We start from the raw sequence: 144,179 nt of genomic DNA, 5'->3' as shown, positions 1-144,179 counted from the left end.
GACGTTAGGTGGGAACAATACTTGGTACAGAAACACTCAGGGAATTAATAGGGAGTTTAGCAAACAAGAGGTGATGGGCCTATTCTAAAGTTGCATTCACAAAATGTTCAGTGATTACGGCTTTTTAGGATAAGGTTTTTGCAGAAATGCTCAGGAGATACAGAGCTATTTTTCTCCTTCTGTGGCCCCAGCCAGTGTCATACTGAATAATGTAAAGGTTTTAGGATCCCATAGCATCTCCAAATTGTCTATCTCAAGGCCACTGCTGCACAGTAAAAAAAAAAAAAAAAAAAGAGGAAAGATAGTGGAAATTGAATAGTCCTGGCATGTGATTTTTATGACGTAGGCAAAGGTCTTGGATAACTCTAGAAACACCCTTCATTGCTCACCAGTCTTCATTGCTACTGTGACAGAGTTCCTCCCATGAGACAGGGAGAGTGATGGAGTTAATGTGTGCTTGCCAGAGTTCTACTTTTCCAAAAAGGAGATTCATATTTTTATGTGAAGTCAATTTCTATTAAAACTTAATTGAGCTATACGGTTGGTATGCAATGAACTGAACATATTTAAAATGTACAGTTTTGTAAGTTTTAATACATGTAAACCCACAGAACCATCATCATCATAACAAACATCCATCACTCCTGTATCTACCTTCTGACATCTCTCCCTGGGCTCCCAGGCAACTACTATTGATTTACTTTCTTTCACATTTGATTAGTTATTTTTTTCTAGAACTTTAATATCAATGAAAAGACAACCTGCAGAATGGGAGAAAATATTTGCAAATAAAGCAACCAGCAAGGAATTAATCTCCAAAATATACAAACAGCTCATGCAGCTCGATATCAAAATAACAAACCCAATCCAAAAATGGGCAGAAGATCTAAGTAAACATTTCTCCAAAGAAGACACAGATGGCCAAAAAGCACATGAAAAGATGCTCAACATTGCTAAATATTAGAGAAATGCAACTCAAAACTACAATGAGGTTATCACTGTGCACAGGTCAGAAGGGTCATCATCAAAAAGTCTACAAACAGTAAATGCTGGGGGACTTCCCTGGTGGCACAGTAGAATCCACCTGCCAATGCAGGGGACATGGGTTCGATCCCTGGTTGGGGAAGTTCCCACATGCTGTGGAGCATCTGAGCCCATGCACCACAACTACTGAGCCTGTGCTCTAGAGCCCACGAGCCACAACTACTGAGCTTGCATGCCACAACTACTGGAGCCCGCATGCCTAGAGCCCATGCTCCACAACAAGAGAAGCCACTGCAATGAGAAGCTTGGGCACCACAACAAAGAGTATCCCTGCTCATTGCAACTAGAGAAAGCCCTCAACGAAGGCTTTCAATGAAGCAGTGAAGACCCAATACAGCTAAAAATAAATAAATTAAAATATATAAATTTAAAAATGCTGGAAAGGGTATGGAGAAATGGGGACCCTCCTACACTGTTGGAGGGAATGTAAATTGATACAACCATTATGGAGAACAGTCTGGAGATTCCTTTAAAAATTAAAAATACAACTACTATATGATCCAGCAATCCCACTCCTGGGCATATATCTGGAAAAAAACCATAATATGAAAAGATACATGCACCCCAATGTTCACTGTACAACTTACAATAGCCAAGACATGGAAGCAAACTAAATGTCCATCAACAGAGGAATGGGTAAAGAAGATGTGCTTCATATACACAATGGAATATTACTCAGCCATAAAAAAGAATGAAATAATGCCATTTGCAGGAACATGAATGGACCCAGAGATTATCATAAGTAATAAGTGAAGTAAGTCAGACAGAGAAGTAAGTGAAGTGAAGTAAGTGACACAAAGGCAAATATCATCTGATATCACTTATATGTGAAATCTAAAAAGATGACACAAATGAACATGTTTACAAAACAGAAATAGACTTACAGACATAGAAAACAAACTTATGGTTACCAAAGGGGAAAGATTGGGGGAGGGATTAATTAGGAGCTTGGGATTAACATAAACACACTACTATATATCAAATAGATAATAAACAAGGACCTACTGTATCACACAGGGAAGTTTCTGAGTACTTCTTACTTGTGAAGTTGAGAATAGTGTTTTATCAAGGAATAGATATGTTCACCACACTGTATTACTTGCAAAGCAGTGTTTAAAGTTACATGTATAAAAGATGTTTCTAAAAGTACTATTTACATGTAAAGTTGGGAACAGTGTTATCCAGGTATAAATGCACTCACGACAATGGTCTCCATGTAAATCATGTTTTAAAACAAGTGTGAGAATTGCATATAACAGTGTTACTTGCATGCAGCATCGACATTAGTGTGATTTTAGGAATAGATGTGTTCATTACACTGTACTACATGAAAACAAAATTTTAAAAAAAGCAAATATAAAAGAGGTTTTGAGAATGCTACTTAGTGTCCATATTTGAGAACTGTTATTTCAAGGACAGATGAGTTCACCACACTGTAATGCTTGTAAACTGTGTTGAAAGAGAAAATATAAAAGATGTTTCTAAGAGTGCTACTTGCACGCAGATTTGAGATCAGTGTTCCTTCAAGGAGTAGCTGTGTTAAGAACGTTGTTCTACATTTAAATAACTGTTTTAGAACGTGTAAAAGAAATTGTTTGTAAGAAGTTTACCTTCATGAGAAACTGAGATGTGAGGTGATATATCATTGTGGTTTTTATTTGCCTTTCATTGATTAATGGTGTAAAAAAGATATTACTAGAGTCCTTTTTGCATGCAATGTTAAGAAAAGTGTTATTTCAAACAAAGGATATGCATGTAAAATAGTGATTCCAGGCACATGTATAGATTTTTTAACAGTGTTAATTGCATTGACATTTTATTAATTATTTCATGAAACAGATACATGGAAAATCATGGAAAACAGTGTTTAAAGACACATGCAAACAATATGTTTCTAAGAGTGCTACTTGCATACAAATTTGATGTTATTTCAAAGAATGGTTATGTTTCACACACAGTAAATTATGTAAAACTTACATATATATGAAAGAGGTTTCTAAGAGTTATATATGCATGTGAACTTTGGAACAGTGTTTCTTCAAAAAATGTATGTGTTGACCAAGCTAATATGCTTGTAAAATAGTATTAAAGATAAATGTATAGGGCTTTCCTGGTGGTGCAGTGGTTGGGAATCTGCCTGCCAATGCAGGGGGCACGGGTTCGAGCCCTGGTCTGGGAAGATCCCACATGCCACGGAGCAACTAGGTCTGTGAGCCACAACTACTGAGCCTGCGCGTTGGGAGCCTGTGCTCTGCAACGGGAGAGGGCACGACAGTGAGAGGCCCACGTACCGGAATGAAGAGTGGCCCCCACTCACTGCAACTGGAGAAAGTCCTCGCACAGAAATGAAGACCCAACACAGCCAAAAATAAATAAATAAATAAATAAATAAATAAAAAAAATGTATAATAGCTGTTCCTAAGAGAGCTACTTGAATGTGAATTTGAGACGTGTAATTGAAAATAATGGGTGTTACCCACACTTTATTAAATGTAAATCAGTGTTTAAAGACACGTGTAAAAAATGTTTGTGAGTACTCTTTGCATGCAATTTTCAAAAAGTGTTATTTCAAGGAATGTATGTGTTAACCACACAGCTGTCTGTTTAAAGCGCCATTAAAGACACATCTAAAAAAGATGTGGACAGCTACAAGCAAAAGGATCAAACTGGACAAGAGAGGCCGCGACAGTGAAGAGGCCCATGCACCGCGATGAAGAGTGGCCCCCGCTCGCCACAACTGGAGAAAGCCCTCACACAGAAATGAAGACCCAACACAGCCAAAAATAATAAATTAATTAATTAACTAAAAAAAAATAAGCAGAGGATCTGAATAGACATTTTCCCAAAGAAAACACACAGATGGTCAATAGGCCCACGAAAAGATGCTCAATACCACTAAACATCAGGGAAATGAAAATCAAAACCACAATGAGATATCACCTTATAACTGTCAGAATGGCTAGCATCCAAAAAACAGCAAATAATATGTGTTGACAAGGATGTTGAGAAAAGTGAAACCTCATGCACTGTTGGTGAGAATATGAATTGGTGCAGCCACTATAGAATACATTATGTAGATTCCTCAAAAATTTTAAAATAGAACTACCATAGTATCTAGCAATTCCATTTCTGCATATTTATCTGAAGAAAATGAAAACACTAATTTGAAAAGATATATGAACTCTTATGTTCATTGCAGCATTACTTACAATAGCTGGCCAAGCTGAACTTGGCCTTGGGCACTGGGCTCTCAGGGTAACAAGCTATCTACCCTGGGTGTCCCATACTTGGCTTTCAGCACCAGGTTGCAGAGTCAACCAGCTGCTCAACTGTAACATCCCATACTTTGCCTCAAAGACAGGCTGCCAGGTCAACCAGCCATCCCTCCTGTGCATCCTGAGTGTCCTAGAATTGGCCTTGGTGTCAGGCTTCCTAGTCGACTAGCTGACCATCCAAGGTATCCTAGGCACCTTGGACTTTGCCTTAGGTGCTGGGCTTCCAGGTCAACCAGATGTCCTTCAGGGGTACCCAGGATTTGGCCTCTGGCACCAGGCTGCCAGGTTGACCAGCTGTCTATTGTAGACATCCCAGACTTGGCCTTTGGTGCTGGGCTGCCCAGATGACTAGCTATCTATCTTGAGCATCCTGGATTTGGCCTCATGTGCTGTGCTGCCAAGTAAACCAGCTGTTTTGTCTGGGGAGTCCAGACTTTGCCTTCTGAGTTTGGCTGCTGGATCTACCAGTTGTCCATCCCAGAGTGTTCTGAATTTGCACTGGGCTGTTGGATTGACTAGCTGTTCATCTTGGGCATCTCTGACTTAGGCTCCAGCGTCAGGCTACTGGATAGACCAGCTGTCTATTATTGATATATATTCATATATATCTATAAAAAAGAAGGAAATCCTGCCATTGAAAAAACATGGATAAGCTATAGGGCATTATGCCAAAGCAAGTTAGAGAAAGATAAACATTGTATCATCTCAGTTATACGTGGAATCTAAAATTTAAAAAACCCAAACCTATAGTTACAGAGAACAGATAGGTGATTGCAAGAGGCAAAGGAGTGATGAAGTACATGAAAAAAAAAAAGGTTGAATATTAAATTTTTAGTCAAATCTGACATTCACAATAGAAGAAAAGAGCAATATAAGTTACACCTATAGTAACTACAGTACTACTACATTACAGCAATCCTATAATGCAGGGCATCTGGGAGGAATTTGTTCTCTGTGGTTGTCACACTGGATGTGAAAGGAGGGACTTGCTAATGACATCTAGTGGATAGAGGCCAGGATGCTGCTAAATATACTACAAAGGGACAAGACAGCCTCCACAACAAAAATTATCCAGACTAAAACGTCAACAGCACCAAGGGTGAGAAATCACTGTTGTAGATTTTAAAAAAACAAAAAAACAAAATACAAAAACTTGTAATTTATAAATCGAACTTCTCAAAACAATTAATTTCAATTTTAAGAGTTATTCCTATACGTTTCTTTTGAAGAAAACACTAATTCAGATTTTCCAAGCATCTAAACTATCTACTTTTTAAAAAGAATTAAAAAAAAAATAAAGCCAAGATCTTTTTCCATTCTCAATATTAATTATGTTTTTACCTCCCTCAGCCCACTCTTGACCCAAAATTAAGTATAACTTTATATGAAGATTTCTAAAGGTACACAGGAACTTCTCCCTTTCCCTTTTGTGATTATATCTTCTGAAAGGAGGGAAATGAAAAGGTTTCTGAAATGGAATGAAAGATATTTGAATCTAAAGTAATAATACACAATGGTATTCCCATATACAATAAGTATTCTTTGAAAAATATTTATACATGTGATCTTACAGTGTATTCTGTGTACCACCATGTGGTAAACACATTCTTTAAAACATATAACACTACCTGGATGCATCAAATTTAGCACATGGAAACAATTTTTATATGTGTGCTTTAACAGAGAATATATACACCAGTGTTTGGTAAACACATTCTTTCACTGTAATAAGATAAAGATAGATAGCATTTCTAGAAACAGCCTTTTTTTTTAAGTAGTTATCTATTCAGTATTTTTTATTTATTGATTTATTTTTGGCTGTTGGGTCTTCTTTTCTGTGCGAGAGCTTTCTCTAGTTGCGGCAAGCGGGGGCCACGCTTCATCATGGTGCGCGGGCCTCTCACTATCGCGGCCTCTCTTGTTGCAGAGCACAGGCTGCAGACGCGCAGGCTCAGTAGTTGTGGCTCACGGGGCTAGTTGCTCCGCGGCATGTGGGATCTTCCTAGACCAGGGCTCGAACCCGTGTCCCCTGCATTGGCAGGCAGATTGTCAACCACTGCGCCACCAGGGAAGCCCTAGAAACATCTTTTATACACGTGTCTTTATATAGTACTACATACACAACAACTTGGGGAATACATCGTTTCAATAAAACAGCACCATTCTTATTCACATAAACAACTGCCATCCTTTGAAACACCTTTTATGCATGACTTTAAATAATATTATACTTGAACCACAGTGTGGTCAACAAAGCTTTTCCTTATAACACTTATTATTCACGTATAAAACTAGTATTCTTTGAAACGTCTTTTGTACATGTGTCTTTACATAGTATATTTCATGCAGAACAGTGTGGTGTGGTGACAACATAATTTCCAGGAAGTAACAATACCTGGATGAAAAAAATAAGTGTATGAATCTTAGAAACATCTCATTTACATGGTTCTTTAAGTGTATTTCATTCACCACATTGTGGTGAAATTATCTTTCATTGAAATAACACAATGCTTATCCACATGTATAATTTTCTTCATTATAAACATTTTTTATATACGTGTCTTTACATAGTGTGCTCCTTTAATGTAATGTGTTAATTACATTTTCACTAAATAACAGAGTACTTGTTCACATATACAACTAGCATTCTCACACATCTTTTATATGTGCCGATAGTGTATATAATATGCAGCATTGTGCTGAACACATTGTTTCATTAAAATAACACTACTTAGATGCTACTAAACACTAGCACACTTGGAAACATCTTTTATAATATGTTTGAGCATTATATTCATATCATGCACCATACTTTGCTGTACATGTTTTTCATCAAGACATTGCTTTAATTAGTCACACATATACTTAGCACTCTTAGAAACATCTCTTATACATGTGACTTTATATAGTATATTATGTGCACCACAGTGATTCAATCTCCTTACTATACTTGATCTAGTAGTTCATATTTTTATTTTTCATGATTCATAATTGTTAAGCTGTATGTTTCTAAATATTTATCTATTTTTTCTATATTGCCTAATTTGTTGGCATATTATTTCTTCATAGTGTTTTCATATGACACTTAGTGTTTCTAATATATCATTACTTTGAACTAATTTTCGTGGTAATACACTGTTCTTTTTCCCATAAACAACTAGCTTTATGAGGAACATCTTTTATTTAAACGTTTCTTTAAATAATGGATTCCATGCACTACAGTTTGGTGAATACATTATGTCAGTGAAATGTCACTCTGCTCTTTCATATATATAAATAACTTTCTTTGAAACACCTCCTATACATGTGTGTTTACATAGTGTATAGCAAATATCAGTGTGTTGAAAACATCTTTAGTGAGATGTTTTCAACACACTAATACTCTCATTCATATATACAACTAGAATTTTTTGAAACATTTTATACAGGTATTTTTACATAGCATATTCCAACAGTATGCTGAACATATTTTTTCACTGAGAAAAAAAACGCTATCATTTTATATATTCACATATAAAACTAGCATTTTAGGGTAATCATTTATACATGTGATTTTCACAATATATTCCATGACCATTCTTCCAGTGATCACATTCTTCCACTTAACACTGACATATTCAGAAGTACAACCACAGTTAACTGGAAGCATCCTTTATGTATGTATCTTAATTAGAGTAACCTTAAGACCACATTGTAGTCATTCTTTCCTTCACTGAAATAACTTTATATTCATTTAGACAATTAGCATTCTTTGAAACAATTTTATACATGAGTTTTACCATAATGTATTACATTATTAATAGTGGTGAACACATTCTATCACTGAATTTACACCCCCTTCATATGCATAAACATTAGCATTCAAAGAAACATGGTTTCCAAACCTGCTTTCACATAATGTTTTCCATGTACCACTTTGTGGTGAATTATTCATTCAGTAAAATAACACTATCCTTATTCACACATACAATTACCATTCTGTAAAACGTGTCTGTATATCTTTCATTATAGTGAATTTAATGTACCACAGTTTACTGAACACATTCTTTCATTGAAAGAACACTACAGAAATGCAACAAAATTCTCTTAGGACCATCTTTTATACATGTCTGTTTAGAATATATAACACATATTGTACTTGGTGAACACATTTTTTCATTGAAATAACACTGTCCTCTATTTACATATACAACTAGCCTTCTTGAAAGATTTTTCTATACATGTGACTTTTCATAGTGTATTCAATGCACCACAGTACTGTAATCATATTCTCTCACTAAAATACACAGATCTTATTCACATATACAACAAGCATTCTAAGATACGGTTTTTAAAATAAATCATTTATTTATTTATTTTTGGCTGTGTTGGGTCTTCGTTGCTGCACATGGGCTTTCTCTAGCTGTGGTGAGAGGGGGCTACTCTTCATTGCGGTGCATGGTCTTCTCATTGCAGTGGCTTCTCTTGGTGTGGAGTATGGGCTCTAGGTGTGCGGGCTTCAGTAGGTGTGGCTCGTGGGCTCTGGAGTGCAGGCTCAGTAGTTGTGGCACACGGACTTAGTTGCTCTGCAGCATGTGGGATCTTCCCAGACAAGGGATCAGATCTGTGCCCCCTGCTTTGGCAGGGGCATTCTTAACCACTGTGCCACCAAGGAAGTCCCTCTAAGATATGTTTTATGCACAGGTTTTTACATACATTATACTACACTCCCCAGTATGGTGACCACATTTTTTCACTCTAATAACACTGTCATTATTTCAAATATACAGCTAGCTTTATTAGGAAAAACTCTATACATGTAAATTCATAATGTGTTTTCATGCTCCATAGAATGTTGAACTCAGTCTTGCACTAGAATAACTGTCATTTTTACAAGTACAACTGCCTTGTTTGTAATCTTCTTTTATACATGTGTCTTAGCAAGTTTTTTTTCTATGTGCCACAGTGTGATGAAGTAATTATTTCACTGAAAGAAGATGGTTCTTTATTTACATATACCACAGGCACTCTAACTTCTTTTATAAATGTGCCTTTACACAGTATATTCCATTGATCTGGGATTTTCTGTTGGGAGAATTTTGATTACTGATTTAATCTCATTACTTTTTCTTTGTCTGTTCAGACTTGCTGTTTCTCCCTGGTTCAGTTCGATAGGTTGTATGATTCTAGGAAGTTAACCATTTCTTTTAGGTTATTAAATTTGTTGCTGTATAATTATTCATAATAATCTTCTACGATCCTATGTAATTCTGTAGTGTCAGTTATTATTTCTCTTCTTTCATTGAGTTTTCTCACATTTTTTCTTAGTCTAGCTAAAGGTTTTTCAATTTTGCTATCTCAGAAAACTCAGCTCTTAGTTTCATTATCTTTTCTATTGTTATTCTGAACTCTATTTTATTTATTTCTGCTCTTGATCTTATGTCCTTCCATCTGCTACTTTGGTTTAACTTGATTTTCTTTTCTAAACATGCAACTTTGGTTGTTTATTTGCAATCTTTCTAACTTCTTAGTATATGCATTTATTACTATAAGCTTCCCTCGCAGAACTGCTATAGCAGCTCTCAGGGGTTTGGTAAGTTGTGTTCTATTTTTTATTTCAAATATCCTTTGGTTTTTCATTTGATATTTTATTTGACACACTGGTTATTCAGGAGTGTGGTGTTTAATTTTTACAATTTTCCAGCTTTCCTCAAGTTGTTGATTTCTAATTTTATACCACTGTATAAAAAAAAAGTCACTTGGTATTGTTACCAAAACAAACTTGGGTCCACTTGCATAATGCACTGTAAAACCAATCTACTAACACTGAGAGTGTAGTGAAGGAAAGTACACTGTTTATCACACCCAGTGTGGAGCCAAGCAAGGAGAATGGGCCGCTCAAGCTCAAAAGAGATTCAACTCTACCAGGCCTGGAATGAGCCTGAGTTGCTTTGCTAATATATTTGCATGAGAGTGAACTCTGAACAAGGAAGGAAACACACTAATTAAGAGTTTTGCTTTGGGTCTATAGAATTTAAGAGTGTATTGTACCAACCATAAACACTGTGTATTGAAAACAGGAACATAGACAATTGCACATGGTATTGGAGAGACTCCTGAAAGCCTCTACCATTGAGGCTCAACATGTAGCAGTAATATGCCTCAATGATTAGCAAAATTTTAAAATAATACACCTCAACCAACATTCCATTTGAGGCTCGCTGATTTCAAGGGGTCATTGCATATGTTGGTGGCTTCTGATCTAATACGAAGTATATTCCATCACAGCACTTACAGAAGTAAGATAATTAGAGCCCAGATTTGGCCTCTGTAGACCCCTTGCTATGACACAGTTTTCAATGTGGTTCATATCATCAATTAGATGTGTAACTATGTTGTATACTTTTCGTTCACTAAACTGTAGATTTCTAAGTATAGTCATTGTGGGTCCTGTGAATCTTCTTTAGCAATTGAACCCCTGTTATCTGACATATTTCATGCCATTATGTTTCAAAGAAGAAAAAAAAAAACAACAGAGTGAGAGAAGGAAAAGAGGGAGCAGTATTTTATACATAGTGGTAAACTTACCTTTTCTGGTGCTCTTCAATTTCTTCCCATAGATACAAGTTTGCATCTGATATGAATTCACTACAGCCTGAACAATTTATCATTTCTTCCAGGGCATATCCGCTGTAACAAAACATCTCAGTTGTCATTTTTCTGAAAACGTCTTTGTCAACCTCAGTTTTGAAATACAATTCCCTTGATATAGAATACTGGGTTACCTTTTTCTGATGAGAAGGATGTCATTCACAAGGTTGTTTCAAATGTGTAATAATATGTCTTTACATTCCCTCCAGAAGCTTTCTTACATTAAAAAATAATCTCTGTTGTAATATGCTGTATTGACTCAGCCTACTGATACCTTTGTTCTCTGCCAGGAATGCCTGGGCAAGTACATTTACTATATTGACTCAAAGTGAACCCCACAGACATTTCCCACCATCACCACTAGGAAAAATGTTATGACTAGGCCAGCCCTTGTGATTCTCATGATTACAGGATGCAGCTCAGCAAGAAAGCATCAGGGAAATTTGAAGAATAAGATTTATTACTCACAGGTCCTTGAGAGTACATGGCATACATGGGGCCACTCAGTGAAGTTGTGGGGAGAGAGGGAGGGAGGGACAGAGGGAGAAAGTATACACCTGGGGCTCTCTGTTTATTAGGATTAGATGGGTGGGGTGTCTATGGTTTCATGGGTTCACAATTTTGGGGTGAATTTAAAGCATAGGTGTGAGAATTAGGGTATGGGAAAGAAGAAGTGACCCAAGGGGTCGGTTATAAGGTTACCCAGAACTTTCTAGAAGGGAAATTTTATGAGTGAGGCAGTCTGGTTCCTTCTTTAGTACTTTTGCTAACAGCTGTGTCACACAGTTGGCAATACCTTTATTTGAGATGTATGTCTTTGAAATTGATGCCAGGGCAATCAAAAGCTTAATGTCAGGCACTTATACTACAAGGCATCAGATTTAACGGTGAGGACACTAACAGCCAGGGTAGCAGATACGTTAAAAGTCAGGGGTAGGTACCAAGAAAATATGCATCTGATTTCAGTTACGATAACAAATCCTATAATAATTATACAAACAATGGTTGGATATTCAGTCAGTAGCCTTTGTCCCAAACTTGAAAGGTCCAGCCATGAAAATACATCCGTGATCTTGGAGGCCCAGGGAATATGTTCAAAGATTTGGACAGTATTACTGAATGTTTTAACATCTTGGGCCATCTTATATCAGTAGGTTTTAACTTGTCCTGAGTTAGTGATGAACATGCAGCAAGTGGTCCCAGGGAGCGCATAAACTGCTCTTTCCTTGGCAAGAAGATAAACTAAGGCCAGGTGGTTTTCTGAAACCACTGGAGCAAGTGACTCATGACTGTTCACAAGGGACAGGGTGTCATGGAGGCTTTGTATATGTTGGGTTAAGATTGCCAATAATTATTTCTTGGCACTGAATACCCAATTTTGTGTGGCAAGGGCCAGTGCACTGGTGCCCAGTCTAGTAAGTCCTAGTAGAACTGAAATGCCCAGGACTAAAGCAATGAAAATGGCTTTTTGTCAGTAGAAGCCAAGCAGAGTAAGAAACTCAGTGATTTTTGTGTCCCGTGGTTTATACCTCCACAGGCAGGATGAGAGAAACAATGATGCACTTAGTATGTAGCCCAGGGAAAGTCAATCAGAGGGCTGGGAAAGAGAGTAATGTACTGGGTATCTTACACTGTCACATAGAGTAGAATCCAAAGTTGGCCGTTTTTACTGTAAAATATTCATTGGGATTGTCGGTGAGAAAAGCAGGAATTTGAGCCCATTCATGGTTGGTTATCTGTGCTATAGGAGTGGTGTGATTAACACGGTACGTGGACCAAGATTTGTTTGCTTCTGGGCACAAAATCACCAAGGTGGCTTGAAGGCTACCTCAAAATGACCCTTGGAGGAGCTCTTCGAGTAGAAAATGCATGAGGCATCTAATTGAAGGGAAGCCCAGGGCAAAGACATTATTGTTAAGCGGAGTCGACTGAAATTGAATATGTCAGCAGGGTAAGCACTTAAGGTAGAGTACAAGTGATTGGAGGCCAAACGATAGGCCTAGCAATTTCTGACTTCAAAGTATGGGCAGCCCTCTCAGCATATTGGCCAAAAAAATTGCTGGTGTTTGTGAAGCATCTTGCCAGTATAGGAGGAAGTGTAGTGGACGTGGTTATGAAAGTGTCAGGGGTAGTCCTGGTAGCGGATGGTGGCGGCCCGCAGAAGTCATGGCTGGGAATTCCTATGTAAGCACAGAAAATTGGAAGATCAAGGAGAGCAGGTAGGGCCAAGAGTCTATATGAGTAATATTTCTAGGCAGGGAAGCTATATGATGCTGAATGCATAGTTTTGACTGCCACAGTAGGGAAGACAGGAGGCAAGGCTGCCGTGCACTTGACAGAGGATGTACTCACAGTCTGACAAGCCTGTTGGTATTAGGAAGGGTCAGCAGGCAAACACCAGGCAAATTCAGGAAAATAATATTCCAGTGTGTCCCCTGATTCTATTAAGGCAATATATTTAAACCAGTCTTCTCACAAACGCTTAGACCCTGTAGCAGTATTTCAGAGACGTCACAGTAAACTGGGGAGCAGAGCAATCTTGGCAAGTGTCAAGGTCTCTGATACAGTGATATGCCCCTGGTGTGTCCTCTCTACTGTATGGGGCATAGTCATCTCCAGCAGTGACCTCTTGGGCTGGGGCAAATCATCTGAGATGATGTCCTCTCCAATTCTGAGTTCACCTCACTCAGGGGTAAGGTCCTCTAGAATGGTGCCACCCAGGGGGCAAGTGACCCTCCAATGGGGCTATCCGGTTGGGATATCGGTCATGGGCTGGGACAGACTAGCCTGATACAGCTTGGAAGATTTCCTGAAGACTGACTTTCATATTTGGTGCCTCCAGCTACTGGAACAAATTATTAACACCTCCCTGGCGTCATCAGGGACACATTCCCCAGAGGAACAGGTGGCTGCCCTTTCATTCCATGTGCAGTGCATCCAAGGCACATAAAGATTCTGAGCACATTTACAACCCAGGCTAAAGAAGATCTTCTGGATACTATTTAGGCGTTCTTGGGACTGACCCACGAGGGTGATGGACAAATCATGGGAGCACAGTCCCTGTAACCAGATGGGTTTTGTGTATGGTCACTCACAGGGCCAATTAGTTTGTAACAATATTTGATATAAAGAATTGGTGGGTAAGTATCATTTAGACATCACCTCCAGAGAACCCATTTCCTGTGAACGGATTCAATCCCTCTGCTGCTCAGATTCGGTGTCATGCTAGCCTAAACCCTTCCAACACAGCTCTCCAACACCCTGTGGTGCAGTTGTGGACAGGAGAAGTATTATTCTAATATTGTCCCTGAGTGATGGTTAGGCCCCAGGGGATCTACCAGTAACTCAATTATCCAGACTGCATAGTACAGTAAGAATGGCTATAGTCATACAGAGCACGAATATTTGATGGGCTTCGATGGGATTCCTTCTGGATGAGCTACTTGAATATCGCTTAACAGCTGACTGCAGTTGCTTTTGACAAGAAAGCCATGGGATACCTCTTGCAGTGTGGGAAAGGTACATTCTCCTGCAATATGGAAAGGTTTCTGAGGTCAAGTTTAGCCCTTCCTGTAGGCCCAAAACCCAAAAGAAACTCAATAGACTCAGGTTTGGTGCAGAGACTCCAGGAAGCATAGTCAGGCGTGCCACAGACTATACTCAGAATGTGGAGTAGGTGGCACTGAAGGTAAGGCTTGTTGGACTTCCTGTTGGGCAGTTTCCAAAGCACACTGTTGGGCCTCACCCTAACGGAAGGTGGCAAATTTGCATGTGGTTGCATAGATGGGGCAAATAACCAGTGAGAGATAAGGAATGTGTTGCCTCCAGAACCTGAAAAGGCCTGAAGCCTGAATGTGTTGTACTTGTCTGAGTGTAGTGGGTGATTTAATAGTGAGCAGTGGATATTTGGCAGTTGGGGGAATTTCTCAGCCCTTAAAGTCCCAGGTGATGCTCAGGAACGTAAAGATAACACGGGGCATTAGATGTCCTGAGGAGCATTTTCCCAGTCACACTGGTGTAGGTGGTGTGTAAGGGTGTGCAACTCTGCCCATATCATTTCCTCAGACGGACAATTCAGCATAATGCCATCAAAATAATGCCTCAAAAATGCAATTTTCCGGGCTTCCCTGGTGGCACAGTGGTTGGGGGTACGCCTGCCGATGCAGGGGACATGGGTTCTGTCCGGGAGGATCCCACGTGCCGTGGAGCGGCTGGGCTCATGAGCCACGGCCGCTGAGCCTGTGCGTCCGGAGCCTGTGCTCTTCAACGGGAGAGGCCACAGCAGTGAGAGGCCTGGGCACCGCAAAAAAAAAAAAAAAAAAAAGCAATTTTCCAATTGCAATTTATCTAAATCCCAGGAGCAGAGGTCCGTGCAATTGCAGTATTGTTTAAATATGCCATTGGGAGCCATAGCAATGTGTTTAACCCATTCAAAAGTGAAAGCAAATTGGATCTGGGATTCCTTTGAGATGGGAACAGATATATTAGCTAGGTCAATGACGGCAAAGGACACTCCTTGGGTCGCTTGTATCTCCCCAATCTTTCTATAATACTAGAAATTGGTGTCTTAATTGGGAAACCCTGAGAACTGAGGCTTAGCTAGTCCATGGTGAGGCACCATTCATCAGTGGCTAGCTTAAGTACCAGATAAACACTGCTATTGAAAGGGGCGGTTGGGGGCTTAATGACTCCCATTTCTGTAATAACAGGGCACAGGACTTCAGTGCCCTGTTTAAGTCAGTATTGGCGGTGCTCACCATCTTGACCTGAGGAAGAAGAGTCATTGGCAGCCAGCTGGCCACTCCCAGCAGGAAGGCCAGCAAACTGCGCTTCCTCCATGTGGCATAGATTCATATAAGTGTATCCATGCTAAGAAATAAAGAACCAAGGGGGCCACCATAAGAGGAAGCCATTTGATGTGAGTGGTCCCAACAGTTACATCCGAATGGCTCTGACGGTTTTACCAGCAATTCCCTTTAAGTAGTAGGGCTCCCACACTGGGAATTTAGAAGGACTACCTGGAATAATAGTGACATTGTTTCCAATAGGGCCAAAAAAACCCTGCATATTTTTATTGTCCAAATTGTCCATCAGAATGGTAACAGGAGCGACTGTCCCCAGCGGATGGGAAAAGCCCTCAGGAGCCACCAATTTTCCAGGATAGGGGCTTAGGTGGCTGGAAGTCCTGGAGGTTAGGGAAGAACACAGAGGAAGCATTAAGGACTGAGGGGGTTTTGTGGCAAGAGGATGGATGGTAGAAAGGGGCTACAGTGTGAGAATGCTAGTTCTACAGACTGAAATTTTGAGACTGGCTGTTCAGAGATCAAATGGCCATGACTCCCAGCAGAGGTCTGTTGTGTATTCCCTTGAGGAGCAAAATTAGGATGGGAATTCATCGGGGAGGAAATGGGGAGCCTTTTCAATTGAGGGAAATTTGCTTTAGGGCTGTCTCTCTAGGGCAGTGGGGCAGAGGGGCATAAGCCTCAAGTATTTGGGTGTCTGTCTGGGTGCAAATCTCTCCTCCATGTCTAACGACCGGGTTCATGTCCTTCGGTGTCTTTTGAATGGTTTCAAAAGTCTCAATAAAATGGAATAGTGCCACTGTGTATTTAGGGGGAGTGCCTTATAAAATTCCTCTGGACTCAGGGTCAAATGGGCCGTCTGCAGGGTTAGAAACAGAGAGGCGTTCATTTGAGTCACTATAGTCATAGAAATGGTTCACCCATCGGATCATGCCAATTTTGTGCAGCACAAGATGGGCCTCATCTAACGTTTTCTATTCACTGAGCTTAGCAGTAATCACCATGATGAAAGGTGGGCATGGTGCCAGGCAATAAACACCCAGGTGAGGAGAGGGAGGGCTGGTGCGGTATCAGTGGTTCTTGCCTTCTCTTGTCCTCCCCTCCCCGTCACTAGAGGCCTTAATAACCTTATCAGCTTTTTCCTTGGTGGCAGGGGTATCCCATGAGGTGTGTTTTTTGGTTCTGCCCTCATTCGGGGAAAGCCAAGAGGGCTTAGGTTGTGGTATCTCAGAGGAAATGAGCACACAGTCCAGATGGATCTTTAAGGTCTTTAAGAGGTACAGGCTAGTTGGTACATTTCAGCAGCTGAGAGTAACAATCCAGAGCCCATTCCAAAAACCCGCCACAGTCAATCAGCTCCCTTCTCTCCCCGCCGCTGCACCAAATTTTTAAGTTTTCAATTTAAGGTATAATTTCAGATCTCAGTTTGACTTTGAGTTTTTCTCCTGTTACCTGAACCTTATGTGTTGGTATTGGAAATTTTGTGGAGGACTTCTTGTAAGCCCTCTTAGTAAGTGGCTGACTCCCCTTCCTGGGTGTCCCAGTGAAGCACCCAAGAATTAGGGTCTGCCTCCACTAGTGTCTTACACACAGGGTCTTCGGAAAAAGCCCCGAGGCCTCTGGAGAGTAATAACAAAGCCCTGGCCTGCTGGCCTGCTGTGCTCCCAAGCCACGCCCAGGAAGTTCCTATAGGGATTTTACATTTATGGAGGAGTTACTGAATCTCCTCCGGAGTTTCAGAAGGCACTGGCACAAGATGCTCAGAACACTTGCAGTTGTCCATTAAGTTTTTCTGCAACACTGTGTTAGGGACTGGACCCGCTGTTTTGTCACAGGGCCCAGCAGGAAGGCGAGGTAAGAATCATGGGATTGGAGATACATGAAACAAGTCACTTGGTTTATTGCACACGTCACAGATTAGTCAAAATAGTTAACGTTCAAAGGGGATAACGAACCACACCAAGGAGAAGTCTAAGAAAGAAATGTCCCAGCACCAGCAGCAATCTCTCTGGTCCAGCAATGGGTCTTGAGACAAGCAAGAGTGGGAAGTTGCCTTCTGCTCCCACAGAGGCTCCAGCAGCATCAGTCGGGAACAGCTCTCAGCAGGGTGGAGTCGGTCCTCCAGCAAAGTGCCTTCAAGTTGCTGAGTTCACTGGTCTCATTTGAAGGAGTCTGCTGCTAGGGTATAGTGGTTACACCCCAGGGGGACTCCTCTCTCATTAGTCGCTCCTTCTGTTCTGGTGAAGTCTTTCCTTGGATGTCATCAAATACCTTATCTACACTTTTTTTTAAAATTCAAGTATAGTTGACTTACAGTGTTGTCTTTGTTTCTGGTGTACATCAGAGTGATTCAGTTGTACATATATACACATATTCCTTTCCATTATGGTTCGTTATAGGACAATGAATATAGTTCCCTGTGCTATACAGTAGGTCCTTGTTGTTTATCTATTCTATAGATAATAGTTTGCATCTGCTAATCCCAAACTCCCAATCCATCCCTACCCTTGGCAACCATGTCTGTTCTCTTTATCTATGAGTCTGCTTCTTTTGCGTATATGTCATATTTGTGTCATATTTTACATTCCATATGTAAGTAATATCATATGGTATTTGTCTTTCTCTTTTTGACTTACTTCACTTAGTATGATAATCTCCAGGTCCATCCATGTGGTTGTAAATGGCATTATTTCATTCTTTTTTTTATGGCTGGGTAGCATCTGTTGTATATATGTACAACATCTTCTTTATCTATTCATCTATAGATGGACATTTATATAGGTTTTTTCCATGTCTTGGCTATTGTAAATAGTGCTGCTATGAACATAGGGATGCATGTATCTTGTAGAATTAGTATTTTGTCTGGGTATATGTCCAGGAGTAGGACTGCTAGATGATACAGCAATTCTATTTTTAGCTTTTTTCCATACTGTCTTCCATAGTGGCTACACTAACGTACATGTCCACCAACAGTGTAGGAGGGTTACGTTTTCTCCATACTCCCTCCAACATTTGTTATTTGCAAACTTTTAATGATGGCCATTCTGACCAGTGTGAGGTGGTACCTCATTTTACTTTTGATTTGCATTTCTCTGATAATTAGGGATGATGAGCATCTTTTCGTGTGCTATTGGCCATCTGTATGTCTTCTTTGGAGAAGTTTCTATTTAGGTCTTCTGCCCACTTTTTGACTGGGTTGTTCGTGTTTTTGTTATTGAGTTGTATGAGCTGTTTGTATATTTTGGAAATTAAGCCCCTGTCAGTTGCATCATTTGCAAATATTTCCTCCCAGTCCATAGGTTGTCTTTTTGTTCTGTTTATGGTTTCCTTTGCTGTGCAAAAGCTTGTAAGTTTGATTAGGCCCCATTTGTTTGTTTTTTCTTTTATTTCTATTGCCTTGGTAGAGTGACCTAGGAAAACACTGTCACAATTTATGTCAGAGAATGTTTTGTCCATGTTCTGTTCCAGGAGTTTTATGGTGCCATGTCTTATAGTTAAGTCTTTAAGCCATCTTGAGTTTATTTTTGTGTATGGTGTAAGAGTGTGTTCTAACTTCACTGATTTACACGCAGCTGGCCAGCTTTTGCAGCACGACTTGCTAAAGAGACTCTTTCCTCCACTGTATATTCTTGCCTCCTTTGCTGAAGATTAATTGACCATATGTGTGTGGGTTTATTTCTAAGCTCTCTTTTCTGTTCCACTGATCCGTATGTCTGTCTTTATGCTTGAAGTAACACTCTTAATTCATCACACTAAGACATCCACAGTCATATACTGAACATTTCAAAACAACCAATATGTAGGTTCACATTTGCCACTATGACTCCATTTAAAATTAATTAATATACGTAAGTCCTATGATTTCACACAAGATGAATCATGACACAAAAGAAATCACATCCCGACACCCACAGTATCCCGTTAGGTTGGGGGACAAAGAGTTACAGCAGGAAGTGAGGCAGCCACTTAGAGAAGGCAAGTCTTGGTTGAATTTCCCCTTTCTTGGTGCCATGAGTTTCTGTTGCAAGGATATTTCACTCATCTAGGTTAGGACACAATAGTCCTGGCACGCTACTGCCTCAGTGGTTTCAGGGGTAAGCTTCCCTCCACCTTACCTATGGGAATACCCTTTCCTTGTGCCTTTGACCAGAGCTCCACCTTGGGCAGTGATAATAGCCTTATGATTCAATCCCCCCTCCTTAGCTCTCCTTGGCGTGAGGTGTGGAAGATAGTTGATTATATTAACAGTTAATTAAGACCTTTATAATTAGTGGTCTAATCATTTTATTAGATCATATGGCCTTGACCATGCAGCTCTGGGAAAACTGGCAGTTGTGACACTTGGGGATGGGTACTGCTGACAACACATGGCAGAGGAATATGCAAAAACAAAAAGCAGTGTCATGGACCTCCAGTAAGTGGTTGCTGCCTTCTCAAAGGGTGTTACCCAGCTGGGTTAGCCAGTCACTGATAAAGGGAACTCCCCTTGGTTACCTGCAAGTGCAATCATGCAATCCTGCTGGCTACGCCAGCAGGATGTACTGGTCTCATTCTATTAATAGTAAGGTTACTGAGTAGGAATCCCTGAGGCACTCACCTAGGATGTACTACTGGTGGTGAGAAACCACAGACACCTCCAACCAGTGCCAATGTTGTGGCTGGACCAGCCTGTGGTTATCATAATCATAGAATGCACCTGAGCAAGAAATCATTAGAGAGCTCTGAAGAACAACAGGTCCTGGAGAGTACAGAGCATACCTGAGGGCCACACAGTGAGTTAGATATATAGGCATGGAGCACGGACCTGGGGTTCTGTCTTTATTAGGGTCTGGGGGTAGGGGTGTGTCTATGGTTCTGTGAGTTCACTCTTTCTTGGCAAAATTTTTTTTTTTTTGCGGTACACGGGCCTCTCAGTGCTGTGGCCTCTCCTGTTGCGGAGCACAGGCTCCGGAGGCACAACCTCAGCGGCCATGGCTCATGGGCCCAGCCGCTCCACGGCATGTGGGATCTTCCTGGACCGGGGCACAAACCCGTGTCCCCTGCATCGGCAGGTGGACTCTCAACCACTGCACCACCAGGGAAGCCCTTTCTTTGCAAATTTAAAGTATAAGAGCAGGAATTAGGGTGCAGAAGGGGAGAAGCAGGGTCATTCAAATGGAGAGTCATCTAGGTTACCCAAAACTTTCTAAAGGGAAACTTCATGGGGGTTTTTTTTGTACTTCTAATGTGTTTCAGTGAAATACCTATCTAGAACTGACTGTGCAAATCTTAATTCTATAATCCATATATTGTCTGCCTTTGTAATTTGTATGATGGAGTCCCAAATAGTATGCTCTGACTTATCCAGTGTTGGTACATGACACACCTTTGAGGGCATGGACTTGTTTCCAGACTCCATGTGCTCAAGTCTAAGGTCTCCTATGGGATATTGGGTAGGACACTTAACCTCACTTAAATCGTATGTTCATCTGAAAAATGTGTATAATATATTGACAGCCTCATGGGGCTATTATGAAGTGTGAAGACGTTAATCTATATAAAAGGAGTGGCAATGTGCCATTGCAAGTGTTTTACAAGTGTTAGGTGGTGGTGGTGTTACTATCATCAAATTTACATGGAAGATAAAATAGGAAGTTTTAAAAGATTCAGTTCATTGGCTGTCCAGGACCCAATCCCTGCTTATTCTTCGGGGGCAGACAAACATCTGCCCCAGAAGATACAGAGTTAAGGCCTATTTGCTGGATTAACCTGAGGATACACATCAAACCTGTGGGCATCACAGTTTCTCTCCTGAGTTTATTCCAGCCACCTCCAAATGGTCCACTTGCCTCTAATGTTAGCATCTTTAATACATTTTCTGCAAAACAGCCACAATGATCTTTTAAAATATGCAATGTCTTGGGCTTCCCTGGTGGCGCAGTGGTTGAGAGTCTGCCTGCCGATGCAGGGGACATGGGTTCGTGCCCCGGTCTGGGAAGATCCCACATGTCGCGGAGCGGCTGGGCCCGTGAGCCATGGCTGCTGAGCCTGCGCGTCCGGAGCCTGTGCTCCGTAACGGGAGAAGCCACAACAGTGAGAGGCCCGCGTACCGCAAAAAAAAAAAAAAACGCAATGTCTTTAGACTTCTGGGCTGCTAGTGACAGAGTACTTAGTACGCAACTGGTACTAATTCAGTCAAAGACAAGTAATAATGAACAAAATACGTCACGCCAGTATTTTCAGTCATGCACAACCAGGCAATTGCTTTTTGTTATGGGGGCACATTCTTGATCCATAGAAATTATCTAAACTAAAGATCAGAAAGAGAAATAGGCTGAGAAACAAGTGAACACTGTATCAATGATCTGTGAGAAAATACTAGTGATCGAATGTGTGTGGTTAAGACATAGAGAAAAATGGTAAAATATCTGAAGAAATAATTCTTGAAAATTTCCAAAATTTGGTGACACAATTACTTTTTGTATCCAAGAATCTCAAAATCAAAGCAACATAAATATGAAGAAAATATGTAGGTACACAACAGAAAAACTTCAAAACCTAAACATGAGAAGAAAAATTTTAAAGCAGCCAAAGGGTTTTCTGAGGCTAACCACTGAGGTGTGGTGGATCATCTACTCACATAAAAAACAAACAAACAAACAAAAACCCAACAACAACAGCAAAAAAGCCGATTTAACTGGAGAATATTGTCTTTAAAATATTATTAAAAGTTTCTGGATATTGTCTGTAGTGCATATCGTAAAGGGAAAAACACAGATTTGAGAAAATCTAAATTTTACTAAGAACAGCCAGAGTCTGAAATATGAATGCATTTCTTTCCCCTTCTCCCACCCCACAGATCTTTGCTGTGGGCATGCTAATCTGAGCAGATTCAAACCAGCAAATGGGTTCCATTCCCCCATTTCAGAATTTTGCATTTTTACCTCAGGAGGGGCAGGACATGGAATTTCTCATTTCTGCCCGCCCGGGGCTGCAGAAGCTCTTTCTTGCAGACACAGCAGTGAATATCCCCACCCAGACGGTACACATGGGATGGAAGCTCTACTCCAGGTACAGTAAGTCAAAATTATTTGAGTCCTGATAAACCTCACAGTAGCTCATGGGGTGGAGTATCCACACAGGGAAGGGCAATCCAAGAAGACTAGCCATTACAGCCCCTATCCAGCATGTTTGCAGAGCATGCCTGTCATTCCAGGAGAAGCAGGATACTGCCTGAACCCAGTTCCAGAGCAGTGATGCAGAGATTTTACCTGGGAAGGAGAGGCAGTTGGAACAGCTCCTCAGTTTTGCCTTGAGGAAGTACATCAGAGCAGGGATAATTCAAGCCTAGCAGCATTATCAAAAACCGTGGAGACGGTGTGTTCATGTTTCCACTCCAACATGCGAAGAGCCTTGAAATTGTCAGTCCCATCTTCACAACAATGAAGAAAATCTAACAAATAAAGTGAACAACTACACTTCTTGGATCTATCAGACAACTGAGGTTGTTAGGGGAAACAGTGATTAAAACTGCCCACCCTAGTCACGTACCACAGTAACCATTCACATGAGTTATTTTATGACAGGAGATCCTGGTAAGGAACATGGAGCTAACAAGCTACCACCAACCAGAAGAATTAGGGAAAGGTCAAAAGGAGAGAGGAGACTCCAGTCCATTATGTCCTACCAACCTCCCAGAATCCGCCTCACTGGAATCCATCTGGGCGGAGCGATGCACATGTCACCAGGAAGGGCCCTGAGTCAGAATGTTTGGCCAGAGACAACGCGGAAAATAATCCTATCGCCATAAAACCCGAGACTGCGAGCCACATGGCAGAGCAGTTCACCTGGGTTCCCTTACCCTCCTGCGCTTCACCCAGGTGCCCCTTCCCAATAAAGTCTCTTGCTTTGTCAGCACGTGTGTCTCCTCGGACAATTCATTTCCGAGTGCTAGACAAGAGCCCGTTCTCGGGCCCTGGAAGGGGTCCCCCTTGCTGCAACAAGGTCACTGGGAAAACAATTGCCCCAAAAGAGGTGAATACAGAGAAACACAGCTTGCCAAGGGAAGAAGCTGCTAAAGCCAGAAACTGGTAGGTAAAATATAATCAAACTGCTGGAGCTTGAGTATGGACTACCTTGAGATTTAGAAACTCCTGTGAGCCTCTTCTTAGGGGAAATGCCAGACGTTCATGAGTTTTACCTCAAGGAGCCCCACCAAGTTCTCCTGATGACGGTCGGAGAAAAATCCCCTCGTGTTTCCAGCAGGAGGGGGAAAAAAGCCATTTTTAATATATACAGAGCATACTGTTCTGTGCCTGTTCTTAAGGAAAACTACTTTGAATTAATCTAACTCATGTAGGGGAAGGAAAACACTCAACTCCAAGCCTCCCTGTTTCTCACACCTACAGGAAACAAAAAGCTGAGAAGCACTTGAGAAGGATACATCCCAGGGGCACAGGTCAAGTAAAAGACTGATATGTAATCATAGAATGCTTCCCCTCCCCCCACACCTATCAACTCATTAACAGGATTCTTGCATAAAAGAGGATTACAGCTGAAAGAACTGCAAGATTTAGACTCTGAGGAGGAAATTCTAGGGAAACTCAAAGACAATCAAGAACAGAAAAACAAGCATATTAGAGGAAATTGATTTAGACACCTACAGGTATAGCAAACAGTGAACAGTGCAGTAAACATGCTAGCATAAGTCCTAGCAAGATAAACATAACCCTCTCACTGAAGTCCCAATAAATTATGTCTGGCTTTCAGCCAAAAATTACAATGTATTACAAGACAAGAAAAAATACAGTATGTAGAGACAAGGCAAGCAAGAGAACCAGACTTAAATATGACAGATTTTGGAATTATCAGACTGGAATTTTAAAATATGATTAATAGGCTAAAGGCTCTATTGCAAAAAAAAGGACGACACGCAAATACAAATGGACATTAGGAGAACAGAGATTAAAACTGTAGGAAAGGGACTTCCCTGGTGGTCCAGTGGTAAAGAATCCTCCTTCCAATCAGGGGACGAGGGGTTCGATCCTTGGTCAGGGAACTAAGATCCCACATGCCGCAGGGCAACTAAGCCTGTGTGCCACAACTACTGAGCTCATGCACCTCAACTAGAGCCCACATGCCAAAAACTAGAGAGCCCACGCGTTATGGAACCCCCGCGCCACAACTACAGAGCCCATGCGCCCTGGAGCCTATGCTCCACAACTAGAGAAGAGAAAACCCACATGCCACAACTAGAGAGAAGCCCGCACACCACAACAAAGAGCCCATGCGCTGAAATGAAAGATCCCACGTGCCGCAACTGAGACCCGATGCAGCCAAAAATAAATAAATATTTATATATTTTTAAAAACCTCTAGGAAAGATCCTAAAGGAAAAGTTAGTAGTTAAAAACACTACAGCAGGGATTTCCCTGGTGGCTCAGTGGTTGGGAATCCGCCTGCCAAAGCAAGGGACACAGGCTCAATCCCTGGTCCAGGAAGATCCTACATGCCGCAGAGCAACTAAGCCAGTGTGCCACAACTACTGAGCCTGCGCTCTAGAGTCCACGAGCCACAACTACTGAAGCCCACATGCCTAGAGCCCGTGCTCTGCAACAAGAGAAGCTACCACGATGAGAAGCCCACACACTGCAACAAGGAGTAGCCCCTGCTCACCGCAACTAGAGAAAGCCCGTGCGCAGCAACAAAGACCCAATGCAGCCAAAAATAAATAAATAAAAAGCAAATTTATATATAAAAAAAAGAACAAACACTACAGCAGAAATGAAAATACCTTTGATGGGCTCCCAAGTAGCCTGGACACAGCAGAGGAACAATCAATGAACTTCAAGATGGAAACAGCAAATTGAAGTGCAAGAGGAATAAAAGGAAAAAAAACCAGACAGAACACCCAAGGGATGTGTGGACAATTACAAAGGAAGCAACATATGTATAATGAGGATACCAAAAGAAGAAGGCAAAAACAAATGAAATATTTTAAATAATAATGGCTGAGTTTTTCAAAATTAGTGACAGACTCCTACCACAGATCCAGGAAGCCATCGGATACCAAGCCATATATAAATAAAACTATCTAGGAATATGCTGTTCAAACTTCCAGCATATAGAGTATTATTTGAAAGCTACCTGAATTACCTTTAAGTGTATAGTGTACTCTGGGGCAACTACTAAAGCTTCAAAAATGATAATTGGTATATCAAGAGGAAAGAGAATGCAATCACATAAAATGCACAGTTAAAATTACACAAGGCAAGGCTTCCCTGGTGGCGCAGTGGTTGAGAGTCCGCCTGCTGATGCAGGGGACACTGGTTCATGCCCTGGTCCGGGAAGATGCCACATGCCACAGAGCGGCTGGGCCCGTGAACCATGGCTGCTGAGCCTGCGTGTCCGGAGCCTGTGCTCTGCAATGGGAGAGGCCACAACAGTGAGAGGCCCACGTACCGCAAAAAAAAAAAAAAAATTTACACAAGGCAGAAAAAGAGAAGAATGAAAAAGTACAATGAATAAATATTTTAAAACAGGGCAGATATATGTGAATTATCTAAATATACCAATGAAAAAACAATCTCAGAGTGGATTAAAAAAAGACCCAAATATATGCTATCTATACAAAACCCCTTTGAATGTAAAAAGATATATTAAAAGTAAAGGGATGAAGGGAATTCCTGGTGGTCCAGTGGTTAAAATTCCACCTTCCAATGCAGGGCACATGGGTTCGATCCCTGGTTGGGGAACTACGATCTCACATGCCACAGGGCAACTAAGCCTGTGCACCGCAACTACTGAGCCCGCATACTCTGGAGCCTGTGTGCCACAACTAGAGAGAAGCCTGCGAGCCGCAACGAAGAGAACACGCACCGCAACAAAGGGTCTGGCAAGCCGCAACTAAGCCAAATAAATAAATAAAATTTTAAAAGCCATTAAAAAAAAACAAAACAAAAGTAAACTACAGTAGCTTTATTACTTTCAGACAAAGCTGAATTAACAAAAGGAAAATTATCAGGAATAAAGAGGAGCATTACATAATGATAAAGGGGTAGATTCAGCAGAAGACAGAACAAGCCTTAAGAGTATGTGTTTAAAAACATGAAAATAGGAGGCAAGAACTGGGACTTCCCTGGTGGCACAGTGGTTAAGAATCTGCCTGCCAGTGCAGAGGACATGGGTTTGAGCCCTGGTCCAGGAAGATCCCACATGCCGCAGAGTGACTAAGCCCATGCGCCACAACTACTAAGCCTGCTTCGCAACAAGAGAAGCCACAGCAATGAGAAGCCCGAGCACCGCAATGCTGAGTAGCCCCCGCTTGCCGCAACAAGAGAAAGTCCACGCGCAGCAATAAAGACCCAACGCAACCAAAAATAAATAATTTCTTTAAAAAAGAACTGAAAACAATTATAGTTTGAGATTTCAACAAACTTCCATTTGTACTTACTGGATTCATCAGTCGAAACAAGGACACAGTTGAACTGAGCAGCACCATCAGTCAATGGGATCTAATCAACATTTATAGAATACTTTATTCTACAACAGCAGAATACACATTTTTAAGCTCAGATGGCACTTTGATTGAGACAGACAATATTGTGGGTCACAATGCACAATTCAAAAGACAATGAAGCTAGAATTAATTAAAAAAACAGCCAGAAATATCAAAACATTTGCAGACTGAACAACACACTTCTAAATAACATTTAGATCAAAAGAGTCCCAGATAATTTTAAATTATTTTGAAAAGAGAATGGAAATACAACTTCTTTTTCCGTTTACAGGGTAAATAGTGAGTACCACTGTTCACAGCAACTCAGTTGAATCAGATTTGTTCTCCCAACGACTGTGCGTATGACTTTTGCATAATGAATATAATGTTCACACTAAATGCACTGGTGACCCTGAGACAATAAAAGTCTTGCAGAAAACATTGTTTGGCTTCTTTCCTGAAGAGGCAATTCAGTAACAACTGTATATCTTTTATACACTGGCCAGAAGACAGTAAGAGAAAATAGGAACATGAGGTATTTTAACTATCCAAATGTATCCTCTAACATGTTTACATAATGATAGTTTTTACATAAAAAGTGCATAATTCCCACTACCCTCATGTTGGATTCCAGTACAATTAAATTGAAGGTGGTCTTTGGGGAGAAAAGTTTTCCTCATCCATTACCTTCACAGGATGTTTTTCGAACACCCACTGAGTAGTCTGGTGGAAAAACTGTTCATAAGTGATTAATTTCAAGGATTTACCTCTTGTGTGAGTCCTCTAATGTCCAATGAGGGCTGAAATCTGGTTGAAACACTATCCATACACAATGCACATGAGGGATTTCTCTGTGAGTTTTGTTGATTGATTTCTCGAAGAGAAAATTTCCAGGTTTATTATATTCATTGCTCTTCCCCTGAGTTCTCTGATGCTGCACTTACAGTCAAAGTTTCCCCATATCCATTACATTCATAGAGTTTCTCAGTCTGATGTGTCCTAAGACCTGACTTCTGGCTAAAAGCTTTCCCATATTCATCATGTTAATGGGATTTCCCCGTGTGACTTCTCTGATGTGTTCTTAGGCCTGGGTTGCTGCTTTAAGTTTTCTAAAGTTTACTGCGTTGATAAGGTTTCTCCCACGTGGGGACTGTCTGATGTACTCTGAGGTTCAGTTTATAGGGGAAAACTTTCTCACGTTCATTACTAATAGGATTTCTTCCCAGTGTGAGTTCTCTGAAACCTTTAGGACTGGCATCTAGTTAAAGCTTTCTCACATTCAACCCATTCATTGGGTTTCTCCTCCGTGAATTCGCTGATGCAGAGGTAGGTGAGAATTTTCACAGAAGGATTTTCCACACTTACTACACTGTTAAGGTTTTTGTTCTGTGTGAATTTTGATGCCGAGTGAGGTGAGACTTCCTAGAGAGACATTTTCCACATGTATTACACTCATAGGGTTTCTCCCCTGTGTGATTTCTCTGATGTCTTTTTAGGGTTGACTTATGGCTAAAAGCTTTCCCACACTCACTACATTCATAAGGTTTCTCCCCTGTATGAGTTCTCTGATGTTCTCTGAGGTTTGACATGTGGGTAAAAGTTTTCTCACATTCATTACATGCATAAGGTCTCTCCCCACTATGAGTTCTCTGATGTCCAGTGAGGTATGACTTCCTATAGAAAAATATTCCACACTCATTACATTCATAGGGTTTCTCCCCTGTGTGAATTCTCTGATGCACAACGAGGTATGACTTCCTACAGATAGATTTTCCACACTCACTACATTCATAGCGTTTTGCCCCTGTGTGACTACTCTGATGCTCAGTGAGGTGAAACTTTGTATAGAAGACTTTTCCACATTTAGTACACTCATAGGGTTTCTCACCTGTGTGACTTCTCTGATGTCTTTTTATGGTTGACTTATGGCTAAAAGCTTTCCCGCACTCACTACATTCATACGGTTTCTCCCCTGTATGAGTTCTCTGATGATCTCTGAGGTGTGACGTGTGGGTAAAAGTTTTCTCACATTCATTACATGCATAAGGTCTCTCCCCAGTATGAGTTCTCTGATGTCCAATGAGGTAATACTTCCTAGAGAAGGATTTTCCACATTCTTTACATCCATAGGGTTTCACCCTTATTTGAGTTCTCTGATGTACACTAAAGGTAGACTGAGTGGGCGAGGTTTGCCAAAATATGGTATCATGACGGAAGCTCCCTTTTGTGTCACATTTCTGGGGAATGATAAGGGCTGCATCAGGGCTTAAGTTTCCTCCAATTTCAAAGGTCTTTATTTCTGAGTGAGTGCTCTGATGTTCTCTGCAGTGTAACTCCTGGCGGAAAGTTTTCTCAACTGTGTCTTTATTCTGAAGTTGAGCAAAAAAGTCTTCCTGCAAGTATTTTCCTTGATTTGCCAGACTTTTCTCTAAGAGGTTATCAAGTTTGCTGTCTTATAAAATAAAGAAAATTAAAATGTCTTATGAACATTAAACACATTTCTTATAGGATGCAGCCTTTATATATATGTGCTATATTGTATTTAATTATTTGCTTTCTAGGCACCAAGTCTCCCTGAAATAAACATTCCAAATGTTTATACTATTCCTATACTCCTTGAGAAAAAAGGGCAACAAAATTATGATGATTATTACTATACAGTTGGCATTTTAAAAATAAGGAAATGAATGGTAAATAGATAATAGGACTCTCAAAAGTGGTTCACTCAGGAAATCTGAAAATGAGAGACTGGGATGACTGATTATGAGCAGTAGGTAGAATTGTAAGAAAAATCAGTTAACAAGGGTTTTCAAATGATAGATCAAAGAAGGGATTGGACTGAGGAAGAATAACAACGTCCAGGTCCTTATACTTCCAACTAGAGATTACAGTGGGAAGTATACAAGCTTCCGGCTGGAGTCCCCCCTTTTCTATTCTAAACACATCAACACTAAAATAAATTTATAATTGCACTAATTTTCTCCTGATTATAGAAACAATTCTATAGCTCAAGCTCAAATCCTCCTGGAGTTATTCACAGAAATACAAATGTACAAGAAGTGTAAAAGTGATGAGAGGTAAAACCATAATTTGACCTAGAATGAATTCACTTCTATATGCTGGCTCTAATGCCTTAGTTTACTATACCAGGGTTGTTCAACAACAAACCTCTCTTGAACATCAAATCATAAGTTTCCACTTTCACTATGATTACTCACTCTCTTGAAACTAGTCTTAACCATGACTAATCTCTATATAAGCATTCCACCTACTTCTCAACATACTTAGTTTCTATTAGCTGAGATCCTTAAATAGCATGTTTCAACCTGTTTCCAAAAGCCTATTTAGAAATACCCTTTTTATTCATTTCACATAAAAGTTTCTTTCATGTGTGTGACTCATCTTACCTAGGCTATTTTAACCTTTGATGTAAAATGCCAGCCCTATGCTAAAACCTAAGGTGGCACTGAACACACTACTCTAAATACAACAGAAAACAGGAGTTAAGTGGCATCATTCTGGAAAACAACTTTTTTTTTTTAACAACTCCAGGCACATTAGATATTCTAGCTACCATTTTACAACTCCATATTTTCCAATCTAGCCTGGCCAGGCTATTTGTCTCCTATCAGTGGTTCCTTATCTACAATAATATTTTTCAGTTTCAACATTTATCTTCTACTCACAATCCTTTCTCTAAGTAACTCTATATCCCAATTTAAGGATTAAAGATTAATCTAGATATCTTTTGAGGCAATACTATTCTCTAAACTTGACCAAGAAAATACCTTCTTAGAGCTCCCCAACACTAGTTTACACTCTCACAATAAGTACTGCCTATACCATTCATCTTAACAATGAATAGATGGAGAGCACACGTGCACATTGAGGCACACACATTTTTAAGCAAATTATTATCACTTAAATCAGGATTCATCTTAAAATTAATGGCATGTTGACAGTTTTTTAGCTACCCCTAAAATAATGGTTCCTCTTTCAACTGATACCTTCTTAGAGCCTATAAAATATATTTCATGCAGCTTTGTGCTCCTAAATCTGAAACAGAACTCTCATTCTCTGATTATTTTTGCACTCCTCTGTGGTATGATATAAATTAGTAGTCCTTAAAAATGCACTATGGAACTTTGCTGGTGGTGCAGTGGTTAAGAATCTGCCTGCCAATGCAGGGGAAAAGGGTTTGAGCCCTGGTCCGGGAAGATCTCACATGCTGCAGAGCAACTAAGCCTGTGCGCCACAACTACTGAGCCTGCACTCTAGAGCCCGTGAGCCACAACTACTGAAGCCCATGTGCCTAGAGCCTGTGCTCTGCAACAAGAGAAGCCCGTGCACCACAATGAAGTGTAGCCCCCGCCCGCTGCAACTAGAGAAAGCCTGTGCACAGCAACAAAGACCCAATGCAGCCAAAAAAAAAAAATATACACATACATATATATATATATATATATATATATATATATATATATATATATATATATATACATATTTTTTTAAATGCAGTATGTTTCAGAGCTACCCAGACCACTCTCAGTTACACTGGCTTAGTCAAAGAAATTTGACTGCTGCATCAATACGTATGAAATACCTCTCTCCAACCTTATGGTCAATCCAATGTAACTACACAATATTAATTATATATAATGTCCCAGAAGAGGCAGGAATAAAGTAGGGAATATTCTTTTCTGGTGCATTATAATACACCAAATAATTTACCCACACACATTCATTTTAAGTACATCTTAATTTTTGTATGTGTGTATGTTTTAACATTCTGTTCCAAATAACAAGATACTATTCAGTTTTTTGTTTCTGACCATTATTTATATGGCATTTTTCTACCAACAGACTTTTGCTGCTTGATTTCATATGCATAATTTTCATTTTAGCTTCACAGACCATGGTTGTCCTGCAGTGCGTAATATTCCATTGTATTATTATATCATGATTTAACTTTAAGTTCACATGTAAATTAGTATTGAGGTTCCTTCCAAAATTGGGCTTTTTACAAATGTTGTATGAAAAGTATCTTATTTTGTTTCCCAGTGAAAATGTATAGGAAACTCTAGAAGATAAACCTGGGAGTGAAACTACTGAGTCGTGGGGAACAGGTATGTTAAAATTTAAAGAAAATGCTAATCTGTTTTCCCAAATACCAATTAATACCGCTCCTGCCTTGTTGATGATTCCCTGCATATCATCATACTCTTGGAATCATAAAACTTCTCCATGTTTGAAAATTGAGTGGGAAGAACATCATACTACAGTGTGATCTGATCTGAATTTGTGCTTCCCAGAGTAAGCATTTTTTTTTTTTCATCTATGCCCTTCATCCCCTTCTTTGAGAAATGCCTCTTTATGGACTTTGACTCTTTTTTAAATGGGTTGCTTACCTTTTTACTAACAATTTTAGTAGTTTAATATTTAACATACATTTGAATCCCAAGTTTTTGTCTCAGGTACTGAATCAGAAAATAAAATATTTTAAATATCTGCTCTCAGAGAGCTTATATTCCAGTGGAAAGAGACAGAGGGAAAAATTCATACTTCACAATAGTATATTAGGTGTTGAGTGGTTGGGAGAAAAATGAAACAGAAAAAAGGAGGAAGTAAGACTATTTGACACAGGAGTGACATTTAAAATACGATAGTCATGGAAGGCCATACTAAGGAGATATCTGTCTTAAGAGCTGAATTCCTTACGTATTATAGAAATAAATTCTTTCTGAGGTATATTTATAACAAATATCATTTCCCACTGTTTGATTTGTCTCCTCATGGCTATAAAAATATGAAACTTAGCATAAATATACATACAACTATTCTGTCCATGATAAGAAATAGTACAGAGTGACCACCCATGGAATTATCATTCTCATAAAGAAACAGAATATGACTGGATCAGAAAAACATCAGGTCTTTCTTAAGCACAAGTTTCTGCATCACTACACATCACATCACTCATAAAATGTATAGTAATTAATTACTCTCATTTCTGTGCTGTTTTACAACTCTCTTTTAGAGGCCTTAAGAATTTGGACGTTTAGAAAAAATATATTCAATATCGGAAAAGTAAGATGTAACAAAAGTAATGAGATGTAATCCTGATGTTTTTCACATCTTGAAAAGCTAGGAAGCCAAATACATAACTTACAGCTGACAAATCTAACGGTCACAATGATACTGAACAGGTAAAAACTAAGAGAGATTATAAAAGAAACTAAAGTTGGGTGTTAAAAAATGGGAAGGAAGAGAAAGTAAGCATTTTAATTTCATAACCGTTTACACATCAGGTGATTACTAGACATTGTCTAAATAAATGGATCATTAAGCAATTGCATGAGATTATAAATTTTTATGGTCACACCTTAAGCCAAAGTACAACCTAACTATGTTATTAGGAGAAAAACACACTTATTCTAAAAAGAAAAGAAAGCAGGGCTATTACTGAAGAGCTTCTGTAACATTATACACAGAAACAGCATTTAGAAGTAACTGCCGATCAATATGAATGGGCTAATGTAAACTATTAAAAGAAAATGCTATTAGACTGTATTTGAGACATACCTAAAATTAATTTGGAAAATCAGAAATATAAAGTGGTAAATTAAGAAAACATATAAAAATAATTCAGGATTCACTAATCTCAGTCAAGGCTGAATTCAATTTTTCAAAGTTAAATTCAAGGTTTAATATAATGCCAAAAAAAATCTCATGAGTATTTTTTGAAATTTGATCAGCTCATTATTAAAACCTATCATAAAGGTGCTGTAATCATTATGAAATGGTCTAGTGTAGAGATATTAAAGAGGCCACAGAAACAACAGAGAAACCAGGACCAAATACATGATTTACTGACTCTTGACTTCTAAAGTAACAATGCATAAAACTGAAGAAAATTCCCCATGTGAATGACTGCTAAATTGCATGTTTGAATGGAAATGTTTATATCATTTATATTTAGAATAATCATCTATGTATTTGGGTTTGTACTGTATCTTGAAGCTTACTATTTGCAAGATGAGAAAATCAATGTGCTAATATTCCATCCCTTTTCTTACACACTCATTTACATCATATTTGGTATACTCTTTACACACTTCAAGATATAAGTCCTCACAAAGAAAAGTGTTTAAACTATTTCACCTCTAACTGACCATTTTGGATCTAACTTCCCCTGGAGTTGTGTCTAAAGTACTCAACTCACCTGCATGGCTCTTGTTTAGAAATTCTTCCTCTAGTAACAATGGATCATCTTGCTCCAACTTGATGATTACATCTGGTTTTGTAAAATAATACCCTGTAAATGGGAAATAACATGGCATTTAGATCAGCTGAACTGGCTTTAATGCACATGAATGTGAAGGAAGGAATAGTTATAGGAGTAGCAAAGTGATGGTGCTCATTTGACCTTTCCTTTGGAGAGGAAACTACAATATAGTTTTTTTCTGAATCTAAAAAGGAATTGATCTCATTAAAGCCCTGAATCATAAGGATACATAACACTGAGTCTACATGTACAGAGGTTTAAATAAGGCTCTGCACAGGAACTTCCAATCATGACCATCATGGTGTAAGAGGAATAATGGTACATGCCAATCAACTGGAAACCATACAAAATCAATAAAATAATGACCTTTAGGGATTACACATGAGACAATGGCACTGGAAAACAAGGACCTCTGAGAGAAGGGAAAGAAACAGAATTTCTAGGTTATGGTACAGAAAGAAGACACCAAATCACAGCCTGCTGAACTACAGAACGCAAAGTTCAGAGTTCAGGAAAGCCAAAACAATTAGAATTTCTGGAGTAAAATATTTCAGAGGAAAGAGGTACGCTGAGAGAGAGGCAGGAAGCTCTAACAGAAAGGTCACCTTGAGTAAAATTTGTATATTCATATAAGAAAGCTTCCAACAATGCAGGAAAAAGAACCCAAACACAATAGGTAGAAAAATTCCCAAGCATACACAGAGACAGGATGTTTGGAAAGAGTGGAAAGATCTTCTACTATGTGAGGTATTAGATGCTCTGTATCCAAGAGTATTATTGTCCTACTACTGTGACCAAGTTAGTCTTAAAGAATGCTCTAGACCTGAAATAACAAGCAAATACTGAGTTAATTTAAATGATTTACTTGAATTAAATTACATTAGGGGCTTCCCTGGTGGCGCAGTGGTTGAGAGCCCACCTGCCGATGCAGGGGACACGGGTTTGTGCCCCGGTCCGGGAAGATCCCACATGCTGCGGAGCGGTTAGGCCCGTGAGCCACGGCCACTGAGTCTGCGCGTCCGGAGCCTGTACTCCGCAACGGGAGAGGCCACAACAGTGAGAGGCCCGCGTACCGCAAAAAAAAAAAAAAAAAAAAATTACATTAGAAGCAAGCACTGAAAAGATTAAAATTATTCTCAATTAATTTACTACTCCCCCAAAAAATGCCCCAAAGAATTTAAACAAATATCACAAAATCTAGCAGCCAACAACGCAAAAATCACAATATGTAGCACACTATCAAAAATGACTAAGTATGGGGTGGGGAGCAGGAGACAAGATGGCGGAGTGGAAGAACTTGAGCTCACTTCCTCTCATGAAAACATCAAAATCACAACTGCAATCAACCATTGACAAAAAAGACTTGAACCTACCAAACAAGATATTCTACACCCAAAGACAAAGAAGAAGCCAAAACGAGACGGTAGGAGGGGAGCTTCTGTGATATAATCAAATCCCATGCTCACTGGGTAGGTGGCCTATAAACTGGAAAATAATTATATCGCAGAGGTTTTCCCAGAGGAGTGAGAATTCTGAGCCCCATGTCAGGCTCCCAAGCCTGTGGGTCTGGCATCAGGAGGAGGCACTGCCAGAGCATTTGGCTTTGAACACTAGTGGGGCTTGAGTTCAGGAGCTCCAAAGGACTGGAGGAAACAGAGATTCCATTCTTGGAGGACACACACAAGGTTTCATGTGCACTAGGAACCAGGGCAAAGCAGTGACTCCATAGGAGCCTGTGCCAGACATAGCTGTGGGTCTTGGAGGGTTTCTTGGAGAAACGGGGGTTGGCCGTGCCTGTCTGTGGGGGCAAGTACACTGCTGGCGGAGGCCTCAAGAAATAATCATCACCATGAGCTCTTTGGGAGATCGTCATCTTGGCACCAACAGCTGGCCCCAACCAACAGCCTACAGGCTCCAGTGCAGGGATGCCTCGGGCCAAACAACCAACAAGGTGGGAACACAGCCTCACCCACCAGCAGACAGGCTGCCTAAAGTCTTCCTAACCCCACAGCTGCCTCTAAACAAACCCCCTGACAAGGCCCTGACCACCAGAGGGACAAGACCCAGCTCCACCCACCAGTGGGCAGGCACCAGTCTCTCCAACCAGGAAGCCTACACAAGTCTCTGGACCAACCTCACCGACCAGGGGGCAGACACCAGAAGCAAAAGGAACTACAGTCCTTCAAACTGAGGAATGGAGACCACAAACACAGAAAGTTAGATAAAATAAGACAGCAGAGAAGTATGGCCCAGACGAAGGAACAAGATAAAACCACAGAATAACAACTAAGTGAAATAGAGATAGCCAACGTAACTGAAAAAGAACACAGAATAATGATAATAAAGATGATCCAAGATCTTGGGAAAAGAATGAGGCACAGATGAAGAAGATAGACGAAATCTTTAATAATGCACTAGAAGCTTTGAGAAGGGAGTTGAACAATACAATAACTGAAATATAAATACATGAGAAGGAATCAATAGCAGGAAAAATGAGGCAGACTTACAAATAAGTGAGCTGGAAGACAGATTGTTGGAAATCACTGCTGCAGAACAGATAAAGAAAAAAGAATGCAAAGAAATGAGAACAGTCTAAGAGACCTCTGGGACAACATTATATGCACCAATATTCGCATTATAGGGGTTCCAGAAGAAGAGAGAGAGAAAGGGCCTGAGAAAATATTTGAAGAGATAATAACTGAAGATTTCCCTAACATGGGAAAGGAAACAGTCACCCAAGTCCAGGAACTGCAGAGGCCCAGTCAGGATAAATCCAAGGAGGAACACACTGAGACACACATTAATCAAATTGACAAAAATTAAAGACAATGAGAAAGTATTAACAGCAACAAGGATAAGCAACAAATAACATACAACAAAATTCCCATAAAGTTATGAGCTGATTTTTCAGCAGAAACTCTGCAGGCCAGAAGGGAGTGGTATGATATACTGAAAGCGATGAAAGGGAAGAATCTACAACCAAGAATCCTCTACCCAGCAAGGCTCTCGTTCAGATTCAATGGAGAAATCAAAAGCTTTACAGACAAGCAAAACCTGAGAGAATTCAGCACCGCCAAACTACCTTTACAACAAATGCTAAAGGAACTTCTCCAGATGGAAAGAAAAAGTCACAACTAGAAACAAGAAACAAGAAAATTATTAATGGAAAAGTTCACTGGTAAAGGCAAACAGAGTAAAGGTAGGAAATCACCTACACAGAAATGATATCAAAGCCAGCAACTGTGAGAAGAGGATGGTACAAATGTAGGATATTGGAAATGCATTTGAAATTAAAAGACCAGCAGCTTAAAACAATCTTGTTTATATACAGACTTCTATATCAAAACCTCATGGTAACCATAAACTGAAAATCTACAATAGAGACACACACACAAAAGAAGACAAAGCAAGGCAAACACAACTCTAAAGATAGTCATCAAATCACCAAAGAGAAAAGAGGAAGGGAAGAAAAAAGCCCCACAAACACAAATTCAAAACAATTAACAAAATGGCAATAAGAACATACATATAGATATGCTCCACCCAAAAGACTTATAGGCTGGCTGAACGGATACAAAAACAAGACCCATATATATGCTGCCTACAAAAAACCCACTTCAGACCTAGGGACACATACAGACTGAAAGTGAAGGAATGGAAAAAGATATTCCAAGCAAATGGAAATCAAAAGAAAGCTGGAGTACCAATCTTCTTATCAGACAAAATAGACTTTAAAATAAAGACTGTTACAAAAGACAAATAAGGACACTGAATAATGATCAAGGGATTAATCCAAGAAGATATAAAAATTATAAATATATATGCCCTAACATAGGAGCAACTTGATATATAAGGCAAATACTAACAGCCATAAAAGGAGAAATCAACAGTAACACATAATAGTGGGAGATTTCAATGCCACTGTTATTAAACCCCACCTTCAAAGGACAGATCAACCACACAGAAAATCACTAAGGAAACACAAGTCTTAAATGACTTAGTTGATATTTATAAGACATTTCCATCTCACAGCAGAATACACATTCTCCTCAAGGGCACACAGAACAACCTCCAGGATAGATCACATCTGGGGTCACAAATCAAGCCTCTGTAAATTTAAGAAGATTTACATCATAGCAAGCATCTCCTCCAACCACAGTGCTAAGAGATTAGAAATCCACTACAAGGAAAAAAACTGTAAAAAACACAAACACATGGAGGATAAACAATATATTACTAAACAACCAATGGATCACTGAAGAAATCAAAGAGGAAATAAAAAAATACTTAGACACAAATGAAAATGAAAACATGACGATCTGAAATGTGGGAGGCAGCAAAAGCAGTTCTAAGGGGGAAGTTCATAGCAATACAACCTTACCACAGGAAAGAAGAAAAATCTCAAATATTAACAACCTAATATTACACCAAAAGCAACTAGAGAAAGAACAAACAAATTCCAAAGGTAGCATAAGGAAAGAAATAGTAAAGATTAGAGCAGAAATAAATGAAACAGAGACTGAGAAAACAATAGAAAAGGTCAATGAAACTAAAAGCTGGTTCTTTGAAAAGATAAAAAATTGGTAAACCTTTAGCCAGACTCATCAAGAAAAAAAGGGAGAGGGCTCAAATCAATAAAATTAGAAAAGAAGAAGGAGTTACAACTCACACCATAGAAACACAAAGGATCTATAAGAGACTACTACAAGCAACTATATGCCAATAAAATGGACAAACTAGAAGTAATGGACATATTCTTAGAAAGGTACAATCTCCCAAGACTGAACCAGGAAGAAATAGAAAATATAAACAGACCAATCACAAGTACTGAAATCGAAACTGTGATTAAAAAATTTCCAAGAAACAAAAGTCCAGGACCAGATGGCTTCACAGGCGAATTCCATCAACATTTAGAGAAGAGGTAACACCTATCCTTCTGGAACTCTTCCAAAAATTGCAGAGGAGGGAATACTCCCAAACTTGTTCTATGAGGCCACCATCACCCTGATACCAAAATGAGACAGAGACACCACAAAAAAAGAAAATTACAGGCCAATATCACTGATGAACATAGATGCAAAAATACTCAACAAAATACTAAAAAAATGAATTCAACAATACATTAAAAGGATCATACACAATGACCAAGTGGGATTTATCCCAGGGATGCAAGAATTCTTCAATATGCACAAATCAATCAGTATGACACACCACATTAACAAACGGAAGAATAAAAACTGTATCATCATCTCAACAGAAGCAGAAAAAGCTTTCGACAAAATGCAGCACCCATTTATTATAAAAACTCTCCAAATGTGGGCATAGAGGAAACCTACCTCAACATAATAAAGGCCATATATGACAAGCCCACAGCTAACATCATTCTCAACCATGAAAAGTTGAAAGCATTTCCTCTAAGATCATGAACAAGACAAGGATCTCCAGTCTTGCCACTTTTATTCACTTTTATAGTTTTGGAAGTCCTAGCCATTGCAATCAGAGAAGAAAAAGAAACAAAAGGAATCCAAATTGGAAAAGAAGAAGTAAAACTGTCACTGTTCACAAATGACATGATATTATACATAGAAAATCCTAAAGATGCTAAAAGAAAACTACCAGAGCTAATCAGTGAATTTGGAAAGGTTGCAGGATACAAAATTGATGCACAGAAATCTCTTGCATTCCTACACACTAACAATGAAAGATCAGAAAGAGAAGTTAAGGAAACAATCCCATTTACCATCACATCAAAAAGAATAAAATACCTAGGAATAAACCTACCTAAGGAAGCAAAAGACCTGTACTCTGAAAACTGTAAGACGCTGATGAAAGAAACTGAAGATGACACAAACAGATGGGAATATATACCATGCTGTTGAATTGGAAGAAACAATATCATCAAAATGGCTATTCTACCCAATGCAATCTACAGATCCAATGCAATCAGTATCAAATTATCAATGGCATTTTTCACAGAACTAGAAGAAAAAAATTGAAAATTTGTGTGGAGACAAAAAAGACCCTGAATAGCCAAAGCAATTCTGAGAAAGAAAAACAGAGCTGGAGGAATCAGGCTCCCTGACTTAAGACTATCCTACAAAGCTACAGTCATCAAAACAGTATGGTACTGGCACAGAAACAGAAATATAGATAAATGGAACAGGACAGAAAGCCCAGAAATAAACCCACACAACTATGGTCAATTAATCTACAACAATGGAGGCCAGAACATACAATGGACAAAAGACAACCTCTTCAATAAATGGTGCTGGGAAAACTGGACAGCAACATGTAAAAAGAATGACACTAGAACATTCTCTACCACCACAGACAAAAATAAACTCAAAACGGATTAAAGACCTAAATGTAAGGCCAGATACTATAAAACTCTTAGAGGAAAACACAGGCAGACACTCTTTGGCATAAATTGCAGCAACATCTATTTAGATCCACCTCCTAGAGTAATAAAAATAAAAAGAGAAATAAACAAATGGGACCTAATTAAACTTAAAACTTTTTGCACAGCACAGGAAACCATAAACAAAACAAAAAGACAACCTACAGAATGAGATAAAATATTTGCAAAGAAAGCAACTGACAAAGGATTAATCTCCAAAATATACAAACAGCTCATGCAGCTCAATATCAAAAAAACCCACAAAACAGAACAATCAATAAATGGGCAAAAGATGTAAATAGACATTTCTCCAAAGAAGACATACAGATGGCCAAAAAGCACAGGAAAAGATGCTCAACATCTCTAATTATTAGAGAAATGCAAATCAAAACTACAATGATGTATCACCTCACACCAGTCAGACTGGCCATCATCAAAAAGTCTACAAATAACAAATGCTGGAGAGGGTGTGGAGAAAAGGGAACCCTCCTCCATTGTCGGTGGTAATGTAATTTGGTACAAGCACTATGGAGAACAGTGTGGAGGTTTCTTGAAAACCTAAAAATACAACTACCATAGGACCCAGCAATCCTACTCTTGGGCACATAACCGGAGAAAACCATAATTTAAAAAGATACATGCATCCCAATGTTCATTGCAGCACTATTTACAGTAGCCAAGACAAGGAAGCAACCTAAGTGTCCATCAACAGAGGAATGGATGAAGATGTGGTGCATATCTACTGTGGAATATTACTCAGCCATAAAAAAGAATAAAATAATGCCATTTGCAGATGGACCTAGAGATTATCACACTAAGTGAAGTCAGACAGAGAAAGATAAATATTACATGATATCCTTACATGTGGAATCTAAAAAAATGATGTAAGTGAACTTATTTACAAAACAGAAACAGACTCATAAGTTTGAAAACAAATTTATGGTTACCAAAGGGGAAAGGCGGGGGAGGGACTAGTTAGGAGTTTGGAATTAACATATACACACTACTATATATCAAATAAACAAGGATATACTTTATAGTACAGGGAACTCTACTCAATATTCTATAATAATCTATATGGAAAAAATCTGAAAAAGAATGCTTATATGAATATTTAAAACTAAATCACTCTGCTGTACCTTGAAACTACAACATTATAAATCAACTATACCCCAGTATAAAATTAAAATTAAATTTAAAAAAAATGACCAAGTATGAAAAGAAGGAAAACATGATTCATGACCAGGAAACAAGTCAATCAATGGAACAGAAGAAAAAATGTCATCTGAGATTAAATTTGCTTCCAAGGACCTCAAAGCCGCTATTCTAATACACTCTATAGGTTAAAGAAGATAGAGAAAAACATGAACATGTTGAGAAAACAGTGTTAAAACAAAAGTCCAGAACTGAACTTCAAGGCAGGACAATATACTCCCCGGAGGGGAGAAAAACACTAAAAAACTCCAAAGGGTTTTGTTATAAGGATTACCAATATTTACATTAGATATAAAAACTGACATAGATCTCTTTAATAAGACATGTAGGTTCTCATGTGCTTTTGCACTCATTTTGTTATGTTCCAATCATATACTTATTTGGAAACTGCATTGTTTGCTTGTGAATGGTGCAAAAGGCTAATACCTTAGTGTCGTTATGGCAGCTTTTGACCTCAAAGGCACTCTGAAAAGGTCACTGGGACTCCCAAGTCAAAGGGCCATACGGTCCTAATAGACCTGCCATATTCAGTGCCTTCAGGAATTCCTCATTAATTTCAAAGGGCACCCAGCCAACCGAGCACTCTATTACTCTAGTGGTTCTTAAGTTGTGGTTCTGGGGTGACATATGAGAATCTGCATTTCTAACAAATTTTCCCAGATGATTCAAAAGTCTAATATTAGAGTTTAATATTAGAATGTCTAATGTTCTGGGGTGACATATGAGAATCTGCATTTCTAACAAATTTTCCCAGATGATTCAAAAGTCTAATATTAAAGTCTAATATTAATATTAGAATGGCAAACATTTCTGTTCCCCTGTGACTTATTCTAAATGGCAGCTTTTAAAAAAAAGTCAGTATGCCCAAACATGAGATTTTCAAACTGTTCATGCTTATCTTACAAATTCAGTACATTATTCTTACTAACTTTCTCTGCTAAATAAAGGACCTAAAATTAAGTATTAACTTTCACCTGCCCCAATCAAGTTAGGTTCCTCTTGTCTCCCCAAACCAGTGTCTGGAATCCTGAGCAAACTCAAAGTGCTAGTACTTATCCAAAAATATAATGACACTTTTAGACAAATGAATAAATAAAACCTATTGCCAGCTGATCAGATCTAAAAGAAAAGTTAAGTCATCTGGATTTTAAAAAATTATACCAAGTGTAAATATGAATCTACACAAAAGAAATAAAGAGAAAAGTAAATGGATAATATATAAATAAAACACACTGTTCTTGTTTTAAAAATATATTAAAGTACAAATAACATTTTATAAGAAGAAAACAATGTATTATGTGGATTATAAGATATGTAGAAGCAAAATAAATGACAACAAGAACACAAAGGATGAAAGACAGAAAAGGAAAATATTCTGTAATAACAAAGTTGAAGTAACAAGATATTTGAAGGCAGACTGACACTTTAGAGATGTATATTTAGAAACCACTAAAAATACAAACAAGTATATCTCAGAAGCCAAAAGTGGTTAAAGGAGATTCATTAAAAATAAGTAGTTAAGGGAATTCCCTGGTGGTCCAGTGCTTAGGACTTGTGCTTTCACTGCTGAGGGCCCAGGTTCAATCCCTGGTCAGGGAACTGAGATCCTGCATGCCACACAGTGCAGCCAAAGAAAAAAAAAAAAGGTGGGGGTGGGGGGGGAACGAGTTAATCACAGAGAAGGTAGGAAAGAGGGGGGAAAAAAAGACAAAAAAGCAAGAAGGTTTCAAATTCAACCACAAAGATAGCATTAAATATAAGTGATATGAACATTTTGCTAAAACACAAAAATTGTCAGAGCTAATAAAAAGTAAAACAAACACACTCTCTCTTAGAAACTGACTGTGAATGTAAAGACACAGGTTAGAAATAAAAGGACAGAAAAACTATATATCACATGAAGCACACAATAAGCACATGATAGTCTGACTGACTATACAGTACCAAACAAAATTCAGGAAAAGAAATATTACCAGGAATAAAAATAAACAATGCAAAATGCTAAAAGGGAAAATTCATCAGGAGGATGTAACAATCCTAAGTGCTTTGCCACTTAAAAACAGAGCTTCAAAATGCCTGAAGCAAATCTTGTTGAAAAAGATAACACACAAATTATACTTAGATACTCACATTCCTTTCTCAATATTTAATAAAACAAGTAGATAAGATATTAAAAGGATATAGAAGCCTTCAGCAATATGATCAGCCCACTGGAACTAATCCCCATCAAGAAAAAGTACTCTTTTCAGTCACATATGGAACATTCCCCAGGATCATATGCTAGGCCCTAAGACAAATTTCAATACATTCAATAAGACTGAACGATGCATGAAATATTACCCAGAGTGACATACAAACAAAGGATATAAAAATTATAACAATAAATTATGAAACAAATAGTTGGAAAGTAAACAAATTCTACAAAACCAATGGATCAAACAAGAAATCACTGGACATTTTAAAAAATATCTTGGATTAAATGAAAATAAAAACACAACATCAGGGCTTCCCTGGTGGCGCAGTGGTTGAGAGTCCGCCTGCCGATGCAGGGGACACGGGTTCGTGCCCCGGTCTGGGAAGATCCCACATACCGCGGAGCGGCTGGGCCCGTGAGCCATGGCCGCTGAGCCTGCGCGTCCGGAGCCTGTCCTCCGCAACGGGAGAGGCCACAACAGTGAGAGGCCCGCGTAACGCATAAAAAAAAAAAAAAAAAAAAAAAAAAAACACAACATCAAAACTTGTGTGATGCAGCTAAAGCAGTTTTCAAAGGAAAACAGAGAGCTTTATGCTTACATTAAAAAAGCAAAACCGGGTGGCGCAGTGGTTAAGAATTCGCCTGTCAATGCAGGGGACACGGGTTCGAGCCCTGATCCAAGCAGATCCCACACACTGCAGAGCAACTAAGCCCATGTGCCACAACTACTGAGCCTGCGATCCACAACTACTGGGCCCACACGCCGCAACTACTGAAGCCTGCACGCCTAGAGCCCGTGCTCCGCAACAAGAGAAGCCACGGCAATGAGAAGCCCGCACACCACAATGAGAAGCCCACACAACACAACGAAGAGTAGGCCCCGCTTACTGCAACTGGAGAAAGGCTGCATGTGGCAACGAAGACCCAACGCAGCCAAAAATAATTAATTAAAAAGAAAGAAATAAAAATAATAAAGCAAAACCAAGTCTCAATTCATGAGCTTAAATTTTATCATAAAACAGCAAAGAAAGGAAGGGCAAGGTAAACCAAATCAGTATAGAAAATCCTAAGGTATCCAGAAATAAATAAATAAACTTCTGAAAGTTAATAACCAGGTTCATCAAAGTTGCAGAATACAAGATAAATATGCAAAACTCAGCTGTATTTCTATGTACTAGCAATGAGCAATCCAAATATGAAATAAAGAAAACAATTCCATTTACAATAGCATCAAACAGAATAAAATACTTAGAATAGCTTTAACAAAAGTATAAACCTTGCCCATTTAAAGCAACAAAATATCATTGCAATAAATTTTAAAAGGCCTAAATAAATGGAAAGACAGATAATCTCAATGTTCATGGATCAGAAGAATTAAAGTTGTCAAGATGGCAATACTCCAGGAGTTGAGCTACAGTCAAACCCTCTCAAAATCTCAGCTCTACTCTTTTACAGAAATTGACAAACCAATCCTAAAATTATGGAAATGCAAGTTACGCAGAATAGCTAAAACAGCCTTGATAAAAAAGAACTTGGAGGGCTCACACTATTCAATTTCAATTACTCTGTTATAGAAAACACTCCTGTTTCTCATCTATATTACTGTCTCTACTCACAAAATACTTCTGTATTCTCAGTACTACTTCACTGCTGGTCACTGAATGTGTAGAGGTTTTTCCCACTACCAGGCAACTCTGCAATACAAACAAGGTGTCCTACATTCAATTCAGTTCTGACATATCTACTTGGAGTTTGCATCAGATCCCATAGGCTAGGGGTTCAGTCCGGCAAGATTGCCTCTCCTCACACTTTAGATGTCAATTACAAGTCCAGGTTGCTACCTGTGCTTCTGACCAGCTAGCTATAAATGGGAGGTTCCCACATCCTGGTGCTCAGGTTTAATTTGCTAGAATGGCTTACAGAACTCAGGAAAACAGTTTGCTTGCTATTAATAGATTGCCAGGTTTATTACAAAGCATACAACTCAGAAACAGCCAGACAAAAAAGCTGCATAGGGCAAAGCTTCCATGCCCTGTCCAGGAGCATCAACCTCCCACCACCTACAAGTGCTCAGCAACAACAAGGCTCTCTGAACCCTAGAGTTCAGAAATTTTTATGGAGATTTCATTATGTAGGAATAACTGTTGTTAGTAATTAAGTCAAGCCCGGAGGTCTGGGGGTGGGCCTGAATGTCCCAACCCTCAAATCACTTGATTGGTATTCCTGGCAACAAGCCTACATCCTCAGGGGGTTTCCAAATGCTACCTCATTAACATGAACTACGGCATGGTTGAAAGGGGCTTGTTATGAATAACAAAAGACATCTCAATCTCTCTTACATTTAGGAAATCCCAAGGGATTTAGAACTCTGTGCCAGGAACAGGGATGAAGACCAAATCTTCTTTCTTATTATAAATCACAATATCATACTGTACTATTAAGGTAGTACTGGTGTGAGAATAAACATTATAAAAATAGAGACTAATGGAATAGAAGTGAGAGGACAGAAATAAACCCTTACATCTATGGACAACTGAATTTCAACAAGGGGGCTACAATTCAATCAGAAAAATATAGTCTTTTCAACAAATGATGTTGGAAAACACTTCACTATTCACATGCAAAAGAATGAAGTTGTAACACATACCATCTATAAAAATTAACTCAAAATGAATAACAGACCTGAATGTAGAGAAAAAAGTTATAAAATATACAGAAAAAAAATAGGAGTAAATGTTTTTGACTTTGAGTTGGGCAAAGTTTTCTGAGATTTGACAAAGAGGAAAAGAGAAAATAGGCCAGCCGGATATTATCAAAATGAAAAACTTTTGCGATTCAAAGAGCTCCATGTAGAAAGTGAAAAGACAACTCACAGAATGGAAGAAAATATTTACAAAACATATAACTGATAAAGAGACTTGTATCCAGATTATATTAAAAAATCTTAAAAGTCAACAATGAAGACAACCCAACTTATAAATGGAGAATGGGATGTGAACAGACAATTCTCCAAGGAATATACACAAACAGCTAATAAGCAATTAACACATTAAAATGCTCAAAATTAGAGAGATACAACTCATAACTATAATGAAATCCCACTTCACACTCCACTTTTTTAGGAGGGCTAAAAAAAAAAAAACAGACACTAACAATTATTCAGGTACATGTGGAAAAACAGGAACCCTCATTCATTGCTGGTGGGGTGGTAAAAGAAGTACCACTGCTTTGAGACGTTCTTTTGGCAGTTCCTAAAATTGTTAAAACAGAGTTACCATATCACCCAGTAATTCTACGCTAAGTATATACAAAGTAGAATGGAAAACTATGTGCACACAAAAACACAACTGGTCTAGCAGCATTATTCATTAACAGTCAAAATGGAAACAACCCAAAGCCCACCAACGGAAAAAAAAAAATGTGATATATCCATAAAATCAAATATTACTTAACCAGAAATTGAATTTGATTACGGATACATATTATAACACTGATGAACCTTAAAAAGATCATGCTGGGCTTCCCTGGTGGCGCAGTGGTTGAGAGTCCGCCTGCCGATGCAGGGGACACGGGTTCGTGCCCCGGTCTGGGAGGATCCCACATGCCGTGGAGCGGCTGGGCCCGTGAGCCATGGCCGCTGGGCCTGCGCGTCTGGAGCCTGTGCTCCACAACGGGAGAGGCCACAGCAGTGAGAGGCCCGCGTACCGCAAAAAAAAAAAAAAAAAAGATCATGCTAAGTAGAAGAAGCCGCTCAGAAAAAGCTATACATTTTGTGATTCTACTTATAGGAAACCTCCAAAATAGGCAAATCTCTATAGACACAGAGTAGATTAGGGTTTCTTCTTGGGGTGATGAAAATATACTAAAACTAAATAGTGGTGATAGTTCCGTATCTCTGTGAACATATTAAAAAATACTGAATTGTGGGGCTTCCCTGGTGGAGCAGTGGTTGACAGTCCGCCTGCCGATGCAGGGGACACGGGTTCCTGCCTCGGTCTGGGAAGATCCCACATGCCGTGGAGCGGCTAGGCCCGTGAGCCATGGCTGCTGAGCCTGTGCGTCTGGAGCCTGTGCTCTGCAACGGGAGCAGTGAGAGGCCCGCGTACCACACACACACACACACACACACACTCTCTCTCTCTCTCTCTCCCTCTCTTTCTCTCTCTCTCTCTCTCTATATATAAATATACTGAATTGTGTAAATTAAAAGGGTGAACTTTTGGTACATGAATTCTACATCAAGTTGTTATTAAAAAATAAATTCCAACAAAGAAAATTCCAGGTCCAGATTGCTTCTGTAATGAATTCTAGTATGAACTTTTAAGGAAGAAATGATTATTAATTTTACAGCACTAGGAATAGAAAGAAAAGAAATAGGTGACAATAAGCAACTATTTAAGGCCTATGACTAACATCATACTTAGTTGTAAATAATAAATAAATTCTTCACATTAAATCCTGGCCTGTTCAAAAAAGAAATTAAAACACATAGAGATTAGAAAAATATAAAAATATCTTTATTTACAAATCATATTATTTAATATATAAAATAGTCTAAGGAATCTTCAAGACATCTAGCAGAAGTAACAAGTGAAGTTAGCAAAACAGAGATAAACATCAATGAACATGAATTATATTTCTACTTAAATCCAAAAAAAATTGGAAATTGAAGTTTTTAAAAGTATCATTACAGTTAGCATCAAAAGATTTAAGGATACATCTCACAAAAAAGGCTGAAGACACGTAAGTGAAAACTGTAACACACTGCAAAGGAACATTAAAAGCTAAGGAAAAGTAAGGACATTGTTCACACATCAGAAAATTCAATATTATTAGATGTAAAATTTCCCCCAAATCTTCTAAACATTCAACACAATCCTTATAAAACGCCACTAGGGTTTCCAGAAAAAATAAAATCTTTAAAAATTTATAGGGAAAGGAAAACAAACTGTAATAGCCAAAAGAAAAAGTTAAGAGGACTTATTCCTTCTGATGTAAAAACTTACTGCATAGACAGATTAATCAAAATAGTGCATGACTAGTGCACTAGTCAAATAGTGCATACCTATTAAGATAGGTATTTAGATCAATAAACCAGAATGATATTCAGAGAAGCCTATGCATATGTGTACAATTTATTTCAAAAGGTGCCAAGGCAACTGAATAGGAAAAGGATAACCAGTGAGCCAAGCAGACCTTTAGCTGCAAAAATGAATCACAATCTATATTTCACACCATTTACACAGATTAATCGGAAAAAGTCAAAGACTTAAATGTAAAATCTAAACCAAGGATATTTCTAGAAAAAAACAGAGGAGAAAATCTGAATGACCTTTGTTAGGCAAATTATGAAACAGGGGGTGGGGGGAATAGAATAGGAAAGTAAAGGAAATGATAGATTGGACTTCATCAACATGAAAACCTTTTGCCCAACTGTTTCACAACTAAAAAGATCAACCACAGATTAGGAGAAAAAAATTGTCAACATGTGTATCTTATAAAAGTCTTCCATTGAGATTGTATAAAGAACTCTTTCAACTGAATTATAAGCTGAAAAACTCAACAAAACAAATGGGCTAAGGATCTGAACTTACTTTTTTAAAAGCTATGTGAATGAACAAATAGCATACAAAAGTTGTTCATCGTTATTAGTCAAAGAGAAATGATAAATGAAACCCCAATAGATACAACAGACCCCCACTAAAAGGATAAAAACTCATCGGGTTTACAACACAAAATGATGGTGACTATTTGGAGCAACTAGAATTACTATAAGTTACTAATGCCCACGTAAATGACACATGCACTTTAAAAACATTTGGCAGTTATTGTTTTCTTCTTCATATACAGGCATATGTCAGACACTGCAGGTGTGGTTGCAGATCAGAGCAATACAGTGAATATCACAATAAAGTGAGTCGCACAAATTGTTTGGTTTCCCAATACATAGAAAATCTGTGTTTACACACAGAGTAGACTAGTAAGTTTGCAACAGCATTATGTCTTAAAAAACAATGTACATATCTTAATTTAAAATAACACTTTATTGCTAAAAAATGGTAACCATCACTGAGCCTTCAGTGCATGGTAATCTTGCTGGTGGAGGGTTTGCCTCAGTGTTGATGCTGCTGACTATTAATGGTGGTGGTTACTGAAGGCTGAGGTGGCTGTGGCAGTTTCTTAAAACAAGACAACAATGAAGTTTGTCACATCAATTGACTCTTCCTTTCATGAATTATTTCTCCGTAATATGCAAAGCGAATTGACAGCATTTTACAGACAGTAAAACTTCTTTCAAAACTAGTCAATCCTCTCAAACCCTGCTACTACTTTATTAACTAAATGTGTAATATTCTAAATCCTTTGTTGTCCTTTGAAGGATCTTCAGAGTGTCTTCACCAGTAGATTCCATCTCAAGAAACCACTTCCTTTGCTCCTTCAAGAAGCAACTCCTCATCCATTAAATTTTTATCATGGGATTGCAGTAGCTCAGTCACATCTTCAGGATCTGCTTCTAATTCTGATTCTTCTGCTTCTTCCACCCATCTGCAGTCACTTCCTACACTCAAGTTTGGAACCCCTCAAAGTCATCCATAATGACTGGAATCAACTTCTTCCAAACTCCTGTTCAGGCTGATATTGTAAACTCCTCCCATGAATCACAAATGTTCTTAATGGCATCTAGAATGGTCAGTCCTTTCCAGAAGGTTCTCAATTGACTCTGCCCAGACCCACAGAGGAATCATTATCTATGGCAGCCATAGCTTTACAAAATATATTTTTTAAATAATAAGACTTGAAAGTCAAAACAACTCAACACATGGGCTGCAGAATGGATGTTGTGTCAGCAAGCATAAATATACTAATCACATTGTACATCTCCATCAGAGCTCTTGAGTGACCAGGTGCATAACCAATGAGCATGTTTTGAAAGAAATCTTTTTTCTGAGCAGCAGGTCTAACAATAGGCTTAAAATACTCAGTAAATCATGTTGTCAACATATGTGCTGTCATCCAGGCTTCGTTGTTCCATTTCCAGAGCACAGGCAAAGTAAATTCAGCACAATTCCTAAGACCCCTAGAATTTCTGGAATGGTAAGTGAGCCCTGGATTTAAATTAAAGTCACCAGCTGCATTAGCTCGCAACAAGAGAGTCCTTGAAGCTTTGAAGCCAGGCACTGACTTCTCTCTACGTATGAAAGTCCTAGATGGCATCTTTTCCAATAGAAAAGTATTTCATCTACATTAAAACTCTGTTGTGTCATGTAGCCACCTTCATTAGCCATCTTAACTAGGTCTTCTGGATAACTTCCTGCAGCTTTTCCATCAGCACTTGCTGCTCCCCCTTGCACATTCATCTTATAGAGATGGCTTCTTTCCTTAACCCTCATGAACCAACCTATAATAGATTCAAACTCTTCTGCAGGTTGCTTGCCTCTCTCAGCCTTTACAGAATTGAAGAGAGTTAGGACCTTGCCCTGGATTACACTTTGGCTTAAGGGAATGTTGTCTGACCTTTTATCCAAGACATTAAAATATTCTCCATATCAGTAATCAGGCTGTTTCACTTTCTTATCATTCATGTGTTCACTCGAGTTATCACTTTAATTTTCCTTCAAGAACTTTTCTTTTGCATTCACAATTTGGCTAACTGGTGCGATCAGCCTAGCTTTCACAATATGTCGGCTTTCAACATGCCTTCCTTACTAATAATTTCTATTTTTTAATTTAAAGTAAGTGGCATGTAACTCTTCCTTTCATTTGAACACTTACAAGCCATTGCAGGGTTATTCATTGGCCTAATTTCAATATTATTATGTCTCAGGAAATAGGAGGCCTGAAGAGAAAGAGAGGTGGGGGAATGACCAGTCAGCGGAGCAGTCAAAACACACACATATTTATCAATCAAGTTCGCCATCTCATACGGGTGCAATTCATGGTGCCCCAAAACAATTATAACAGATCACCATAACAAGTATAATAATGAAAGAGTTTGAAATGTTGTGAGAATTACCAAAACATGACACAGAGACACAAAGTGAGCAAATGCTGTTTGAAAACTGGCAGCAATAGATGTGGTCGGACCCAAGGGGCTGCCACAAACTTTCCATTTGTAACAAAAAGTAACAGCTGAGAAGCCTAATAAAGTAAAGCACGATAAAACCAGGTTTTCCTGTAGGTATACATAAGATCCAGGAAACAACAACTAGGGTCTTTACACAAAGGTATGAAAACATAGCCACACATAGACTTGGACTTAAATATTCATAGCAACTTTGCTTATGATAGCACCAAAGCAAAGAGGACCTCGTGTCTTATCAACAACTGAAAATACACGCCAAAGAACAAAACATTACTCATCACTATAAAGAATAAATACAGACACACACAACAATATCCATGAATCTCCAAAGAAATGCTAAGGGAAAGAAGCCATACAGACAGTATATAAAGTATGATTCCATTTATATGAACTTTCAAAAAAGGCAAAAGTATTGAAATAGAAAGAGGATCAGTGATTATCATAAAATGGGTGGGAAGAGAGGACTGACTGAGAAAGGCCATAAGGAAACTTTTCACATGATAGAAATAGCTGTATGATTTTGGTGGTATAGCCGTACACATTTTTCAAAAGTCACTGAATTATACATAGAAACTTGTTGAATTTTATTTTCTGTTAATTATACCTCAATATAGATGATTTTTTAAAAAAACAGGAGAAGAAACAGAAAATCAAATACACTGTAGGCAGTCGCATGATAAAGTAGGCTCACCCAATGAGACAAGGTGGCTGTAGTTCTCCAGCATCACATCTCTGTACAGGGTCCTCTGAGCAGAGCTCATACACTGCCACTCCTCCAGGGTAAACTCCACAGTCACGTCCTTGAATGACACTGATGTCTGTGAAAGCACATTTCTCATCAATCTGAAGAATTCAAAATTAGGTGACATGGATAATACCTTTGGAATGTAAGATGAAAACTGAAATTTTTTCACATTATGAAAAATCAAAAGTATCTGACAGTATACACATTATCTGTGGTGTCCTAGGGAAGCAGGCATTTTCAGAGTTTTGGCTCTGCCTTTAAATTCCATCCAAAATTTGATGACTTCAAAGTACAACTGCTAACATCACCATTTCTTGAAAGGATTACTGAAAGTCCTGCTGCATCATTTATTTCCACCACTATCTCACTAGAGCCCACTCTCAGAGTTATTATTAAATTATAAGTCAGGTCATGTCTTTTCTCAGCTCAAAATTCTCTAAACAACCTAGTAAACAGAGATAAATATTGAATTCATAGATTAGGAGATTCAGTATGATGGAGATTGTCAGTTCTCCACAAAGAAATCTATAGATTCAATGAAATCATAATCAAAAGCTTACCAGGATTTTTAGAATCACAAGTTAATTCTAATATTTACATAGAAAGCAAACAACCTAGAATATGAAAACAGTTTTGAAAAAGAACAAAGTCAGAGGACTGATATTACTTGATTTCAAGACATACCATAGAGCTTAAGACAAAGAAAGTGTGTGATATTAATGAAAATGAAACACAGAGATCAAAAGAAAAAGTATAAAAATGATATATACAAACATAATGCACACACACATTTCTTTAATTTAGGTGTCTGGGCAATTCAACGGAGAAAGTATATTCTGACACAAATCATGTTAGACTAAAAAACTCCACTAGCAAAATAATAACAATAACCTTGACTCATACTTTGCACCACAAAAAATAATTAATTCAAACTGATCAAGACCTCAATGAATATGCTTTCTGTTAGATTTTAGAGTCTCGTGAATATATCACCTATCTAAAAAAGAAATTGACAACTGGTGTACTGAAGTTGGAACCAGCAACATGGTTGAGTGCATGCTCCCTCAACTCAGTGTTTAGAATATACTAACAGTACAAATTTCCAAGCCCAACAGCAGGCTCTGAAATTCTAGATTTATGACAGGGCCGACCTGTTAACACATTTGGTTGTTTTCCAATCAGCATTCCCTGTGTTAAGTAGAAAGTTTAAATATATGAAAACAGAAATTATTGATGTAACAACAAATATAAGAGAAAACTATCAACAAGGTCATGAAAATACACTGCAAAAACAGACAAAAATGTACAATTTTCTCCGAAAATAATTAAAAAAATAGAAAACCAGACTAGATCCATGACTGTTTAAATAAAGTGACTCAGTAATCTACATCAACACACAAAAAGCAGATGTACTCACAAAGTCCAGTTTTAGAGGTGAGTTTCAGGAAGTCTATAACAGATGATTTTCTCATATGAAATAGACACACAGAGAAAGAGAGAGAGAGAGAAAGGATAAAAGAAGGAAGGGGGAAGGGAAAGGAGAGGAGAGGAGAAAAAAGCAGAAAGAGCCCCAAAGACTAATATAACCAAGATACCACAGTTAGTCAGGGACATAAGAAAACAAAATTATAGGCTAATGTAGTGTGTGAATACAGAATAAAAGTTCAAACATGATAATAGCAAAAAGATGTCAGTTACAAATTTGAAACAAAAAACAAAAAAGGCTCACACCCATTATCAAGTAGGGTCTATACAAGAATTCAAGAGTAAGTTAACATTCTAAAATCCATTTAAGCTACCTGCTACCTCTAATATTTGGAGATTAAAAAAAATAAGCTGTAGCTTTACTCCAATAGATACAAAAAGGTATTCGATATAATTCAGGGTACATTCATGACCCAAGTAAAACTGATTATAAAAGGGAAATAACTTACACTGATAAAAGATGTGTAACAGAATCTGAGAGCAATCTGAAATCAAGAGTTGAATCTATCATACCACTAACAGGGGGATGAATAAAGAGCTCACCTCAGATATGTTCATTTTCAGTAGGTCTTGGGAGAGTGTAGAGGACGGTGAAGATTCAGCTGGGGGGGACAGAAAGAGGAAAAGGTCAGAACACCTGGCCTGCCTTATAGTTCCTACATTCACCTCCCAATCACCTCAGCAGCCCAGCTGAGGGGCAGCCTCCCTAAGGACTCACTTTGGCCCTTGAAAAGGCAAGGGAAGTACCCTGTGGAAGCACCACTTGTCCATCTTCCAGTTTGAAATGATCATGGGGCTTAAACCTACCACTTCTCAGTTGGTAAAAATAATTTTTTTTACTAATTTAGACAATACAAACAAAAAACTGACATACTAAAATGCACCAAAGAACGACACGTTTCATTAAAATTAACAGTAGAAGAAAAGACAATGCCTGCATCCTTACTTTGTTTTCCTAGCAATATTGTTTACCCCTGGAGTTAGAAAATCCACAGGAAGCCCAGTAAAAAGGATGGCAAGCTTTAAGACAATTTTTAAAAACATTATTGAAGTGGGCTGCAGTTTCTCAAAAGGGACTCTTGATAAGTTTCTTCTGATGACTGAACGGTATGAACGACTGCTCGACTCCTGGCTCTGTCACATTCCGGGTGAGGCTGGAGAAGTCACAGGCGCTCTCAAACTCAGGACCACCTCACCACCCTGAGACTCAGATCTGCTTTCTGCTTAACGTGTGTTTAATGCAGATGCTCATACCGCTATCACGAGATAATTGGGAGGCTTATGTAAACCACCCAAGGAAAACAACAAAGTGTCTTCTGAACAACAACATCTACTATCACTTCTTCGGCGGTCAGTACCTGGCACCTGCCTCTTTTTCCAAAAGACACCACATCGAATTCTCAGAACAACGCCATGAAGCAGGCATTATTCATAGCCTCCTTTGCAGACCTGACTCGTTGCCAGGTTACTTCTCCCGCCCACAGTACCGGTGACACGGCTGTAACTGACCGGGTCTCTCCCGCTCCAGAGCAGGGATGCCCAGCACACCCTCCGCCCACGCTTTCTGGCCCGCTCACGGCCAGCGTGACCACCGCGCTTTCCCTCCCACTGTCCGCCCCGGCGTCCCCCCGTCAGATGCAGGCCGGGCCGGGCTTTCCATCCCCACACGCACCGTCCCCGCTCCTAACGGGTCTCAGCGCCACCTGCCCCCGAGACCACAAGGCCCGAACCGGGATCGCCCCACCCACCTTCCCAGGGCCGACGTCCAGGCCAGACCCGGGCACTGCAGTCCCGCCTGGACCAGAAGGCGGCCCGAGACGTACCACTTCCGCCCCCGCCACGAGAACGCCGCTCTCAGCAAAGCTCCGGGCCACGCGAAGTTCCCGTTCCCACCGTGCAGATGCCGCACCTGCGAGGGCCGAAGCTCCAGGATCTTCACACCACGAGGCCTGTGAGAGCGGAAGAGATGAGGCGGGACCTATGTTGCACAGGCGCAGAGGAAGCCCCAGAAACCAGGAGGGCTGTGGAGGGAGAAAGACTACATTTCCCGTCGCTCCCCGCGCCCTGGGGTGTCTTGAACAGAGCAATCCATTTATTGCAGCAGAGTAGAAATACGGGGGAAATGCTTGTTCCGTGGTCCTGGGTTCTCCGAGACCCCGGATTGGGTGTTTCTCCGCACTGTGGTTCTTGGACTATCTCCATACCTGGCCTATGTGGGTGTACCAAGGCAAGCAGGTAAAGGTCATGACTGATAACAGATTCTCCAGATTGGTAGATCCTGATAGTCCCGAGAAAATATCCTCCTAATGGAATGGAATTTTCCGTCTCTGCATTAATTAACCTACTTGGCATCAAGGGGGCGTCCTTTGTGAAAGACAAATGGCGTATTTTCTCAAAAGTGAGTTCACTGGTTTAGTCATAATGGGACAGACTTCTTTTTCATTTACTGCAATTTTGAAACCAAGCAGGACGCTACAGGGCTGTTCTGGATACAAAAGCCTTTCCCTGTCCCTTGCGTCTTTGTAGGAAAAAGGTTTCAGCTCCTAGACCATCGCTGAGTTCCAAAGGACGGATTCAAACAGTTACTAACCAGGGAACGGAGGGAGTGCAGAAGCAAAGAGAAGCAGTCAAGAAACAATACTGCAGCTATAAAACAGGGACCTGGTTCCTCCTCAAGGGATCATACATAAAATATCTTTGAGTTTTGCTTGCAGGATCTAAAGCCCCCTCTCTGCAGGAGGATGGTAACTTCAGGTTGAGCACAATATTCCTGAAGAGCACCCAGTCACCTCATCACCAACCAAAGTAGATACCTTGCAGGCTCCAACCCCAAATATGCCTATAAAACTCTTTCCTAAAAATCATCTAGGAGTTCAGGTCTTTTGAGCATAAGCCTCCCGTTCATTCTCCTTGCTTGACCACTGCAGTAAATCTTTACCTGCTCCAAACATCAATGTTTTGGTCTGTTTGGCCTTACTGTGCATCAGGTACATGAACTTGCATTTGGCAATGATTTTCTACGTAAAAATGCCTGACCTTCTAACACTAAATCTAAATATGACAGTATAATGCACTGATAGCCCAACCATGTTTGTTTTATGCAAACTAGATGGCCCTCCTCATGACACAGGCCTAGCAAAATACTCAATATACTTTGCAAGTATTTTTTTCATACACCACCAATTCTGACCTGAGCGAGGCTGTTGAAAAATCATTACTCTTTCAACATTTTATGGAGTATTTCCTGTGTTCTTTAATGTATACAAATATATTTCAACATTTTGTTTTAAATTATACAAAAACACAAGATCAGTTTCATCAAAAGAGTAGTGCTTGATGGGATAATTGGAGGAAGTTCCCACTCTCCATCTCCTTCCCAAACATAACCAATGTTAATTAGCCTCAACTTTATTCAGTGCAGTACACCACACAAATACATTTTTCAGATACAAGCTTTCCTTTTTTCTACTTATTTACAGCTTATTTTGACCCTTAATTAAAATGTAATCATATCATCAGGTCAAACTATTTAGAACTACATTGCTGGGCTGCACCCTGCATGCCTGCAAGAAAAGATATCTTTACAAAAGTGAAATAGTGACATTATCCTGTCTGCCACTAATATAATCCTGCCCACTATATATCCTCTCTCTTCTTTAAATCTCTTATGCAGGTTAATATTTTCTTCATATAGACTTACATATAGGTAAACATTTATTAAGTTCTTTCAATTTGAATCCTATTACAGTAAATAAAACACTCTCACATACGGTATAACAAGTATTTATTTGCACATAGGAGAGATGCTTGTTTTGATATATTAACAATATTTTCTCCTTCATCCTCTAATTTATTTTTTAACTAATTTTAATATTAATGGTCTTGGATTTTCATGCACAAAATGACAAGTTACTCATTTTCAATTTTATCATAATTTGTCCTCTATTATGGGCTGAATTGTGCCCATCTTCCAAATTAATATGTTGAAGCCCTAAGCCTGAGTACCCTACTATGTAACTATATTCAGAGTTAGGGCCTTCAGATAAGTAATTAAGTTAAAATGAGGCTGTTAAGATAAGCTCTAATCCAATCCAACTGGTGTTCTTATAAGAAGCTTTGGATACACAAGGAGACACAAGGAATGCATACCTACAGAAGAAAGACCATATGAAGACACAATAAGAGGGCAACACTAAAAAAGTCCCAGAGATCTAAAGCACAATATAGTGAATACAAACAACATTGTATTATAATCATCAAACTTGCTAAGAGACTAGATCTTAATTATTCCAATCACCAAAAAAAAAAAAAAAAAAGATAATCACATAACATGATCAAGGTGCTGATTGTCCCTAAAACAGCAATCATACTACAATACATAAACCTATCGAATCAACACGTTTTACAACTTAAATTTACATAATGTTATATGTCAAATATATTTCAGTTTAAAAAAGGAGACAACCACCTGCAAGCCAAGGAGAGATTCCACAGAAGACACCAAAATTAAGGACACCTTGATTATGAACTTCTAGACTCTCTAACTGTAAGAAAATATATTTCTGTTGCTTAAGCCCTTAGTCTGCACCATTTTGTTATGGCAGACCTAGCAAACTAATACACCTCTCTAATGAATTAAAAGTAATAAGCACAAAAAGGCTGGTGGAGCTTTATTAAATAAGTCATAATTGAATTTAAGTAAAGATTACTAATGGAGATAAAGTATATATACATCTCATCTCATATATTATATATGAAATATCTTTTCTGTGTATTCATAAAACCTGCTGTGTGACACCTATTATTCTAGATGCTGTGTTGACAGTAGGGAAAAAGAAATAAAAATCCCTTTACTCTGCTCTTGGTTTTCTGTTCGGGATTAGTCTATTAGTTGGAGTCACAGCAAGCGAGCAAGAGAGTATGGCACTAACCTGGGAGAAAGTCCTGACCAAATTGGTGCTGCTCTCTTAGGTTGAGGTGCTTGGTCATGGCTGGCCCTTTGTTAGGACAAGATAGTCCAAAGAAGAGCCTTGCTCTCATCTCACTTAACAAACCTTAATGGCAAAACACAAAAAGATCAAACCGTTTACAAATAACATAAATACATCTCAGAACCAAGCTCAAGAATATTTTTTTGACTACAAAATATCCACCACCCAACGAGTCCCTAATCCAATTTAAAATGATCAGATTTGTAAAGATTCAAGAAAATGGGATCCATGCGGAGCAAAATAAACCAATTAAAATTGCTGCTAATCATATACGGGTGTTAGAATTAGGAGAAAGGTTTTAAAACAGTTGTTGTCACTGTATTCTGTACATTCAAGAAGTTAAGTAGAGGCATGGGAGAGAAAAGATTCAAACTGAACTTCTAGATGTAGATGAAAACTACAATGCTTGATATAAAAAATACAATTGATGGGATCAACAGCACATTATGTATTTCTAGGGAAAAGACATAAGAAAAAAAAACAGAGAAAATAATTAACAATGAAGAGCAAATGGTAGAAAAACTTCAAGTGGCCAGGTAAATATGCAATTGGAGTTCCTATAGGAGTGTGAGGGATATGGGAGAGAAAATTTAGAGAAATAATGCTTGAAAATTTTCAAACTGTAAATCCATACATCCATGAAGTTTATGTCAAGCATAAGAAACATAAAGCTACACCAAAGTATATCATAATCAAATTGCTCAAAACCAGTGATAAATATAAAATATTAAAAGCAGCTGGAGGCTTCCCTGGTGGCACAGCGGTTAAGAATCCGCCTGCCAATGCAGGGGACATGGGCTTGATCCCCGGTCCGGGAAGATCCCACATGCCGCGGAGCAACTAAGCCTGTGTGCCACAACTACTGAGCCTGTGCTCTAGAGCCCGTGAGCCACAACTACTGAGCTCACAGTGCTGCAGCTACTGAAGCCCATGCGCCTAGAGCCTGTGCTCTGCAGCAAAAGAAGCCACCCCAACGAGAAGCCTGTGCACCGCAATGAAGAGTAGCCCCTCCTTGCCACAGCTAGAGAAAGCCCGTGCACAGCCACAAAGACCCAACGCAGCCAAAAATAAATAAAATAAAATAAATTAATTTTTTTAAAAAGCTTTAAAAAAAGCAGCTGGACAAAAAAAAATCTGTACAAGGAAGCTAAGATAAAGATGACAAGTTTCTTGTCAGAAACAAAGCAAGAAGAAAAAAGAAAAGAAAGAAAGAAAGGGACTAAAAAAAAAAAACTGTCAACTTGGCAGTTGGGGACAACAGCAAAATCTTTCAAACTGATGAAAAAATAAAGTTTTTAAAAAATACCTCTTGGGGCTTCCCTGGTGGCGCAGTGGTTGAGAATCTGCCTGCCAATGCAGGGGACAGGGGTTCGAGCCCTGGTCTAGGAGGATCCCACATGCCGCAGAGCAACTAGGCCCGTGAGCCACAACTACTGAGCCTGCGCGTCTGGAGCCTGTGCTCCTCAACAAGAGAGGCCGTGATAGTGAGAGGCCCGCGTACCGCGATGAAGAGTGGTCCCTGCTTGCCGCAACTAGAGAAAGCCCTCACACAGAAACGAAGACCCAACACAGCCATAAATAAATAAATAAAAATTTTAAAAAATACCTCTTGATTTTATTTTTTAAAGAATTTGTGCTTCATTTGTATTTGCTTTTTGAATTTAATCACAGCTACTCTCAGGGGCCCTTTTTCCTGAGAATTATTAGTTAGAAAGTAGGGTGAAACCAAATCACAGATTAGACATCCCTCTGTAAAAAACAACAATTAAAATAATCATTTTATCTGAGTATTCTGACAAACTTCAGGGAAAGAACCTGACATAGGATTTACTCACCTCCATATCTGTACAACCACTCAAGACTATAAGAGTGTTGCACCCTCAGGGAGCTTTCAAGGAAAAGAAGGGGGTAACCTAAACTAGAATTATCAGGGCAGAACCTAAATTTCAAAATAGGTCCATATAACCCCATATTCTTTTTATCCTGATCATCATGCAGGAGGTGCGTGGAGGAAATTAATCCTTTCTGAAGAGAGCTGAATTCAGCGACCAAACTGCTTTACTAAGGTTAATTTTTTAAGACCTGCAGATCTTAGATTTGCATTCTCTGGAGAACTAGATTATTGGTGGACCCATATAATAAATTACATAGCTCCAAGGAGAAGCTAGAGTGAGACTCATTAAAAAATTAGTTATTTAAAACATCAAGTTATTTAAAACATCAAGTGTACCTATGTATGCATTATGTGAGTCCCAGATGAAGAAGAGAGAAAAGAGCAGAGAGATTACTTGAAGGATGAGGGCCAAAAATCTCCCAGAAGAGAAAAGGAGGTATGTACAAATACAAGAAACTCAATCATCTACCAAGAGGATAAACCCAAAGAGGCCCACACTGAGATACATTAAAATTAAACTGTTGAAAGACAAAGAAAAAGAATCTTGAAAGTAGTAGGAAAAAAGTGACTTGTCACGAACAAGGTATCCATCCTCATTAAGATTATCAACCGGGCTTCCCTGGTGGCGCAGTGGTTGAGAGTCCGCCTGCCGATGCAGGGGACACGGGTTCGTGTCCCGGTCCGGGAAGATCCCACATGCCACGGAGCGGCTGGGCCCGTGAGCCATGGCCGCTGAGCCTGCGCATCCGGAGCCTGTGCTCTGCAACGGGAGAGGCCACAACAGTGAGAGGCCCGCGTACCACAAAAAAAAAAAAAAATGATTATCAACCAATTTCTCAGCAGAAATCTTGGAGGCCAGAAGGCATTGGATGCTATATAGAAAGTATTGAAAGGGGAAAAAAGTCTTATCAACTGATAATTTTATATCTAATTGAGAGTTTTATATCCAGAAAAAAATGTCTTTATAAATGTGTAAGATATTAACATATTCCCTGTTAAACAAAAGCTGAGGGAATTCATGATCACTAGTCTACCCTAAAAAATGCTGATGGGACTCCTCCAGATTATAATGAAAGGACACTAGGGAGTAATTTGAAACCATATGAACATATAACAATCTCCAGTAAAGGTATACCCATGAGAAAATTTTAAAAAATTATAATTTTGTTTATAACTTTACTTTTTTTTTCTACAGGATTTAAAAGAAAAATGCATGAATGTCATTATAAAACTGTGCTAATGAGTACAGAAAATATAAAGATGTAACTTATGACATCAGTAGCATAAAGTGCAGGGAGATGGAATTATAAAGGGGTAGTTTTGTGTGCAGTTACATTTATATTGTTTCAATTCAAAATAGAGTACTATAACTTTAGGATGTTATACATAACCCTTATGGTAGCCACAAAGAAAATATCTGTAAAAGGAGTTAGAAGGCAGCTGACACATGTGACTACAAATAATTAAACACAAGGGAAGGTAGTCATAGACAAAATGAGTTACCACAAAAAGCCATAAGAATTACAGAAAACAAATAATTACTTTATTTATGGAAAAATAACAAAAGAATTATTTCTTAACAGTAATTAAATATAAGTGGATTAAAATTCTGAAGCACAAGGCATAGTTTTGCGCAGCTGATGTTTACAAAAAGGATATACTATATACAGCAGACTCACTTTAGATCTAAGGACACACACAAGTTAAAAGTGAAGGGATGGAAAAGATATCCTATGCAAATAGTAACCAAAAGAGCTGCATGGCTATATATTAATATCAGACAAAATAGACGTTAAATCTAAATCTTGTAAAAGAGAAAAATAAGAATATTATGTACCGGTAAAAGAAATATTTCACTGAGAATATATAATAACTATAGATATGTACACAACAAACCTCAGAGCTCCAAAGTATACAAGGCAAGTGTCGACAAAATTGAAGGGAGATATAGACACGTCCACAGTTAGAGAGCAAGATTTCAATATCCCATATTCAATAGTAGAACAACCAGCCCGAGGATCAATAAGGAAATAGAAAATTTGAACAACAATATAAAACAATTAGACCTAAAAGATATATACAGAACACTCCACCCAGAAAGCCCAGAACACACACTTTTCTTCAAGTGCATATTGAACATTTTGTATGATACATCATATGTTAGCTTACAAAAAGAACCCCCCCAAAAAGCGAAGAAAGTCTTTGTGAACTATAGGAAACCATTACAAGTAATAATCTATGCATAACTGTGGTCCCAGAGGATGAGACAAAGAAAGGGGTAGAAAGTATATTTAAGGAAATAATGGCTGAGAACTTTCCATCTCTGCAGAGAGATTTGGACATCCAAGTTTACAAAGCTCATAAGTCCCCAAACAGATCCAACCCAGAAGGATCTTCTCCAACAAGCATTGTGATAAAACTGCCTAAAATCAAAGGCAAAGAGAAAGTTTTAAAAGCAACAAGGGAAAAAAAAGCATCACATGCAGTGGAAACCACCCCCCCATAAAACTATCAGCAGATACCTCAAAATAAACTTTGCAGGGTATGAGAGAGTGGGATGATAAATTCAACATGCTGAAAGAAAAAAAAAATCAACCAAAAATAGTTTACCCGAAAAGTTGTCTTTCAGAAATGGAGTGATAAAGACTCTCAGACAAGGAAATTCTAATGGAGTACACAACTGGCAGACCTACACTGCTTACATTGCCAAAGGGAGCTCCTCAAGGTTAAAGGAAAAAACACTAAGAACATTAAAACAAAAAATACAAAACACATTGGTAAGGCAAGTATATAGTGAAATAGGATTACAACAATGCATAAATATGATGGTGTGTTAATTAATCATACAAATGTTAAAGGACAGAAGCATTAAAAATAACTACACTTACACACTAATTTGCTATAGATAAACAATATAAAAATACATAAACTGTGACCTCAAATCATAAACTGTTGGGGGGAGTGAGTAAAAGGGTAGAATTTTGTATGTGAATAGTTAGGTTGTTGCAGCCTAAAATAGACTGTTATATGTATAAGATGTTCACGGCTTATCAGCTTCACAGTAACCACAAAGCAAAGACCTACAGTAGATACACAAGAGAAAAAGGAAAGAAAACCAAACATTCCTCTACAGGAAATCATCAGTTCACAAAGAAAGACATCAAGAGACAAAGAAAGGAACAGGAAGACTACAAAACAGCCAGAAAAAAATTGACAAGATTTCATTAGTAAGTTCTTACATATAAATAAATACTCTAAATGTAAATAGATTAATATTTCCAATTAAAGGACAGAGTGATTGAACGAACTTTTTAAAAGACTAACTGTATTCCACCTAAAGAGATTTTTTTCAGCTTTCATGACAAATAAAAATGAGGAGATGGAAAAAATATATTCCATAAAAATGAAAACCAAAAATGAGCAAGGGTAGGCAGTCGCGGGCAGCCATCTCCCTTCGATGGCGGCGGAGCAGGGCCGGCTGCTGCCGCAGCCAGAAAGACGGCAGTGGTGGAGATAGTGGTAGGTGTAGCGGGGGCCTGTGACCGGGAGCCATCCTCGGGCCCAGTCACCATGAGCCAAGGCTCACCCCCCGCCAAACGGGAGAGCAGCGAGCCCACGAAGCAAAGGTCCCCAACACTAAGCAGCTTTATCCGGGCTGTGGTAAAGGCTGTGCATCGACTTGACCTCATCCTTTGCAATAAAACCGCTTATCAAGAAGTGTTCAAACCAGAGAACATTAGCCCGAGGAGCAAGCTGCGTGATCTCTGCGTCAAGCACCCGGTGGGCTATGGGAGGAAGGCTAAGGAGCTGCTGTGGAGAAAGGTATGCTGCGAAGTTATCCAGCTCATCAAGTCTAACAAAAAGCATATCCACAGCCGGAGCACCTTAGAATGTGCCTACAGGACACACCTGGTCGCTGGCACTGGCTTCTACCAGCATCTCCTTCTCTATATCCAGTCCCACTACCAGCTAGAACTGCAATGCTGCATCGACTGGACCCATGTCACCAACCCCCTCACAGGATGCAGGAAGCCAGTGTCTGCCTCAGGGAAGTAGATGGATTGAGCACAGACGGCATGCCACCAATGGCTAGTGTACCTGGGGGATTTGTCATGATATCAGAATGAATTAGCTGGCATAAACTCTGAGCTGCTAGCTGAGAGATTTTACTACCAAGCCCTGTCAGTGGCTCCCCAGATTGGAATGCCTTCAACCAGCTGGGCACCCTTGCAGGCAGCAAGTACTATAATGTGGAAGCCTATTGCCTTCACCCTGGCCCTCTTCTTCCACCTCGTCAGTCACGTCCACATAGGGCGGCAAGCTGAGCTGGAAGAGGGCGAGACTCCTGTCCTGGCATTCCAGAGCGATGGCACAGATGAACCAGAGTCCAAGGGACACTTGGAGAAGGAGGGTCTTGAGCCTCTTCCTGCAGCACCTCAAGAGGGTGAAGCCAGAAAGAACCAGAAGTTCTCCCACCTCTCCTGCCTCTGCCGCCCACCCACAGCTGGTGATGACAGTGACATGAGTGAAGGCTTTGACTAGGACTTGAGCCATGACTCAGCCCAGGCCAGCGAGGGCTCGGACAGTGGCTCTGACAAGAGTCTTGAAGGTGGGGGAACGGCCTTTGATGCTAAGACAGATTCAGAAATGAAGAGCTAAGAGTCCAGATCAGACCTGGAAGATAAGGAGGATGAGGAAGGGACATGGTCCCCAGCCCTGGAGCCACCTTGGGCCAGGTCAGAGGCTCCTGAATCCTTCAATGGCCCACTGGACCCCAGCGAGGCCAGCATTGCCAGCAATCTACAAGCGATGTCCACCCAGATGTTGCAGACTAAATGCTGCTTCCAACTGGCCCCCACCTTCAGCAACCTGCTCCTCCAGCCCACCACCGAAGCTCCCACCTTGGCCAGCCCCAGGCCCTGTGTCAGAGGGGATGTGGACAAGCCCTCAGAGCCAGCCTCTGAAGAGGGCTCTGAGTCGGAGGGAAGTGAGTCCAACAGTGGGCGCACCTGTTGGAATGAGCGCAGCATCCAGGAGAAGCTGCAAGTCCTCATGGCCGAAGGCCAGCTTCCTGCTGTGAAAGTCCTCCTGGACTGGCTGTGAACCAACCGCAGCCTCATCATTGTATGTGCGCAGAGCTCTCTAAGTCTGTGGAACTGCCTGTCTGTGTTGCTGAATCTGTTGCCAGCTGCTGGAGAACTCCAAGAGTCTGGCCTGGTCCTGTGTCCCAAGGTCCAGGATCTTCTTGAAGGTTGTGAACTGCCTGACCTCCCGTCTAGCCTGCTGCTCCCAGAGGACATGGCACTTCACAATCTGCCTCCCGTCCAGGCTGCCCACAGATGCTTTAACTTTGACATAGATCAGCTCTTGCTCAGCAGACAGTCGTGCACATCTGCTGCATCCACAGCTTTGGCCACTTCATTGCCTGCCTGCATGGCAGCATCCTACTGTTCAACCCAGAGGTCAGCATCTTTGTCAGCATCTCCCAGTCTGAGCAAGAGAGCCTGCTGCAGCAGGCCCAGGCCCAGTTCCTCATGGCACAGGAGGAAGCTCAGCGGAATGGGCTAATGAGAGACATGGCCCAGCTATGACTTCAGCTTGAGGTCTCTCAGCTGGAAGGGAGCCTGCAGCAGCCCAAGGCCTGGTCAGCAATGTCTCCCTACCTTGTCCCCAACACCCAAGCCCTCTGCCACCACCACCCTACCATCTGCCAGCTGGCCACCAGTGGCCTCTTCATTGTCATCATCCCAATGACAGTGATCGATGGCCTAGATTTGCTGAAGAAGGAACACCCAGAGGCCCAGGATGGAATCCAATACCTGGAGGCAGAGTTTAAAAAAGGGTTGGCTGCCAGAAAGAGGTGGGGAAGAGCTTCAAGTGGCATAAGCTGAAGAGGCAGGATGCAGATGCCTGGATGCTCTATAAGATCCTGGACAGCTGCAAACAGCTGACTCTGGCCCAGAGGACAGGTGAGGAGGACCCGAGTGGCATGATGACCATCATCACAGGGCTTCCACTGGACAACCCCAGCATGCTCTCAGGCCCTATGCAGGCAGCCTTGCAGGCCACTGCACATGCCAGTGTGGACATTAAGAATGTTCTGGACTTCTACAAGCAGTGGAAGGAGACTGGCTGAGACCGACCCCCAGGCCCTGCAGCAGGCTGACTCCACATCTCTCCCACCCTCCCTGGCAGCCAGGACCACCACCTGTAGTCACCCCACCACACGCAGACTCACGCATGTACACAGGAAGGAAGCCCAGCTTCACACAGGCTGCAGGAAGGGCCCAGGAGCCAGCTGGGAGAGTGGGGGTCCCCCTGTTTCCAAGATAACGTCAGGAAAGCAAGGAAAGTGCTTGGAGCAGGAGAGGCCTGTGGGCCCCTAGCCAGCCTTCCTGCCTCAGCCCCCCTGCTTTCCCCAGGGGCAGGTGGTAGGCACGAGTGTCTTCGTTTCATTGGAGTAGTTGCCAGACTGCTGGGGGGAAAGGACAGCAGAAGGGGCCCTTCTTCCTCACCCAAGGCATAGGGTGGTTGGTGCCAGGAGTCTGGGCCCTCTGGCCTTGTGGGTAGAGTTGGGTAACACCAGATGTCTGGATGGTTCTCTGCAGACCCTTCCTCTCCTCGAGGCCCACCCATCCCCCTCTCATCTCCCTTTGCAAAAGCTGGGCAGCTCTGGAGCCTTGGGGACTCTTAAGAAAGAGGGGCCTGGAGCTGCCTGCACCAATAGCAGGGCAGAGTTTAGATCCATCTTGCTGCAGGGGCTGCACACCCACTACCCCACTTCTCGTTTCTGTCTCCCTTCATCTGGCTTCCAGTGCAGGGAGCAGGCCCATGACGGCTTCAGGCAGTCAGGCCTGTATGCCAGTGAGGGCTCCTGTGCCCACCAGCCCCATGGTCACTGCGCTTTGTGCTCTGGGCTGCTGTGCTGGGACAGAGTGGGATGCCAGTAAGGGGGGGGGGCGATGTTTGAGGCCATCACCTCCCTTACTCTCTAGGGAGGGGCCTATGTTCCGATGGGCAGCAGAAAGGAGACGTCCCTTGAAGCTGCCCGGCCAGGGGCCCTCTGCCCTGATAGGCTTCCCTACTTTTGTCCTTCCCCAGGACTAAAGGCCTGGAGGAGCTGAACACGGGTCTAGCTTTTGGAGTGTCGAGGTGAATGTGGGAGCAGAGATCATGAGTGGAACAGCAAGAGCAGGGCTGTGTGTGGGAGGCTTTGGCCAGGATTCCCTCAGCCCCTCCCCCTCAGGCTGCACATATAGCTCGGACTGGGGGTTGAAGGTGGGGATCTCAGCTCTGCTGTTCCCCCCAGCCCCAGTGCTAGCCTAGCTTCCCAGGCTGTTCTCAGAGGACAGCAGGCATCCTGCCTCCTTCCTCTAAGACGGTAAGTCTGGGACAACCTGGGGGCAGTGTGATGATCACCCCCATTTCCAGTCCCTGGCAGAGACTGAGACTAAAGCATCACTGAATAAAGACCCACCCCCACCTGAAACCTAAAACAAAAACAAAACCACAAAAACAAAAATGAGCAAGGGTAGCTATACTTATAACAGAAAAAATAGACTTGCCTAAAATTTAACATGAGACACAGAAAGTCATTATATAATATTGAAGGGTCAATTCAGCAAGGGATTTAACACTTGTAAATTTTATACAACTGACATTGGCACACCTAAATATATTAAGTCAATACTAACAGATCTGAAGGGAGAAATTGGACAGCAATACAATAATAGTATGAATTTCATTACCGCATTTTCGACAACAGATATATGATCCATACAGAAAATCAATAAAGAAAGAGCACACTTATGCTCTACTTAGACTAAATAGACCTAACAGATATACACAGAGCATTCAGTCCAGCACCAACAGAATAGACATTTTCTCAAGGATACATGAAATGTTCTCCAGGAAAAAGCATATGATAGGTTACAAAGCAAGTCTTAGCAAAATTAAAATATTTAAATCACGTTAAGTACTATTTTTTTTTACCACAATGATATGAAACTAGAGATCAATAATAGGAGGAAACCTGGAAATGTGCACATATGTATAAATTTTTAAAACACATACTCCTGAATAACCAATGGATCAAAAAATAATAAAAAGAGATGTAAAAAACACTCTGACATACATAAAAATAGAAATACAACATGGCAAAACTAATGAAATTCAGCAAAAGTGCTCCTAACAGAGAAGTTTATAGTGAAAAATGCCTACATTAAGGATAGAAAGAGATCTCAAGTAAACAATGTAACTTTTTACCTCAAGGAATTAGAAAAAAGAAAACACGCAAACCCAAGTTTCGCAGAAGAAAATTACGAAGATCAGAGCAAAAATAAGTGAAAATCAGATAAACAATAGACAAATCAACAAATGAAGAGCTAGTTTAAAAAAAATAAGGAAAATCAACAAAACTTCAGCTAAACTAACACCAGGAATAAGAGCAGACTTTGTAACTAATACCACAGAACTACAAAGGATTATAGGAGACTACTATAGGCATTTAAATGCTAATAGATAGGATTACCTAGAAGAAATGGATAAATTCCAAGAAACATACAAGCTGCCAAGACTGAATTAGGATGAAAGAGAAAATTTGACCAGACCTATAATGAGTAATGAGATTGACTCACTATTCAAAAACCTCCCGGGCTTCCTTGGTGGCACGGTGGTTGGGAGTCCGCCTGTCAATGCAGGGGACACGGTTTCGTACCCCGGTCCGGGAAGATCCCACATGCTGCAGAGCGGCTGGGCCCGTGAGCCATGGCCGCTGGGCCTGCGCGTCCGGAGCCTGTGCTCCGCAACGGGAGAGGCCACAGCAGTGAGAGGCCCACATACCGCAAAAAAAAAAAAAAAAAACCTCCCAACAAGAAAAGCCCAGGAGCAGATGGCTTTCCAGGTGAATTCTACCAAGCATTTAAAGAAGTAGTGCCAATCTTTCCAAATTCTTCCAAAATATTGTAGAGGAGAAAACATTCCCAAACTCATTTTTTTTGAGGTCAGAATTACCCTGCTTCCAAAACCTGATAAGGACATGGCTAGAAACAAAAATCACAAACCAATATTCTTGATGAATATAGATGCAAATCATCAACAAAATACTAGTAATCCAAATCAGTCACACAATAAAAGGAACACGCACCCTGATAAAGTGGAATTTGTCCCTGGATGCAAGGAAGGTACAAAATATACAAATTAATAAATGTGATACACCCCTTTAATGGAAAGTTAAAAATCATATTATCATCTCAATAAATTCAGAAAAAGAATTGGACAAAATTAAAAATTATTTCATGATAAAAACTCTCAACAAGTGGACATAGAAGGAATATCCCACAAAATAATAAAGGTCATATATGACAAACCCACTGCTAACATCTTACTCCACAGAAAAAGTTTGAAATCTTTTCCTCTGGAAAAGAGGAGGATGCCACTTTCACCTGTCCTCTCAACAATGTATTGGTAGTTCTGGCCAGAGCAATTAGAAGAGAAAAAGAAGGAACAGGCATCCAAACTGGAAGGAAAGAAGTAAAATTGGCTTTTGCAGATGACATATTATTATATATGTAGAATATCCTAAATACTCCTATGCAAAAAACATTTAGAACTAATAAACAAATTTAATGAAGTAACAAGATACAGAATATAGAAAACAATGTAGCTGCATTTCATTACACTAGGAAAAAACTATCTGAAAAAGAAATAAAGAAAATAATCCCATTACAGTAGCATCAAAAATAATAATATACTTAGGAATAAACTTAACCAAGGTGGCAAAAATCTGTACACTGAGAACTATAAGACTTTGATGAAAGAAACTGAAGAAGTCATAAATAAACAGAAAGATACATTCATGTATTGGAAGAATTGGTTTTTTAACATCTTTATTGGAGTATAATTGCTTTACAATGGTGTGTTAGTTTCTGCTTTATAACAAAGTGAATCAGCTATACATATACATATATCCCCATATCTCCTCCCTCTTGTGTTTCCCCCCCACCCTCCCTATCCCACCCCTCTAGATGGTCACAAATCACCGAGCTGATCTCCCTGAGCTATGCATCTGCTTCCCACTAGCTATCTATTTTACATTTGGTAGTATTTATAAGTCCATGCCACTCTCTCACTTCGTCCCAACTTACCCATCCCCCTCCCAACGTCCTCAAGTCCATGCTCTACGCCTGCGTCTTTATTCCTATACTGCCCCAAGTTTCTTCAGAACCTTTTTTTTTTTTTTTAGATTCCATATATATGTGTTAGCATACAGTATTTGTTTTTCTCTTTCTGACTTACTTCACCGTGTATGTCAGACTCTAGGTCCATCCACCTCACTACAAATAACTCAATTTCATTTTTTTTATGGCTGAGTAATATTCCATTGTATATATGTGCCCCATCTTCTTTATCCATTCCTAAGAATTGTTATTGTTATACTGTCCCTACAATACAAAGGCATCTATAGATTCAGTGCAACCCCTATCAAAGAGTCAATTACATTTTTCACAGAAATATAAAATTGCTAAAATTAATCTGGAACCACAACAGACCCCCAATAGACAAAGTAATCCAGAGAAATAATTTTTAAAAAGCTGGAGGCTTCACACTTTCTGATTTCAAACTCTATTAAAATGCAATACTAATCAAAACAGAATGGTACTGGCATAAAAATGCACATGTAGATAATGAAACAGAATTGAGAGCACAGGAAAAAATCTCATGTGTATATGGCTTACTAATATTTGAGAAGGGAACTGTGAATATATAATGGGGAAAAGATAGTCTCTTCAGTACATAGTATTTGAAAAAGTGGATATTCGCATGCAAAATAATGACACTGGATCCTTTTCTTAAATCACTCAAAAATTAACTTCAAATGTATTAAGACTTAAGTGTAAGACCTGAAACCATAAAACTCCTCAGAGGAAATATAGGGAAAAGCTTCTTGACATTGGTCTTGGCCATGATTTTATGTGTACAACACCAAAGCACAAAGACAATAGCCAAGATAAACAAGTGGAACTACATCAAACTTCTGCACAGCTTCCACACACAACAAAGGAAATAAGAAAATGAAAGGCAACTGACAGAATGGGTGCAAATATTTGCAAGCCACATCTAATAAGGGGTTAATTCCAATATATATAAGAAACTCATACAGCTCAATATCAAATAATAATAGTGATAATGATAATAAATAATCTGGTTAAAAAAAGGATAAAAGACCTGGATAGACATTTTTTTCACAAAGAAGACATACAAATGGCCAACAGATACATGAAAAGTTGCTCAATGTCAGTAATCATCACTGAAATGAAAATCAAAACCTCAAAGAAATATCACCTCACACCTGGTTAGAATGGCTATTATAAAAATGACAGGAGGTAACAAGTGTTGGCAATGATGTGGAGAAAAGGGAACTTTTGTACACCGCTGGTTGGAAAGTAAATTGGTGCACCCACTGGAAAACAGTATGAAGTTTCCCCTAAAAATTAAAAATAGAATTACCATATGATCTAGCAGTTCCTCTCTGGGTGTCCATTCTTAACAAATGAAGTCACTCTCTCAAAGAGATGTCTGCTCCTCCATGTTCTTTAAGCATTATTTACAGTAGTCAAATTATGAAAGTAACCTAAGTGTCCACTGATCAATAAATGAATAAAGAAAATTATGTGTGTGTGTGTGTGTGTATATATATATATATATATATATATATATATATATGTAATGGAATATATTTCAACCATATAAATGTCTGCCATTTGCAACAACATTGATGTACCTTGAGGGCATTATGCTAAGTGAAATAAGTCAGACAGAGAAAGATGCATATTGTAGCACCTAACTTATGCACGAAATCTAAGAAACCCTAAGTCATAGAAACAGAGAGTAGGTGGTATTTGGCAGGGAAAGGTAAGGAATATAGGTGGGAGAGGCTAAGATGGTCAAAGGGAACAAACTTCCAAATTTTAGATGAATAAGTTCTAGGGTGTAATATACAGCAATGTGACTATAGTTAACAATACTATATACTTGAAATATGCTAAGAGGGTAGATGTTACAAGTTATCATCATGGAAAACAGAGATAACTATACAGAGATAACTATGTGAGGTGATAGATATGTTAACTAAACTTATTGTGGTAATCATTTCACAATATATACATGTATCAAATCTCCACATTGTACACCTTAAAGTACACAATGTTATTTGGCAATTAAATCTCAATAATCTGCAAAAAATAGTGAACAATGTTTTCTCAGTGAAGTAATTGTTCACCACATTGTTCTATATGGAAAGAAGGGGGTTTTTTTGTTTGTTTGTTTCCAGAGTTTGGCTTTATTATGCAGTATAGAGATTATTGGAGCCACTGTGAGACAGACATCATAGAAGCAGAGGCTCTGTCAAATCAATACTGTGTTGCAGCTTGGTCCATTGAAGAAGCCACACCTGGGTTGGAAAGAAGCTTTGTATATATATATATATATATTTTTTTTTTTTTTTTAACATGACATAGCATTTTTAAAAAATTTTATTTATTTAATCTTTGGCTGCACTGGGTCTTCGTTGCTGCGTGCAGGCTTCTCATTGTGCAGCACGGGCTCTAGGCACGTGGGCTTCAGTAGTTGTGGCATGCGGGCTCAGTCGTTGTGGCACGCGGGCTCTAGAGCTCAGGATCAGTAATTGTGGCGCACGGGCTTAGTTGCTCCACTGTATGTGGGATCTTCCTGGACCAGGGATCGAATCTGTGTCCCCTGCATTGGCAGACGGATTCTTAACCACTGTACCACCAGGGAAGCCCTGTAGATACATTTAAACAAATATTTCTAACAAAGCTCATATGAGCCCCTATGAGGACTGTATTATTTTAAAGAATAAATGTGTTCATCAGCTCACTCCATATACAAATAGCTGTTTAAATACACATATATATAAATGTTTCACAGTACTACTTTCATGTGAATTTGAAAAAATATTTCAGTGAATGATTGTCCATCCAATTGCCTGCATTTAAATCACTGTTAAAGACGTGTGAAAAAATTTCACGTAACATTACTAGTGTGCAAATTTTAGAACAGCATTATTTCAATGAATATTTGCCACATCGGTCTGCATGGTAAACATTAGAGACAAATGTTATAAACATGTTTCTAAAAGGGCCACTTTGTCGAGAAGGTGTGAGAAAGGTTATTTCAGTGAATGAATGTGTTTGCCACACTGGACTGCCTATATGTGCATTGTTTAAGTGCACATCTACAAAAGATGCTTCTTACAGTATTTCCTCTGTGAGAAGTTGAGAATAATGTTACTTCAGTGAATGAATGTGCTCCCCATTTGTAATGATTATAAAAGAGTGTGTGTAAAGAGCCACGTATAAAAGATGTATCTAAGAGTGCTATTTCACCTCTAGTTGATAGAGTTATTTCAAGAAATAGATGTATTTACCACGTGTAATAGATGTAAAATGGTTTTATAGACACAGGTATAAAAGATGTTTCTAAGATTGCCCCTTACTTGTGAAGTTGAGGACAGTGTTCTATCAAGGGATAGATATGTTCACTACAGTGTATTGCTTGCAAAGCAGTGTTTAAAGATACATGTATAAAAGATGTTTCTAAAAGTATTATTTGCATGGGAAGTTGAAAACAGTGTTATCTAGGTATAAATGCATTCACAACAATGCTATCCATGTAAATCATGTTTTAAAACAAGTGTAAGAATTTTATATAATAGTGCTACTTGCATGGAAAATTGAGATGAGTCTTATTTTAGGAAGAGATGTGTTCATCATACTGTACTACATAAAAACAAAGCTAAAAAAAAGTTTAAAAGAGGTTCGAGAATGCTATTTGGTGTCCATATTTGAAAACAGTGTTATTTCAAGGACAGATGAGTTCACCTCACTGTAATGCTTGTAAACTGTGTTGAGAGAGAAATTATAAAAGACGTTTCTAAGAGTGCTACTTGCACGCAGATTTGAGATCAGTGTTCCTTCAAGGAGTAGCTGTGTTAAGAACATTGTTCTCACATGGATGGACCTAGATATTGTCATACTGTGCGAAGTAAGTTAGACAGAGAAAAAGACAAACATCATATGGTATCGCTTACATATGGAATCTAAAAAAAAGGTAAAAATAAACTTATCTATAAAACAAAAATAGAGTTATAGATGTAGAAAACAAACTTATGGTTACCGGGGGTAAGGGGGGGAGGGGTAAATTTGGGAGATTGGGATTGACATATACACACTACTATACAGAAAATAGATGACTAATAACGACCTACTGTATAGCACAGGAAGCTCTACTCAGTACTCTGTAATGACCTATATGGGAAGAGAATCTAAAACAGAGTGGATATATGTATAGGTATAACAGATTCTCTTTGCCATACATCAGAAACTAACACAACATTGTAAATCAACTGTATTCCAATAAAAATTTAAAAAAACAACAACACTGTTCTCCATTTAAATCACTGTTTATGCACATTTAAAAAGTTGTTAGGAAGAAGTTTACCTTCATGAGAAATTGAGAGGTGTGGTGGTTTATCATTGTGGTTTTTATTTGCCCTTCCCTGATTAATGGTGTACAAAAGGTATTGCTAGAGTGCTTTTTGCATGCAATGTTAAGAAGTGTTATTTCAAAAAAAGGATGTAATGCATGTAAAACAGTGATTCTAGGCAAATGTATAGATTTTTAACAGTGCTAATTGCATTGAAATTTTATTATATTATTTCATGAAATAGATGCATGGCAGATCATGTAAAACAGTGATTAAAGACACATGTAAACAATATGTTTCTAAGAGCGCTTCTTGCATTCAAATTTGATAAGTTATTTCAAAGAATGGATATGTTCAACACAGTAAATTATGTAAAACTTGTAAATATACATGTAAAAAAGGTTTCTAAGAGTTATATATGCATGAGAACTTTGGAACAGTATTTCTTCAAGAAATGTATGTGTTCACTAAGCTAATATGCTTGTAAAATAGTATTAAAGATAAATGTATAATAGCTGTTCCTAATAGAGCTACTTGAATGTGAATTTGAGACCAGTATTATTGCAAGTTCCCCACACTCTATTAAATGTAAATCAGTGTTTACAGACACATGTAAAATATATTTCTAAGAGTACTGGTTAAATGCAATTTTGAAAAAAGTATTATTTCAAGGAATGTATTTTTTGATCACACTGCTGTCCATTTGAGGCACTGTTAAAGACACATCTATAAAAGTTGTGGACAGCTAAATGCAAAAGAAACAAACTGGTCTACTTTCTCACATCATGTAGAAAACTAAAGTCAAAATGGATTACAAACTTAAATATAAGACCAGAAACCATAAAACTTCTCCAAGAAAATATAGGCATTATGCACTTTGACATCGGTCTTAGCAATTGTTTTGGATATATCTTGTCAGGCAAGGGAAACAAAAGCAAAAATAAACAAATAGAACCACATCCAAGTAAAAAGCTTTTGAACAGTGAAGAAAACTATCAACAAAATGAACAGGCCTCCTACTGAATGGGAGAAGATATTTGCAAATGAAATACCTGGTAAGGGGTTAGTATCCAAGGTATATGAAGAACTCATATGACTCAACCTCAAAAACAAACAAACAAACAGATAACCTGATGATAAAAATGGGCAAAGGATCTGAATAGATATTTTCCCAAGAAAACATACAGATGGCCAATAGGCACATGAAGAGATGCTCAACATCACTAAATATCAGGGAAATGCAAATAAAAACCACAATGAGATATCACTTCACACGTTAGAAAGGCTATTGTAAAAAACAAAACAAAACAAAAACAAAAACAGATAACAAGTATTGACAAGGATGTAGAGAAGAGGGAAACCTCATGCACTGTTGGTGAGAATATAAATCGATGCAGACACTATGGAAAACACTATGGAGATCCCTCAAAAACTTAAAAACAGAATTTCCATACTATCCAGCATTTCCACTTCTGGGTATTTATCAGAAAGAAATGAAAACACTAATTTGAAATGATATATGAACTCCTATGTTAATTGCAGCATTATTTATAAGAGCCAAAATATGGAATCAACCCAAGTGTCCATCAATAGATGAACGGGGGGCTTCCCTGGTGGCGCAGTGGTTGAGAGTCCGCCTGCCGATGCAGGGGACACGGGTTCCTGCCCCAGTCCGGGAAGATCCCACCTGCTGTGGAGTGGCTAGGCCCGTGAGCCATGGCCGTGAGCCTGCACATCCGGAGCCTGTGCTCTGCAACAGGAGAGGCCACAACAGTAAGAGGCCCGTGTACCGAAAAAAAAAAAAAAAAAGATGAATGGGAAAAAAATATATAAATATGTATGTATATGATTCCTGGACTATTACTCATCCATAAAAAAGAATGAAATATTGCTATTTGTAATACCCAATGGATCTAGAAGGTGTCAAGCTAAGTGAAAGACGTCATCTCTGACATCCCACACTTGTCCACAATGCCAGGTTGCCAGGTCAACCATCCATCCATCCGTGGATCATGGGTCTCCTAGAATTGGTCTTGGTGTCAGGCTTCCTGGTCAACCAGCTCACCATCTTGGGTGTCTGGGCACCTTGGACTTCCTCTCAGGTGCTGGGATTCCAGGTCAACCAGATATCTTTCAGGGGTGTCTAGGACTTGGCCTCTGGCACCACGCTACCAGTTTGACCAGTTGTCATTTCTGGACATCCCAGACTTGGATGTTGATGCTGGGCTGCCAGGATGACCAGGTGTTTGCCCGGGAGTCCAGATTTTGCCTTCTGAACTTGGCTGCTGGATCTACCAGCTGTCCATTCCAAGGTGTCCTGAATTTGCACTGGACTGCCGGTGTGTCCAGCTGTTTATCTTAGGCATCTCTGACTTAGTCTCCAGCATCAGGCTACTGGATTGACCAGCTGTCCATCATGGGCATCCCAGATTTGTCCACTGTTGTCAAGATGCCTGGTCAATCAACTGTCTGTCCTGGATGTCCCAGGTATCCTAGACTTGGCTTTGAGTGCCAGGCTGCTGGGTTGACCATCTGAATATCCCAGGCATCCTGGATTTTCCTTGATGCCAGATTATTGGTTTGACCATTTGTACATCGAGGCTTCATGGATGTCCCTGATGTGGCCTCAGCCATCAGGCTGTCAGGTCAACCAGCTTTCATCTGGGGTGTCCTGGACTTAGCCTTGAATGCCAAGCTGTCAATGAAGTCAGGTGTCCCAGAATTGGCCAATGGTGTCAAGTTGCCAGGTCAACCAGCTATTTGTCCCAAGCATCTCCAGCTTCTTTGCCTTGGCCTTGAGTGCCAGGCTGCAGAGTTAACCAGCTGGCCATCCAGGGCATCACGGGCATCCTGAACCTGGCCTTCATTCTCAGGATGCTAATTCAACCAGCTTTTCACCTGGAGTGCCCCAGTCTTGGCTTCTAGTGCCAGGCTGCTAAATTGATCAGCTATCTGTCCTGGGCATTCCAGACTTGGCTTCAGTGCTGAGCTACTGGCTTCAAAAGAACAGCACCTTTAAAGAAGTTTCAAGTGGCTTGTTACAAACATACTCATTAAAAATCATTCTAAAACCTTCATTTTATGCCTTACAAAATGGGTATCACTTAGCTTGAATGAACACAAACTTTGGTGAATGCAGCTTGCAAGTACTTTATTGGAAACATGTGTATTACAAGTCTTCTTAGATACTTCATGCATTAAAGAATGGGTAATACTTCCAAACGAGGAAACACATTGGGCTGAATACATCTTGATAGTATCTTGCTAGAAACATCTTTACTAAAACTCTTATTATACACTACATGCATCATAAAATGAGTATCATTTGCAATCACTGAAAGAACTCTGGGTGGAACACTACTTGCAAGGAGCTGCATAGAAACATTTTAGTTATGTCTTCCTTAGCACTTCACTACAGGCATTCCAGAATAGTGATAATTTCCATTCATGGAAGAACACTGTGTTGAATCCAGCTTGTAAGTAGCTTGAAATGTTTCACTGCATGTAAATATTACAGGATGGGTATCACTTCCATTCAACGAGAGAACACTATGCTGAACAAAGTTTGAAAGAAGCTTGTTAGAACTTCTTTATTACAAGTCTTGTTAAACAAGTGACTATATGCATTAGAGAATGAGCATCATTTCCATTCTCTGAAAGAATATTGTGCTGAACACAGCTTACAAGTAGATTGCTAGAGTGTACTTTACTGCAAATACTGTGAAACCCTTCACTGCATGCATTACAGAATGTCTATCACTTCCATTTGATGAAAGAACACTCTCCTAAGCAAAGGGTACAAGTAGCTTTTAAGGAGCACCTTTATTACATGTGCTCCTTGTTACACACTTTCCTACATGGATTACAATATGGGTATCACTTCCATTCACTGAAATAACACTGTGTTGAATGCAGCTTGCAAATGGATTTTTATAATCAATTTTATAAAAAGTGCTCTTAGGGCTTCCCTGGTGGAGCAGTGGTTGAGAGTCCGCCTGCCGATGCAGGGGACATAGGTTCGTGCCCCGGTCCGGGAAGATCCCACATGTTGCAGAGTGGCTGGGCCCGTGAGCCATGGCCGCTGAGCCTGAGCGTCCAGAGCCTGTGCTCCGCAACGGGAGAGGCCACAACAGTGAGAGGTCCGCGTACCACAAAAAAAAAAAAAAAAAGTGCTCCTAAAATCTTTACACCATATATTAGAGTGTGTGTCACTTCTATTCATTGAAATAACATTGCTGAAGGCAGCTTGCAATAGCTTTCAGAAACATCTTAGTGCAAGTGTTCTTAAACACTTCACCACATACATTAAAGAATGGATATCACTTCCACTGTCTATAATGAAAGTGTAGTAAACACAGCTTGCAAACAAGTTTCTTAGAATCCTCCTTGTAAAAAATGCTTTTAAACACTTCTCTACATCCACAGGAGAATGTGCATCACTTCCATTCACTAAAATGACACTATGCTTAATGCAGTATGAAATTAGCTAAAAATAAAATTTTAATGAAAGTTTTCTTAGATTTTTCACTACATGAGTTACATATCCAGTATAAGTACACTCCCTGAAACGACACTGTATTAAACCCACTTGCAAGTAGGTACTTAAAAAAATCTTTATAGGAATATTCTTAAGCACTTTAATATGAACATTACAGAATGGGTATCACTTCCATTCACTGAAATAACACTGTCGAACACAGCATGCAGGTAGCTTGTTAGAATCACCTTTATTAAAGTGTCCTTAAACATATCACGTCATGCATTAAACTTGGGAATCTCTCTCCTTTCACTGAAATGACACAATTCTGAATTCAGCTTGCCTGTAGTTTCTTAGGAACCCTTCATATCAAGTGTTCTTAAACACTGTGCTAAAGGTAGCTTATAATACTTCATTACAGGCATTACAGAATGGGTATCACTTTTATTCACTAAAATAACTCTGTGATCAATGTAACTTATAAGCACTTGTTTGAAATATCTTTACTCCAAATGTTCTTAAACACTTCACTACATGCATTTCAGAAAGTGTATCACTTCCATTACTTGAGAGATCACAGACAAGTGTGCAGTTTGTAATTGGCTTGTTAGAAACATTTTTATTGCAAGTGTTTTGAATTCTTTTACATACATTACAACATGGGCATTACTTCCATTTATTGAAATAACACAGAAACACAGCTTTTAAGTTGCTTATTAGAACATCTTCATTACAAATGTTCTTAAGCACTTAAATACATGCATTGCAGAATGGGTATCACTTCCATTCACAGAAATAACACTGTGCTGAACACATCCTGCAAGAAGGTGTTTAGAAACATCTTTGGTATGTGATTATAGTCACATCGCTATGTGTATTAGATAACAGATATCAGTTCCCTTCACTGAAATACCACTGTTCTGAAAAATATCAAGTAGCTTGTAAGAAACATCTTTATAAGATGTGTTCTTAAAATTTCACTACATGTATCACAGAATGATAGCATTTCCATTCACTAAAATAACTGTGTTAAGAGCTTGTTAAATATGCATTAATAGAATAATATTTACAAGTGTCCTATAGTAACCACAATGCATTGCTGAATGTTATCACATTTATTCACTCATATACACTGAGCTAAATGCATCCTGAAAGTAGTTGTTTAGGGAATTCCCTGGTGGTCCAGTGGTTAGGACTCTGCGCTTCCACTGCACAGGGCCCAGGTTCGATCCCTGGTTGGGGAACTGAGATCCCACAAGCCCCATGGAACAGCCAAAAAAAAAAAAGGTAGTTGTTTAAAACATCATTATTAAAGCTTTTGACAAAATTCAACATCCGTTTATGATAAAAACTCTCCAGAAAGTGGGCATAGAGAGAAACTACCTCAACATAATAAAATCCATATACGACAAACCCACAGCAAACAATATTCTCAATGGTGAAAAACTGAAAGCATTTCCTCTAAGATCAGGAACAAGACAAGGATGTCCACTATTATTCAACATAATATTGGAAGTCCTAGCTACAGCAATCAGAGAAGAAAAAGAAATAAAAGGAATACAAATTGGAAAAGAAGTAAAACTGTCACTGTTTGCCGATGACATGATACGATACATAGAAAATCCTAAATATGCCACCAGAAAACTACTAGAACTAATCAATGGATTTTGTAAGGTTTCAGGATACAAAATTAATGCACAGAAATCTCTTGCATTCCTATACACCGATGATGAAAAATCTGAATGAGAAATTAAGGATACACTCACATTTACCACTGCAACAAAAAGAATAAACTACCTGGGAATAAACCTACCTAAGGAGACAGAAGACCCGTATGCAGAAAACAATAAGACACTGATGACAGAAATTAAAGATGATACAAACAGATGGAGAGATATACCATGTTCTTTTATTGGAAGAACCAACATCATGAAAATGACTACACTACCCAAAGCAATCTACAGAGTCAATGCAATCCCTATCAAACTACCAATGGCATTTTTCACAGAACTAGAACAAAAAAATTCACAATTTGTATGGAAGCACAAAAGACCCCAAAGAGCCAAAGCAATCTTGAGAAAGAAAAACGGAGCTGGAGGAATCAGGCTCCCTGACTTCAGACTATACTACAAAGCTACAGTAATCAAGACAGTATGGTACTGGCACAAAAACAGAAATATAGATCAATGGAACAGGATAGGAAGCCCAGAGGTAAACCCACACACATATGGTCACCTTATCTTTGATAAAGTAGGCAAGAATATACAATGGAGAAAAGACAGCCTCTTCAATAAGTGGTGCTGGGAAAACTGGACAGCCACATGGAAAAGAATGAAATTAGAACATTCTCTACCACCATACACAAAAATAAACTCAAAATGGATTAAAGATCTAAATGTAAAGCCAGACACTATAAACCTCTTACAGGAAAACATAGGCAGAACACTCTGACATAAATCACAGCAAGATCCTTTTTGACCCACCTCCTAGAGAAATGGAAATAAAAACAAAAATAAACAAATGGGACCTAATGAAACTTCAAAGCTTTTTCACAGCAAAGGAAACCATAAACAAGACCAAAAGACAACCCTCAGAATGGGAGAAAATATTTGCACATTGAAGAAACTGACAGAGGATTAATCTCCAAAATATACAAGCAGCTCACGCAGCTCAGTATCAAAAAAAACAAACAACCCAATCCAAAAATGGGCAGAAGACTTAAATAGACATTTCTCCAAAGATATACAGATTGCCAACAAACATATGAAAGGATGCTCAACATCACTAAACATTAGAGAAATGCAAATCAAAGGTACAATGAAGTATCACCTCACACTGGTCAGAATGGCCATCATCAAAAAATCTACAAACAGTAAGTGCTGGAGAGGGTGTGGAGAAAAGGGAACCCTCTTGCACTGTTGGTGGGAATGTAAATTGATACAGCCACTAGAGAGAACAGTATGGAGGTTCCTTAAAAAACTAAAAATAGAACTACCATATGACCCAGCAGTCCCACTACTGGGCATATACCCTGAGAAAACCATAATTCAAAAAGAGTCATGTACTACAATGTTTATTGCAGCTCTATTTGTACTAGCCAGGACATGGAAACAACCTAAGTGTCCATTGACAGATGAATCGATAAAGAAGATGTGGCACATATATACAATGGAATATTACTCAGCCATAAAAAGAAATGAAATTGAGTTATTTGTAGTGAGGTGGATGTATGGACCTAGAGACTGTCGTACAGAGTGAAGTAAGTCAGAAAGAGAAAAACAAATACCATATGCTATCACATATATGTGGAATCTAAAAAAAAAAAAGGTTCTGAAGAACCTAGGGGCAGGACAGGAATAAAGATGCAGATGTAGAGAATGGACTTGAGGACACGGGGAGGGGGAAGGGTAAGTTGGGACAAAGTGAGAGAGTGGCATTGACATATATACACTACCAAATGTAAAATAGATAGCTAGTGGGAAGCAGCCACATAGCACAGGGAGATTAGCTTAGTGTTTTGTGTCCACCTAGAGGGGTGGGATAGGGAGGGTGGGAGGGAGAGGCAAGAGGTAGCAGACATGGGGATATATGTATAACTGATTCACTTTGTTATAAAGCAGAAACTAATACACCATTGTAAAGCAATTATATTCCAATAAAGTTGTTAAAAAAAAGAAAACAATACCATTCAAATGGATCAAAAATAATAAAATAATTTGGAATAAATGTTTCCAAGGAGGGGAAATACTGAAAACTATAAGAGATTGATTAAAAAATCGAAGAAGACACAAATAAGGGAAAGGTGTTTCATGGTCATGGATTGGAAGAATTAATACTGTTAATAGATACAGACTCTCCAAAGAAATCTACAGATTCAGTGTAATCCATATCAAAATTCCAATGGCATTCTTCACAGAACTAGAATCCTAAAATTTGCATGGACCACAAAAGACCCCAAATAGCCAAAGCAATCTTGAGAAACAACAAAGCTGGAGTCTTCACATTTCCTAAATTGGAACTATATCAGAAAAGCTATAGAAAAAAAAAAAAAAAGAATGCTGTTGACAACAAAACAGACACATGGATCAATGCAACTGAAGAGAGAGTCCAAAAATAAACTCACAAATGTAAGGTCAATTAATTCACAACAAAGGTGCCAAGAATATACAAGGGAGAAAGAACTGTCTCTTTAATGAATAGTGTTGAGAAATGTGGTCAGCCATATGCCAAATAATGAAACTGGACCCCTAATTTATACCATACACAAAAATTAACTGAGTGGAATAAAGACTTGAAAATAAGACCTGAGACTGTGTAACTCCGAGAAGAAATATAAGAGTGTAAACTCCATGATATTAGTTCTGGAATAAGTTTTTTTTTTGGATTTGACACCCAAAGCAAAGGCAACAATAGCAAAAATAAACAACTGGGACCAAATCGAACTAAGAAGCTTCTTGACAGTAAAGGAAACCATCAATATATTGAAAAGGTAACCTATAGAATGTGAGAAAATCTTTGAAATCATATATGTGATAGGGCTAATTATGAAAATATACAGAGAACTCATATAACAATAGAAAAAACATTTTGATTAAAAGTTAGCAGAGGATATGAATAGAGATTTTTCCAAAGAAGACATTCAAATGGCCAACAGACACATGAAAAAGTGCTCAAGATCACTAATTGTAGGAGAAATGCAAATCAAATTCCCAATAAGATATCACCTCATGCATATTAGAATGTATATAAAAAAGACAAGAGAGAACAAGAGTTGGTGAGGATGTGGAGAAAAGTGAACCCTTGTGCACTGTTGTTTGGAAAGTAAAATGGTGCAACTACTAAAGAAAACAGTATGGACATTTCTCAATAAATTAAAAATAGAACTACCTAATGATCCAGCATTCCATTATGGATATTCATCAGAAGGAAACAAAATCAGTATCTCAAATAGAAACCTGTACACACGCACACCCCCATGTTCACTGAAGCATTATATTCTAGATGCACCACAATGATTTAATCTCACTAGTAGTTGGTCTGTTCATATTTTCTATTTTTCATGATTCATAATTGGTAGGTTGTAAGCTTATAGGTATTTAGTTTTCCTATATTGTCTAATTTCTTGGCAAATAATTCGTTCATAGTAGTTTCTTATGACCCCTAGTGTTTCTAATAGATCAGTATTTGGAACTAATTTTCACGGTAATACACTGCTCTTTTTCCCATATACAACTGGTTTCATGAGGAACATCTTTTATACGCTTCTTTAAATAATGTATTCCATGCACTAGAATTTGGTGAATACATTACGTCAGTGAAATGTCACTCTGCTCTTTCATATGTATAAATCACTTTCTGAGAAACATCTCTTATACCTGTGTGTTTACATAGTGTATAGCAAATATCAAAGCGTGGTGAAAATATCTTTAGTGAGTTAATATTCTTTTATATATGCAGCTAGCAGTCTTTGAAATTTATTTTACACAGGTAATTTTACATAGCGCATTCCAACAACAGTGTGTTGAACACGTTTTCACTGGAAAAAACCCTATCATTTTATACATTCACATGTAAAACTAGCCTTTTAGAATAATCTTTTATACATGTGGTTTTCAAAATGTATTCCATGCCCGTTCTTCCAGTGATCACATTCTTCCACTTAACACTGACTCATTCAGGAGTACAACCACAGTAAGTAGAAGCAACCTTTATATATGTGTCTTTTTTTGGCTGCACTGGGTCTTCGTTGCCGCGTGAGGGCTTTCTCTAGTTGTGGCGAGCGGAGGCTACTCTTCGTTGCAGTGTGTGGGCTTCTCATTGCGGTGGCTTCTCTTGTTGTGGAGCACAGGCTCTATGTGCACAGGCTTCAGTAGCTGTAGCACGTGGGATCAGCAGTTGTGACTCGTGGGCTCTAGAGCACAGGCTTATTAGTTGTAGCTCACGTGCTTAGTTGCTCCATGGCATATTCCCGGACCAGGGCTCGAACCCGTGTCCCCTGCTTTGGCAGGCAGATTCTTTTTTTTTTTTTTTTTTTTTTTTTTTTGCGGTACGCGGGCCTCTCACTGTTGTGGCCTCTCCCGTTGCGGAGCACAGGCTCTGGATGCACAGGCTCAGCGGCCATGGCTCACGGGCCCAGCCGCTCTGAGGCATGCGGGATCTTCCCAGACCGGGGCACGAACCCGTGTCCCCTGCATTGGCAGGTGGACTGTCAACCACTGCGTCACCAGGGAAGCCCTGGCAGGCATATTCTTAACCACTGCACCACCAGGAAAGCCCTATATATGTGTCTTAATTAGAGTAACCTTAGCACCACAGTGTGGTCATTCTTTCCTTCACTGAAATAACTCTGCCATATTTATATATACAACGAGCATTCTTTGAAACAATTTTATATGTGAGTTTTATCATAATATATTACATTAATAATAGTGGTAAACACTTTCTATCACTCAATTTATATCACCTTTATACACATAAACACTAGTATTCAAAGAAGCATGGTTTTCAAACCTACCTTTACATAATGTTTTCCATGTAGCACCTTGTGGTGAATTATTCGTTCAGTAAAATAACACTATCCTTATTCACATACACAATTAACGTTCTGTAAAACATGTACATTTTTCTTTATAGTGAATTCCATGCATCACAGATTACTGAACACAGTCTGTCATTCAAATAACTACAGAAATGCAACAAAATTCTAACTCTTAGGAATGTCTTTTATACATGTTCCTTTACAGGGTATATGATATATATTGTACTTGGTGAACACATTCTTTCACTGAAATTACACTGTCCTTTATTTACATATACAACTAGCATTCTTTTTTTTTTTTTTTTTTTTGCGGTATGCGGGCCTCTCACTGTTGTGGCCTCTCCCGTTGCGGAGCACAGGTTCTGGACGCGCAGGCTCAGCAGCCATGGCTCACGGGCCCAGCCACTCCGCGGCATGTGGGATCTTCCCGGATCGGGGCACGAACCCGTGTCCCCTGCATTGGTAGGCGGACTCTCAACCACTGCGCCACCAGGGAAGCCCACAACTAGCATTCTTGAAACATTTTTTATACATGTGACTTTTCATAGTGTATTCAATGCATCACAGTATTGTAATCATATTCTCTCACTAAAATAACAGAAATCTTTTTCATGTATACAACAAGCATTCTATATGTTTCATGAACTTTTTTACATACATTATGCTATGCACTCCAGTATGGTGATTACAATTTTTCACTCTAGTAACACTGTCCTTATTTCAATTACACAACAGCTTTATTAGGAAAAACGCTATGCAACTAACTTCACAAAGTTTTTTCATGCTCCACAGAATGTTGAACTCAGTCTTGTACTAGAATTACACTGTCATTTTTACAAGTACAACTGGCTTATTTATAATCATCTTCTATACGTGTGTCTTAGAAATTTTTTTTCCACGTGCCACAGTGTGGTGAACTAATTAATTCACTGAGAGAAGGTAATATTTATTTGCACATACCACTGGCATTCTATTTAACATATTTTATATATGTGCCTTTACACAGTGTGCTGTGTCTGGTCTGGGATTTTCCGTTGGGAGGCGTTGGGAGGCATTTGATTACTAATTCAATCCCCTTACTCTTTCTTGGTCTGTTCAGACTTGCTATTTCTCCCTGGTTCCATTTGGTAGGTTCCATGACTGTAGGAAATTATCTTTTAGGTTATCTAATTTGTGTTGTATAATTATTGATAGTAGTCTCTTATAATCCTATGTATCCTGTAGTGTTAGTTATGATTTCTCTTCTTTCATTTCTATTTTTTTTTTTTTTAAGATTTTGGGGGTAGGAGTTTAGTAATTTATTTATTTATTTTTGCTGTGTTGGGTCTTCCTTTCTGTGCGAGGGCTTTCTCTAGTTGTGGCAAGCGGGGGTCACTCTTCATCGTGGTGCACGAGCCTCTCACTATCGTGGACTCTCTTGTTGAGGAGCACAGGCTCCAGATGCACAGGCTCAGTAGTTGTGGCTCACGGGCTTAGTTGCTCTGCGGCATGTGGGATCCTCCCAGACCAGGGCTCGAACCCGTGTCCCCTGCATTGGCAGGCCAATTCTCAACCACTGCGCTACCAGGGAAGCCCTCTTCTTTCATTTCTTTAAGTCTTCTTTCCTTTTTTCTTAGCCAAGCTAACATTTTTTCTATTTTTAAAATCTCTAAAAAAATCAGCTCTTAGTTTCATTGATCTTTTCTATTGTTCTCCTGAAGTCTATTTTATTTATTTTTGCTCTGACCTTGATTATGTCCTTCCTTCTGCTACTTTGGTTTAAGTTGTTTTTCTTTTCTTAACATGTAAAGTTTGGTTGTTTACTTGCAGTCTTTCTAACTTCTTAATGTATGCATTTATTGCTAAAAACTTCCCTCTCAGAACTGCTATAGTAGCTCCCACAAGATTTGGTAAGTTGTGTTCTATTTTTTATTTCAAATATTCTTGGATTTTTCTTTTGATATATATATATATATATTTTTTGGTTATTCAGGAGTGTGGTGTTTAATTTTTACAATATGTAGATTCTCCAGCTTTCCTCAAGTTGTTGATTTCTAATTTCATATCACTGTGGTCAGAAAAATATTACTTGGTATTGTTACCGATCCAAACATGGGTCCACTTGCACAAGGCACAGTAAAGGCAATCTACTAACACTGAGAGCGTGGTGAAGGAAAGTACACTGTTCACTGCATGGTGCCCAATATGGGGCCAAGCAAGGAGAACGGGCAGTTCATGATCAACAGAGATTCAACTCTACGAGGCCTGGAATGAGCCTGAATTGTTTTGCTAATATATCTGCATGGCAGTGAACTCTGAACAAGTAGTGAAAAATACTAATTAATAGTTTTGCTTGGGGTCCATGCAATATCAGGGTATATTGTACCAACTCATAAACACTGTGTATTGAAAACAGTAGGACAGATAATTGCACTCGGTTTTGGTGAGACCCCTGAAGGCCTCTGCTGTTGAGGCTCAATATGTAGCAGTAATATGCCTCAATGATTAGCAAAATATTAAAATAATATATCTCAGCCAACATTCCATTTGGGGCTCCCTGATTTCAAGGAGTCTTTGCAAATGTTGGTGGTTTCTGATCTAAGACAAAGTACATTCTGCCCACAGCACTTACAGAGGTAGGATAATTAGAGCCAAAATTTGACCTCTACAAACCCCTTGCTATGACACAGGTTTCAATGTGATTCATATCATTACTTAGATGCGTCACTACATTGTATACTTTTCCTTCAATAAACTGTAGATTTGTAAGTATAGTCATTGTGTGTCCTGTGTAACTTCTTTAGCAATTGAACCCATGTTACATGACACATTTAGTGCAGTTACTTATCAGAAACAAAACACAAAACACACACACACAAGGAGAAGAAAAAGAAAGATCAGTCTTTTACATATGATGATAAATTTACCCTCTCTGCTGCTCTTCAATTTCCTCTTGTGGATACAGGTATGCATCTGTTATGACATTACTACAGCCTGAACAAGTATCTTTCTCATTTTTTATCTGGCATATCTGCTGTAACAAAATATCTCAGTTGTCATTTTTCTAAAAATGTTATTTTATTTCAAACTCATTTTTGCAATATAATTCCCCTGATATAGAATTCTGGGTTATCTTTCTGTGATGAGAAGGATGTCATCCACATGGCTATTTCCAATGTATAATATGTCTTTATATTCCCTCTGAAAACTTCCTTACATTAAAAAATAATCTCTGTTGTAATATGTTGTGTCGACTCAGCCTACTGATACCTTTGTTCTCTGCCAGGAATGCCTGGGCAAGTGCATTTACTGTACTGACTCAAAGTGAACCCCACAGACATTTCCCACCATCACCACTAGGAAAAATGTTATGACTGGGCCAGCCCTTGTGGTTCTTATTATGATTATAGGACACAACTCAACAAGAAACCATCAGGGAATTTTGAAGAACAAGAGTTATTACTCACAGGTCCTTGAGAGTACATGGCACACATGGGGCCACTCAGTGAAGTTGTGGGAAGAGAGGGGGGGAGGGACAGAGGGAGAGAGTACACACCTGGGGCTCTCTGTTTATTAGGATTAGATGGGTGGGGTGTCTATGGTTTCATGGGTTCACAATTTTGGGGTGAATTTAAAGCATAGGTGTGAGAATTAGGGTATGGAAAAGAAGAAGTGACCCAAGGGGTTAGTTCTAAGGTTACCCAGAACTTTCTAGAAGGGAAATTTTATGAGTGAGGCAGTCTGGTTCCTTCTTTAGTACTTTTGCTAATAGCTGTGTCACACAGTTGGCAATACCTTTATTTGAAATGTATGCCTTTGAAATTGATGCCAGGGCAATCAAAAGCTTAATGTCAGGCACTTACACTACAATCCACCCTAATATACCTAGGCATCAGATTTAATGGTGAGGACATTAACAGCCTGGGTAGCAGATGTATTAAAACTCAGGGGTAGGTACTAAGAAAGTATGTATTTGATTTTGGTTATGATAACATATCCTATAATTACACAAAAAATGGTCTGAAATACAGTCAGTAGCCATTGTCCCAAACTTGAAATGTCCAGCCATGAAAATACGTCAGTGATCTTGGAGGCCTAGGGAATCTGTTCAAAGATTTTGGTAATATTACAAAACATTTTAACATCTTGGGCCATCTGATGTAAGTCTGAACTTGTCCTGAGCTAGTGATGAACATGAAGCACGTGGTCCCTGGGAGGGCACAGGTCCTTGGCCAGAAGATAGTCTAGGGCCAGGAGGTTATCTGAAACCACTGGAGCAAGAGACTCATGGGATCGCTGCACAAGGTATAGGGTTTAATGGAGGCTTTGTATTTGTAAAGACGGCCAATAGTTGTATTTTGGCCCCAATTACCCAATTTTGGGTGGCCAGGGCCACTGCACTGGTGCCTAGTTTAGTCAGTTCCAGCAGAACGGACATGCCCAGGACTAAAGAAATGAAAATGGCTTTTTGTCGGTGGTAGGCAAACAGATTAGGAAACTGAGGGATTTTGCACCCCAAGGTTTATACCTCCAGAGGCAGGACAAGGTCTGAGAAAATGGTGCACTTAGTATGTAGCCCAGGGGAAGTTGATCAGAGGGCTGGGGAAAAGAGTAATATACTAGGTGAGATTCTTACACTGTGGGCCTACAGTGGAATCAAAAGGTGGCCATTCGTACTGTAAAATATTCATTGGGGCCTTCAGTGAGAAAACCAGGAACTTGTGCCCATTCATGTCTATCTGTGCTATATGAGTCCCAGTGGTGTGGTTAAAGGAGTATGTTGACCAAGATTTGTTTGTGTCTGGGCACAGAATCACCAAGGAGGCTTAAAGCCTACCTCAAAATGATCCTTTGAGGAGCTACTGGAGTAGAAAATGGGTGAGGCATGTAACTGAAGGGTGTCCAGGGAAAGGACATCATTTTTTAAGTGGAGTCGACTGAAATTGAATATGTCAGCAGAGTAAGCATTTAAGGTAGAGTACAAATGATTGGAGGACAAACGACAGGCCTAGCAATTTCTGACTTCAAAGTATGGGCAGCCCTCTCAGCCTATTGGATATAAATGTTGGTGGTGTTTGCTAAGCATCTTGCCAGTACAGGAGGAAGTGTAGTGGACGAGGTTATGCGAGTGTCAGCGGTAGGGGATGGTGGTGGTCCACAGACATCATCGTTGGGAATTCCCATGTAAGCACAGAAAACTGGAAGGTCAAGGGGAGCAAGTGAAGGCAAGGAGTCTAAATGGGTAGTTTTCTTGGCAGGAAAACTGTCTGCTTCTGAATGCACATTTTCAGCTACCACAATAGGAAAGATAGGAGGCAAAGCTGCCCTGCAGTTGACAGAGGATGTACTCACAGTCTGACAGTCATCTTGGTATAAGGAAGGGTGAGCAGGCAAACACCAGGCAAATTCAGGAAAATAATATTCCAGTGGGTCCCCTGATTCTATTAAGGCAATACAAACACTTAGATTCAATTGCAGTGTTTCAGAGACTTTAGAGCGAGCTCGGGAGTGCAGCAATCTGGGCAGATGTCAAGGTCTCTGACATGGTAATATGCCCCTGGTGTGTCCTCTCTACTGTATGGGGCACAGTCATCTCCAGCAATGAACTCTTGGGCTGGGGCAGTCATCTGATGTGATGTACTCTCCAAATCTGTGACCCTCCCATGTGGCTATCTGGTTGGGTCTGGTCAGGGGCTGGGGATAGACTAGCCTGTTACAGGAGGCTTTCCTGATGTCTGACCTTCATATTTGGTGCCTCCTATAGTGGAACAAATTATTAACGGCTCTCTGGCGTCATTGGGGACACATTTAGGAAACAACAGGTGGCTGCCCTTTCAACCCCAGCAGAGCTCATCCAAGGCACATAAAGATTCTGAGCACATTCATATCCCAGGCTAAGGAAAATCCGGGTGTTATTTAGGCATTCTTGGGACTGACACATGAGGGTGATGGACAAATCATGGGAGCACAGTCCCTGTAACTAGATGAGTTTTGTGTATGGTCACTCACAGGGCCAATTAGTTTGTGACAGTACTTGATATATAGAATTGGTGGGTGAGTATCACTTAGACATCACCTCCAGAGGGCCCATTTCCTGTGAAGGGATTCAATCCCTTTGCTCCCAGATTTGGTGTCATGCTAGCCTAGGCCCTTCCAACACAGCTATCCAACATTTCCCATGTTTCCACCTTGTGGTGCAGTTGTGGGCTGGAGCAGTATTATTCCAACATTGCCATTGTGTGATGGGTAGTCCCAAGGGGATCTACCAGTAACTCAATTATCAGGACTGCACAAAGCAGTAAGAATAGCTACAGCCATACAGAGTACCAACATTTGATGAGCTTCGATAGGGTTCCTTCTGGCTGAGCTACTTGAATATTGATTAACAGTCGACAAGAAAGCCTTGGGTTACCTCTTGTAGCGTGGGAAAGTTACATTCTTCTGTAACTTGGAAAAGCTTTTGATGCCAAGCTTAGACCTTCCTGAAGACACCATTTCCATTTTGCCAAGGATGCCTCAGTGGCTGTGCTGAGCTTCTGCTGGCAGGCATCTCTAACCCAGGGCATTAGAGAAACTTGGGTATGGAGTAGTCCTGGGTGTGGGCCATTTAGGGCCTCGGTTTCTAAAAGAGTCCAGTAGAATGCCAAGAGTTGGCACTCAAGGGCAATGTATCAGGATGCCACTGATATACTAGGTTTTAACTTTTACGCCAAAAACCCAGAAGAAACCAGGTACACTTAGGTTTGGTGCAGAGGCTCCAGGAGGAATAGTCAGGCATAGCCACGAACTATACTCAGAATGCGGAGTAGGTGGCACCGAAGGTAAGGCTTGTTGGACTTCCTGTTGGGCAGTTTCCAAAACACAGTATTGGGCCTCATCCTAATGGAAGGTGGCAAATTTACACGTGGTTGCATAGATGGGGCAAATAACTAGTGGAGAGATGAGGGATGTGCGGCCGCCAGAACCTGAAAACGTCTATTATTTGTTGTGCCTGTCTGAGCGTAGTGGGTAATTCAACAGTGAGCAATGGATATTTGGCAGTTGGGGGAATTTCTCAGCCCTTAAAGTCCCAGGTGATGCTCAGAAACGTAAAGATAACACTGGGCATTAGATCTCCTGAGGGGCATTTGCCCAGCCACATTGGTTTAGGTGGTGTGTAAGGGTGTGCAACTCTGCCCATATCATTCCCTCAGAGGGACACCTCAGCATAAGGCCACCAAAATAATGCCTCAAAAATACAATTTTCCAATTGTAATTTATCTAAATCCCAGGAGCAGAGGTCTGTGGGACTGCAGGGCTGTTTAAATATGCCATTGGGAGGCACATCAATGAATGTTTAACTCCTTCAAAAGTAAAAGCAAATTGGATCTGGGATTCCTTTGAGATGGGAACAGATATATTAGCTAGGTCAGTGACGGCAAAGGACACTCCTTGGGTCGCTTGTATCTCCCCAATCTTTCTATACTAGAAATTGGGAAAACTGACAACTGAGGTTTAGCTAGTCCATGGTGAGGCACCACTCATCAGTGGCTAGCTTAAGTACCAGATAAACACTGCTATTGAAAGGGGAGGTTGGGGGCTTAATGACTCCCATTTCTGTAATAACAGGGCACAGGACTTCAGTGCCCTGTTTAAGTCAGTATTGGGGTGCTCACCATCTTGACCTGAAGAAGAAGAGTCATTGGCAGCCAGCTGGCCACTCCCAGCAGGAAGGCCAGCAAACTGGGCTTCCTCCATGTGGCATAGATTCATGTAAGTGCATCCATGCCAAGAAATAAAGAACCAAGGGGGCCACCATAAGAGGAAGCCATTTGATGTGAGTGGTCCCAACAGTTACATCCGAATGGCTCTGACGGTTTTACCAGCAATTCCCTGTAAGTAGTAGGGCTCCCACACTGGGAATTTAGAGGGACTGCCTGGAATGACAGTGATATTGGTTCTAACAGGGCCAAAAGAAACCCCTGTATATTTTTATTGTCCCAATTGTCCACCAGAATGGTGTAAGACTGATTGTCCCCAGGAGGTGGAAAAAGCTCTCAGGAGCCACCAATTTTCCAGGATAGGGGCTTAGGTGGCTGGAAGTCCTGGAGGTTAGGGAAGAACACAGAGGGAGCATTAAGGACTGAGGGGGCTTTGTGGCAAGAGGATGGATGGTAGAAAGGGGCTACAGTGGGAGAATGCTAGTTTTATAAACTGAAATTTAGAGACTGGTTGTTCAGAGATCAAGTGGCCATGATTTCTGAGGTTTCATAACACCCAGTAAAGGTTTGCTGTGTATTCCCTTGAGGGATAAAATTAGGATGGGAATTTATTGGGGAGGAAATGGGGAGCCTTTCTCATTGAGGGAAGTTTGCTTGAGGGAGGCCCCTCCAGGACAGTAGGGGCAGAGGGGCATAAGCCTGAAGTATTTGGGTGTCTGGGTGCAAATCTCTCCTCCATGGCTAAAAACCAGGTTCATGTCCTCCGATGCCTTTTGAATGGTTTTATCAGTCCTAATAAAATGGAATAGTGCCGCTGTGTATTTAGGGGGAGTGCCTTGTAAAATTCCTCTGGACTCAGGGTCAAATGGGCCATCTGCAGGGTTAGAAACAGAGAGGCGTTCATTTGAGTCACTATAGTCATAGAAATGGTTCACCCATCGGATCATGCCAATTTTGTGCAGCACAAGATGGGCCTCATCTAACGTTTTCTATTCACTGAGCTTAGCAGTAATCACCATGATGAAAGGTGGGCATGGTGCCAGGCAATAAACACCCAGGTGAGGAGAGGGAGGGCTGGTGCGGTATCAGTGGTTCTTGCCTTCTCTTGTCCTCCCCTCCCCGTCACTAGAGGCCTTAATAACCTTATCAGCTTTTTCCTTGGTGGCAGGGGTATCCCATGAGGTGTGTTTTTTGGTTCTGCCCTCATTCGGGGAAAGCCAAGAGGGCTTAGGTTGTGGTATCTCAGAGGAAATGAGCACAGCCCAGATGGATCTTTAAGGTCTTTAAGAGGTACAGGCTAGTTGGTACACTTCAGCAGCTGAGAGTAACAATCCAGAGCCCATTCCAAAAACCCGCCACAGTCAATCAGCTCCCTTCTCTCCCCGCCGCTGCACCAAATTTTTAAGTTTTCAATTTAAGGTATAATTTCAGATCTCAGTTTGACTTTGAGTTTTTCTCCTGTTACCTGAACCTTATGTGTTGGTATTGGAAATTTTGTGGAGGACTTCTTGTAAGCCCTCTTAGTAAGTGGCTGACTCCCCTTCCTGGGTGTCCCAGTGAAGCACCCAAGAATTAGGGTCTGCCTCCACTAGTGTCTTACACACAGGGTCTTCGGAAAAAGCCCCGAGGCCTCTGGAGAGTAATAACAAAGCCCTGGCCTGCTGGCCTGCTGTGCTCCCAAGCCACGCCCAGGAAGTTCCTATAGGGATTTTACATTTATGGAGGAGTTACTGAATCTCCTCTGGAGTTTCAGAAGGCACTGGCACAAGATGCTCAGAACACTTGCAGTTGTCCATTAAGTTTTTCTGCAACACTGTGTTAGGGACTGGACCCGCTGTTTTGTCACAGGGCCCAGCAGGAAGGCGAGGTAAGAATCATGGGATTGGAGATACATGAAACAAGTCACTTGGTTTATTGCACACGTCACAGATTAGTCAAAATAGTTAACGTTCAAAGGGGATAACGAACCACACCAAGGAGAAGTCTAAGAAAGAAATGTCTCAGCACCAGCAGCAATCTCTCTGGTCCAGCAACGGGTCTTGAGACAAGCAAGAGTGGGAGGTTGCCTTCTGCTCCCACAGAGGCTCCAGCAGCATCAGCCGGGAACAGCTCTCAGCAGGGTGGAGTCGGTCCTCCAGCAAAGTGCCTTCAAGTTGCTGAGTTCAGAGGTCTCACTTGAAGGAGCCTTGCCGGTAGGGTAGAGTAGTTACACCCAGGGGGTTGTGTATCTTATGAGTTGCTCCTTCTGTTTCAGTGAAGTCTTTCCTTGGATGTCATCAAATTCCCTATCTAAACTTTTTTTTTTTAATTCAAGTATAGTTGATTTACAATGTTATATTAGTTTCTGGTGTACAGTGAAGTGATTCAGTTATACATATATATATACACACACATGTTCTTTTCCATTATGGTTTATTACAGGGTAATGAATATAGTTCCCTGTGCTATACAGTAGGACCTTGTTGTTTATCCATTCTATAGATAATAGTTTGCATCTGCTAACCCCAAACTCCCAATCCATCCCTCCCCCACAACAACCACATGCCTGTTCTCTATATCTGAGTCAGTGTCTTTTTCATAGATACGTTCATTTGTGTGTATTTTACATTCTATATAGAAGTGATATCACATGGTATTTGTCTTCCTCTTTCTGACTTCACTTAGTATGATAATCTCCAGGTCCATCCATGTGGTTGCAAATGGCATTATTTCATTCTTCTTTATGGCTGAGTAGTATTCATTGTGTAATATATATATACTACATCTTCTGTATCTATTCATCTGTCAATGGATATTTAGGTTGTTTCCATGTCCTAGCTATTATAAATAGTGCTGCTATGAATACAGGGGTACATATAACTTTTCAAATTAGTTTCATTCCGATATATGCCCTCTAGTGGGATTGCTGGCTCATATGGCAAATCTATATTTAGTTTTCCGAGGAACCTCCGTACTGTTTTCCATAGTGGCTGTACCAATTTTCACCCACTGTCTAGGAGGGTTGCACTTTCTCCACACTCCCTCCAGCATTTGTTACTTGCAGACTTTTTCAATGATGGCCATTCTGAGCAGTGTGAGGTGGTATCTCATTGACTTTTAATTTGCATTTCTCTAATAATTAGAGATGATGAGCATCTTTTCATGTGCTTCCTGGCCATCTGTATGTCTTCTTTAGAGAAATGTCTATTTAGGCCTTCTGTCCACTTTTCAATTGGTTTTTTTTTTTTGTTATTGAGTTGTATGAGCTGTTCGTATATTTTGGAAATTAAACCCCTATCAGTTGCATCATTTGCAAATATTTCCTCCCAGTCCATATGTTGTCTTTTTGTTTTGTTTATGGTTTCCTTTGTTGTGCAAAAGCTTGTAACTTTGATTAGGTCCCATTTGTTTATTTTTCCTTTTATTTCTCTTGCCTTGGTAGACTGACCTAGGAAAACATTGTCATGATTTACATCAGAGAACCTTTTGCCTATGTTCTCTTCCAGGAGTTTTATGGTGTCAAATCTTACAGTTAAGTCTTTAAGCCATTTTGGGTTTATTTTTGTGTATGGTGTAAGGGTGTGTTCTAACTTCACTGATTTACATGCAGCTGGCCAGCTTTCCCAGCACGACTTGCTAAAGAGACTGTCTTTCCTCCACTGCATATTCTTGCCTCCGTTGTTGAAGATTAATTGACCATATGTGTGTGGGTTTATTTCTAGGCTCTCTTTTCTGTTCCACTGATCCATGTCTGTTTCTGTGCCTAAAGTAACACTCAATTTATCATACCAAGACATCTACAGTCACATACCAAACATTTCAAAACAACTAATATGTAAGTTCACGTTAGCCACTGTGACTCCATTTAAAATTATTTAACGTAGCTTAAGTCCTATAATTTCACACAAGATGGATCATGATACAAAAGAAATCAAATCATAACACATGATATCCCATCAGGCTGGGGTACAAAGAGTGATGGCAGGGGTGGGGCAGCCACTGAGAGAAAGCAAGTCTTGGTAGAATTTCCCTTTTCTTGGTGCTGTTAGTTTCTGTTGCAAGAATATTTCACTCATCTAGGTTAGGACACAATAGTCCTTGCACCACCTACTGCCTCAGTGGATGCAGGGACAAGTTTCCCTCCACCTTACCTATGGGAATATCCTTTCCTTGTGCCTTTGACCAGAAGCTCCACCTTGTGCAGTGATAACAGCCTTATGATTCAATCCACCTTCCTCAGCTCTCCTTGGCGTGAGGTGTGGAGGACTCTTGAGTATATGAACCGTTAATTAGGCCTTTATAATTACTGGTCTAATTGTTTTATTAGATCATACAGCCTTGATCATGCAGCTCTGGGAAAACTGTTGAATTATGGCAGTTGTGATACTTGCGGATGGGTACTGCTGGCAACACATGGTACAGATAATACACAAAAACAGATAGCAGTGTCATGGACCTCCAGCAAGTGGCTGCTTCCTTTCCAAAGGGTGTTACCCAGCTAGGTTAGCTAGTCTCTAAGCCAGTCACAGCTAAAGGGCATTCCCCTCGGTTACCTGCAAGTGCAATCATGCAATCCTGCTGGCTACACCAGCAGGATGTATTGGTCTCATTCTATTGATAGTGAGGTTACTGAGTAGGAATCCCTGAGGCACTCACCTAGGATGTACTATTGGTACCACAGACATTTCTCCTACCAGAGCCAATGCTATGGCTAGACCAATGCTTGTGGTTATTATGATCACAGGATGCACCTGCGCAAGAAATCATCAGGAAGTTCAGAAGAACAAGAGGTCCTGGAGGGTACAGGGCACACCTGAGGGCCACAGAGTGAGTTAGATATACAGGCAGGGAGCGTGGACATGGAGCTCTGCCTTTATTAGGGTCTGGGGTTGGCTGCATGTCTATGCTTTTGTGGGTTCACTTTTTCTTGGCAAATTTAAAGTATAAGAGCAGGAATTAGGGTGCAGAAAGGGAGAAGCAGGGTCATTCAAAAGGATAGTTACCTAGGTTACGCAGGGCTTTCTAAAAGGGGAACTTCATGGGTTGAGGTTGCCTGGTCCCTCATCTACTTAATTTGCTAATATCTGTGTTACACAGCTGGCAATATGTTTATTTGAAATGGATGTCTCTGAATGGATCCCTCACCAATCAAAAAGTTTTTCCACTCTGTTCTACAAGTTTATTAATTTTGATCCAATTTCTTTATAATATATGGGCATAATCACATCCTTGGGTGAGTTTTGGTAGACTGTCTTATGTGAAGTTATATTTCGTGAAACTGGTTCATTTCACCTAAGGTATACAAATTGGGGGCATATAGTTGTTCATAATATTCCTTCATTTTCCTTTTAATTTATATGGGTTTAGTAGTGATGGTCCCTCTTTGACTTCTGGTACTAGTAATTTGTGTCTTCTCTCTTTCCTTGCTTAGCCTGGCTCAAGGTTTATTGATTGTCTTATCTCTTCAAACAACCAGCTTTTGGTTTTGTTGATTTTTCTCTACAGTCGTTCTCTACTCAATTTAATTGATATCTGCTCTATTTTTTAATTTCTTTTATCCAGCTTGATTTAGGTCTGAATTGTTGTTCTAGGTCTAGTTTCGTAAGGTAAAAACACATACCTATTCTTCATACTCCTGATGTGTTTTCAATGAAATACCTACCTAGAACTGACTGTGCAAATCTTAACTCTGGAATCCATATATTGTCTGACTTTTTAATTAGTATGATGGAGTCCCACATAGTGTACTCTGACTTTTCCAGGTTTGGTAAATGACACAACGTTTGAAAACATGGACTTGTTACCAGACTGCACATGCAGTCCTGATGCCTGATGTCTCAGGTCTCCTGTGGGACGCTGGGTAGGACACAAACTCTGTAGCACTGCATGTTTATCTGAAAAACGTGTATAATATATTATCAACCTCATAGGGCTATGATGAAGTGTGAAGACGTTAATCTATTGGATTGGCCAACAGGTTCTTTCAGCTTTTCCTGTAAGATGGCTCCAGTAGAACTTAACTGTCTTTAACTTCATTTGAAACAATTTTGTTAGACTGTATGTGACAGCTGTCATATCACCTTGCATTTAAAAAAAGATTTATCAAAGTTGGTGAATTTTTGTGCAGCCATTTTAATACTGAAAATGGGTTTTAAAAAAGCAACATTTTCAGCATGTTATGCTTTATTATTTTGAGAAAGGTAAAAATGCAACTGAAATGCAAAACAAGATTTGTGCACTGTATGGACAAGGTGCTGTGACTGATCGACCATATCCAAAGTGGTTTGCGAAGTTTCGTGCTGCAGATTTCTTGCAGGAGGATGCTCCACGGTTGGGTAGACCAATTGAGGTTGACAGCGATCAAATAGAGACATTAACTGAGAACAATCAACATTATACCACATGGGAGATAGCTGACATACTCAAAATATCCAAATCAAGCACTGAAAATCATTTGCACCAGCTTGGTATGTTCATTGCTTTTCTGTTTGGGTTCCACATAAGTTAAGCGAGAAAAACCTTCTTGACCATATTTCCACACGCGATTCTCTACTTAAACGTAATGAGAACGTTCTGTTTTTAAAACAAATTGTGATGGACAGGTGATGAAAAGTGGATACTGTACAATAATGTGGAACGGAAGAGATCGTGGGGCAAGAGAAATAAACCACCACCAACCACACCAAAGGCCAGTCTTCATCCAAAGAAGTTGATGTGTATTTGGTGGGATTGGAAGGGAGTCCTCTATTATGAGCTCCATCTGGAAAACCAAATGATTAATTCCAACAAGTACTGCTCCCAATTAGGCCAACTGAAAGCAGCACTCAACGAAAAGCATCCAGAATTAGCCAACAGAAAACACATAATCTTCCATCAGGATGATGCAAGACCACATGTTTCTTTGATGACCAGTCAAAAGCTGTTACAGCTTGGCTGGGAAGTTCTGATTCATCTTCCGTATTCACCAGACATTGCACCTTTGGATTTCCATTTATTTTAGTCTTTACAAAATTCTCTTAATGGAAAAATTTCAATTCCCTGGAAGACTGTAAAAGGTACCTGGAACAGTTCTTTGATCAAAAAGATAAAAAGTTTTGAGAAGATGAAATTATGAAGTTGCCTGAAAAATGGCAAAATATAGTGGAACAAAAGGGTGAATACGTTGTTCAATAAAGTTCTTGGTGAAATGAAAAATGTGTCTTTTACTTTAACTTAAAACCGAAGGCACTTTTTGGCCAACCCAATATATAAAGGGAGTGGAAATACACCATTGTAAGTGTTTTACAAGTGTTAGGTGGTGTTACTATCATCAAATATACACAGAAGATAAGATAGGAAGTTTTAACAGATTCAGTTCATTGGCTGTCCAGGATCCAATTCCTGCTTATTAGTCGTGGTGGGGGTGGGCGGACAAACATCTGCCCCAGAAGATATAGAGTTAAGGCCTATTAGCTGGATGAACCTGGGAATACACATCAAGCCTGTGGGCATCATAGTTTCTCTCCTGGGTTTACTCCAGCCACCTCCAGATGGTCCACTTGCCTCTAATCTTAGCATGTTTAATCCATTTTCTGCAAAACAGTCACAATGACCTTTTAAAAAATGCAGTGTCTTTAGACTTCTTGGCTGCTAGTGACAGAGTACTTAGTACCCAACTGGTACTAATTCAGCCAAAAACAACTGTATAAACAAACAAAATAGGTCACACAAGTATTTTCAGTCATGCACAACTAGGCAATTGTTTTTTGTTATGGGGGCACATTCTTGATCCGTAGAAATTACCTTAACTAAAGATCAGATAGAGAAATAGGCTGAGAAACAAGTGAACACTTTATCAGCGATCTGTGAGAAAATACTAGTGATCAAATGTGCGTGGTTAAGACACAGAAAAATGATAAAATATTTGAAGAAATAATTATTGAAAATTTCCAAAATTTGGTGACACAATTACGTTTTGTATCCAAGAATCTCAAAATCAAAGCAACATAAATGTGAAGAAAATATGTAGGTACACAACAGAAAAACGTCAAAACCTAAACATAAAGAGAAAAATTTTAAAGCAGCCAGAAGGTTTTCTGAGGCTAACCACTGAGGTGTGGTGGATTATCTACTCATATTAAAAAAGAGAAAACAAAACAACAGCAAAATAACTGATTTAACTGGATAAAGTTGTCTTTAAAATATTATTAAGTTTCTGGATATTGCCTGAAGGGCATATCACAAAGTGAAAAACATACATTCAAGAAAATCTAAACTAAGAATGGCCAGAGTCTGAAATAGGAATGCACTACTTTCCCCTTCCCTCACCCCACAGATCTTTGCTGTGGGCATGGTAATCTGAGCAGATTCAAACCAGCAAATGGGCTCCATTCCCCCATTTCAGAATTCTGCATTTTTACCTCAGGAGGGGCAGGACACTGAAATTTCTCATTTCTGCCCGCCCGGGGTTGCAGAAGCTACTTCTTACAGACATGACAATGAATATCCCCACCAGACACATGGGATGAAAGCTGTACTCCTGGTACATTGTGTTAAGATTATTTGAGTCCAAGCCTAGCAGTATTATCAAAAACTGTGAAGACTGCTCTGGTTTCTACTCCAACATGTAAAAATGTCAGAAACTGTCAGTCCCATCTATACAACAATGAAGAAAATCTAACAAAGTGAACAACACTTCTAAGACAACAGAGGTCACTGGGAAAACAAATGCCCCAAGAAAGGTGAATACAGAGAAACACAGCTTGCCAAGAGAAGAAACTGCTAGAGCCAGAAACTGGTAGGTAAATATAATCAAACTGCTGGAGCTTGACTATGGACTAGCTTGAGATTTAGAAACTCCCGTGAGCCTGTTCTTAGGGGAAATGCCACACATTCATGAGTTTTACCTCAAGGAGCCCCACCAAGTTCTCCTGATGATGGTCAGAGAAAAATCCCCTCGTGTTTCCAGCAGGGAGGGGGAAAAGGAGCCATTTTTAATATATACAGAGCATACTGTTCTGTGCCTGTTCTTAAGGAAAACTACTTTGAATTAATCTAACTCAAGTAGGGGAAGGAAAACACTCAACTCCAAGCCTCCCTGTTTCTCACACCTACAGGAAACAAAAAGCTGAGAAGCACTTGAGAAGGATACATCCCAGGGGCACAGGTCAAGTAAAAGACTGATATGTAATCATAGAATGCTTCCCCTCCCCCCACACCTATCAACTCATTAACAGGATTCTTGCATAAAAGAGGATTACAGCTGAAAGAACTGCAAGATTTAGACTCTGAGGAGGAAATTCTAGGGAAACTCAAAGACAATCAAGAACAGAAAAACAAGCATATTAGAGTAAATTGATTTAGACACCTACAGGTATAGCAAACAGTGAACATGCAGTGAACATGCCAGCATAAATCTTACCAAGATAAACATTAACCCTCCCACTGAAGTCCTATTTATCTTAGTTTCTGTACCCAATAAATCATGTCTGCTTTTCAACAAAAAATTACAATGTATCACAAGAGAAGAAAAAAACACAGTATGAAGATACAAAGCAAGCAAGAGGACAAGACTTAGATATGACAGATTTTGGAATTATCAGATGGAATTTAAAAATATGATTAATATGCTAAAACCTCTCTTGCAAAAATGGACAACATGCAAGAACAAATGGACATTAGAAGAACAGAGATTAAAATTCTAGGAGAGAACCTAAGGGAAAAACTAGTAATTAAAAACAGTGCAGCAGAAATGAAGATACCTTTGATGGGCTCCCAAGTAGCCTGGACACAGTAGAGGAACAATAAATGAACTTCAAGACGGAAACATCAGAAATTGAAATGCAAGAGGAAAAAATGGAAGAAAAAAAAAAGGACAAAACACCTATGGAATGTGAGAACAATTACAAAGGAAGGAACGTACATATAATTAGGATTCCAGAAGCAGAAAAAAGAAACAAATTAGGGGAGTTCCCTGGTGGTCCAGTATTAGGACTCAGCACTTTCTGCCGTGGCCTGGGTTCAATCCCTGGTCAGGGAATTAAGATCCCGCAAGCCGCGTGGATCTTAACAAAAAATAAACAACAAAAAATAATGGCTGAGTTTTTCAAAATTAGTGACACACTCCCACCACAGATCCAGGAAGCCAGAGAATACCAGGCCATATATAAATAAAAATATCTAGATATATCCTGTTCAAGCATCCAGCATACGGAGTATTATTTGAAGGCTACCTGAATTACTTTTAAGTGTGTACTGTACTCTGGGGCAACCACTAAAGCTTTAAAAATTATAACTGATATGCCAAGAAGAAAGAAAATGCAATCATGTAAAATACACAGTTAAAATTATATAAGGAAGAAAAAGAGAAGAATGAAAAAGTACAATGAATAGACAATATTTTAAAACATGACAGATATATGTGAATTATCTAAATGTGCTAATGAAAAAACAATCTCAGAGTGGATTTAAAAAAGACCCAAATATGCTACCTGTACAAAACCCCTATGAATATAAAAAGAAATATATTAAAGTAAAGGGATGAAGAAAAAAATGTCATACTAACACAAACCAAAAGAAAACTAGAGTAGCTTTATTACTTTCAGACAAAGCCAACTTTAAGAAAGGAAAGTTATCAGGAATAAAGAGGAGTATTACATAACGATAAAGGGGTAGAGACAAGAAGGAGATATAACAGTCCTTAAGAGTGTGTGCCTAAAAACAGATCATCCGGGGCTTCCCTGGTGGCGCAGTGGTTGAGAGTCCTCCTGCCGAGGCAGGGGACACGGGTTCGTGCCCCGGTCTGGGAAGATCCCACATGCTGCGGAGCGGCTAGGCCCGTGAGCCGTGACTGCGCGTCCGGAGCCTGTGCTCCGCAACGGGAGAGGCCACAACAGTGAGAGGCCCGCGTACCGCCAAAAAAAAAAAAAAACAGATCATCCATATTGGTGAGGCAAGAACTGATAACAATTATAGTCTGAGATTTCAACAAACTTCCATTTGTACTTCATGGATTCATCAGTCAAAACAAGCACATAGCAGAACTGAGCAGCACCATCAGTCAATGGGATCTAATCAACATTTATAGAATACTTTATTCTACAACAGCAGAATACACATTTTTAAGCTCAGATAGCACTTTGAGATAGGAAACAGTCTGGGTCAGAAAGCACAATTCAACAAATTTAAGAGCAGAAATCATACAAAACATTTTCTCATATGACAAGACAATGAAGCTAGTCATTAATAAATCATGGCTATAAATATCAGAATATTTGCAGATTGAACAACACATTTCTAAATAACGTGTGGGTCAAAAAATTCCCAGATAATTTTAAAATATTTTGAACTAAAAGAGATGGAAAATACTTCTTTTTCTGTTTACAGTGTAAATATTGAGTACCAACTGTTCACAGCAACTCCTCGATTGAATCAGATTTGTTCTCCAAACAACTGTGCTTATGACTTTTGCATAGTGAATCTAATGTTCACACTAAATGCACTGCTGACCTTGAGACAATAAAGTCTTGCAGAAAACACTGTTTGGCTTCTTTCTTGAAGAGGCAATTCAGTAACAATAGCCTTCCTTATATACGCTGACCAGAAGACAGTAAGAAAAAATAGGAACATACGTTTTTTTTTTTTTTCTTGTGATAAGCGGGCCTCTCACTGTTGTGGCCTCTCCCGTTGCGGAGCACAGGCTCTGGACGCGCAGGCTCAGCGGCCATGGCTCACAGGCGCAGCTGCTCCGCGGCATGTGGGATCTTCCTGGACCGGGGCACGAACCCGTGTCCCCTGCATCGGCAGGCGGACTCTCAACCACTGCGCCACCAGGGAAGCCCGGAACATACGTATTTTAATTAATCAAATGTATCCGCTAACATATTTACATGATGATGGTTTTTGCATAAAGAGTGCATAATTCCCACAACCCTCATGTTGGATTCCAGTACAATTAAATTGAAGGTAGTCTTTGGGGAGAGAAGTTTTCCTCATCCATTACCTTTACAGGAATTTTTTTCTGTGTAAATTTCTAACACCCATTGAGTAGTCTGGTGGAAAGACTGTTCATAAGTGATTAATTTCAAGGATTTACCACTTGTGTGAGTCCTCTAATGTCCAATGAGGGCTGAAATCTGGTTGAAACACTATCCATACACAATACACATGAGAGATTTCTCTGTGAGTTTTGTTGATTGATTTCTCAAAGGGAAAATTTCCAGGTTTATTATATTCATTGATCTTCCCCTGAGTCCTCTGATGTTGCACTTCCAGTCAAAGTTTCCCCATATCCATTACATTCATAGGGCTTCTCCCACATGGGGACTGTCTGACATACTCTGAGGTTGTTTGTAGATGAAAACGTTCCCACATTCGTTAATAATAGGATTTCTCCCCAGTGTGAGTTCTCTGAAGTGTTTAGGACTGGCATTTGGCTAAAAGCTTTTTCACATTCAACCCATTCACAGGGTTTCTCCCGTGTGAATTCTACGATGCAGAGGTAGATGAGAATTTCTCTTGAAGGATTTTCCACCCTTGTTACGCTCCTAAGGTTTCTGTCCTGTGTGAATTCTCTGATGCCGAGTGAAGTGAAACTTCCTAGAGAGAGATATTTCACATGTATTACATTCATAGGGTTTCTCTCATGTGTGGACCCTCTGATGTAACCTGAGGTTGACTTTATAGGTGAAAACTTTCTGACATTCATTACATCCATAGGGTTTCTCCCCAGTGTGAATTCTCTGATGTCTACTTAGTAATGACTTCCAGTTAAAAGCCTTCCCACATTGAATACATACATAGGGTTTCTCCCCTGTATGATTTCTCTGATGCTCAATGAGGTTAGACTTTCTATAGAAGGACTTTCCACATTTGTTACACTCATAGGGTTTCTCCCCTGTGTGACTTCTCTGATGCTCAGTGAGGTTAGTCTTTCTATAGAAGGACTTTCCACATTTGTTACACTCATAGGGTTTCTCCCCTGTGTGACTTCTCTGATGCTCAGTGAGGTAAGACTTTGTATAGAAGGATTTTCCACATTTGTTACACTCATAGGGTTTCTCCCCTGTGTGACTTCTCTGATGCAGAATGAGGTAAGACTTTCTATAGAAGGATTTTCTACATCTGTTACACTCATAGGGTTTCTCCCCAGTGTGAATTCTGTGATGCTCAGTGAGGTAACTCTTTCTATGGAAGGATTTTCCACATTTATTACAATTATAGGGTTTCTCCCCTGTGTGACTTCTCTGATGATCACTAAGGTAACTTTTTCTATTGAAGGATTTTCCACATTTATTACACTCGTAGGGTTTCTCTCCCGTGTGAGTACGCTGATGTATTTTTAGGGATGACTTATGTCTAAAAGTTTTCCGACATTTATTACAGTCATAGGCTTTCTCCCCTGTGTGAATTCTCTGATGCACAATGAGGTATGACTTCCTACAGACAGATTTTCCACACTCACCACATTCATAGCGTTTCGCCCCTGTGTGACGTCTCTGATGTTTTCTGAGGTATGATATGTGGGTAAAAGCTTTCCCACATTCAGTACATTCATGGCGTTTCTCCCCTGTGTGACTTTTCTGATGCTCGGTGAGGTGAGAATTTCTATAGAAGGCTTTTCCACATTTACTACACTCATAGGGTTTCTCCCCTGTGTGAGTTCTCTGATGTCTTTTTAGGGTTGATTTATGGCCATAAGCTTTCCCACATTCAATACATTCATAGGGTTTCTCCCCTATGCAACTTCTCTGATGTTCTCTGAGGTATGACATGTGGGTAAAAGTTTTCTCACATTCATTGCATGCATAAGGTCTCTCCCCACTATGAGTTCTCTGATGTCCAATGAGGTATGACTTCCTAGAGAAGGATTTTCCACATTCTTCATAGGGTTTCACACTCATTTGAGTTCTCTGATGTACAGTAAAGGTAGTCTGAGGGTATAAGGTTTGCCAAAATATGGTATCATCACAGAAGCTCCTCTTTGTGTCAAGTTTCTGGGATATGGTAAGGGCTGCATTAGGGCTTAAGTTACTTCCAATTTCAAAGGGCTTTATTTCTGAGTGAGTGCTCTGATGTTCTCTGCAGTGTGACTTCTGGCTGAAAGTTTTCTCACCTGTGTCTGTATTCTGAAGTTGAGTAAAAAAGTCTTGCTGCAAATATTTTCCTTGATTTGCCAGGCTTTTCTCTAAGAGGTTATCAAGTTTGCAGTCTTATAAAATAAAGAAAATAAAAATGCCTTATAAGCCTTAAAACACATTTCTTATAGGATGCAGCCTTTATATATATGCCCTATATTGTATTTGACTCTTTGGTTTCTAGCCACCACATCTTCCCAAAATAAATAAATTCCAAATGTATGTTTCCTATACTCCTTGAGAAAAAAGGACAACAAAATTATGATGATTATCTCTATATAGCTGGCATTTTAAAAATAAGGAAATGAACAGTAAATAGCTAATAGAGGACTCTCAAAAGTGATTCACACAGGCAACTGGAAAATGAGACACTGGGATGACTGATTATTAGCAGTAAGTAGAACTACAAGAAAAATCAGTCAGTAAGGGTTTTCAAACAATATATCAGAGAAGGGATTGGACTGAGGAAGAATATCAATGTCTAGGTCTTTATACTTCCAACTAAAGATTATGATGGTAGGAACTTATTAGTCTACAAGCTTCCAGCTGGAGTTCCCTCTGTTCTATTCTACACATCAACACTGAAATAAATTCATAATTGAACTGATTTTCTTCTGATTAAAGAAACAATTCTATAGCTCAAGCTCAAATCCTCCTGGAGTTATTCACAGAATTACAAATGTATAAGAAGTGTAAAACTGATGAGAGGTAAAACCATATATTGACCTGGAATGAATTCACTTCTATATGCTGGCTCTGATGCCTTAGTTTATTATATCAGTGCTGGTAAACAACAAACTTCTCTTGAATATCAAATCACAAGTTTCTCTTTTCATTATGATCACTCACTCACCTGAAACTAGTTTTTCTGTTTTGTTTTTGTTTTTTGCCACACTGCACTACATGCAGGATCTTAGTTCCCTGACCAGGGATCAAACCTGTGCCCCCTGCAGTCTTAACCACTGGACCACCAGGGAATTCCCCCTAAAACTAGTCTTAACCAGGACTAATCTCTATGTAAGCATTCCACCTACTTCTGAACATACAGCTTCTATTAACTGAGATCCTTTAATATCACGTTTCAACCTGTTTCCAAAAGCCTATTTAGAAATGTACAGTTTATTCATTTCTCATAAAAGTTTCTTTCATATATTTGACTGCTCTTACCTAGGTTATTTTCACTTTCTACATAAAATGCCAGCCCTATGCTAAAACCTAAGATGGCACTGAACACACTGCTCTAAATACCACAGATAAAAAGAGTTAAGTGGCATCATTTTGGAAAATAACCTTTTTTACCAACTTCAGGCACATGAGATATTCTAGCTATCATTCCACAACTCCACGATATTTTCCAATCTAACCTGGCCAGGCTATTTGTCTCCCATCAGTGGTTCCTTAACAACAATAATATTTTTCATTTTCAACAATTATCTTCTACCCACATCCTTTCTCTACATAACCCTACATCCCAACTTAAGGACTAACAATTAATCTAGATATTTTTTGAGGCAATGCTATTCTCTAAACTTGACCAAGAAAATACCTTCTAAGAGGTTCCCACCAGTAATTTACACTCTCACAATACGTGCTGCCTATACCATTTATCTTAACAATGAATACCTGGAGAGCACACATGCACATTGAGGCACACACTTTTAAGTAAATTACCATCATTCAATCAGGATGCATCTTAAAATTTATGGCATGTCCACAGTTTTTTAGCTATCCCTAAAATAATGGTTTGTCTCTCAGCTGATACCAGTTTAGATCCTATAAAATATATTTCATGCAGCTTTGTGCTCCTAAATCTGGAACAGAACTCTCATTCTGTGATTATTTTTGCACCCCTCTGTGATATAAAATAAATCAGTTGTCTTTAAAAGTGCAGTATGCTTCAGAGCTACCCAGACCACTCTTGGTTACACTGGCTCAGGTTCAATGCCAATATATAGGATGATTCAGAAGTCAAAGAAATTTGACTGGTGCATCGATAAACATGAAATACCTCTCACCTACCTGGCTCTATTGTCAACCCTAATGTAACTGTACAATATTAATTATATATTACATCCTAGAGGAGGGAGGAATAGGGAATATTCTTTTTTGGTGCATTACAATACACCAAATTATTTATACACACACATTAGTTTTACGTATATCTTAATTTGTGTATGTGTGTGTTTTAACACTCTTATTCCAAATAATGAGGCACTATTCAGTTTATTATGTTTCTGACCATTATTTGTATGGCATTTTTCTACCTATAAACATCTTCTGCTTGATTTCATATGCACAATTTTCATTTTAGATTCATAGACCATGATTGCCCTACAGTGTACAATGTTCCATTTTATTGCTACATCATGATTTAGTTTTAAGTTCACTTGTGAATAAGTATTGAGGTTCTTTGCAGATTTGAGCTTTTTATAAATGTTGTATGAAGAAAGTCTTATTTTTGTCTCCCAGTGAAAAAGTGTAGGAAACTCTAGAAGATAAATCTGGGAGTGAAACTGCTGAGTCATGGGGAACAGGTATGTTAAACTTTTTTTTTTTTTTTTAATATTTATTTATTTGGCTGTGCCAGGTCTTAGTTGCAGCATGCGAGATCTTTGTTGCGGCATGTGGGATCTTCAGTTGTGGCATGTGAACTCTTTAGTTGTGGCATGTGGGACCTAGCTCCCCGATCAGGGATTGAACCCAGGTCCCCCGCATTGGGAGCACGAGTCTTAGCCACTAGACCACCAGGGAAGTCCCAGGCATGTTAAACTTTAAAGAAAATGCTAATCTGTTTTCCCAAATACTTACACCAATTAATTCTGCTACCTGTCTTGTAGATGCTTCCCTACATGATATCCTCATACTCTTGGAATCATAAGACCTCTTCATGTTTGAGAATTGAGTGGGTATAAAATCATGCTATATGAGATCCAATCTGAATTTGTACTTCCCACATTACCCAAATTGAGCACTTTTTCTCATAAATTCCATTTATTCCCTTCTTTGAGAAATAACTGTTTATGGACTTTAACTTTTTTTTTTAATGGGTTGCTTGACTTTTTACTCACAATTTCAGTAGTTTAACACTTAACATACATTTGAGTCCCAAGTTTTTGTCTCAGGTGCCGAATCAGTGAATGAAATATTTTAAATATCTGTTCTCAGAGAGCTTATATTCCAGTGGAAAGAGACAGACAGAAAACAAAATACCTGACAATTGTATATTAGGTGATGAGTGGTTGGGAGAAAAATAAAACAGAAGAAAGGACAGGGGTGACATTTTAAATATAATAGTCACAGAAGGCCATACTAAGAAGATACTTGTCTTGAGATCTGAATTCTTTATCTATTATAGAAACAAATCCTTTCTGAAGTACATTTGTAACAAATATCATCTCTCACTGTATGATCTGTCTCCTCACATTTATAAAAATATGAAATTTAGCATAAATATATACAACTATTCTGTCCATTATAATAATACCACAGAGTGACCAGCCACGGAACTATCATCCTCATCAAGAAATAGAATATGACTGTATCAGGGAAACTTCAGGACTTTCTTAAGCACAAGTTTCTGCAGGTCACATCACTCATAAAATTTAGAGTAATTGTTTGCTCTCATTTCTGTACTGTTTTACAACTCTCTTTTAGAAGCCTTAAGAATTTGGACGTTTAGAAAAAATATATCCAATATGTGGAGGAGGAAGATGTAACGAAAGCGATGAGATATAATCCTGATGTTTTTCTCATCGTGAAAAACTAGGAACCAAAATACATGTTTTTAAAATCAAGTAATAGTCATTTTTGATATTCAAAAGCTAAAAATTAAGAGATTTTAACAGAAACTAAAGTTGGGTGTTAAAATATGAGACAGAAGAGAAAATAAGCATTTTAGTCTCATAACTGGTTTCATATCAGGTGATTATCAGATACTGTCTAAATAAATAGATGATTAAGCCATTACATGAGATTATAATTTTTTTTTGTGGCCACACCACATTGCACGTGGGACCTTTGTTCCCTTGATGAGGGACCAAATCCATGCCCCCTACAGTGGAAGCACGGAGTCTTAACCACTAGACTGCCAGGGAAGTCCTGAGATTACAATTTTTAAGGTCACTACTTAAGCCAAAGTACAACTTAACTAAATTACTGGGAGAAAAATACACTTATTTTAAAAAATAAAGGAAACAGGCCTATTACCGAAAAGAGTTTCTGTAACATTATACATAAGTTTGCATTATAGAAGCAATGGACAGTCAATCAATATGAATGGGCTAAGGTCAACTATTAAAAGAAAATGTTATTAGACCGTATCAGAGACATACCTAAAATTAATTTGGAAAATTAGAAATAAAAAATTGTAAATGAAGTAAACATTTAAAAATAATTCAGGACTCATTGATCTTAGTTAAGGTTCAATTCAATTTTTCAAAGTTAAATTCAAGGTTTAGCATAATGCCAAACAAAGCCTCATGAGTATTATTTTGAAATTTGATCAGCTCATTATTAAAACATGTCATAAAGGTGCTATAATCAATATGAAATGGTACTAGGGTAGAGATAATTAAACAGGCTAGAGAAACAATAGAGAAACCAGGAGCAAACACATAATTTACTGACTCTTGATTTCTATCTAAGGTAGCAGTGCATAAAACTGAAGAAAATTACCCACATGAAAGATCAGTAAATTTTATGTTTGAATGGAAATGCTTATATCATTCATATTTAAAGTTACTATCTACGTAGGTGGATTTCTATCTTCCATTTTACTGTCTGCAAAGTGAGAACATCAATGTGCTTATATTTTATCCCTTTTCTTACACACTCCCTTACTACATCATATTAGGTCTACTCTTTCTAAACTTCAAGATATAAGTCCTCAAAAGGGGAAGCATTTAAACAATTTCCTGGTGTCCACCTCTAAGTGACCACTTTGGATCCTATTTCCCCTGGAGACCTGTCTACTGTACTCAATAACTCACCTGCATGGCTCTTGCTTAGAATCTCTTCCTCTAACAACAATGGATCGTCTTGCTCCAACTTGACGATTACATCTGGTTTTGTTAAACAATACCCTGCAAATGGGAAATAATTTAGGATTTGGATCAGCTGCATTGGCTTTAATGCATATGAATGTGAAGGAAGGAATAGTTCTAGGGAGTAGCATAGTTATGGTGCTCATTTGACCTTTCCTTTGGAGAGGAAACTACAATGTTGTTTTTTCTGAATCTAAAAAGAAATTGATCTCCTTAAACCCCTGAATCATAAGGATACATAACATTGAGTCTACAGGTACAGAGGTTTAAATAAGGTTCTGCATAGGAACTTCCAGTCATGGCCATGATGGTGTAAGAGGAATAATGGTACATGCCAAACAACCGGAAACCATACAAAATCAATGAAATAATGACCTTTAGGCATTATACACTGGACAATGGTACTGGAAGACAAGGATCTCTGAGAGAAGGGAAGAAATAGAATTTCTAGGTTATGGTACAGGAAGAAGACACCGAATCACAGCCTGCTGATCTCAGTAACTACAGAAGGCAATGTTGGGAGCTCAGGAAAGCCAAAACAATTAGAATTTCTGGAGTAAAATATTTCAGAGGAAAGAGGTACACTGAGAGAGAAGCAGGAAGCTCCAACAGAAAGGTCACCTTGAGTAAAATTTGTATATTCATATAAGAAAACTTCCAACAGTGGAGGAAAAGAACCCAAATGCAATAGGTGGAAAAATTCCCAAAGCGTAAACACAGACAGGATGTTTAGAAAGAGTGGAAAGATCTTCTAATACATGTGGAATACATGAGGTATTAGACACTGTTCACAAAAGGGTATTATTGTCCCACTACTGTGACCAAATTAGTCCTAAACAAGAATGCTCTAGACCTCAAATAACAAGCAAACATTGAATTAATTTAGTTAATTTGCTTAATTACAAGCCAGCACTTAATGGATTAAAGTTACTCCCAAGTCATTTACTACCGCCCCCCCAGGAATGCCCCAAAGTATTTAAACAAACACAAGACAATCTAGCAGCCAACAGTGTAAAATTCACAGTATGCATGCAGCACACTATCAAAAGAGACCAAGTATGAAAAGAAGGAAAACATGATTCACGACAAGGAGACAAGTCAATCAATGGGACAGAAGAAGAAATGTAACCTGAGATTAAATTAGCCTCCAAGGACGTTAAAACTGCTATTATTAATACATTCCACATGTTAACGAAGATAGAGAAAACAGGAACATGGTGAGAAAACAAAGTTATAAAGAAAAGTCACAAATTGGAAGTAAAGGCAGGAAAATATATCACCTGGGGGAAAAAACACTGGAAGACTCCAAAAGATTTTGTGCTATGGATTACCAATATTTACATTAGAAATAAAAACTGACACATCTCTTTAATAAGACATCTAGGTTCTCCCGTGCTCCTGCTCTATTCGTTCTATCATGTCCGGCCACGCAGTTACTTGAAAACTCCATTGTTTACTTGTGAATGGTGAAAAAGGCTAATATCTTAGTGTCATCATCACAATTTTTGACCTCAAAGGCACTCTGAAACGTCACTGGCCTCCTAGGTCAAAGGACTATACGGTCTTAATAAACCTGCCACATTCAGTGCCTCCAAGAATTCCCCATAAATTTCAATGGGCACCCGGCCAACTGAGCACTCTACTAAGTTGTTGTTCTGGGATGATATATGAAAGATTGCACTTCTAACCAATTCCAAGATGATTCAAAAGTCTTTAATATTAGAATAGCAGACATTTCTGTTCCCCTTTGATTTATTCTAAATGGCAGCTTAAAAAAAAAAGTCAATATGCCCAAACATAAGATTTTCAAACTGTTTATACTTATCTTACACATTCAGTGTATCATTCACCTTACCAACTTTCTCAGCTAAAAAAAGGATCCAAAATTAAATATTAAGTTTCAACAGCCCCCAAATCAAATGAGGCTCCTCTTCTCTCCCCAAACCAGTTATTTGGAATTTTGAGCGAACTCAAACAGAACTCAGAGCGCTAGTATATATCGAAAAATATAATGACTTTTTAAGACAAACAAATAAATAAATGAACCCACTGCCAGCTGACCTGATCTAAAAGAAAAGTTAAAATAAGTCATTTAGATTTAAACAAATGATACAAAGTGTAAATTTGAATCTACACAAAGAAATAAAGAGAACTGTAAATGGACGATATGTAAATAAAATATTGTTCTCATTTTAAAAACATATTGAAGTGAAAATAACACTATAAGAAGATAATGCATTATGGGGATTACAAGATATGTAGAAATAAAATCAATAACAACAATAACACAAAGGATGAAAGAAAGTGAAAATAGTCTGTTGTAATATTCTTATGACATAGTTGAAGTAACAAGTATTACTTGAAGGTAGACTGATACTTCAGAGATGTATATTTAGCAACCACTAGAAAACAAAAAGTACATTTCATAGAAGCCAAAAGTGGGTAAAAGAGATTCATTAAAAATAAGCACAAGAAATTCCCTGGCAGTCCAGTGGTTAAGACTCTGTGCTTCCACTGCAGAGGATGTGGGTTTGGTCCCCGGTAGGGGAACTAAGATCCCGCATGCCACATGGTGTGGCCAAAAATTAAAAAACAAAAAGCACAGAGAAGCCAGGGAAAAGGAAAGAAAAATAAAGACAGAAAAAAACAGAAGGTATCAACCACAAAGATAACATTAAATATAAGTGATGTAAACATTTCCCTAAAACACAAAAATTGTCAGAGTGAATAAAAATCAAGACAACCTTGCTGTCTCTTAGAAACCAACTGTGAATATAAAGACAAAGATAGGTTAGAAATAAAAGGACAGAGAAAAGTATATATCATACGAAGCACACAAGAAGCAAATGAAAGTCTGACTGACTATACAGTACAAAATTCAGAGAAAGAAATATTACCAGGGATATCAATAAAAACTTCAAAATGCTAAAAGGGAAAATCCACCAAGAGGATGTAATAACCCTAAGTGGTTTACTAAAAAACAGAGTTTCAAAATGCATGAAGCAAATCCTATTAAAAAGGAAAGACGATATAAATAAATTAGACTTGGATACGCACATTCCTTTCTCAATATTTAATAGAACAAACAGATAAGATATTAAAAGGATATAGAGGCTTTAAGCAATACAATCAGCCCACTGGAACTAATCCCTATCTAGAAAAAATACCATTTTCAGTCACATATGGAATATTCCCCAGGATCATATGTTAGGCCCTAAGACAAATTTCAATACATTTAATAAGACTGAATCATGCATGAAATATTATCCAGAGTAACACACAAAAAAGGATATAAAAATTGTAACAGTAAGAAATTACGAAACAAATATTTAGAAAGTAAACAAATTCTACAAAACCAATGGATCAAACAGGAAATTACCAGGCATTTAAAAAAATATCTTGGATTAAATGAAAATAAAAACATAACATCAAAACTTGTGTGATGCAGCTAAAGCAGTTTTCAAAGAAAAATATAGCGCCTTATGCTTACATTAAAAAAGTAAAACCAAGTCTCAATTCATGAGCTTAAATTTTATCATAAAACAGCAAAGAAAGGAAGGGCAAGGTAAACCAAATCAGTATAGAAAACCCTGAGGATTCCAAAAATAAATAAAGCTCCGAAAGCTAATAACCAGGTTCAACAAGGTTGCAGAATACAAGGAAATATGCAAAACCCAGTTGTATTTCCATGCACTCGCAATGAACAAGCCTAAAATGAAAAATAAAAACAATTTCATTTAAAAGAGCATCAAAAAGAATACTTAAAATAACTTTAACAAAAGTATAAAATTTGACCACTTAAATCTATAGAATATCATTATAATAAATTTTAAAAGTCCTAAATAAATAGAAAAAAAGTCCTAAATAAATAAAAGTCCTAAATAAATAGACCACTTAAATCTACAGAATATCATTATAATAAATTTTAAAAGTCCTAAATAAATAGAAAAAAACTGTCAAAGTCATCCATAAGGGTTGGAATCTCAATGTTCATGGATCAGAAGAGTTAATGTTGTCAAGATGGCAATACTCCAGAAATTGAGCTACAGATTCAATGGAACCACTAACAAAATCACAGCTCCTTTCTTTTACAGAAATTGACAAAGAAAAAAACTGGAGAGCTCACACTTTTCAATTACTCTGTTTACAGAAAACACTACTGTTTCTCATTTATATTATTGTCTCTACTCACAGAATACTTATGTATTCTCAATACTACTTCACTGCTGGTCACTGAGTGTGTAGAGGTTTTTCCCACTACCAAGCAACTCTGCAACACCAGCAAGGTGTTCTACATTCAATTCAGTTCTGACATATCCACTTGGAGTTTGCATCGGATCTCACAGGCTAGGGGTTGAGTCCACAAGACTGCCTCGCCTCACACTTCAGATGCCAATTACAAGCCCAGGTTACTACCTGTGCTACTGACCAACTAGCTATAAATGGGAGGTTCCCACATCCTGGCCCTGAGGTTTAATTTGCTAGAATGGCTCACAGAACTCAGGAAAACAGTTTGCTTACTATTAATAGATTGCCAGGTTTATTACAAAGCATACAACTCAGAAACAGCCAGACAAAAAAGCTGCATAAGGCAAAGCTTCCATGCCCTGTCCAGGAGCATCAGCCTCCCACCACCTACAAGTGTTCACCAACAACAAAGCTCTCTGAACCCCACAGTTCAGACATTTTTATGGAGACTTGATTATACAGGAATAATTATTATTAGTAATTAAGTCAATCTCCAGCCCTGCCCTCTCCCTCCCTGCAGGTCAGGGGATGGGCCTGAAAGTCCCAACTCTCTAGTCACTTGATTGGCATTCTCGGCAACAAGCCTATATCCTCAGGGGGTTTCCAAAAGTCACCTCAGTAACATGAACTCAGGCATGGTTGAAAGGGGCTTGTTATGAGTAAGACACCTCGATCTCTCGTATCACTTTGAAATTGCCAGGGTTTTAGAACTCTGTGCCAGGAACAGGGATGAAGACCAAATATATCTTTCTTATTGTAAATCACAATACTGTACTATACTATTAAGGTAGTACTGGTGTAAGAATAGACACATTAAGAATAAAAACAGAGAACAATGGAGAATTGAGAGGCCAGAAATAAACCCTTAAATTTATGGACAGTGGTTTCACCAGGAGTAGATTTCATCACAAGAAACCACTTTCTTTGCTTCTTCAAGAAGCAACTCCTCATCCATTAAATTTTTATCATGCGATTGAAGCAATTCAGACATATCTTCAGATTTTACTTCTAATTCTAATTGTTTCTGCCACCACATCTGCAGTTACTTCCTTCACTGAAAATTTGAAACTGTCAAAGTCATCCATAAGGGTTGGAATCGACTTCTTCCAAACTCCTGTTCCGGTGGATATTGTGACCTTTTCCCATGAATCACAAATGTTCTTAATGGCATCTAGAATGGTCAGTCCTTTCCAGAATGTTCTCAATTGACTTTGCCCAGATCTATAGAGGAATCACTATCTATGGCAGCTATGTTTACAAAATATATTTTTTAAATAATAAGACTTGAAAGTCAAAACAACTCAACACATGGGCTGCAGAATGGATGTTGTGTCAGCAAGCATAAATATACTAATCACATTGTACATCTCCATCAGAGCTCTTGAGTGACCAGGTGCATAACCAATGAGCATGTTTTGAAAGGAATCTTTTTTCTGAGCAGCAGGTCTAACAACAGGTTAGATACTCAGTAAAGTATTTTGTCAACAGATGTGCTGTCATCCAGGCTTTGCTGTTCCACTTACAGAGCACAGGCAAAAGAGATTCAGCATAATTTCTAAAGGCCCTAGAATTTCCAGAATGGTAAATGAGCATTGGCTTCAACTTAAAGTCACCAGCTGTACTAACCCCTAACAAGAGAGTCAGTCTGGGCTTTGAAGCTAGGCATTGACTTCTTCTCTCTACCTTTGAAAGTCCTAGATGGCATCTTCTTCCAATGGAAGAGTATTTCATCTACATTGAAACTCTGTTGTGTAGTGTAGCCACTTTCATTAATCATCTTAACTAGAACTTCTGGATAACTTGCTGCATCTTTTCCATCAGCACTTGGTGATACCCCTTGAACATTCATCTTAAGAGAGACGGCTTCTTTCCTTAACCTCCATGAACCAAACTATACTAGATTCAACCTCTTCTTCTGCAGCCTCCTCGCCTTCCTCAGCCTTCACAGAATTGAAGAGAGTTAGGGCTGTGCCCTGGATTAGTATTTGGCTTAAGGGAATGTTGTGGCTGGTTTGACTTTTTATCCAGGACACTAAAATGTTCTCCATATCAGCAATTGAGCTGTTTCACTTTTTTATCATTCATGTGTTCACTGGAGTTAGCACTTTTATTTTCCTTCAAGGACTTTTCCATTGCATTCACAACTTAGCTGACTGTTTGGTGCAAGGGGCCTAGCTTTCAGCTGATCTCGGCTTTCAAGGTGCCTTCTTCTCTAATAATCTCTAGCTTTTAATTTTAAGTAAGAGACATGCAACTCTTCCTTTCACTTGAACACCTACAGGCCCCTGTAGGGTTATTAATTGACCTAATTTCAATATTATTGTGTCTTAGGGAATAGGGAGGCCTGAAGAGAGGGAGAGAGATGGGGGAATGGCCAGTTAGTGGAGCAGTGTGAACACACACAATATTTATCAATTAAGTTTGCCATCTCATATGGGTGCAATTCATGATGCCCCAAAACAATTACAATATAACATCAAAAATCACAGATCACCATAACAAATAAAATAATGAAAGAGTTTGAAACGTTGTGAGAATTACCAAAACATGACACAGAGATAAAGGTGAGCAAATGCTGTTTGAAAACTGGGAGCAATACATGTGGTCAGACCCAAGGGGTTGCCACAGATTTTCTATTTGTAAAAAATGTAACATCTGGGAAGCCTAATAAAGTGAAGCACAGTAAAACCAGGTGTTCTTATAGGTACAAATACTTGCCGTGAGACCCAGAAAACCACAACTAGAGTCTTTACACAAGGGAATGAAAACATGGACTTAAATATCTATAACACCTTTACCTATGATAGCACCAAACTGATAAGGACCTCAGTGTCTTATGAACAACTGAAAATACATGGCATAGAACAAAACACTACTCGTCAATAAAAAGAATAAATACAGATACACACAACAAACATCCATGAATCTCAAAAGAATTAAGCTAAATGAAAGAAGCCATACAAAAAAATAGTACACAAACTTGTATGTGAAATTTCAAAAAAGGCAAATGTATTGAAATAGAAAGTGGATCAATAATTATCAGAAAATGGGTGGGAAGAGAGGACTGACTGAGAAAGGAAAATTTTCATGTGATAGAAATAATCTGTATCATGATTTTGCTGGTACAGCTGTACACATTTTTCAAAATTCACTCAATTATAAACAGAAACTTGCTGAATTTTCTTTTTTGTTAATTATACCTCAATATAGGTAATTTTTTTTTAAAAAAAGAAGCAGCAGAGGGGCTTCCCTGGTGGTGCAGTGGCTGAGAGTCCGCCTGCCGATGCAGGGGACACGGGTTCGTGCCCCGGTCCAGGAAGATCCCACATGCCGCGGAGCGGCTGGACCTGTGAGCCATGGCTGCTGGTCCGGAGCCTGTGCTCCGCAGCGGGAGGGGCCGCGATGGTGAGAGGCCCGCGTACCGCAAAAAAAAAAAAAAAAAAAAAAAAAAAAAAGCAGCATAAAATCACATGCACTCTAGGCAGACTTGCATGATAAAGTAGGCTCACCTGATGAGACAAGGAGGCTGTAGTTCTCCAGCATCACATCTCTGTACAGGGTCTTCTGAGCAGAGTTCATACACTGCCACTCCTCCAGGGTAAACTCCACAGTCACGTCCCTGAATGACACTGATGTCTGTGAAAGCACATTTCTCATCAATCTGAAGAATTCAAAATTAGGTGACATGGAAAATACCTCTGGAAATAATTCCTATCAAGTTTATGGTTAAAAATGTAAGACAAAAACTGAAAATCTTTTCATATTATCAAAAATATCTGACAGTATACTCTTTATATGCAATGTCCTAGGGAAGCAGGCATTTTCATACATTTGGCTCTGCCTTCAAAATCCATTCAAAATTTGATCACTTCAAAGTACAGCTGCTAACATCATCATTTTTTGAAAGGATTACTGAAAGAGCCTGCTAACTCTTCTGTTTTCACCACTGTCTCACTAGAGTCCATTCTCAGAGTTATATTTTAAATTATAAGTCAGGTGATGCACTTTCTCACCTCAAAATTCTCTAAAACACCTAGTAAACAGAGATAAATATTGAATTCATAGATTAGGAGGTTCAATATGGTGGAGGTATCAGTTCTCCACAAAGAGAGCTATAGATTCAATGAAATCATAATTAAAAGCTTACCAGGTTTTTTTAGATTCAGAACCTAATTCTAATATTTATGTAAAAAGGCAAACATCCTAGAATATGAAAACCATTTTGAAAAACAATAAAGCTGGAGAGCTGATATTACTTGATTTCAAGACATACCATACAGCCACCTCTAGATAGTGTGTGATGTTAACAAAAGTGAAACACACAGATCAAAAGAAGAGAAAGTCTAAAAATGATATATACAAACATATGTGCACACACACATTTCTTTAATTTAGGTGTCTGGGCAATTCAATGGAGAAAGTATATTCTGACAAAAAATCATGCAAGACTAAAAAACTCCACTAGAAAAAAGTAATAACAATAACCTTGATTCATTCTTTGAACAACAACAAAAAATTCAAAATGATCACAGACCTCAATGAGTCTGCTTTCTGCTTAGATTTTAGAGTCAGAGGAACGTATCACCTATCTAAAAAAAGAAACTGACAGCTGGTTTAATGAAGTGGGAACCAGCAAAATGGTTGAGTGTATGCTCCCTCAACTCAGTATTTAGAATACACTACCTGTACAAATTTCCAACCCATCCTCAGACTCTGAAATTCTAGATTTATGACAGGGCCAAACAGCAACACATTTGGTTGCTTTCTGATCAGCATTCCCTGTATTAAGTAAAAAATTTAAATATATGAAAACAGAAATTATAGATATAACAAAACAGATATAAGAGAATACAATCAACAAGGTTATGAAACACATTTAAAAACAGATAAAAATGTACAATTTTCTCTGAAAATGTAGTAATTAAAAAAATAGAAAACCAGACTAGATCTATGATTGTTTAAATAAAGTGATTCAATAATCTACATCTACACAAAAAAGCAGATGTACTCACAAAGCCCAATTTTAGAGGTAAGTTTAAGGAAATATATAGCAGGTGATTTTCTCATATGAAATAGAGAGAGAGAGAGAGAAAAAGAGAGGAAGGGGGATAGGAGAAAGGAAAGGGGAAGGGAGGGGAGGGGAGAAGAGAAAAGAGCAGGAAAGTGCCCTGAAAAGACTAGCACAACCGAGATACCACAGTTGGTCAGGTATACAAGAAAACAAAATTATAGGCTAATCTAGTTTGTCAATACAGGAATAAAAATTCAAATATGATATTAGCAAAAAGATGTCAGTTACAAATTTAAAAACAAAAACAAAAAAACACATCCATGAGCAAATAGGGTCTACACAGGAATTCAAGAGTAAGTTAACATTTTAAAACCCATTTCAGCTACATCTAATATTTGTAGATTAAAGAAAACAAGCTATACCTTTACTCCAAAAGATACAAAAAGGTGTTCAATATAATTCAGTGTAGATTCATGACTCAAGTAAAATCTTAAACCGATTATAAAAGAGAAATAACTTACACTGATAAAGGATGTGTAACACAAGCTGAGAGCAATCTGAAATCAAGTTAAATCTATCACAGCACAAAGTAGCTGATGAATAAAGAGCTCACCTTGGATATGTTCATTTTCGGTAGTTTTTGGGACAGTGTAGAGGACGGTGAAGATTCAGCTAGGGGGACAAAAAGAGCAAAGGGTCAGGACACCTGGCCTGCCTTACAGTTCCTACATTCACCTCCCAATCACATCAGCAGTCCAGCTGAGAAGCAGCCTCCCTACAGCATCTCTTTAGCCCTTGAAAAGGCAAAGGAAAGACCCTGTGGAAACACCATCTGTCCACCTACCAGTCTGAAATGATCACGGGGCTTAAACCTACCACTCTCATTTGGTAAAAATAATTTTGTCCATTGATGTAAATTGATTTAATTAAATACAAACAAAAAATGAACAACAGATGATTGAAGTGCAGCCAAGGATGACACTACTTCATTAAAATTAACAGTAAGAAAAAGAGACACAGGCTGCATCTTTTACCTATTTTTCTAGCAAAACTGTTTACCCCTTGAGTTAGAGAATCCACAGAATGCCCAAAAAAAAGGATGCGGTGCTTTATGGCAAAGTTTTAAAAATTACTACTTTCTAGTGGGCTGCAGTTGCTCAAAAGGGACTCTTGATAAGTTTCGTCTGATGACTGAACGGTATGAACGACCGTTCGACTCCTGGCTCTGTCACATTCCGGGTGAGGCTGGAGAAGTGACCAGCGCTCTCAAACTCAGGACCACCTCACCCCCCTGAGACTCAGATCTGCTTTCTGCTTAACGTGTGTTTAAAGCAGATGCTCATACCGCTATCACGAGATAATTGCGAGGCTTATGTAAACCACCCAAGGAAAACAACAAAGTGTCTTCTGAACAACAACATCTATTATCACTTTTTCGGCGGTCAGTACCTGGCACTTGGCTCTTTTTCCAAATGACCCATATCGAATTCTCATAACAACGCCATGAAGCAGGCATTATTCATAGCTTCCTCTGCAGACCTGACTCGTCCCCAGGTTACTTCTTCCGCCCACAGTACCGGTGACACTGCTGTAAACGACCGGGTCTCTCCCGCTCCAGAGGAGGGCTGCCCAGCACACCCTCCTCCCGCACTTTCTGGCCCGCTCACGGCCAGCGTGACCACCGCGCTTTCCCTCCCACTGTCCGCCCCGGCGTCCCCCCGTCAGATGCAGGCGGGGCCGGGCATTCCGTCCCCACACGCACCGTCTCCGCTCCTAACAGGTCTCAGCTCCACCTGCCCCCGAGACCACGAGGCCAGAACCGGGATCACCCCACCCACCTTCCCAGGGCCGAGATCCAGGCACTGCGGCCCCGCCTGGGACGGAGGGCGGCCCGAGACGTACCACTTCCGCCCCCGCCACAAGAATGCGGCTCTCAGCAAAGCTCCAGGCCACGCGAAGTCCCCGTCCCGGCTGCGCAGTTCTCGCACATGACACCCCGACAGAAACGCTCCACAATCTTCCCCGCTCCAGACCTGTGAACTCAAAAGGGAAGAGGCGGGGCCTAAGTTGCACTTGCGCAGAGGGAGCCCCTAGAGACCAGGAGGAAGGTGGAGGGGAGAGACTACATTTCCCTTCGCTCTCTGCGCGCTCTCTAAACTGACTTTGAACAGAGCAATCGGTTTCCTGCTGCTGGGTAGAAATATGGGAGAAATGCTTGTCCAAGGGTCCACGGTGCCCAGAGACGCTGGATCGGGTGTGTCACACTGTGGGTCTTAGGCCATCTTCATACCTGGCGTATGTGGAGGTTCAAGGGCAAAACTGGGAAAGCTCATGGCTGAAATCAGATTGTCCAAATTGCTAAATCCCTATAGTCTTGAGAAAATGTCCTCCTAATGGAATAGAATTTTCTGTCTGTGCATTAGTTAACCTACTTGCCATCATGTGGGCTTCCTTTGTAAAGGACAAATAGCGTATTTTTTCAAAAGTGAATTCACCAGTTTATTCATAATGGAACAGATATCTTTTTTCATTTTTTGCAATTTTGAAACCAAGCAGGACCCTGCAGGGCCCTGATAGGAACAAAAAGCTTTCCCTGTCCCCTGCTTTTTTGCAGGCAAAAGACTTCAGCCTCCCAGGCCATCCCTGAGTTCCAAAGGGCAGATTCAGACAGTTACTAATAGGGGAAAGAATGGAATGTAGAAGAAAGGTGGAGCCATCAAAAAACCAATAGTGCAACTATAAAGCAGGGACCTCGTTCCTCCTCAAGGGATATACATAACAACATATATTTCAGTTCCTCTGAAGGAACTAAGGCCACAAACCAGGGCTGCAACCCCGCTGGAGGATGGTAGCTTCAGGTGGAGCACAAGATTCCTGAACACCACCCTGTTAGCTCACCACCAACCACAGTAACACACCCTGTAGCTCTTGCCTGAAATTTTACCTATAAAAACTCTTACCCCCAAATCACCCAGGAGTTTGGGTCTTTTAAGCATGAGCCACCATTTCTCCTTCCTTAGCCTTTTCAATAAAACTTTATCTGCTCCAAACTTCCTTTTGGTTTCTTTGGCTTCACTATGCATCAGGCACACAAACTTGCTTTTGGCAGTGATTTTCTACAAAAAAAATCCTTGAACTCCAAGTGTTAAAGCTAAATATGACTATATAATAAACTGATAACCCAACCAAGTATGTTTTATGTAGACTAGATGGCCCTCCTTATGACATAGGCCTAGCAAAATACTCAATATACTTTGCAACTTTTCATACACCTGAAATTCTGGGCTGAGCAAAGCTGTTGAAAAAGTATTATTCCTTCACACTTTATGGAGCATTTCCTATTTTCTTTATCATATATAAATGTATTTCAACATTTTGTATTAAATTATACAAAAACACAGGATCCATTTAGTCAAAAGAGTAGTGCTTGATGGGATAACTGGATCAACTTCCTACTCTCCATCTCCTTCCCAAATGTAACCAGTGTTAACTGGTTAACTGGTGCTTAACTCTGACTTTATTCAGTGCAGACCACTAGAAGAATACATTTTTCAAAAAGGAATTATTCTTTTCTCTGACTTATTTACAACTTGTTTTGATCCTCAGTTAGGGTATAATCATGTTGGTAGGTCAAATTATTTAGAATTACATCATGCCATTTCTTGGCTGCATGATATTTATTGGACGGGTATATCTTTTTTTTTTAAATAAAAATCTTTTTCATGGATGTTTAGTTTGTTCCAATTTTCACTACTGTAAATGTGCACTATATATTTGTGTCTATACTTCTTTTCATGTTTGCATTATTTCTGCAATACAAATTCTAAAATATAGAATTGCTAAATTAAAATAGATGTGTAAAAATTGGTAGATGTTAACAACAAGCCATCAAAGAGGCTATGCTGGGCTTCCCTGGTGGCGCAGTGGTTGAGAGTCCGCCTGCCGATGCAGGGGACACGGGTTCGTGCCCCGGTCCGGGAAGATCCCACATGCTGCGGAGTTGCTGGGCCCGTGAGCCATGGCTGCTGAGCCTGCGCGTCCGGAGCCTGTGCTCCGCAACGGGAGAGACCACAGCAGTGAGAGGCCCGCGTACCGCAAAAAAAAAAAAAAAAAAAAAAAAAAAAAAAGACGCTATGCTAGTTTATGCTCTCACTAGGATTTGTGAAAGAAAAAGCTGTTCTGACACTTAGTAAAACAGTAAGAAAGAATTTTTTCAAGCAGATTGCAGTAGGGGAGAGAGATCAGGCTCCAAATACAGCAAAGAAAGGTAGGGATTTATAGCTGATGAGCAAAGTGAGGGAATACATGGGTAGAAAATGACTAGAGGGAGATTTTAAAGGTAGAGGGATTCTTACTAAACCCGAACAGGACCTAACAGGATTCTTGCTAAAGAGAGTCCAAGGCCTTAGATGTCAAAGGTGAAGGATGAAGATCAAGGATGAGGATTCTCTCTAAATTGACTTAGCAGGATTCTTGCTAAAACTGGACTATGTACGCTTGTTAAGAATGGGATAGATACGGAATGCCAAGGTCAAGGCCTAGTGAAAAAGAGACCTTAGAGAAGCCTGACTAACGTTTGGTCAAGAAGGGAGTTTAGGTCTCATTACATGAGAGTCCCAGTTCCACCATCCTTATTCCAATGTTGGATTTTGTCATTCACTGATAAATAGTTATTACAGAGGCTAATCAAATTGACCATTCACATCTACATATTTCCATTGGACATTTTCTTACTGTATGTGTGAGTTACAAGTACCGATTTTTTTACAAATATGTTCTGAAACAACTGTCCTCTTTCTTATTCTGGAAACCAACTTCTATTACATATAAAATTCCATTCGGTACTTGGATCTATTGATAGACTTTTTGTTGTTGCTGTTGTTCTCTTGGTCTATATATTAATGCACCATTTACGCAATATGTTAACTATTTTAGCTTTCTTATAGATTTAACTACCATGTAGTACTAATCATATCTTTGGCTCAATTTTCAGAATTTCTGTAGCCATTCTCAGAAGCTATCATCAAGAGAAACATTAGTATAAGTTTCTAGGGCCAAATCCCTAAAATAATAACGTTGAGGTTCTGATTAGGATTATATTAATACTTATGAATTTAAGTGAGAAATGATATCTTTACAATAGTAAAATAATAACATTATCCGGTTTGTAATAATATAATTCTGGCCACTATATATACTCTCTCTTCTTTAAATCCCTTATGCAGCTTAATAGTTTTCTATACATGGAGGTATATATAGGTAAACATTTATTAAGTTCTTTCAATTTGAATCTTATAACAGTAAATAAAACACTCTCACATATGGTATAACAAGTAATTATTCGCACATAGAAGAGATGCTGGTTTCGATATATTAACAATGTTTTTCCTTCATTCTCTAATTTATTTTAAAACTAATTTTAATATTAATGATCTTGGACTTTCATGGACAAAATGACAAGTTACTCATTTTCAATATTTATCATTATTTGTCCTTCTATTATGGGCTGAGTTGTGCCCCATCCTTCAAATTAATATATTGAAGCCCTAACCCTGAGTACCTTAGTATGTAAGTATTGGGTTGGCCAAAAAGTTTCTTGGGCTTTTTCCCCAGGATCTTATGGAAAAACCCAAACAGACTTTTTGGCCAACCAAATATATTCAGTTAGGGCCTTCAGGGAAGTAATTAAGTTAAAGCCAGGCTGTTAAGGTAAGCTCTAATCCAACCTGCCTGGTGTTCTTATAAGAAGCTTTGGATACACAAAGAATGCATACATACAGACAAAAGACCATATGAAGATACAATAAGAAGCCAACACTAAGAAAGTCCCGGAGATCTAAAGCACAGTATAGTGAATATAAACAACAGTACTGTATTACAGTCATCAAACTTGCTAAAAGACTAGATCTTGATTATTCCTACCACCAAAATGAAATAATAATTATGCGACATGATCAAGGTGCTAATTGTCACTACAATGGCAATCATACTACAATACATAAACCTATCAGATCAACATCTTTTACATCTTAAATTTACATTATGTTAAATGTCAAATATATTTCAATTCAAATTAGGAGGTGAACATTTGCAAGCCAAGGAGAGAAGCCACAGAAGAAACTAAAATTACTGACACAATGATTATGAATTTCTAGCCCCTCAGACTGTAAGAAAATAAATTTCTGCTGCTTAAACATCCAGTCTACACTATTTTGTTAAGGCAGATATAGCTCATAACTAATACAATTTCTCTAATGAATTAAAAATAATTAGCGCAAAAATGCTGGTGGAGCTATATTAAATAAGCCATAATAGACCATAATGTAAAGATTACCAATAGAGATAAAGTAGAGATAAAGTGTATGTGTATATATATACACACAAATACATATATATTTCCTATATTATACATATTATACGTAAAATATCTTTTATGTCTATTGATAACCTGCTGTGTGACAGCTATTATTCTAGATGCTGGATTGGCAGTAGGGAAAAAGAAATTAAAATCCCTCTACTCTGCTCTTGGGTTTGTGTTCAGGATTGGTGTGGGGAACCTATTAGTTGGAGTCACAGCAAGAGAGCAAGGGAGTATGACAATAACTTGACAGAAGTGGCTACCAATTTGGTGCTGCTCCCTTAAGTTAAAATGTTTGGTCACAGCCGGCCCTTCATTCAGGACGAGATAGTCCAAAGATGAGTCTTGCTGTCATCTCACTTAACAAATCTTAATGGCAAAACACAAAGAGATCAAACCATTTACAAACAACATATATACATCTCAGAACCAAGCTGAAGAATAGTTATATGACTGCAAAATATCCACCACCGAATGAGTCTAAAATCTAATTAAAAATGAAGAGATTGGGGCTTCCCTGGTGGTGCAGTGGTTAAGAATCTGCCTGCCAATGCAGGGAACATGGGTTTGAGCCCTGGTTCAGGAAGATCCCACATGCTGCAGAGCAACTAAGCCTGTGTGCCACAACTACTGAGCCTGTGCTCTAGAGCCCGTGAGCCACAACTACTGAGTCTGTCTGCCACAACTGCTGAAGCCCATGCGCCTAGAGTCCATGCTCCACAAGAAAAGCCACCTCAATGAGAAGCCCGGGCACCACATCAAAAAGTAACCCCTGCTCGCTGCAACTACAGAAAGCCCATGCACAGCAACGAAGACCAAATGCAGCCAAAAATAAATGAATAAATAAAATTTATATTAAAAAAAAATCACCAGATTAGTAAAGACTCAAGAAAATGGGACCCATGAGGAGCAAGATAAATCAATTAAGATTGTTGCTAATCATACACAGGTGTTAGAATTAGGAGAAAGGTTTTAAAACAGTTATTGTCACTGTATTCTGTACATTCACAAAGTTAAGTAGAGGCATGGGAGATAAAAGATTCAAATTGAACTTCTAGATATAGATGAAAACTACAGTGCTTGATGTAAAATATATAATGAATGGGATTAACAGCACATTATGAATTTCTAGAGAAAGGACATAAGGGAATGAAACAGAGAGGAAAAAATTAACAATGAACAACAAATGGTAGAAAAACTTCAAGTGACCAGATAAATATGTAACTGGAGTCCTTGCAGGAGTGTGAGGGACATGGGAGAGAAAATTTACAGAAATAATGCATGAAAAAATTTCAAACTGTAAATCTATATATCCATGAAGCTTAATGAATCTCAATCATAAGAAACATAAAGCTTCACCAAGGTATATCATAATCAAATTGCTCAAAATCAGTGATAAATATAAAATATTAAAAGCAGCTGGTGAAAAACAATTTTTACAAGGAAGGCAAGATAAAGATGACAAATTTCTTGTCAGAATCAACATAAGAAAAAAAAAGGAAAAAGACTAAAATAAAAAGGAATACAAAGAAACAGGAAATACAGGCCATTCAAAGGAAGAAAATAAGGCAGGAGAAAGGATCCCTGAAGAAACACAGGCATTAAAATTAGTAGGCAGTCTTTAAACAACTGTTTCTACTATGCTCTAAGAGCCAAAGGGAAACCCAAAAGAGAACTAAAGAAAATCAAGAAAACTATAAACAAAATGAAAATATTAGGAAAGAGATGAAAATTACAAAACACAAAGAACCAAATAGAAATTCTGGAACTGAAGAATTCAATAGCTGAATTGAAAATCCACCAGAAAAGAATGATAGCAGACTTGAGCCAGCAGAAGAATCAGAGAACTTGAAGACAGGTTATTTGATATTATCCTGCCTGAGTGGTAGAAACTAAAAAGAAAAAAGAAAATAAAAAAGTAGAGGGATTAAGGGAACAATGGAGTACCATCAAGTGTACCTATGTATGCATTATATGAGTCCCAGATGAAGAAGAGAGAAAAGAGCAGAGAGATTATTTGAAGGATGAGGGCCAAAAATTCCCAAATTTGAGAAAACATAAATATGTACAAATTCAAGAAACTCAATCATCTACAAAGAAGGTAAAACCAAAGAAGCCCACACTGAGATACGTTAAAATTAGACTGCTGAGAGACAAAGACAAAGAGAGAACTTTGAAAGTAGTAGGAAAAAGTGACTTCTAATGTAAAAGGCATCCATCCTCGTTAAGATTATCAACCAGTTTCTCAGCAGAAATCTTGGAGGCCAGAAGGCAGTGGATGCTATATAGAAAGTGTTGAAAGGAAGGAAAAATTAAACCTTGTCAACTGAGAATTTTATATCCAACTGAGAATTTTATACCCAGAAAAAATATCTTTATAAATGAAGATAAGAAGATATTAACATATTCCCTGTTAAACAAAACCTGAGGGAATTCATGATCACTAGACCATCCTAAAAAATGCTGAAGGGACTCCTCCAGATTATAATGAAAGGACACTAGTTTGAAGCCATATGAAAGTAAAACGATCTCCAGTAAAGGTACACACATGGGGAAATATTTAAAAATTATGATTTTGGTTGTAAGTTTACTCTTTATTTTCTACAGGATTTAAAAGAAAAATGCATAAATGTCATTATAAAACTGTGCTGGGCTTCCGTGGTGGCTCAATGGTTGAGAGTCCACCTGCTGATGCAGGGGACACAGGTTTGTGCCCTGGTCCAGGAAGACCCCACATGCTGCGGAGTGGCTGGGCCCGTGAGCCATGGCCGCTGAGCCTGCGGGTCCGGAGCCTGTGCTCCGCAACGAGAGGCCACAACAGTGAGAGGCCCATGTATCGCAAAAAACAAACAAACAAAAAACTGTGTTAATGAGTACAGAGTTTAGAAAGATGTAACTTGTGACATCAGCAACACAAAGTGGAGGGAGATGGAACTGTAAAGGAGTAGTTTTGCGTGCAATTACATTTATATTGTTTCAACTCAAAATACAGTACTATAACTTTAGGAAGCTATATGTAACCCTTATGGTAACCACAAAGAAAATATCTGTAAAAAGATTTAGAAGGCATTCAACACACGTGACTACAAAAAATTAAGTAAACACAAAGAAGGTAGTTATAGACAAAATGAGTTACCACAAAAAGCCATAAGAATTACAGAAGACAATTTATTTATGGAAAAGTAACAAAAGAATCATTTCTTAACTGTAATTAAATATAAGTGGTTTAAAATTCTGAAGCATAAGACATAGTTTTGCACAATCGATGTTTACAAAAAGGATATACTATATACAGCAGACTCACTTTCGTTCTATGGACACGCATAAGTTAAAAGTGAAAGGATAGAAAAGATATCCTATGCAAATAGTAACCAAAAGAGCTGCATGGCTACATATTAATATCAGAAAAAATTGACATTAAATCTAAAACTGGTAAAAGAGAAAAATAATGACATTATGTACTGATAAAAGGAATAGGGCTTCCCTGGTGGCACAGTGGTTGAGAGTCCGCCTGCCGATGCAGGGGACACGGGTTCGTGCCCCGGTCCGGGAAGATCCCAAATGCCATGGAGCGGCTGGACCCGTGAGCCATGGCTGCTGAGCCTGCGCGTCCGGAGCCTGTGCTCCACAACGGGAGAGGCCACAACAGTGAGAGGCCCGCGTACTACAAAAAAAAAAAAAAAAAAGGAATCTTTCACCAAGAAGATATAACAATTACAAATATGTACATGCCAAACCTCAGAGCTCCAAACTAAGAGATGCAAATGTTGATAAAATTAAAAGGAGAATTAGACATGTCCACAATTACAGCATGAGATATCAATACCCCACATTCAATAATAGAACAACCAGACAGAGGATCAATAAGGAAACAGAAAACTTGAACAACCCTATAAAACAATTAGACATATATAGAACACTAAAAGACATATATAGAACACGCCACCCTGAAAGTGCAGAGCACACACTTTTTTTCCAGTGTACATTGAACGTTTTGTGTAATACACCATAAGTTACCTTACAAAAAGAACAGAATAAAAAAGGAAGAAAGTCTATGTGAACTACAGGATACCATTAAGTGAAATAATCTACACATAATTGTGGTCCCAGAAGGATGAGACAAAGAAAAGGATATAAAGTATAGTTAAGGAAATAATGGCTGAGAACTTTTCATCTCTGCAGAGAGATTTGGACATCCAAGTTGATGAAGCTCATAAGTCCACAAACAGATTCAACCAGAGACATCTTCTCCAATGAACATTGTGGTAAAACTGCCTAAAATCAAAGACAAAGAGAGAGTTTTAAAAGCAATAAGAAATAAAAAAGCATTACATGCAGGGGAAACTTTTTTTTTTTGAGGTCAGAATTATCCTCTTTCCAAAGCCTGATAAGGACATGACTAGAAACAAAAACCACAGACCAATACTCCTGATGAATATAGATGCAAATCCTCAACAAAATACTAGCAATCCAAAATCAGTCACAATAAAAGGAACATACGCCCTGATAAAGTGGGATTTATCCCTGGAGTGCAAGGAAGGTACAAAATATGCAAAGTAATAAATGGGATATACCACTTTAATTAATCAAAAGTTAAAAATCATATCATCTCAGTAGATGCAGAAAAAGAACTGTACAAAATTCAAAATTCTTTCATGATAAAAACTCTCAACAATTGGGCGTAAAAGGAATATCCCACAAAACAATAAAGGTTGTATATGACAAACCCACTGCTAACCTCATACTCCACAGAGAAAGTTTTAAACATTTTCCTCTGGAATCAGAAACAAGACAAGGGGCCCACTTTCACCCATCCTTTCAACAATGTATTGGTAGTTCTGGCCAGAGCAATTAGGAGAGAAGAAGAAGCAATAGGCATCCAAATTGGAGGGGAAGAAGCAAAATTGCCTTTTGTAGATGACATATTATATGTAGAAAATCCTAAATACTCCCGTGCAAAAACTGTTTAGAACTAATAAACAAATTTAATGAAGCAACAAGATACAGAATAAATATACAAAGAAATGCAGTATCGTTTCATTATGCTAGGAAACAACTATCTGGAAAAAAAATCCCATTAAAATAACACCAAAAATAATAATACTTAGGAATGACTTTAACCAAGGAGGTGAAATTCTGTACACTGAAAATTATCAGACTTTGACAAAAGAAACTGAAGAAGTCATAAATAAACTTAAAGATATATTTCTGGATTGGAAGAATTGTTATTGTTATAATATCCATACTACACAAAGCCATCTATAGATTCAACGCAACCCTATCAAAGAGTCAATGACATTTTTCACAGAAATATAAAATTGCTAAAATTAATCTGGACCTACAACAGACCCCAAATAGCCGAATAAATCCAGAGAATTTTTTTAAGTTGCAGACATGACACTTTCTGATATCAAACTATACTAAACTACTATATTAATCAAAATAGAATGGTACTGGCACAAAAATGGACATACAGATAATGAAACAGAATTGAGAGTCCAGGAAAAAACTCATGTATGTATGGCCAACTAATATCTGAGAAGGGAACTATGAATATACAACAGTGAGAAGATAGTCTCTTCAATACATAGTATTTGAAAAGGTGGATATTCACATGCAAAATAAGGACACTGGACCATTTTCTTAAACCACTCACAAAAATTAACTTGAAATGTATTAAGACTTAAATATAAAACCTGAAATCATAAAACTCCTTAAAGAAAATGTAGAGAAAAGCCTCTTGATTTTGGTCTTGGCCATGATTTTATGTGTACAACACCAAAGCACAAACAACAATAGCCAAAACAAACAAGTGGAACCACATCAAACTTCTGCACAGCTTCTGAACACAGCAAAGGAAATAACAAGAAAATGAAAGGCAACTGACAGAATGGGAGCAAATATTTGCAAACCACATGTGATAAGGGGTTAATTCCAATATATATAAGAGATTCATACAGCTCAATATAAAATAATAATAATAAAAATAATAAATAAATAATCTGGTTAAAACATGGACAAAAGACCTCAAGAGACATTTGTTTCCACAAAGAAAACATACAAATGGCCGATAGAAACATGAGAAGTTGCTCAATGTCAGTAATCATCATTGTCAATCATCATCAAATGAAAATCGAAACCTCAAAGAGATATCACCTCACACCTGTTAGAATGGCTATTATAAAAATGACATAAATCACAGCAAGATCCTTTTTGACCCACCTCCTAGAGAAATGGAAATAAAAACAAAAATAAACAAATGGGACCTAATGAAACTTCAAAGCTTTTGCACAGCAAAGGAAACCATAAATAAGACCAAAAGACACCCCTGAGAATGGGAGAAAATATTTGCAAATGAAGCAACTGACAAAGGATTAATCTCCAAAATTTACAAGCAGCTAATGCAGCTCAATAACAAAAAAACAAACAACCCAATCCAAAAATGGGCAGAAGACCTAAATAGACATTTCTCCAAAGAAGATATACAGATTGCCAACAAACACATGAAAGAATGCTCAACATCATTAATCATTAGAGAAATGCAAATCAAAACTACAATGAGATATCATCTCACACCAGTCAGAATGGCCATCATCAAAAAATCAGGAAACAATAAATGCTGGAGAGGGTGTGGAGAAAAGAGAACACTTGCACTGCTGGTGGGAATGTAAATTGATACAGCTACTATGGAGAGCAGTATGGAGGTTCCTTAAAAAACTACAAATAGAACTACCATACAACCCAGCAATCCCACTACTGGGCATATACACTGAGAAAACCATAATGCAAAAAGAGTCATGCACCAAAATGTTCATTGCAGCTCTATTTACAATAGCCAGGAGATGGAAGCAACCTAAGTGTCCATCATTGGATGAATGGACAAAGAAGATGTGGCACATATATACAATGGAATATTACTCAGCCATAAAAAGAAACGAAATTAAGTTATTTGTAGTGAGGTGGATGGACCTAGAGTGTGTCATACAGAGTGAAGTAAGTCAGAAAGAGAAAAACAAATACCATATGTTAACACATATATATGGAATCTAAGGGAAAAAAAAAAGGTCATGAAGAACCTAAGGGTAAGATGGGAATGGAGATGCAGACCTACTAGAGAATGGACTTGAGGATGTGGGGAGGGGGAAGGGTAGGCTGTGACAAAATGAGAGAGTGGCATGGACATATATACACTACCAAACATAGAATAGATAGCTAGTGGGAAGCAGCCGCATAGCACAGGGAGATCAGCTCAGTGCTTTATGACCACCTAGAGGGGTGGGATAGGGAGGGTGGGAGGGAGGGGGATGCAAGAGGGAAGAGATATGGAAACATGTGTATATGTATAACTGATTCACTTTGTTATAAAGCAGAAACTAACACACCATTGTAAAGCAATTTTACTCCAATAAAGATGTTAAAAAAATGACAGGAGATCACAAGTATTGGCAAGAATGTGGAGAAAAGGGAATTTTTGTACACTGCTGGTTGGAAAGTTAAATTTGTGCAGCCACTGGAAAACAGTATGAAGGTTCTTCTAAAAATTAAAAATAGAATTACCATATGATTTAGCAGTTCCTCTTCTGGGTATCCATTCTTAACGGTAGAATTACTCTCTCAAAGAGATATCTGCTCCTCCATATTCTTTAAGTATTATTTACAATAGTCAAATCATGGAAATAACCTATGTGTTCATTGATTGATAAATGAAAAAAGGCAATTATATATATATAATACATAGCTATATAATTTATACATATATATAAAACTGAATATTTTCCAACCATATAAATACGTGCCATTTGTGACAACATGGATGGGCCTTGAAGGCATTACGCTAAGTGAAATAAGTCAGACAGAGAAGATGCATACTGTAGGACCTAACTTTGTAAAATCTAAAAATCCCTAACTCATAGAAACAGAGAGTAGATGGTATTTGCCAGAGGCAGGTAGAGAAGGTGGGTGGGGTAGGTGAAGGTACAAACTTCCAGTTATTAGATGAATAAGTTCTAGGGGTATAATATACAGCAATGTGACTATTGTTAACAGTACTTTACTATATACTTGAAATTTGCTAAGAGAGTAGATCTTACAAGTTATCACCATGGAAAACAGTGATAACTATGTGAAGTGATAGATGTGTTAACTAAACTTATTGTGGTAATCATTTCACAATATATACATATATCAAATCACCACATTGTACACCTTAAAGTACATAATGTTATTTGGCAAATAAATCTCAAATGATCTGGAAAAAATAGTGAACAATCTTTTCTCAGTGAAGGAATTGTTCACCACACTGCTCTACATGGAAAGAAGATCTGTAAACATATTTATACAAATATTTCTAACAGAGCTCATGTGAGGACTGTATTATTTTAAAGAATAAATGTGTTCATCACCTCACTCAACATGTTGCTGTTTAAATGCATGTATATAAAAATGTTTCGGAGTACTACTTTCATGTGAATTTGAAAACAATATTTCAGTGAAAGATTATGTCCATCCACTTGCCTGCATTTAAATCACTATTAAAGACACGTTTGAACATTTTTCAACTAACTTTACTAGCGTGCAAATTTTAGAACAGTGTTATTTCAATGAATATTTGCCACATTGGTCTGCATGGTAAACATTAAACACCAATGATATAAACATGTTTCTAAAAGTGCCACTTTCTTGAGAAGGTGAGCAAAAGGGTATTTCAGTGAATGAATGTGTTCCCCATTTGAATGATTATAAAATAGTGTGTTTAAAGAGCCAAGTATAAAAGATGTATCTAAGAGTGCTATTTCACCTCTAGTTATTTCAAGTGATAGATGTATTCACCACATGTAATGGAGGTAAAATTATTTTACAGACACAGTATAGAAGATGTTTCTAAGAGTGCTTCTTGCTTGGGAAGTTGAGAACAGTATTTTATTAAGGAATAGATATGTTCATCACAATGTATTGCTTGCAAAACAGTGTTTAAAGATACAAATTTAAAAGAAATCCTATATTGGCCTCAATGCCAGAGTGCCAGGTCAACAAGTCATCCATTCTGTGCATCCTAGGCATCCTAGATTTGGGCTTGGTGTCAGGCTTCCTGGTCTTCCAGCTGACCATCTTGGGTGTCCTGGGCATCTTGGACTTTGCCTCAGGTGCCAGGCTTTTGGTCAACCAGATATCCTTCAGGGTGTCCAGGATTTGGCCTCTGGCACCAGGCTGGCACGTTGACCAGCTGTCCATACTGGACATCCCAGACCTGGCCTGAACAACTAATGACCCAAAGAAGAAATCCAAAGGGAAATCTAAAACTATTTTGAGACAAGCAAAAATAGAAACACAACATACAGAAACCTATGGTATCTAACAAAAGCAGTTCTAAGAGGGAAGTTTACAGTGATAAATACCTACATTAAGAAAAAAGATCTCAAAACAGAATCTAACCTTACACCCCAAAGAACCAGAAAAAGAAGAATAAATTAAGCCTACAGTTAGAAGAAGAAAGGAAACAACAAAGATGAGAACAAAATAAATATAATGAAAAGACCTCCCCCCACACCAAAAAAAAAAAAAAGGAAATAGAAGAAAAGATCAACAAAACTAAGAGCTAGCTTTTTAACAAACTGTACAAAATTAACAAACCTTCAACTAAACTAAGAGAAAAAGAGAGAAGACACAAATAAAATCTTAAATGTAAGAGGAGACATTACAAATGATACCAAAGAAATACAAGGGATCATAAAAGATTACTATGAACAAACTGGCCAACAAATTGAATAACCTAGAAGAAATGGATAAATTCTTAGAAACATAGAAACTGAATACTAATACTGAAACTAATACTGAATCATGAATAAATAGAAAGTCTGAACAGACCAATAACAAGTAGAAGGTTCAGCAGTAATCAAAAACTGCTCATAAAGAAATGCCCATTACCAGATAGCTTTATTGATGAATTTGACCAAATCTTTAAAGAAGACTTAATACCAATCCTTTTCAAACTCTTTCAAAAAAGAGAGAGCACTTTCAAACTCATATTATGAGGCCAGTATTACCATGATATAAAAACCAGATAAGGACACTACAAGAAAAGAAATTACAGGCCAATGTCTCTACTGGACATCATTTCAAAAATCCTCCACAAAATACTAGCAAATCAAATTGAAATGCACTTTAAAAGTTTCACACACCATGATCAAACTGGATTTATCTCTGTAATGCAAAAATGATTTAAATACACAAATTAATCAATATGATAAACCACAAGAACAGATTGAAGGATAAAAAAATCATATCTCTATAAGTACAGAAAAAGCATTTGACAAAATTTAACATGATTTCATGATAAAAAAAAAGCTGCCAACAAATTTGATATAGAAGGAATGTAGTACAATGTTATAAAAGCCACATCTAACATCATGCTCAGTGGTGAAAAGCTGAAATATTTTCTCCTAATTTCTGGAAGAAGAGAGTGGTGCCCACTTTCACTACTTCTATTCAGCACAGTACTGAAAGTCCCAGACAGAGCAATGAAACAAGAAAAAGAAATAAAAGGCTCCAAATCAGAAAGGAAGTAAAATCATCTTTGTTTGCAGATGACATGATCTTATATGCTGAAAACCATAAAGACTTCATAGAAAAGCTGTTAGACCTAGTAAATAAAGTTAGTAAACTTGAAGGATACAAATCAACATACAGAAATAGTTGTGTTTCTATACACTAACAACAAACTATCAGAAAGAGAAATTAAGAAAATCATTCCATTTATAACAGCATCGAAAAGAATAAAATGCTTATGAATAAATTCAACCAAGTGAAATCATATGATATGTGTCTTTGTCTGACTTATTTCACTTAGCATAATGCCCTCAAGATCCATCCATGTTGTCACAAATGGAAAAATTTCATGTTTTTTTTTTTTGTTAATTTATTTTTGGCCGCATTGGGTCTTCGTTGTTGCGCATGGGCATTCTCTAAGTTGTGGCAAGCAGGGGCTAGTCTTCAATGTGGTGCATGGGTTTCTCATTGTGGTGATTTTTCTTGTTGTGGAGCATGGGATCTTAGGTGCATGGGCTTCAGTAGTTGTGGCATGCAGGCTCAGTAGCTGTGGCTTTTGGTCTCTAGAGCACAGGCTCAGTAGTTGTGGTACACAGGCTTAGTCGCTCCGTGACATGTGAGATCTTCCCAGGCCAGGGCTTGAACCTGTGTCCCCTACATTGGCAGGTGGATTCTTAACCACTGTGCCACCAGGGAAGTCCCAACATTTCATGTTTTTAATGACTGAGTAATATTGCATATATATATATTATATTTATCCATTCATCTATCAGTGGACACTTCATTTGCTCCCATATCTTGGCTATTATAATAGTGCTGCAATGAACATAAGAGTGTACATATATTTTTTCAAATTAAAGCTTTTATTTTCTTTGGGTAAATGCCCAGAATTGGAATTTGATGAAGTAGTCCAGTTTGATTTCTTTTATGTGTGGCTGTCCAGTTTCCCAAAACCATTTACTGAACAGGATGTCTTTTCCCCATTATATATTTTTGCCTCCTTTGTCATCGTTTACTTTACTATATCAGTGTGTGTTCATTTCTGAGCTCTCTATTCTGTTCCATTTATCTATGTGTCTGTTTTTGTGCCTGTACCATACCATTTTTATTGCTGTAGCTTTGTAGTATAGTTTGAAACCATCTTTTGTGCTGTGTTTGGATTCCTTTCTTTTTTTGTGTGTGTGTATGTTACTGATTTTTGGTTTGGGGTTACCATGAGGTTCATATATAACAAGCCATATATATATGTACGTATAGATTTATATATATATAATTATTTAATGTTGATAATCTCTTAAGTTCAAGTGCATTTTATCATCCCTGCATTTTACTACCTCCTCTCCAACATGTTTAATGTTTCTGACATCATATTTTACATCTTTTTGTTTTGTGCATCCCTTAACTTCTTCTTGGGGATACAGACGATTTTACTACCTTTGTCTTTTAACAGTTTTGCTTGGAAAAGTTCTTTTAACATTTCTTGTAAAGCCAGTTTAGTGTTACTGATCTCTTTTAGCTTTTGCTTGTCTGTGAATTTCTTTATCACTCCTTCAAATCTGAATGATAGCCATGCTGGGTAGAGAATTCTTGGTGGTAGGCATTTTTTCTTTCCTTACTTTGACTATTGTGCCATTCCCTTCTGGCCTGCCAAGTTACTGCTGAAAGTCAGTTGATGGTCTTATGGCAGTTTCCTTGTACATAACTAGTTGCTTTTCTCTTGCTGCTTTTCACACATTATTGACTGGGGGAGTTTTGCAGAAACTAATGTCTGTTGCTGGCGATTTGTTATGTCAATTAATATTGAAACATCTCTGGTCAATAACGTTTGGGTAACAAAAGTTATATTAACACATCTCTGGTTAATAATGAGTTAAGATTCTCTCTTTATCTTTAATTTTTGCCATTTTAGCTTTATGATGTCCTGATGTGGACCTCTTTGGTTTTATCTTGTTTGGTGCACTCTGTGCTTCTAGGACCCGGATATTTGTGATCTTTTCCAGGCTAGGGAACTTTTCAGCTGTTATTTCTTTAAATACTTTATCTGCCCCTTTTTCTCTCTCTTCTCCTTCTGGGATCCTTACAATGCAAATGTTAATAAGCTTGATGTTGTCCCAGAGGACTGCTAAACTATCCTCATTTTTTAAACTTATTATCTTCTTCTTTTTTTCTGTTCAGTTTGGGTGATTTCCACCACTCTGTCTTCCAGTTTGCTGATCTGCTCCTCTGTACTAACTAATCTACTATTGATTCATTCTAGTGTATTATTATTATATAACAATATAATATATAATATTGTTTTTATATAAGTAATTATTATATAATATATAATATTATTGTTATATAATAATTATGATTATTTTATTTCAGTTATTGTTTTCTTCAGCTGTGTTTGTTTTTTCTTTACATTGTCTAACTCTTTGTTAAACTTCTCATTGGGTTCATCATTCTTCTCCTGAGTTCATTGAGTATCTTTATGATCGTTACCTTACACTCTTTATAGGTGGATCTCTTATCTGTTTCATTTAGTTCATCTTCTGGGGTTTTGTCTTGTTTCTTCATTCAAAAATAAATTCTCTTTCTCCTTATTTTGCCTAATTCTCTCTGTTTACTTCTATATATTACATAAGTAAGTTTCCAAATCTTGGAGTATTGGCCTTATGTAAAGATATGACTGATCCTTCACTGGTGTCACGTTTCCTTGATCTTTTGTTTCTTAGTTTTATATTGCTCTCTTCCAGTCTTTATGAAGTGCCTTGGGAGAGTAATACCTTTTATCTGTCCTGCTAGGTATTTTGAGACTTTCTCAGACTGTCTATGAATATACCTGCTCCACACTTCTTGCTATTTCTTATAATAGAGTTTCAGCACACATGACTTCTCTTGATCCTGCAATACACCAGGCAAATTGTTGACAACATTTTTGTTTTCCTAATGGTGGCACTAGAACTCAAGTTCATGGTCTCTGCCTTGCTGCAGATTCAGGCAGGCTTTCTGCACACGTTCACTAGCCATCTACCAAAGCTGGCTCATGCCAACACCATGGGGAACGCACACAGGGAATCAGCCACAGAGTGGGAGTATGTGTGGGTGAGGCACAATGAACACTGGGGGTGCCCATGGGTCAGTTGGGAAATCCATGTGTGAGGCATTCTCAGCAGTTCAAGGAAAGGCTTCTTGATGGAGTCCACAATGGGTTTGTACCTTCTGAGAGTCCTATCTGCTCTTCTTTTAGGCTGTTCCTGCGCCCCCCATTAATGCAGCTCACACATTAGTACTCTGGGTGGAATGAGAGAGAAATGAGCCTCTTTGGCTGTGTCCTGCCTTGTTGAGAAACCAGGTGCTCACTCACATGCTCTCACTTTCCCTCACAAGAGAAATCATGGGCCTAGAAGATTTCTCTTGGTCCTAAGCTGTGCCACCTTGGGAAAAGGGGATGAGAATAAAGTAATGTTGCTCCTCTTACCCTCTCAAATGCATCCAGACTCATATTTTCCCCTCTCTAATAGTGCATCCTCTAGACACCTGAACTTCCACAAAGGCTTTTTCACCTGTGGATGATTGTCTAACACAGTGTTTTCCAGGGGATCCTAGATTGTGACCAAGAAGAGCTGAAGCTGATTCATACACTGCTCTGTAAGGTCCACATCTAGGATTGAGTTTTGTGTTCTGATGCATGGGAGGGTGAGACTCCTTGGAGGTATCTTGGTATATGGTGTTGGATCCCACAGCTCCCCAAAGGCATTTTGTCCATGGATGGATGTCGAATTATTGTTGCTGAAGGAAGGGACAAAAACAAGGTATGTCTTATTCCACCATGATACTGACATCACTCCTCTGTATATGTTAAGTATATACAATTTTATTTGTTAATTATATCTCAATAATGCTGGGGGGGAGCAGAGAAAGAGAATGAGTTAAACCCTTAAAATTCTGGGGGGAATTTTTTTAAACAAATAATTGTATGACCAGAAAAATATCAATCAAGTGTGATGGTGGAATAAGTACATACTTATGAGGACTCAAAAAATTCACACCTCATGCCCCTTTCTTAAAATGCTGTTAGACAGTACACTCCAAAGACAAGGAAAACATGGCTCAAAAGAAAGAGAGGCCAATTTGAGCAGGCAGTGAGGATTCCCCAAGGGCCATGTCCAGGAAAGATAGAAT

At 38.9% G+C, this 144,179-nt stretch overlaps 1 protein-coding gene and 1 pseudogene across 1 annotated transcript; one reads left to right on the top strand and one right to left on the bottom strand.

Annotated features, from left to right (window-relative positions):
- Positions 1 to 28,590: 28,590 nt before the first annotated feature.
- LOC136124998 (zinc finger protein 420-like) lies at positions 28,591 to 124,603 on the bottom strand. Its single transcript, XM_065879857.1, is given in 10 exon segments — positions 28,591 to 28,984; positions 29,066 to 29,241; positions 29,244 to 29,400; positions 107,351 to 107,400; positions 107,402 to 108,882; positions 113,797 to 113,889; positions 121,608 to 121,734; positions 123,723 to 123,781; positions 124,246 to 124,354; positions 124,559 to 124,603. Coding segments are annotated over 10 exon segments (2,691 nt in total).
- LOC136124454 (nonsense-mediated mRNA decay factor SMG5 pseudogene) lies at positions 56,753 to 67,651 on the top strand (annotated as a pseudogene).
- Positions 124,604 to 144,179: the final 19,576 nt, after the last annotated feature.

Source organism: Phocoena phocoena, chromosome 6, assembly GCF_963924675.1.
Source record: "Phocoena phocoena chromosome 6, mPhoPho1.1, whole genome shotgun sequence".
NCBI lineage: Eukaryota > Metazoa > Chordata > Mammalia > Artiodactyla > Phocoenidae > Phocoena > Phocoena phocoena.
The sequence above is the reverse complement of the archived record's forward strand: the minus strand, read 5'-3'. Positions and strand labels throughout refer to the sequence as shown.